This window comes from Nicotiana sylvestris, chromosome 12, assembly GCF_000393655.2.
Source record: "Nicotiana sylvestris chromosome 12, ASM39365v2, whole genome shotgun sequence".
NCBI lineage: Eukaryota > Viridiplantae > Streptophyta > Magnoliopsida > Solanales > Solanaceae > Nicotiana > Nicotiana sylvestris.
The window spans coordinates 77338938-77483116 of record NC_091068.1 but is presented as its reverse complement, the minus strand read 5'-3'; the positions used below and the strand labels follow the sequence as shown (position 1 = coordinate 77483116).

Here is a 144179-nt window from a genome sequence, read left to right as displayed (position 1 = left end):
AGCAAGCCATGTAAGAAAATTTAAGCTTAAAGGACTGTATGTGCCAGTTATACTAAGTATCACCCTCGCAAGTAAGGAATTTTGTTACCCTTAGTACAAAAGAATTACCTCGAGGCGAGTAAAGGTCATCGACGATGTGAAAAAAATGCCAAAGATAAAGAACTAAAACATCTATACGTAGATCATCATAGCACTAAATCTTAGTGCTCCCATGGGGGGAGAAAATGGAGTAATGTGGCATTAAATCAGAATTAAGTAGTTCTAGTAATTATGGAATGGTAAAGGACTGCGACAAAAAATGAAAAAGGGATAAGATTGCACTTATTCAAATCCTATAGATATGCTACGATTCCAGGACATTATGCAAACACGACACCAAAGAAAGGAAGTAAAGGTTCCTACCCGAGATGTTATTGATAAATAAAGAACCAGCACAAGATGTAAGTTAAAACAAAGGAAATAACCCAAGAAACATTATGCGGAGTATTGATATGAGAGTGGGACAACGAGTAGTTAGCAGTTTTTTCAAGAAGAGCCTAGTTATGGCTAGCTAGGAGGATATAGACAAATCACCAGGCCGTGAAAGATAAATATAGTAAAACCCAGTATAGTGAATTCAGCCCCGCAGTTATGACATTGTAATACTTGAGAAATATTCAGATAGGAATCGAGGTAATTAAAGGTACCATATGAGTATTGCGGAAATAAAAGAGAGTGCCAATGGGAAGATGATCAAAATATCAAGTTCAGAAGTAGCCCTAAAAGAACAAGGGCGTGGAGGTAAGTAACCACAGATAAGTATAGGCGAGAAAGGACATCAAAAATTTCGTTGAGGATACGATGTAATAAGTTCGTCTCTTTACAAGAGTCAGAGGGTCCTCCCTAAATACTATAATGAAAGACTAGCTGAGGAAGCAAGGAAGAAGGCCTCAACCTAAGCTCGGTAACCTAAGGAGCATATAAACTTATAACAACAGTCTCACAACAACATTGTATGTACTCCCTAAGAAAGTGGCACCTACCGTGGCTAATAAATGAAAAGTAAGAATCAGAAGTAATATTCAAGATCATATGAGTGGTATGGAATTCCAACATGCGCGGTAACTAAGATAAGATAAGTATGCACGCAACAAGGGGACAGAAAGACCCGTAAAAGTAATGGCTTGCATTTAAAAAAAAGATCTAAGAAGGAACGAAAAGAATTATTCGATTAATGAGCTGGAGTACGTTATGAACACACTTAAGATTCCGGAATATTATCAATACAGCACATATGTTGACAATCATATAGCCATAGAAGACTCCGGTATAAGTTAAAAGAAGGAACTGAGTCCAGGTCATAGACAAATGATTGAATCATTAGAAGATTGTATCATGGATATTCCATAGCGTCCACGAAAGGCTAAGGCAATAACTAATTCCATGAGCCGCAGATGGGAAGATAACTTAAGCCTACATAAAGGTTGTTCAAAGGGAATAGAAACTAAAGAGTTACATTAAGTAAATTAGAAGTGTGATTATTGGACCAGAAAATTATAGAAATCGTGGTTGAGAACCTAGGAAAATCACTCTTAATATCAGAGGTATAAGAGAGACGGTACAGTAGCTATATTCTATAATGGCTCTACGAGAAAGCTAGTTAGGAGGAGCACCAGCCTTATAAGAAGTTAGTATGAAGCTCTCACTGTATTGTGTATACACCAGAGGTGCAAGTATTATTATAATAGAGCTTCAAGTTGTGAATGTGAATTATACCTATGTGGAAAGGAGGTATTGAAAGAGATAGAAGATGTGATGTGATATCTTAAGGTAAGTAAGGTAAAAGTGAACAACGTACGAAATACTCAGATTCAGAAGGTTAGAAATGGTCCATACTTCGGTTAGAAGGCTAGAAGCGCTGGGATTCAGTATCGGTAGCGACATCGACAATGGCATATATTCCAGAGTATGGTTTCTAGGTACGGAGAGATCTAATCAAGAGAGCAAGGAAGAGTTGGAGATGATGTGATGTTTCGCTTGAAAATCTATGATGCAAGCAAGTTGAAGGAAGGTGGTGAATAATGTAAATAGATATGTGTAGGTCGCAAGTTAAAATATGGGAAAGCGATAAAGTTTTAGGAAGACAGGAGTAAGGATAAGAAATGGCGAGTGAGAATATGATAATAATGGATAAGTCCTTGGATTAAGCCTACAAAAACGAAAGAGCTGATGGTTTCTCTAAGCTATATAAAGCTTAGTATAGCCTGAATGAACTCAAATGAGTCTAAGATTAGTAGCATTTAGAAAAAGATGGAATGCTGCCCTGGTAGCAAAATGAGGGTGTAATTGTGATAAATAAAGGATGATGTTTGGGTCTTCGCTTAAGTAATGATTTGAAAAAAAGGGGGAAGAGAATTTCATGAATTATAAGGGACTAAATACCCCCAAAGGATGAATCACAGTGGGATACTATGAAATACAGTTATGGAAGTATAGTATCGCCCCCAGGTGGATCAGTCTAATCACTTCAGATATCCCCCGACGAGACATAAGCCTTAGTGACAATGTATTACGTAAGAGATTTCAAGTTATCTGTAGTGAATTGCAGATCAATATTGAGGTGAATCAATAATGGATGGATAAAAGTTATAGAGTATGAGATAAGATTAGGCAAACATTCTTAAGATGAATGGTAAAGAAAAAGCAATATTCGTAAATTCGACAAAGTACCAAGCAAAGAACTTCAGTACACCTTTATATGCCAGAGGGACATCTTGTCAAGTTCTGTATATATTCCCAAAAGAAAAGCCTAGAGATTGCCTAAAAGTTAAAGAGAAGAGTCGCATAGGCGCATATACAAGGAAAACGTCGCACAGGCTGCATGACGGAAGATATCAATAGATTCTGACCATAAGTCATAGTGTGAGAAAGAGGCCTAAAGGGGGGAATGCCTTGGCCTTTGGATTTATTCAAAGCACAGTTTCCTAAATGGCAAGAAGAGTGTTAAGGAATTCGCAAGATCTATGGGTTATGAGAATGATAAGAGCATCAGTCAACATTCGAGGACGAATGTTCCAAAGAAGGGAATGATGTTACGCGCCCCGCAATATTACATTGATATTACGTCCCGCAGTATTAAATTACAATGATGTTGCACCTTGTAGTATTGTACGTTGAATTTAGCGTAAGGTAATTAATATTAGTCTAAGGAAAAATATTATTTGAATATTATAAGGATTATGATATTTTAAACAAATGATGAGTAAATTCATGAAGCTGAGAGGGGAAGCAAGTCAAAGAAAATGGATTTTTCATCCAAGTTTAGCAAATTGGGATAAAAATGGGCCAAGCGTTAATACCCGGTATTTATGGACTAGTGACATATAAGGTACTACATAACTATGATAGTAAGGTGTAAAGGTATGTTAAAAGCGAGTAGTATTTTAAGTAAGTTGAGATAATTCTTAATTATGCAGGTAATTGGTTAATTATTGGATAACGGGATATTACCTAATTAATTGGGGATATATTGGATAAGTATTAAATAGCATGATGTGGCAACCCCATATTCAAAGTAAATGACTCAAGTTAGAAATTGAAAGGTGGCATTTAAGTGTCATTTGCATGTTTGATTTAAATGACTTTGCACCATATTCAAAGTAAGGTGACTTACGTGCAAGCTACCAAGACCTTAAATGTTTGCTTTGTGGTCTTCATGGTCATAAGCTTCTTCCTAAATTCCAAACAATCTCAAGAAAAGACGATTACACCCCAACAAGAATGGAAGATTACACTCCAACAAGAACGGATATTAATCTTGAAACAAAACAATTCCAACAAGATTTCTTAGCATCGTAGCAACGTGAGATTTTGTGATTCTAAAGGAATATGGTACAACCTTTTCCAAGAATATCATATGGAGTTTTCCCTACTCCAGGTATGTTAAGGCTATCCCTTCTTTCTTTTGGCATGATCCTTATGACACAAACGAAACGAGAAAATGCACAACTTCCATAAATGACTCTATTCATAGAAGTATTAGAGGTGTCTATGTTCTTTAATTTCCATGTGTCATATTATTCTATCATCTATTCATGAGTCTCAGAAAAATGCGTAAGTTGAAAAAATGTTAACTTCATGATATTACTCAAAGGCATAATGGTCTTATGATATTCCAAGTGATTTTATGGGCGTACTTCTTATGCATTGCATTTATGTACATTGACCCATGACCAGATGATGTTATATATGCATATATATGTATATATATATGTATATGGGATATGGGAAAAGGTTATGGCATTATATACGCACCACCACCTGATCAGCTGGTATACGTTTATGATTTGCCCACAGTAGCTGAGATGATATGACGGGATTCCCTCAAAGGCTTGATGATGTTATGAATGCATATAACCATGCATGGTATGAAATTTATACGCATATGCACAACATTATAATATTAAATGATTTACAGAGTTATTCGGATATACATGTTGAGTCTTTTACTCCATGTTTCTCTCATGTCTACTAGTTACTGATTTTTATTCCTTACATACTCGGTACATTATTTGTACTAATATCCTTTTTGCCTGGGGACACTGTGTTTCATGCCCACAGGTCTTGATAGACAAGTCGAGAGTCATCCAAATAGGCTATCAGCTCAACGGAAGGTGTTGGTGCTCTCCATTTGCTTCGGAGTTGCTTCTTTGGTCAGTATGATTAGTACATGTATTGATTGGTATGGCAGGATCCTATCTCGACCTTTATGATATTATGTATTCTTAGAGGCTTGTAGACAGATGTCATGTATACGGATACTTGTATGACCTTGTCAGCCTATGCTTCGAGTATATACAAAATTATGCTGGCCCTTTAGGCCCGTATTTCATATGCATAAGTTTGTATTTCCTCATTCTTTACTCCAGTTCTTTTACCTATGATGGAATGATATGAAGGATACGTTATGTTGGTACTCGGTTGAGTAAGGTACTGGGTGCCTGTCGCGGCCCATCGGTTTGGGTCGTGTCAAACGTATTATTTCAAGCATAGACTTAGATTTTTTGAATGATCCACTATATTATACAGCCTATAAATGTTAATTACCCAAATAAATCCCAAATCAAAGCCAAATCAATATTAATACTAACAAAAAAAAATTAATTAAATACTAGGAATTATAATAGTATAAGTCTAATGATCCGACCGGTCATTTTGTGTATTTGCACACCATTTTCTCTTTTAATGCTTCACACATGTGTATTTATAGTTTTATGACTTGGGGATTTGTTAATTTCATTCCGAGAAAGTTTAGGGTTGACTTGGACCCTTTAAGTCTTGGCTTAGAAGCATAAGTTAGAAATGTTGACCAAAGTTTAGATTTATTAAAAATGACCCCGTAACGGTATTTTGATGGCTCCTATAGGTTCGTATCATGATTTTAAACTTGGGTATATGTTCGGAATCTAATTTGTAGGTCCCTAGGTTGATCTGACTTATTTTGCCGAAAGTTGGCAATTTGAGGTTTAGAAGATTTTGCAAGTTTGACCGTAGGGTGATCTTTGGCTATCAGGTTTGGAATTTGCTTTTGGGACTTGGAATAGGTCCGTTATGCTATTTTAAACTTGCCTATAAAATTTGGTGTTATTTGGAGTTGATTTGATAGGATTCAGACGCTTTGTTACAATTCTAGAGTTTCTTGAACTTTTCTTTGAAATTCATGCGTTTTGATGTCTGATTTGTAGGATAGATATTATTTTTGTATTTTGATCGTGCAAGCGAGTTCGTATGATATTTTTAGACTTGTGTAGATATTTAGTTTGGAGCCCCGAGGGCTCGGGTGAGTTTCATACATGTTTCAGAAGGTTTGGACTGAAATCAGGTTGTTGGTGTGTGATGTTTGGCTATAATTATATTTTTTAGAGTATTACTTACCTTACATTTTGGTTTTTAATATTAAATTGTATTATATTTGTTCTTAATTGAGTTTATTTTATGTGTAGGTATTTTGGAGATGAAATTGTGAGCAAAATAAATATTTTGAAGTGTATTTTCTACGCTACAATAATTAGCTCGTGAGTATCTAATGATTGGAAAATTATGGCATAATGATGAGATGAAACAAAACAAAAATAAGGAAAGAAAGATGAAGATAAAATAAATAAAGTACGGATTGATTACCTGGACGAGAAAAAACGCGAAGCTTGAATCAAATGTTGGAAAGCAAAAGTTAGGTGGCAAACTTACCGGTTTCAGCACCAGGGCCAGTGCGACGCGCACTTATAGTTTTGGGAGGAGACGCCACTTTGAGAGGAAAACACAAGCACGGAATACTCGGGAGCAAGGATTCTCAGTTTTTCTTCATATCTCTTCCTTTAATCTTATAATTTATTAGTTCTAGAGTTTTGGTTGTTACATGAACGTTGTAGTTTGAAACTTGGATTATTCTTATTATTTTATCATATTGTTTTATTTATTCAATCTGGCACTTAATTATTTGAATGGTTGATCACCAATTGAATACTATCTACAGATATAGGATTGAACTCAGGATATGGAGTTCTAGTTTTCATATAAGATTGAGTAGAGCAAGATCTTGAACTCGAGCATCGGGAACGGATTTGCGGTTAGGATAGGGATATTCCTAATCGCGTTGCTATGTTACTATACATGAATTATTAATGTGTTCCTATTATTCCTAATTCCATAGGAATAGGCGTTAGGTTAGATATTTTGAATAGGTGAGTCGGGAGAATACTACAAGCAATATTCACCATGTCAATTAATAAACCAGATAAATTAATTAGATGATTTAAGTGAAAAATTCAACGGGATTGTTAGCTAAACCATAGCTCTGGAATATTTTCTCCCATTGAATTCATCTCTAAGATTGCAAACTTGTTTCCTTTAATTTCATAGTTTAATATTCTAGATTAGTTTTACTTAAATATTCTTACTTTAGAAAATCGCTTGAATAGATTAATTCTCTTAGTTATTTTAGTAAATAGTTAATCACAAGTCCCCTGTGGATACGATAACTAGACTTACAATCTCATATTACTTGTACGATCATGTATACTTGCAGGTGCGTTTGAGAGAAATAGTGTGCTGGTGTCTCTGATATCGCAATTATGAACACCAGCATCGCATTTACAATCATAGCAGGGGGTCTCCGGTGTCGCAATTGTGATGCCTGGATCGCAATTGCGAAGTGTATGTTGCTCTAGGTAGGTTTGCATTTGTGACATTTTAGTCGTATTTGCAATGGGAGTTGCGAAGCCTATGTTGCATCCACTTAGGCTGTCAGCAGCCGCAATTGTGAGACTTTCTTCGCAATTGCGAACTAAGTGTCACAATTGCGATATCTGTAGTTGAACAAAAGGGCTACAAGTCGAGAGTTTAGTATCATTTTTCATATTTTAGAACTCGAGACTCGGTAGGTAGTGATTTCCATCTACAAACATCATGTAAGTGATTCTAATCAATTTCCAACTATATTTCATGATTATAACTTCAACTTAACATCAAATTTACGAGAATCAAAGAGGAAATCTGCGGCTTTTCGTCAAAGTTTTGAAAAATAAACAAGTTCAAACTCACTTTTGCGGCTCCGCACCTGCGGTCCAAACTCCGCAAGTGCAAAACCAATAGGTTCAACAAGTTCAAAAATTGCTCAAGTCCAATTCAACTTCCGTTAAGCATCCGAAACTCGTCGGAGGCCCCCCCGGACCTCAACCAAACATACCAACCAATCCTGAAACATCATACGAACTTAGTCGAGTCCTCAAATCACATCAAACAACTCTAAAACCACGAATCACCCTCAAATCCACGCCTAATAAACTTGAAATCTCAAAAATTCTACAACTGATGCCGAAACCAACCGAACCATGTTCGATTGACCCCAAATTTTGCACACAAGTCACATTCAACACTACGAAACTATTCCAAATTTCAGAATCGGATTTCGAACTCGATACCAAAATCTCACTATCAATCCGGAATTATTAAAAATTTCACTTTCGGCATTTCAAGCCTAAATAAGTTACGGACCTCCAAAACACAATCCCGACACGCACCTAAGCCCGAAATCACCCAAAAGAGCTAATGGAATTGAAGGAATTCCATTCTGAAGCTGTCTTCATACTATTTCAACTACAGTCCAAATTCTAAAGCTTAAGCTCTCATCTAAGTGTCCCAAAATACTCCGAAACTCAAAACGAATCTTCCCGGCAAATCAAAATAGCACCAATAAACACAGGGAAAGAAATTAATAGGGGATCGGAGCATTAATTCTCAAAAAGACCGGTCGGGTCGTTACATCCTCACACTCTTAAAACATTTGTTCATCCTCGAATGAGCATAGAGACATACCCGAAGTGGTAAAAAGATGAGGCACTACTAGAAAATGGGCCTATGGGAACAGTTATTTCGGTAACGGTTCACAAACCGTTGCCATAGATCAGATATAGTAGCGGTTGAAACTGTTTCAATAGAATTTGGGTGCTATCAGCACAAAATTGACATCAAACCATTGCAAATGTAAAAAAAACTATTGCCATAGAGTTTTGTTTCGCAACGGATTTGTAAACCGTCCCAATAGACATGTATATGGCAACGGGTTTGGGAAAAAAATTGATATGGGAATGGTTATTTATTCCGCTCATTTTTCCCGCTAAAAATTTACTGGCCCGCCAAGTTAATTAATTAAGTGACCTGTATTTTATATTTTTTAACTAATTTAATACAAAAACCCCTCCGCGCATCGATACACCCAAAACTACTCCCCAGTACTGTATCCAAACTCCCATTGGCGAACACCCAAAATCCCCTCGTCGATACACCAAAAATCCCCTCTCTGATCTCTTTTCTTTTTGCATCTTTGCCGAGTTTAAGATAAATGGCCGAGTTTGATCAAATACATCTGCATTAGACCTCCATAATCATCAAACCCTAGAGTTCTGATAATAGGCGAAATCTAGGTGATTTAGCTATTGTTTATGCTTCCGCTTTATTATATTCCGATGGCATATTATGGTTAATTGATGAAAAATGGGCTCTAATTGTGATCTGTATATATTGCAGGATGAGGAGCCTAAATGATGCTTTCAAGAGGAGATTGGAATGATTTATGAGCAAGAACAACCTCTAGGAGTCGAGTGTGCGCAAGGACGAGACGGAAAAACGGACAAAATCGAGCTACTGAAGCGCGCGAACTACTGCGCGAAGTTCCAAACTTCGCGCAATAGTTCGCGAATGTTTCTGCCTAGAAGCCAAGAGAAGCGCGCGAAGTATCGCGCGAACTTTCAAACTTCGCGCGATAGTTCGCGCGTGTCCTATCCGGAGAGACTTTATTTAGGGGTAAAATTGGAATTCCTTCTTAATCCCACTCAACTTACATAAAGCAAGAGCTCCATTATTAGGTAGATCAGATTTGGAGGGGAGTAAGTGGAAAAATACTATTAATCCTTGAGAGAAAAGTCATTGAAGATCAAGCTTGGAGCTAAGAAAGAGAAAAAAAATATCATTTTGGATCAAGAGTTTAAAGAGTTCTTTCAAACTTTCTTCTTGTTGCTTGTTTATATTATGTTTAAAACTTTTATTGTTGATTTTTGTATAATTATGAGTAGCTAAAAACTCTAGTATTCTTGGGTCATGGATGTTAGATAATTATGTTATTTGAAGCTTAGACTGAAGATCTTGAATTTATTGTTATGGGTTGTTTATTTGATTCTGCTTCTAATTATTTTACTGCGTAGCTAACAGTGAAATATTATTTACGAATCTTGAATTAAACTTGAAAAAGGAAATTCTTGGTTGCATATAGAATCAAATAGAGCAAGATCCGGATCCTGGGCATCGGGTGAAAGATTCGCAATTAAGATAGAATTATACTTAATTGTCTTGCTTGGTTGAGAAATAGGATTTGTAAATGCATTTGAGTTAATATTAATACCATAGACATATAGGTATTAATTTAACTTGAATAGATGCATAAGAACTCGAAAGATTCTTATGAATATTATTAACCCTATAATCAATAACCTGGATAATTCAATAAATCAATCTTAAGCTAAAATAGTAGCATGATCTCTAGCAAGTCCATGACCCTGTAATATCTTTACTCAAATTGTTATCAAAATATTGTAAAATTGGTGTAGTAATTTTGTATTGAATTATTGTTTAATTACTAAGTAAATTGTAAATTGGTTCTTTATATATTTTGTGATAATTTAGCTTGAATTGATAATTGTTTGAGTCTATATCAGTCGAGAAGTTGATCACAATTCCTCGTGGGAACGATACTCTACTCACTACTATATTACTTATCGATCGCGTACACTTGCGTGAGTGTTTTGGTCGCAACAAGTTCCCAAAGCCCAAATCGTAAGGATAGTCGGGAACTTCCCGAAAAATCTAAAAGACACTTCCGTCGGTCTTTCCGGCACTTCTTCAAGGACAGTTGCTTCTCCGGCACTTCTTCGGCACTCCTTCCCCAAATCCCCAAATTCTTAATCAGATTTGTGCTCGAATCAGAGAAGCCCAAAATCACCATAGCATGGTAATTTTCTTAATTCTTTTGGTCATTTTTACTGTTTTTGTTACCAATTCTATACCTTTTTACTGTGTTTTTTAGTTCTTGGCAAAAAGCTTCTTAATTCATGTTGTAGTCTTTTGGGTTCGGTGTTTAATTAATATTGTAGTCCTATGTTTAAAAGTGATTTAATTAGGTGAGAATATATTTTAATTAATCATGGTTAAATGCTACTCCCTCTGTTCCAGTATATGTGAACCTATTTCCTTTTTGATCCGTTCCAAAAAAAATGATCCCTTTCTAAATTTAGAAACAATTTAGCTTAAGCTTACAATTCTATCTTTGATGAGAAGTTTTTATAACCACACAAATGCTCTGAGCCCCTTTTTGACTTGTTTAGAATCACAAATTCTAAAAGTGTTCATTTTTTCTTAAACTTCGTGCCCAGTCAAACAGGTTCACATAAATTAGAACTGAAGGAGTAGAAGTTTATGAACAATCATATATCAGGTATCTATTGAATTAGTGCATGTAGTCCTTAAGTATTCAAAAACGTTATACACGAAAAAGGGCATCGCTGACGACTAAACTTTAAGTGGTGCCATATAGGCGCCACGCACAACTCGTAAGGTTGACACAATTCTCAGCGTTTCAGCAACTCTTCATGAAAATCGGTTGATTTCTTAAACTTTCTCTCGTTACGCAACTATGTATCACGAATCTGCCCATATCCCTATTGAGCTTGATTTTGCTTGTGAATAGCCATTCAGTAAAAGCTATAGAATTTTGGTTTCTGTATTTCTTGTGATTCTGATCAGGATCCGTGTGTTTGGAATCCATCGATAAGAAAGTTTGAAAATATTCCCTCTTTAGGAATTGATGTACGCGATGGAATCGCCTCTGTTGAAACCTTACTGGCTGCTTGCCTCAAGCACAAAGATAATACATACTCTTCTCCTTTGTAATCTGTAGGCAAATACACCAAACAATTGTTACTAGTACTTAATACATTACACCATCCTTCCATAAATGGTTTCTTCTTTGATCCCAAAAATCATCAGAAATAAGTTCTACACTTTCTTAGGAATATCAGAACATCCACCAAGTATGAAAAGATTGTACAATAGCAATCTGGGTTGGTTTTTTAAATTTGTTTTTGTTTAAATTTCTGGGTTGAAGGCTTAAATTTCCGGTTTTTGTTTAAAATTCTGGGTTAGTAATCGTGAAGAAATTAATAAAAGCCATCATTTTTTACTCGTTGATTGGTTTGATGGTGAATGGTGATTCGTAATTTGGTGCTTTTAGTCATTACTTTTGTAATATATGTGTATTATCCATATGCAGTAGTCAGTGTGGAAATTAGAGAACCTTGTTTTAAAGAACCACTAATCTAAAGGATAAACTGTTCCAGGTAATAAGGGTTTGTGCTTTCTGTTTCATTTGATAGTGAAGTTCATAATATGGTGGTTTTGGTGATATCTTTCGTGATATCTATGTGTTATGTATATGCAGTGATCAGTGTGAAATTTAGAGAACCTTGCTTTCCGGAACCATTAATTAGAAAAATAACTGTTTATGAGCAAAGTAACATCTACATAATTTGGGTATGAATAGGAATGTTTATGAATGGCATAACAAAGTAGTATCAGAATAATTTGGACCCTATAGAGTGGAATGATTATAGATTCATATAGCCGACTCCAGCCTTTTTTTGGGGAGCTGTTTCCTCCTTTTGTTGACTTCTTTCCAAACTTCCATTTATGGCCTGTCCCTTCCTTGATGTTAATAGGATGTGCAATGGGAGGTAGTCTGAGGTTTCTTGCTCAATTTTCTCTTCTGTTTGGTCGAACAAACTTGAAGGCCTTATTACTCTCCAATTTCCGTAACATCCTGGAACTTAGCTGGGTTACTTATCTCTATATGGTTCTCATTGCAGATGTCTTGTTGAGAGTCCTTCTGATAATTCAGCAACTTCTGCAAGAAAGCAGGCATGGATCAAAGAGAGACATATATTACATGCATCCTGCTGTTTTTAAAGGTAATCTGGATTGACTGCTCAGTGACTGATGTTTTCAAAAGACAAATCTGGACTGGTTCTTGGTGTTCAAGTGTAGTTACTGCCAATTAATTTCACAGACAATGGTGAGACATTATTTATTTGTAGAATTTATTTTGAAATATTCTTGTGATTGGTTACAAAGTTTTTCTTCCAAGGCAAGTGCTCTTATGTACTATGGTAGTTCTGCTTTCTCAGTTGCTAACGTGCCATGGTTTAGATCTCAAGTTCAAACTATATATAGTCAAAAGGCATCCTTATATGCTCATCATTCTCTTTTGCACTCTATAATGCAGAACCATCTGTTGTCGATCGGGCAATTAATGACATTTGCATCCTCTTGCAGTGCAGTCGGCATAACCTTAATGTGGTATACCGATTTACTTTTCTTTCTGTATCAAAACAGACTCAATATCAATATATATCCACATATATATACTTATGTAGGCATATAGTATATATAGGTTTTTAGGACGTCCACTGTTTTAAGTTGGGAAACTATCCATAGGGTGTGTTCACTGTCACTTCTGTTTGTTTTTATTTATATGCTCATTTTTCACTGTGGAGGATTCAATGAGGGTTCAGAATTTTGATTAATAGTGGAAATGGTCGTTCTGATTTACTTTTTAGAAACTTCTAACATGCGAAACGGTAGATCCTCAAGTACCTCAGCGATAAGCATATAACATTTCTTTCTTTGGGAGGAAAATTTTATTTGATTTTTCTATCACATGACCCTGCCCTCTCCATAACATGGGGACTGGTGGAGGGGTTCAATAATGTAGTTGATTAGAAGGATGTGGCTACTGTTTGTTGTGTAGAGCTCGAATATTGACTTCAGAGAATGATGGATATAGCTTGACTAGGGTAAACCCAATATTCAAATGATTAGTCTTTTTCTCCTTGTATCGCTAATTTGTGTACGAAACTCGACCATATACTCTTTTGATCCTTGCCTTCTGCAGGTATCTGTTGGAAACGGATGCGTACCTCTATACAGTTAATCTTGCTATGAAGCAGCATGATTCCAGACACGTACAGCTGGGGTTCATTATATGCAATGGTCTTTTTTCATACTCGACATATCACGTTTGCAATCCTAACACTGTAAGAATGATAATTAGAAGTTAAGATGGGTTTCTGTAGTTTATGTAACAATGTAATTATGATGCTTCCTGCAGGCATACCCGATTCCAGTCCATGTGGAAGAGGTTGATGGTATCCTTACAAGTATAAGTGTTTGAATTATGAATGCAACATGGTTAAATATGATCTACGAGTTTGTGGACTCCATACATGCGCATCCAGTTATAGGTAAATGTATAGTTGAATGGATGTTTGTTATTGAGTATCTCCTGTTATTTTACTTTGTGGATTGCTTACTCAGACTATGGTTGTGGATTGTTACTCCCTTAATGCTTGAACAAGATATTATTAGTGTTGCTCAATACGTTTTAGTTGTGGAAAAGGAATCAGGTATAACTTTTCATAAGCGGGTCAAGGATATAACAAAGTCATGAAAGGTATTCCTAGCTCATAAATGAGGCAACTATTTGTTGTTCATCATGCAGTGTTCCAGCAACTTGCAAATGATCAGTTTGGCAAGAGGAACCATTGCATTGTGATAACAATATGCGTCTTTTGTTTTGTGAATTTCCACGCATATTTGGATCCATAATCTCTTTTTTTAACCAGGGAAGGGGTTATCCTGATGTTCCTACAAGGAGGTTAGACCCACGTTGCTCACTTTGTCAGACTTGTTGCAGTTGTTATCCTACTTCAATTAACCATATTTCTGCCTTCTCATGTCGCTTGCCTGTGGTAGGTTTCTGCGTCTCCTCGTTGACAAGCTGCATTTGCCTGTGTATTGCCTGGTAGATTGTGATCCATATGGCTTTGACATCTTAACTACATACAAATTCGGTTCTTTGGTGAGGATTATTCATTGTGGTGTTATTATGATGTGAACAAGTTGCTATATTTTCCTCCTTTTCACTTTTATACTACTGCACTTTCATTTTGTTAATTAGTCCAAATTTTCACTTATCTAAAAGAAAAATCTGGTACATTCTTTACATGGTACTACACTCACCGCAGACTAAAAAACAGGTGAGTGAAAAGTTATCTCAGTTTCTTGAAGGCATTTAAGTTGCTTTTCGAACCAACACATGGAGATAATGGTTTTGACATGTCATAGAATCCTTTCCTGTAACCCATGGATTTTTGTTAAGCTCATAAAAATTGCTTTTGCGCAGAGTTCCTTTGATTGAAGAGTGTTTTCGGTTCTTACCCTTATTTTATGCTGCCATATTCACTCAATAGTCATGATTTGTAACTTCACTAAATGAATTGCTGCATTCTAATCTGGTTAAGTGATTTGGCATACCAATCATATGGAGTCTAATGTGGAATAATATTTTAGTGAGTTATTTAGTAATCTTTTCAGGTTTGATTGTTGTATTCTATACAAAATGACATATATGTATCTGGTGTTGTGGACTATAGTCTAAGAATGGGGATAGAGTGACTCATGACCAAAACTAGTTATTAATTTTAAAGTCATACCAGAGAAAAATTTATCTTAATATCATAGCAGACTTAGAGTGTCGTATTGGTAAAACATGGCTTGTTTAGCAATTTAAGTGGTTCTGATTTGTTTATTCAAATGTTTGTTTTGTAGAAAAAAATGAGTACAACCTGACTACACAAGATCCCTTTTTCTTAGTCAATTTTTTATGCCCTGAAGTTTTTAATTTCACTACCTAGATTTTTTGTTGTTTTATTAAAGTTCTTTCACATTCTTTACCTTAGTTGATTATTGTATTTTCTGAAATAACACTAGGTTATTGCTTATTAAGTTATGACCGAAGAGAGATGGTGATGAGCAGTTTAAGATATGATGCATTAAGAAAATCTAAAAATAGAAAAACTATGTGTAAACATTGAACTTTTGGGTTTCTTTAACTGGATATTGTATAGTCTGCAAGAGTTATTTCCAACTTTTTATTCTTTTTGGTTAGTCATCTGCCCTAAGGAGTAGGATTTGTGTAAGGATCTTAACTCTACTAGATATTTACGTTTTTTTAACTAAAGAAATGAAGTGACATTGTGTTCAAGAGGAAAAAAACAAGTGTGCATACCTGGTGTTGTAACCAAGTAGTAGCTTTGCAGTTTGTATATATGAGATGCTCAATCTAGTCTTCTTGATCCAAACATGTATGCTTCATTTATGCAAGAAGTGAATATAAAAGTTACACTGCAACTTTTCTTGTCACTTATCTGATATGTAGATATTGAAATTTTTAAAAGTTAGATTAATTTTTAGGATTCACCTTGTTTTCAAACTTTCTGAATTTCAACTTTTGGCAATTGAAAGGTTGGTTTTGCCATGGTGGTTCTTTCTCAGTAGTCTTACTTATGGACTTAAGTCCCTCTATTCTTCTCTCTTGTGTATATGCACCTGTTTGTATGAAAGTGTGTTGAATTCTTTCATGTTGTTATCTTTTGAATGTTGCATTCGGCTGCCCAGCCCAGAGAAAATATATGATGATCATTTTTATATATAACTAGTTTCTATGTACGTGTGTTGCACGTATATCTTTAGTCAACGTAATACCTATATTTGAAATGATTAAATAATGTTTGAACTTGCAAAAATAATCAAATTAATTAAGTTAGTTAGATGCTTATGTTGTTGTAGTTACTGTGTCATGTTTAATACTCTATTCTCAATATTGATATACCTCTTGAAAATGCAACATAAAGTAATCCGGATAGAAAACATGTTGCCGTAATTATAGTACAACATTGAGAATCGTATGAGCATTTGTTGTTGAAAAAATAAATGTACTTATTTTTAAATAAATATAAAAGGATATCCACTTTGTAGAGGAGAAAGTTGAATTCTTGGAATCACATGTTTGGAGCCATATTGGTTCAATATGCACATATGTTGTTAAAATCTTTGCATACTATCTTTGTACGATTATTTAAACTGACTTTTTCCTCATCTAACATGATATAAAGAATACAACTATCATGACCTTTGTATAAATTGAATAGATACTTTACTATATGTATACTCCCGGAGCAAGTTTCTACATTAAAGTTGCAATTATATCTAGTTAGTAAAGAAAGATTATATGGCTCTAACTCATTTGGTTATTCATTATCATGCTAAGGAAAATTGTAATTTTCCTATCATTTCTTCTCCTATAAATAGTGTCCATCATTTCGTTACATTGATTTGTTACTACATACTGGAGGATGGTAACTCTTACATTGTTCATCCTTCATGTATGGACTTATTTTACAAACTAATCTCACTTCGATTTTGAGATAACATAGTAGTTACAAAGTAGCCCCCTAATGCTAAACTCCGTGAGTTAATTAATTAGTTTATGAAATTTGAATGACCTAGCACTTTTTAATTTACACTTACTTCAAACCTTATTACAAATAATCTTCCATATTATGCATCACCAATTATATAGTTGCGAACTATAGACTGAGAAGAACATTTTTTTAAAAAAAAAAAAAAAGAGAGAGAGTAAAATCTTATTAAAAACATATATGTCCTGTAGATTTGGCTTTCATGAAATCCAAAAATCTCTAACAACAATCTAAAATAAAGAGGAAAGCATATAGAATTGATAGTAACTTACAGATCCATATAGCAATTTGCTTTTGTTGATTCTTGCACCTAATGACTTTGATGAGTTCGTCCAAACAGCTCGCCGTAGCATAAATATCATAAAATAGGACTCTTGTGAATTCGATGGTTTTATGGCATCGATTGTTCCCTTAAGGGATTAGCCTTTAGATATTATCCATTCGTTTACTTTATTGCGAAAATAGTCTTCTTGAGTTATATGTGACGCAATTGTTTTTCTTCACCAAAAACACACCTAGAACATCATAGTTTTTTTTAAAAGTTAGTGATTGATTATTGTTAAAACTATTTGAGTGTTGATAATTTGTGTTTTAAGTTTTTAGTTTAAACATTGATTTAGTGATTTGCTTTTAAAATTTCAAAACTTAATTATTGATCCCATAAGAAATTCTTGTATAAGTAAAGTAAGTTACTAATTTTGTTTTAAAGTCCTAATATTAGTATATGAGATAGTAATCAGTACACCTTTGAGCTTGATTTATAGTCGAAGTTTCAACAAATTAAATTGTGAATCACTATTTTTATCCGATATGAATTACTTGTTTGAAAGAATCATTTAATTTTTTTAAAGAGTCCAAAATTTAATGAATTTCAGGATTATGCCTTTCCAAATCTTTCGACTAAAGAAAGCTATGATTTTCGAGGTATCATCTCCTAGCTATCTCCTGAAATATTTTTTTTGTATAATATTATTTAATATACAAGAGAATCCTTCCGAATAATATCCTAACATCTAAAGCAAACTTTTTGTTGGAAAGATATCGAGCTAATACGACTTGCAAACTTTTAACGTTAGAATATTTTTTTAAAGATTTATTAGAACTCGATATTTCGTATCTAACAAATGAATACAAGAATTATGTGATTTATACATATATTTATTATTTAATACAATTAAGTAATATGTGCTCTCACTTCAATATACAGCATCCATATATGATATACCTCACTTTTATATAACTACTTCCATACTCTATCGATTTGCACCTCTTCATGAATTCTTCCGGTATATATGAACATATAGCTTCGATTATGGAACCTTTTTTAGGACTTTTAACAACAATTACCTTACCATATATGTATGGATTACAAACATACTCGAAAATAATATTTTAGGTCAAAACTATTCACATTATCTCGCCATCACTCTATTCAGAGAGTTTTTAGATTGTAGATTAATCAAAACTTTTGCTTTAAGAAATTCAGTTAACTGAAGAAACAAATGAAACTAATGCAAAAGGTTGTAATTAGTGTCAAAAAATACGTAGACAATTTAATTGGGGTTGTAACAATGTTTAATGCAACCAACTCCAAAACAAATAATAATATGTAGCCGCTCTTTATTTTGAAACCAAAATACAAAGGTAGAATCTATTTAGAACTCTAATTTTCTTCTGTTTACCGAAATAGTCTATATATTTCATAATTATTGTGATTATAAATACTAACATAAAATATTTTTGTCTCCTTTTGTGAACTAATAGAAAATCTAACATGTTCCATAAGGTATTATGTTTACATTCTAACATGTAGTATTATATATCTAATGCCCGAAAATAATTATACTAATAGGATTCTTAAAGGTAATCGTGTAGGATTCCTAACGTTTAGTATTATGTCCTAAAACTAATAGGATTGCAAGTTTAATATCTAGAATTTAGATTATGTCCTTTTACTGTGAGTTAATATGCTTAATATTAAAAGGTTATTTTTGTAATCCAACATTTTATTCATGCCTTTATAATAACTAGTCTCTATTTCACGTGCCTCGCACGTGTAGCCCTAACTATTTATTTAAGTCAATAAGCACTTATATTTCGAGTTAAATATTGTAAATATTTTAATTTGGATACTTGTGTTAGAGTGTTCTTATTTCTAGATTTTGAGCATGTAATATTGAGTACGTAAATATGAAAATTGGATTGTATCTAAATGTCTTTTTCACATTCATATTTTTAGAATAATATACTTGCTCTGATCCGTTTTATATTGCACATTTTTTAGTTCGTTACAAAAAAAAAAAAAGGACCGACATATTTTATATTTAAAAATATTTAATTATAAACTTATTATTTTACTCTTAATGAGATGATTTATAATACAAAAATATCTATAATTTTAACTTTCTTAAAATATATGCCCAGTTAGCTCCACCAGTAGGTGGCGTTTGATTTTTAAAAAAGGAGCGTGTACTCCAATTACTTCACCTATATAATTATTATCTTACGATGAACAAAGCATAGTTATAACTAAAAATTCTCTCTTTTTTGGCTTAGTTCAAATTTCCTTGAATTCAACTTAGCCTCTATGTTTTGCAATTGTTCACATACCACAAATTAAACCTTTAAAAAAATTAAACCTTAATAAAGATAAGATGACTATAATAAGGAGTATTGAGTAAGACTATTAATTATCATGATTTTAGTTATAATGAAATTCAATTTTTGTTTCCTACAGTAATTATTATACCAGGTAAGATGGTGGAAGCAAATGCCGACCAACATATGTTAATTCTATTTGGACTCTAATTAACGAAATATACCTTTAAATGTTAAGGGATATTGAGGGATATTAAGGATATTTTTGTCACATAACATTTAGCATAAATTATTCGTGTTTTTATAATAATATAGGATAAATATAGATATAGATAGATATAGACTCTTCTGTTTCTAAATGGATTTGGACAATATAATATGTTTTCCAATTAAATTTGTAATAACTTTTTTTACAGAAGTATATCCTAAAAGTAATAGGATTACAAGACTAATATCTATGCCCGAAAATAATTATATTAATAGAATTCGTGAAGGTGTTGGATTTAATCCATTGGATACTATTTTGTCTAATGAATTGATTGGCTAGTGCTTGCCGCATTAGAGTTCAGCAAAAGAACAATAACTACCATTACCATCATGTCAGTTGAGATCAATTCTCACTTTTCTAATGTTCGAAGCTTGAGTAACTTTTTTTTTAAAGGCAACTTGAGTAACTTAACAATCGCAATAATTTGCCCACGTGGAAGCTCTCATGTAGGATTCCTAACGTAGTATTATGTTCTAAAACCAATAGGATTAAGGTTAATGTTTAGAATTTCGATTATGTCCTTTTATTGTGAGTTATTATGTTTAATAATAAAAGGTTATTTTTGTAATTCAACATTTTATTCATGCTTTTATAATAATATAGATATAGATTTCTGAGTCAATCTACTAATTACTATGAAGTTTTATTTATTTGACAATGAACCGGAGATATTTGGTCTCAAATGAATAAGCAATTTGAATTAAACATTTGAGTTAGCTTTAAACTGTTGGGTCTTGAAAGTAGAAAAATATTGTGTGCTTGATGAAATAATTGGAAGGCGTGGGCAGTTAATTTCGTCTTTCTACATTCAGTAGTTTCTATTTGTATTACTTGAAGTTGTTGAATATGCTTTTTAAGTAATGTTCGCTTGTGCATGTTAGTTGAAAGCTGCCTTAATGCCTGTTGGTGCTTTGTGTGTTTGATCGGAGTAAAATATGAAGTTGTTGCCTTATGAAGTTGGTGTTATTTATGACTGGTGTTTCTAAATGATGAAGTGACAGACTTTTTCTTATGATACTTTTCCTCCATAGTAACTAGTGTCACAAGCAACTTATACTACTTAAATCAAACTTATTTGGATTATTGTATAGTAGTCCCTAGCTATATCCCTATCTTCTGGCTTTATACTAGATTGTTAGATTGATCAAATCAAATTCTAGATTAAGCTTGTTTATATTGCATTCCTTTCCATGTGAGTCTTTTATAATTAGTTGCTATATAACCAAATCTGATATAGTTTGGGTTTTTGATGGTTTTGTAGGTAAAATTAATGAACAGGAGGTAAACAAAAGCAGTGGAGACCTCACTTAACAGTATTGATTGATTGATGCAAGGACTTTAGATGTTCTAGGAACCTTTTCTTTTAGGAGTTTGTACAAATTATGTATGCTTACTTTTGAATTTGTCAAACATTACTGTATACTTTGCTTTATGTATGGATAATATTAGTTGGATAAATTGAATGATTTTGTAGTTCAATAGTCTCTTTCATGATTTATACAGATTACACTGTATTATGTTTTATTATATAGGTAACTAATTATTGTAATAGACCACCAAGCCGCTGCAGCAACTAGGAAAACCGTCGCAATAGGTTATAATAACCGTTGCAATAGCTTTTATGAATTGTTGCAATAGCCTCTAATAATCGTTGCAATAGATCCCCTTAATCGTTGCAATAACCTCTAATAATCGTTGCTATAGAATAAAAAAGCGTTGCAATATCCTCAAATACCGTTACAGAAGATGATTTTGTAACGCGTTTGAACCGTTCCATTTGGTACAATGACCATTGCGATAGAGGTGGCTAGGGGAACAGTTCTGAACCGTTACAATAGATAGTTCTATTGGTACGGTTCTTTAACTGTTGCAAAAACCGTTGTTGTAGATCTATTGGCATGCGACCTGATGGGACGGACCATTAACCGTTGCAGTATGTCTATTGCAACGATTTTGCTGCCTACAGCAACGATCATAGACCCGTTGTCATAGGAAGATTTTCTGGTAGTGAGGGTAACAGCTGCGCATATCCTACTCGGTGTCCCAAGTCACCTCATCGGTCGGCTGACCCCGCCACTGAACCTTTACTAATGCAATACTCTTTGACCTCAGCTTTCGAACCTGCCTGTCCAATATAGCCACTAGCTCCTCAACATAAGATAGATCCTTGTCCAGCTGGACTGAACTGAAATCCAACACGTGCGATGGATCACCTTGATACTTTCGGATCATCGAAACATGAAAGACCGAATGAACTCCTGCCAAGATGGTTGGTAAGTCAAGCTCATAAGCAACCTCCCCAACATGTCGCAACACCTCAAAGGGTCCAATAAACCTTGGGCTCAATTTTCCCTTCTTCCTAAATCTCATTACACCATTTATAGGCGAAACTTGAAGCAAGACACGCTCTCCAATCATATAGGAAACATCACGAACCTTCCGGTCCGCATAAATATTCTGTCTGGGCTGGGCTATACGAAGTCTATCCTGAATCACCTTAACCTTCTTCAAGGCGTCCTGAACCAAGTCTGTGCCCAATAATCTGGCTTGCCCGCCTCGAAGCAACCCACCGGGGACCTACACCACCCACCATACAGAGCCTCATACGGTGCCATCTGAATGCTGGACTGATAACTGTTGTTGTAGGAAAACTCCGCAAGTGGCAAGAACTTATCCCAAGAACCTCCAAACTCCATCACACACGCACGAAGCATATCCTCAAGAATATGAATAGTGTGCTCGGATAGTCCATCCGTCTGGGGATGAAATGCTATGCTCAACTCCACCCGAGTACCCAGCTTATACTGTATGGCCTTTTAGAACCGTGATATGAACTGAGTACCTCTATCTGAAATGATGGAAACGGGAATACCATGCAGTCAAACAATCTCCCCGATATAAATCTCAGTCAACCGCTCTGAAGAATAGGTAGTACACAAGGAATGAAGTGTGCGGACTTGGTCAGCCGATCCACAATCACCCAAATGGCATCGAACTTTCTCAAAGTCCATGAGAGTCCAACTACGAAGTCCATAGTGATCTGCTCCCACTTCCACTACGGAATCTCTATCTGCTGAAGCAAGCCTCCTAGTCTCTGGTGTTCATACTTTACCTACTGACAATTGAGGCACTGAGCTATGAACCCAACAATATCTTTCTTCATCCGCTTCCACCAATAGTGTTGTCTCATATCCTGGTACATCTTCGTGGTACCTGGATGGATGGAATACCGTGAACTGTGGGCCTCCTCTAGAATCAACTCTCGAAGCCCATCAACATTGGGTACACATATCCGAACCTGCATCCTCAATACCCCGTCATCACCAATGGTCACATCTCTGGCATCACCATGCAGAACCTTGTCTTTGAGGACAAGCAAATGAGGATCATCATATTGACGCTCTCTGATACGATCAAACAAGGAAGACCGAGAACTCACACAAGCTAGAACCCGATTGGGCTCCGAAATATCCAACCTCACAAACTGGCTGGCTAGGTCCTGAACATCTATCGCCATGGGCCTCTCTGCTGCTGGTAGATAAGCCAAACTCTCTGCCCGGTGACTCAAAGCATCGGCCACCACATTGGCCTTCCCCAGGTAGTACAATATAGTGATGTCATATGGAGTGTGTTGCCACACTCAAAACAAGCTATGGGAGGACGTGGCGGTTGTGACTGGCTTGGGCCAAGTCTGCTGGACTGACCACTGAAAGTACCCCGTACAGGAGGCGCACTAGATACTGGAGGTGCATAATAAGGCTCCTGAGGTCTAGGAGGAGCTGGAATACTACGGGATGCTGGAAGAGCTGAATGAACGAGGCGATTCATATAACCCCTACCATGATGAACTGTAGCTAGGGCACGGGCACCAGAATAATGGCCCGACTCTCGAGACCTCTTGACCTCCCTCTCCTCTTATCCCGAGCAAGCATGTCCTCTATTCTCCTAGTAATGCTCACCACCTGCTAATAAGAAATATCCATCTCCAACTCCCGAGCCATGCTAGACCTGATGGGGAATGAGACTCTCAATAAACTGGAGAACTCTCTCACGAATTATAGAAACCAAGGCCGGTGCATGCCTAGCCAAGTCAATGAAATGGACAGCATACTCTGAAACTGTCATAGTACCCTGGCGCAAATGCTCAAACTTTGTGCGCCATGCGTCCCTGAGGCTATAAGGAACATACTCCTTCAAAAACATATCTGAAAATTGGATCTATGTAAGGGAATCTGCCTCAGATGGACTATCCAACTCAAAAGTACGCCAGCACTGATAGGTTGCTCCTCGAAGCTGGAAGGCAGTGAAACAAACCCCACTCGATCCTAATATACCCAGAGTGCGGAGGATACGGTAGCACTCGTCTAGAAATCCTAGAGCATCCTCTGAGGCTAGACCACTCAATGTAGGAGGCTTGTACTTCTTGAACCTCTCAAGCCTCCGCTGCTCATCCTCTAAAGTTGCTTCCCCATCCTCGAGCTGGACTGAGGCTATAGGCAGTACCGGTATAACCTCTAGGACATGATCAACCTGAACCCGCTACTCTGGAGTGCGGGCGGTGAGAGTCTGTACTCCTCCCCCCGCCTAAGATATGGCTACAGTAAGGTGAATCAACCCTGCCTGAGCTAAAGTGGTGTACATGCTCATGAACTATGTAAGGGTCTCCTGGAGAGCTGGAGTAGTAGTAGCAGTAGGCGTATCAGGTGCCTAGGCTCCAGTTGAAGCTGCTGGTGGCTCCTTTGTGGTAGCTCGCGCGGGTGCTCTGGCTACACCACGTGCGCGTCCTAGGCCTCTACCCAACCCCGACCTCTAGCGACTCTATCAAGGGGAGCGGATGTTTGATCATCCCCAGTAGCACGTGTTCTCACCATCTGTGAGAGAATAGAAGACAGAGGTTTCAAATTTCGAAATCACTAATCTCGCACGAAAGGAATCAAATGAAGTGAAATTTTCCTAACAGTTACATAGCCTCTCGAAGATAAGTACAGACGTCTCCGTACCGATCTGCGAGACTCTAATAAACTGGCTTGTGATTCATGACTCCTATGAACCTAGAGCTATGATGCCAACTTGTCATGACCCAAGTTCTCCCTTCGTGAACTATCGTGACGGTACCTAGTCTCTACCACTAGGTAAGCCTACAGGTACAAACTAACCATCTAACAGGTATTATATATAGATAAAGTGTTTAAGATGTCGCTCGACATATTGAATAATAACACTCTCGACCAATAATAACGCTCCCAAAACCCTAAATCTCATGAATCACAAGCTAAAGAAAAATACATATGGTTTCTAACTCCAGAAGTCTAATAGCAAAGGAAATACAGGGAAAAAGCCTATAACTGAAGGGAGAATAGAGAGGGACTTCTAGGTCTGCGGACGTGGCAGATATACCTTGAAGTCTCTGAATCGCTCCGCCCAACGAATAATATAGTTGAGCAGAAGAACCTAGATCTGCACATGAAAAACATGTGCAGGAAAGGGCATGAGTACACCACAACAGTATCCAATAAGTGCCAAGGGTAACATCGGTTGAGTAATGACGAGATCAGATCAGGGCCCTACTGGTTATATCTACAACTAGGTAAAATTATGTGAAATGAGACAGTATAATTGAATGCTAACAATCAATAAAGATGAAATCAAAGAAAGAAATAACTCAATACACAGAGATAGCAACCGGGGATCTCCCAGGATATCGTCATGTAGTCCCAAACGTAAATGTGTAGAGGATCTCCCGGGATGCTGTCCCATCGTCCAAAACTAAATATCCAGTTCAGGGGGATCTCCCGGGATATCATCCCGTAGTCCCAATTATAAATGTGCAGGGGGATCTCCCGGAATACCGATCCGTAATCCCAAAGTCAGGGGGATCTCCCGGAATATTGATACGTAGTCCCAAAGTAAATACACAACAGTCTCAAGAAAGTATCCTACAATTCAATTCAAGTTCATATCAGGAAAATAGGAAATTTCTACCCTAAACATGCTACACAAAATCCAAGTAAGCAATTAAAGCAGGTAAGACAGTTAAGTCATATAAGCATGTTTTCCTAACCTAAACAGGAGGCTTCATATACTAGTGTTTCTCAGTTAAAAGAAAACATAAATATTTACTTAATGAAAATGGAGTTTTTCAACAATTAGCACATGTACGCATTCGTCACCTCACATACAGAGCATTCATATAACAACAGTACAAAAATCCTAAGGGGAGTTCCCCCACTCAAGGTTAGGCAAGCCACTTACCTCGAACCAAGCTCAAAAATCAATCTGATATCACGCTCTTGCCACGAGTATCCAACTCCGGGTGGCCCAAATCTAATAAAATAATTATATAACGTAAATAAAACTACAAGCAACTAATTTAACTAATGAATTCAAAGCTACGGCGAGAAATTAGAAAAATGCCCAAAAACCTCCCCAGGCCCACGTCTCGGAATCGGGTAAAAGTTACCAATTTAGAACATCCATTCACTCACAAGACCACTCGTCCAAAATCACTCAATTCCGAAAACTAAAACCCAATCAAAACCCAAAAAACTTGGTTGTGGAACTTTTCCCCCAAATCCCCATCCTTCCACTCAAATTCTTAGATTAAATGAGGAAAATAACAATAGATTAGTGTATTAGAACCAAATTAGAGTTAGAATTCATTACCCAATCTTTCTCATTCAAAATCTCTCCAGAAATCGCCCTCCACTGAGCTCCAATTCGATTTTAGAAGTTATGAATTTCAAACCCTCGATTTCTCTTTTTCTGCCCAGCGAATTCTGCTTCTGCGAGGCGTCCACCGCACCTGCGGTGCTGCTCCTGCGGCTCCTACTCCGCACCTGCGAAATTTCATTAAACGACCAGATTTCCGCACCTGCACCCCTTTAATCGCAGATGTTGTTCTGCTTCTGCGGTCCTTGAGCCGCATCTGCGACCTCTGATCTTCAAGCCGCAGACCGTATCTACGGTTACCAACCCACTTCTGTGGTGCCGCACCTGCGGTCCAAGCTCCGCAAGTGTGAAACCAACAGGTTCAGCAAGTTCAGAAATTGCCCAAGTCCAATTCAACTTCTGTAATGCATCCGAAACTCACCCGAGGCCCCCGGGACCTCAATCAAACATACCAACCAATTCTAAAACATCATACAGACTTAGTCGAGCCCTCAAATCACATCAAACAACGCTAAAACCACGAATCACCCTCCAATCCGAGCCTAATGAATTTGAAATCTCAAGAATCATACAACCGATGCCGAAACCAACCAAACAATGTCCGATTGACCCCAAATTTTTCACACAAGTCAAATTCAATACTATGGAACTATTCCAAATTTCAAAATCGGATTTCGACCCCGATATCAAAATGTCACTATCGATCCGGAAACTTCAAAAATTTCACTTTCAACATTTCGAGCCTAAATAAGTTACGGACCTCCAAAACACAATCCGGACACGCACTTAAGCCCGAAATCACTCGATGGAGCTAACCTAAACGAGAAAATTCTATTCTGAAGTCGTCTTCATATTGTTCCAACTACTGTCTAAATTCTAAAGCTTAAGCTCTCATTTAGGAGCTAAGTGTCCCAAAACACTCCGAAACTCAAAATAAATCTTCCCGGCAAATCACAATAGCAGAAATAAATACGGGGAAAGCAGTTAATAGGGGATCGGAGCGTTAATTCTCAAAACGATCGGCCGGGTCGTTACAATACCATATTTTTAGTCGTTATTTCTGTCATATTTCTCTTGTTTGTTAGGCTTATCTAGTCTTATAGACTAGATTCCATTACGACATCCAAAGGTGGGAGTTTGGGTTTGTGATAATAAGATATCTATTTTATTAGTTTTGCATTAGATTAGACTGAAAAATGCATAACTTATTTTTTTTATTATTTAGACATTTAATTAATACTTAACACTTACTAGTCGTACTTATTTTAGCATGACTTAAAACTTTTAAATTATGTTCATTTTATTGTGGCTTATTAATTAGCAATATTTATTTTAAGTAGTTTCATTATCTTTATGTTGAATATTTTAGTATAATGACAAGACCCGTCTCACATTAGTTCGTGTTATTTTCTACGGTAACACTTTATATAGTTGTATCATACTAGGACTAAAGAAATATTTGGAGTACAAGTTATATGTTTTGTGCTATGAAGATTTTATCGGAACAAAATCAAAAATAAAAATAATAATTGAGAAAGCCAAGAAAACCCAAGATTGAAAAATCTAACTTTTGTTGGTTTGATGGTTTATAAATTTATAAACCCGACAAAATTGATTTGGTTAAATAATTGTAAAATCCAAACCAACCTAATTTAAGTATACCCTAGCTAAAAGTATAAGACTTTGACTTTTTCATATTGTTCGCATTTATACTAGATGGGATGTGTCTGTGCTTTGCACAGGCGTATGGAGGCATAACTGTTTGTTTGTTGTTTAGAATATAAAGAATAGATAAGTGAAACCTTACCATCAAAAACTCTCTCAAGAAGCCGACTTAGGAGATCACATCGATTCTCCAATCAGAACTCTAAGCTAAAGAGCTACTTACTCTTCTCCATAAAGGAAAACCATGACATTTATCTCAGGGTTAGTCTTACACAATCATCCTATTAGAATTTATTTTTTGCAATTAAAACATAGATTCACATACATAAATTTACCACGCAACTAAAGAATCATCAGGAGCAGCAAATTTCACAAATTTGAGCACACCTTACCTCAACCATTTATACAGTTTGAATTCTATATAGATTGGCTAATGATACTGCATGATTTTACATCTAGGAATTTTCTTACTTGGTGCCGGGCTCAACTCAAGTTTGTTCAAGCACCCTACATCCTTCCTTGTCTTGAGAAATCAACATATTTGTCCACAGTAATGACTATAAAGCCTGGAAAACTTAATTGCAGCAGGCAATGCTAGTAGATTCTAAAGTTTTGTCATGACCCAAAATTCGGCTAGTCATGATGGCACCTAACCCAACCCGCTATATAAGACAAATAACGCTCAACACAACTCAAATAAAAAATATAGGATTTAATAAATAAAATAACTAAAATTCTATATAAAATCCCAAGGATTGATAATACAAATCATGAACTTCTAAGACTTAGAGTTTACAAAGCTGGTACGAAATAATTACATCATCTGTTCGAAATATACATAAATAGATTTGCAAACTCTAAAGCTACCAAGGGCAAGTGGCAGCTAGAACCGGAACGCAAGTACATCTTCATTTCCAGCTCTCGTCATACACAACAACATCAGCTTTGAGATATGCACGTAAGGTGCATATGTGTAGTATTAGTACAACCGAACGCATGTACTCAATAAGTAACAAACTTAACCTCAGGTTGAAAGTAGTGATGAGCTCGGAGAACGGTTAGAGTCCAACACCAATAGCTGATGGTAGGCTATAATTACATGTTTATTCTCGTATTGCACTCTAATTTATTGCACTTTATTTGAATTTGAGATTTAATCGCTAATGTTCTTTACTAATCGTATGTTTTATGCCTTGTAGGGGTGATTTCGAGTGATTTAGATGTTACAGAGCGAATTGAGCAAGTTGGAGCTTTGAAGTCTGAGTAAAAGCCCAAGGTATTAAGTTGGGATCACGTTAGGGGGTCGAGTACCACATCTGGATATTAAAAAGTCAAGAAAAAGTCGGACTTTGAGAATCTTCCACAACCGCGTCGCATGGAGAGGCGCGTGGAGCGTCGTGATTGCACATTTTTCTGCTACTATCAATTGTGATGCTCCGTGATAAAATCCAAAAGCACCCCATGTGGGGTGTCCCCCCATGCAGCATGCATGTGTATTTTTTACAGAGTCACAATCCTATTTCGGCTAGGAGAAGGTGGTTTCGTTTGGGCCCGACCCTACTTAGTATAAATACATGTAAAAATATTATTTTTGGGACTTTTGACACATCTAAGACCTAAGGAAGCTAAGGAGGAGGTGGAGAAGCAAAAGCACAATGATTTCATCATTCAATCCTTAATCAAGACAAGAGCTTGTACATTTTATGTTTTCCTTTAATTTAAACATATTTATGATGAATTACTCCATATCTATGGAGTAGTTCTCTATAGGATTTGATGGATTTGGTGTATTGATGATTGTTTGTTGATATTAACTCTAGTTTTATGTATTGAAACATTTTGGACGTATTAATCATTGCATCTATATTCACTTGTTTATGTGATCGAGAGAGGCATAACTACTGATATTTTGGCATTCTATTTTGTTGGTTGAATTCATTAATTCTTCTTAGTAATCGGAAGAGTCTAGTTGAATTTTTGATTAAACCTAGTTAGGAGGATAATCGAGAGAGGTTCTTCAAAAGACCAATCCATTACGAATTCTTGCAGATCTTCACCGAGCTTAAATTGGTTCATCTTGTGAGGTTAAGACTTAATCGAGAGAGGGGTTTCGACTAAAAGTTTGAACTAATAATCAAGTGAATTCGAGAGACTCACTTGAACATTAGAAGTGAATTAACTGGAGTTAGATATCAAACAATTATCTTGCACCTATCCTATCAAAACCCTATCTTTTCCCAATTGATAGCTTTCTTTGCTCATTATTTGCGCCTACTGTCATTAGCCAATAGTTTAGACTCTTAGTTAAATTTAGTATTAATCACACAAATCTCAATTGTTGATCATCTTGGATAGCAATCTAACTACGAACTAAGATAATACTGTTTAACTTCAATCCTTGTGGATACGATATAATATTTACTACATTCGACTAGAGATCATATTTAAGTGTGTTTTTGCGCTCGTCAATAGCAAATAACAACTCGTAATAATATAATAAGGGCAGTAAAGGTAAATAACTCAAGAGATGTATGCTCAGCTTCTACGTAGTTATGGGCAAATAGGTATGCTTTTCAAGTAAAACTGAAAATTCCAAATCTCACCACTGAAAAACAACTAGACATCACTTTATGAAAAGAGCTATATTCCCAATTCACAACACCATATAAGAAGTTTCATTTACCACTTAGCATGAGGAAAGTACATATATATGCCCACATGTCAATATACATGTCAAGTCATCAATTATCATATACCGTCTGGCATGAGAAATATACATCTTTATGCCTACATGTAAATTATACATGTCAAATCATAAATGTCACATTACCGTCTAGTGTGAGAAAAATGCATCTCTATGCCTACATGCCATGTATGCATGTCAAATGATTTCACAGTGATATCCACAGGTACTCTTACCCTCAACAAACTCAAGCTATTTGAATCAAATGCCCTCTGACTCATACACACATAATCATTTAGCATTGTACCTATGCCTGGCTCATAAGCCCCTCAACAAAGCCCGTGTATATATTAGTGTGCCTGTGTTCACCGCTAGTATGTAAGATTCCGGAGGGGCGGATCCTGCCCAAGCACTAATCAAAATCCAATTAGTCTTGTTGTAGCGTGCAACCCAATCACAATAATAATAAAGCCAATAAGGCCTGTTGCGGCTTGCAGTCTGATCCACAACAACACTCTCAACACGGCTCTAAGGCCCACCTCAGTCATTAACCTCTCTTGTCTCAAAGGCTCACAATCTCATACCACTCAGCCCAACAACTCCACATATGGAAACACAATGATAACATGTGATGTAACAATGAATGATGAACAAAGACTGAGATATAATATGCAAATGAAAAACCATGACTCGGTGTATAATTACAGTTAATTTAGATAACTCAAGACAATAGAAATAGCCTCCTTAGGTCTCAACCGAATAAGCACATAGACTAAAAATGATTTCTAACATGAACCACAACTCAAGTAATCAACAAGTAGGGGAAACACAGATATAATTGGATATGATAAGAACAAGTCTGGTACTAGTCTAAAAGTCAACTTGAATCATGAGTATCCCAGTGCACGCTCACACGCCCGTCACCTGGCATGTGTGTCACCTTAACACATAACAATAACATGGTTCCTAGGGATAATTACCCTCAATTCCAAGGATAATTACCCTCAATTCTAAGATTAGAAATGTTACTTACCTTGTACAAGCCAAATACAATACCGGGCAAGCCAAACAACACTCTAGAAATGCCATCTCGCGCAAAGCAACCCCCAAAAACCTCGAAACTAGTTAAAAGAAACTCAAAACATCAAATAATACAATAGGAAACAAACCCAAACGATAAAGTTTGAATTTTTACTCAATTACTCAAAGCCAACCAAAAAATCAAACCCGGACCCACACCTCGGAACCCAACAAGACTCACAAAATCCGACAACTCATGCAATTACGAGTCCAACTATACTAATTTCACTCAAATCTGACTTTGAATCGATGTTCAAATCTCAAATATTCACTTCGGAGAAATTTAGACAAAACCCCCAATTTCCCTTTTGAAATCATCAATAAAATGCCAAAATCGAAGATGGAATCATGAAATATAATCAAAACCGAGTAGAAAATACTTACCCCAATCCATGTGGTGAAAATTGCCCCCAATATCGTCCAAATCCGAGCTCCATATCACAGAATATGAAAAATGACCAAAACCTTCGAAATAGAGTACTTTTTACACTGCTCCAGGGGTACCCTTCGCGAACGCGGAGGAAGCCTCGCGTTCGCGAAGTAGAAACTTAGCCGACCAAAAAATTGTCCTTCACGTTCATGGAACAGTCATCGCGAAGGTGATGCACAACTGAAATAGCAATAAACTCAACCTAGCGAACACGTTCCACATATTGCGTCCGCGATGAACAAATCAACTAGCAGACCAAAACACTCTTCGTGATCGTAGCTGGACCTTTGCGGTCATGAAGAACACCAGAGGCATCAGTTAACAATAGAAAACCAGCAATGCATGCATACTCGAAAATGTCAGAATTCAATATGAAACACACCCGAGCCCTTCTGGATCATGTACGAACATACCAACAAGTACCATAACATAACACGGTCTTACTCGAGGCCTCAAATCATGCATAACAAGATCCAAAGCACGAATCACACCTCAAATCGTACTTAATGAACTTTTGAATTTTCAACTTCCAAATCTTATGTCGAACCATATCAAATCAACTCAGAATGACCTCAAATTTTTCACACCAGTTCCAAATGACATAACAAAGCTATTCCAAATCTTAGAATCACCATCCGAACCTAGTATCGTCAAAGTCAACTCCTGGTTAAACTTATGAACATTTCAAACCTTTAAATTTCCAACTTTTGTCAAATAATGCCGAAACCTTCTAGAGACATTCAAATGAAAATTTGGACATACGCCAAGTCCAAATATCACTAATCAGACCTAACGAAACCATCAAAACTCCGATCCGAGGTCAAATCCATAAAAGTCAAAGTTTTTCAACTCTTCCAACTTAAAGCTTCCTAGTTGAGAACCACTCTTCCAAATCAAATCCTCAATCACCTGAAAACTAACACCAACGATTCATACAAGTCGTAATACATCATATGAGGCTACTCAAGATTTCAAACAGCATAACAGAATGCAAATGCTCAAAACGGCCGATTGGGTCGTTGCATTCTCCCCCACTTGAACATACGTTCGTCCTCGAATGCACCAAGAGTCATTCCAAAGCCATCAAATCACTGGGTGAACTCACCATGCACATATAGGGGGGTGATCCCACGTCATCCTAATCCATATAAGTCTATCAAACAAACATAATCGAATGTTCTTCAACCTTAGTCCATTAACCTTGGAACCCAATTTCTAACATCTGAAATCCATTACAAGACCCGATTCTCACATACATATCCTATTTAAGTTTAAAAAAGTTTGTATCAAAGACAAAACCATAACCCAAGATGTAATCGCATGATATACCACATAACTCAAATACTCATTGCAGTAACTTTCGGCCATATTAGCCGCTCAATAGCGAATCTGGTACTGGTAACAAAACTCATATCTAATAAAACTTCGTTCTATCTCTTCTTACACTACCAATGATGAAAGAAAGATGCAGAGACTCATAACCACCCATACACTCAACAAGTCGTAGATCTCTCTCTCCAGATAAAAACTATTGCCAAATTGTAACCTGGCTTCCGATATTATTCTTCCAATGTACCATAATCAAATATGATGGAACTCGTTCCGGGTCCAACGACCTCATCTCATTCAATACAAACTACTCTACTGACATGACACACCAAATACCATCTATATCCACTCGTCGTCAATACACGCACCCAAATAAGCAACAACTCAAATGTACCCAAAATGGAATGTGAATCAAATGAGAGAATTGTCTCGCAAGCTCTACATGTACCACTACAAACGCAATGGGATGAACCCGTCACACATAGTAGAACCAAGACACATGAATCTAACACAAAGGATGATATCCCAACATAACTCCACTGCAACGCGTGACCCATCTAAACACCAATCCATATGAAATACCTTAGCAATGCTCAAAATCAGCAACCATACACAAATCAACAACAAATAGATGAAGTGCATGACCATAGCCATGGAGAAATGGTAACACAAAATACCACAAAGAGGACATAACCAAGGCGTAATAAACCATTCAACACCCAAAAAATCAACTCGCTCGAATTCTACCATAAGGCCCAAATAGAAGTGCATCATGTATGCAAATAACCAACAGATCACAACCCATCGTAGCATAGAGGATTAACGCATAGAACATATCAAAAGACGAATAGGCCTAACTCTAACCGAATGACACATCTCTTAACAATAACAATGTTGAGTTAATAGATCCAACTCGGTGTAGATTACACGTCCTCATCAGGTCTATCATTAGCCCGCCCATATCAACTCCGGTCATCCTTAAATGGATAAATAACCCTCTAAAAGTCCACAATGACCTAACCATAACACATACCACTATCTGGCTAACTTTAGCCACATCTTCACATTCCACAACCATGAAACAATCTGCTTCTGAGAACTCCCAGTCTCACTATATTTGATCCAAACTCGACTGCTCAAGAGACTAACATATCCTTCATACACAATCATCTCACTGGAAATATTTCTATAATTCTTTTGTGCAACATAAAAAAAATATGAACATCAATAGTCGATCAACCAGGCAATTACCGTAATACCCATCAAACATCCGCAAGTCAAAATACAGTGCACCCTTTTGAAATAAACACTATTCTCAAGTGATACCAAAATAGTTCAAGCATTCTTTTAAATGCCATAAACCGTCGATGATGTCTAGAACTCATGATCTTTCCTTTGAAACTGTAATGTAAACTTGTACATGAAAATTTCCATCCCATTCATCGCACCTCCTCTATCACCACATCATATAAATACACGAAGATCTTGTTCTCAACTCAGAATTCACAATTAGGATAGACATCACACCAACCAAAACCTTCCACTTTATTCTATCTGGAGATAATAACAACATGCAACATACTCCTCATGTCTATAGACGACACCTATATCAAGCCGTGGTATAAATTGTTGATAACTCTTCGAAACCCGTTAGCACAAGACCCAGCCATCAGAATAGAAGCCTCTAACTTAACCTAGTCACGCAGGTTGCAAAAGCCAAGAGTATTGCCACAAAATATCGATAAAGACTCACCACATCACAAGAACGAAACGAACTGATTATACCATCATAATACTGATCCAACCTACTGCCAAGCCATCATAACTCTTCAAGTTCCTTTCGACTTTCCTTGAGTTAACACTTCTCCTTGCTATTACACTACGACCCATAACCAAAGTTCACCATAAAAAATCTTAGCATGAAACTAACATCGTCTTAAAGTCCGTAAGCCATTGTGTTCCCTCTTAAGCACCCAAAATACCGCATTCAAAATATCCCTCCAAGAGACCTTCTGTCAACCTGAAGTTGTTTTCTTAACCTCTATGATACTAAAATGTAGAATCCAATAATGATACAGAAATATCGCGAGTCCAACACCATTTAATGCAAATCTAAAATCTTAGCCATTGACAAATTCGAAAATTCCTCAAATACCACATATGAACCTTGAACTCACAAGAATCTTCTCCAAAGTTATCCACCCTATCCAAATCTCAATGAACTGCTTAACGAGCCAAATGACATGTACTCCGTTAACATACAAACATCCAAAAAGTAATCCACTTCTCTAAGTAACCGAGCGAGTCCCTTTACTTAGCACATTACATCCACCACAATTAGCAACCCAAATCATTCCAAGATTTCCAGTATGTCCAAAAAGTATAATACATCATGCATCTAGAAATTTCCTTACCCGAGTCAACCTCAACATCAACATCTGCAAGTCATAACTGATCCTTAAACATGCCTCATAGCGAGACTAATACAACACATAACCATGCAAATTTGATCGTTGATAACATTCTCCCCCACTTGGCTCGAAGCCTTATGGCATAATATCTGATAACCCACAATACCCTTATTCCATAACTACCATAATCTCTTACTGTAATTCAACAAAATCCTTCATTAACCCACGTAGCACTAGTCATAGAAATACTTCAAATGATCTGTTATGCTCACATTCCTTCTTGTGATAGTCAAACAAACTTCCTCAAGCGATCTAAACTCAAATTGCAACACTTGTACCCCACTGGTAAGAGAAAACTCCCCAACAAAAAATAATAGGGATCACACAACGTCAGAACATCCGGCGGGAGATAACACACCTACTTAGCCTCAAAGTGGCATCTCTTTATGCCCTACCATAGTCACAATCACTATGCATTCACTAAATGTTCATGAATCTAAGCTCATGAACAAAACATAAGAATGTACTTCATCCCATAAATGAATAACTTGAAAGATCCCTCAACACGCTTATAAGTCGAGACTGTACAACACACCAAGATAGAAATAAAGCACCCAATAATCCTTTTCACATCTTAAGAAGACTATTCTCGTCACATCCAAACCATCTGAACACATCCCGCAGTCGTATTATACTATCATATAGCCATCCAACCACTCACCAAGACATAATTACCACTCCTAGGGACACTACCGGACATATAAGTCCAAAAGCACATGCTTACACAACTGAAACTATCGAGCCCAAGCTACGGTCCAAACCTGGCCTCAAGTCTTCCAAACTGGTCCATCACCAAAACATAGAAACCACATCTCATGTCTCATCCATGGAATCACAAGCCGTCGATGCACAACTGATATCGAGCGCTCACATAACATACGAGTGAGTGGAAGGAATCCAAAGAGATACGCTTCAAGTTGAATCAATGACGCATGATAAGAAGAGAAAGATGGGAAGTTTATTCTAAATGCCCTGTAGCCTCTCGAAGATAGGTATGGACATTATCATACAAATACACAAGACTCTAATAGACACTTGCTTATGACCCATAGAGCCTAAAAACCTAGAGCTCTGATACCAACTTGTCATTACCAAAAATCCAGCTAGTCATGACGACACCTAACCCAAATTGCTAGGTAAGACAAATAACGCTCAAACTCAAATAAGAAATATAGGAGTCAATGAATAAAATAACTGAACTTCTATACAAAATCCCAAGTATTGGTAATGCAAATCATGAGCTTTTAAGACTTAGAGTATACAAAGCTGGTACAAAATAATAGCATCATCTGTTCGAAATATACGTAAACGCATCAGCAAACACTAAATCTACCAAGGACAAGTGGTAGCTAGAACTGAAACATAGGTACATCTTCATTGCCAGCTCCCACCATACACATCAACATTAGCTCTGGGATCTGAATGTAAGGTGCAAAAGTGTAGTATGAGTAGAACCAACCCCATGTACTCAATAAGTAACAAATCTAACCTTAAGTTGAAAGCAATAATGAGCTTAGAGAAAGGTCAGAGTCCAACACCAATAACCAATAACAACTCTTAATAATATAATGAGAGCAGTAATGGTAAATAACTCAAGAGATATATGCTCAGCTTCTACATTGTTACAGAAAAATAGGCATGTTTTTCAAGTAAAACAAAAAATTCCAAATCTCACCACTTAAAAATAACTAGACATGAGTTTATAAAAAGAGTTATATTCCCAGTTCTCAACACCAGATAGGACTTTCTGTTTACCAATAGCATGAGGAAAGTACATCTTATGCCCACGTGTCAATATACATGTCAAGTCATCAATTATCATATATCGACTGGCATGAGGAATATACATCTCTATGCCTACATGTCAATTGCACATGTAAAGTCATAAATGTCATATCACTGTTTAGTGTGAAAAAAATTCATCTCTATGCCTACATACCAAGTATGCATGTCAAATGAATGATTTCACGGTGATATCCCTAAGAACCCTCACCCTCAACATACTCAAGTTGTCTGAATCAAATACCCACTTCATCACACACACACACACAATCATTCAACAGTGTATGAGTGCCTGGTTGATAAGCCCCTCACCAAAGCACGTGTATATATCACTATGCATATGCACACTGCTTGTATGTGAGACTACGGAGGGGCAGATCCTGCCTAAGCACTATTTAAAAACCAATAGGGTCTATTGTAGTGTGCAGCCCGATCCACAATAATAATAAAGTCAATAAGGCCTACTGTGTCGTGCGGCCTATCTATAATAATAGTAATAATAATAATAATAATAATAATAATAATAATAATAATAATAATAATAATAATAATAATAATAATAAAATCAATATGGTATGCTACATTGTGCAGCCCGATCCATAACAATACTCTCACCACGGCTCTAAGGCCCACGTCAGTCATCAACCTCTCAATTCTCAAGGGCTCACAATCTCATGTCACTCATTCCAACAACTCCACAAATAAAACACAATGATAACTTGTGATGTAATAATGAATGATGAACAAATGCTGAGATATGATATGCAAAAGAAAGTCACACCCCAACCTCGGGGAGCACGACCGACGCTCAACCGAGTGGACCCGGTCGAGCAAGCATGTTAGACACTTTCTACACAACTCGCTTATGATCAAGAGAAGGTGTGTTTCCATTAGTTAAACAGCAGAAGGAGCATATATATAAGCATTACTAGTTCGTTTCATTTTTGCTACATCATTGTTAAGTTCCCAAAAAAGAAACACTTTACGATTTAGTGGAACAAGAGTCCAAAACACAACATAATTCGTTTGACCTTTCTAGCACCCATACACAACCCATATAATGTCTACGGAGCCTCTAAAGATACAAAAGAGAGTTATGATAATGCAAGAAATAAGGCCTCGTCTATACCTCAAAATATGGTAAAAATATGAACAAAAGATACAGTACATGACCCCCAGGATGAAATGCGGCTCACAGAGTCTGCTGGGAAGAGGATGCATCACTAGCTGTGATCAACACTGTTCGTTATGGAACCACCTACATCCACTTAAAAATGTAGCGCCACCGGCAAAAAGGACGTTATTGTCGAATAGTACTAGTATGTATAACTAAACACCAACTCATTAGAATGAACAAAATACAGGAAGAAAGTAATCATAAAATCAATAAAAGCCTTAAAAACACCACAATATCAAATTAAGAATCACACAAGCTTTCAAGTAGATTTCTATAGCTTTAGGTTGGGACATCTTTAATACTGATACACCATCATCCACAATATCACCACAATCTTACGCGGAGTCTGATCACAACCCGATCGGCTAGGTCGTCTCATTTTAGACATCAACCATAATCATAATTCCATTCTCAAATTCCAGTTTCAATTTCCAGCACAATTACCACCATGTTTGCGGCATGGTGGCCGATCACGCCCCGATCGGTAAGGCCGTCTCGCCCGAGACATTACCATTTTCTATCAATCATCTCATTTCATACTTTTTTCACTTCTTTTAGTTAATCGGCACTAGGGGCCACAATTGTTATATCACATCAACAGCAACAAGGCCTTTCATTCAAGATTTAGATTTCACATGTGAACAATTCATAATCTAAGGAACATAGAGGCTTTTCACAAATTTGGAATAACAATCTTTATTTGCATTTGACTCGAAGTCTAGGAATTTGTAGCACATATTCCATATTTTAACACATCGTCAAATGATAAGATAACATGATGAAAGAACGGGAAAACATATTGCACATATATCTTTCAGAGCAAGTACATTCAGAATAGCAATTTCTATACCGATCGATTTGGGACTTACACCGATTGCATGAACACCAAAGGGTTCAATTCTAAGAAGAGAGGGTTTTAGCCTTACATACCTTAATTGAGCCTCTTAAAACTCAAAGATGTTCCGAAATTAGCAAGTTCAATCTATTTTAGCAATACATCAAAATTGAACCCAAATTTTTGAAAACGATCATAATTTTAGCTCACTTGAGCATTCTATCAAACACATTGTGTGTATTAAGGTTTCATGGCCATTTTCATGAGAGACTTCACCAACCATACCCCATTCTTTTCTATCTTTAACTCATAGCCTCTCCACATATATTAGGATCACATGCATGCAAGGTGATCACTCTTATCCCCATGAATTACCTTACTAATGGCCCATTCTAGTTACATTTTGAAATTAAGAGGTTGGGTGATAGATTCTTACCTCTTAGGAAGAAGACTTATGAGCCTCTCTTGATAATCTTCAAGGTGTTAAGCAAGAATTAAAGAGCAAATTTGATGAAGATCACTTTATTTCTCTAATACTCGCTTTCTCTCTCTAAAGATATCAGAAAATTAGCTTAAAATGACCCCTTACATCTATTTTAATGAAGTTGGGTCGGGTTTTAGAACCCCAAAAATGATGCTAATAGGTTATCATGTCGCATATACGACCGCATAATGGTTATGCGTTTTGCAAAATAACCACGAAAAGTGGCACTAAGAATTGGGCTGGTCTGCTTCACTTTGCAGCCGTTATGCGGCCTGCAGACCTGTTCTACGATCCCACAATGCACCGCAGAATCTCCATCCGCAAAAGTCTAAGGACGATAATGCAATCAAAGTGCGGCTCGCGAAATGGTTATGCGGTCACATAATTGGCCGCGAAAGTGACCTTAAAATGGGCTGTAGAAATGCCTACTTCTGCAAAAATGCCTACTATTATTAACCTCTACGCCCACTTCGGTATCACAAAATCTGAGTTTTTAGGAAAAATTTACGGGGCCTTACATCCTCTCTCACTTAAGATCATTCATCCTCGAATGAGGATCAATGTCCACTATTAGCAACTTATGCAGCTCGGTTTTCATACCACACACCATCAGTCCCAAATTTAACTAACTCCTTAGATTTCCAAAAATTTCGCCAGAGTTCCCTTTGTAACTAGGCATATCCACCTGTTAGAGAGCCTAAGAAACACATTTTCCAAATATATGCACGACCTAACGATGTAACAAAACTTATAACAACACCAACTGTGGCCTCATAAGCAACATATAATCAAAAGGAACACCTTTACATTAACTGAACAAGTGACACAAAATTCATAGTTGAAAAGTTCATAAAAAGAAAGGATTACACAGCTAGTCAAACAAGTAAGGATATTTCTTCTTCATTTCTTCCCCGGCTTCCCAAGTGGACTTTTCAACCTGCCGGTTTCACCATAACACTTTCACGGAAGCAATTTCTTTATTCCACAACTTTCGTACATGCCTATAAAGATTGGCAACCAGAATTTCTTCATATGACAATTCTTCATTAAACTCAATGTCTCAATTGGCACGATAAGCGACGGATCCCCGATTACTTTCTTCAACATATACACATGAAATACTGGGTGCACTAATGACATATCAGGTGGTAGCTCAAGCTTGTACGCCACCTGACCAATTCTCTGAATGATTTTGTACGGACCGACATACCTCGGACTCAATTTCCTTTTTCTCCCAAACCGCATAATACCCTTCATGGGGGAACCTTCAAGAATATCCAATCATCTTCTTTGAACTCCAAGTCTCTGCGATGAATATCTAAATAGGATTTTTGATGACTCTAAGCAGTTTTCAACTGCTCCTTTATGATCTTAATGTTCTCCATGGCCTGATGCATGAGGTCTGGCCCTATCAGTTTAGCTTCCCCAATATCGAACCACCCAATAGGAGATCTACATCTCCTACCATACAATTCCTCAAATGGTTCCATCTGAATACTAGCATGGAGGTGGTTGTTATAAGCAAACTCTATGAGTGGCAAATGATCATCCCAACTACCCTTGAAATCAAGAACACAAGCATGCCACATATCCTCAAGCGTCTGAATAGTCCGCTCTGCCCGTCAGTCTGTGGATGGAAGGTTGTGCCAAGATTTACCTGAGTACCCAACCTTGCTGAAATTTCTTCCAAAAATTGGTTGTAAAGTGAGCCCCTCGATCGGAAATGATGGAAACTAGAGTTCCATGAAGCCTGACTTTTTCGTTGATATACAACTAAGCACACTATTCCGCGGTGTCACTAGTTTTAACTGGAAAGAAGGGTGTTGATTTCGTGAGTCGGTCCACGGTCACCCAAATTGAGTCAAACTTGCACGGGGTGCACAATAACCCTACCACCAAATCCATATTAATCATTTCCCATTTCCACATTGGAATTTTTATGTTTTGTGCCAACCCATGGGGCATTTGATGATTGGCCTTCACTTGATGACAGTTTGGACAATTTTCCATAAAGTCCGCCACATTCCTCTTCATCTCATTCCACCAATAGACTTCCTTTCGATCATGATACATTTTTGTAGAACCTGGGTGCACGGAAAACCTAAAAGTGTGAGCCCCTGTCATGATCTTTTCGTAGAGACACTCCACATTCGGAACACATAGCCACCCTTGGTACCTTAGTGTACCATCATTCATGCCTAGAGAAAAAGTTGTGGTCTTGTGTTCATGAATACCCTCCTTCAGCTGTACCAACAATGGATCATTTTATTGCTTCTCCTTGACTTCCGCCACAAGAGATGATTCAGCTCTATTCTGCACAATTACCCCTCCTTCATTAGAGTCCGCAAGACGAACTCCCAAACTAGCCAACTGGTGAACCTCCCTAGCCAACGGCGTTAGCCATGCCTTCAGGTGAGCCAAACAACCCATAGACTCCAGCTAAGAGCATCTTCCACAACATTGGCTTTTCCCGAGTGATATAGAATATCGATGTTGTAGTCCTTTAGTAACTCCAGCCATCTTCTCTACCTCAAAGTTAATTCTTTCTCTTTGAAAATATATTGAAGGCTCTTGTGGCCCATAAGTACATACACATGGACCCCATACAAATAATGACGCCAAATCTTCAATGCAAAAACTACCATCGCAAGCACTATGTCATATGTTGGATAGTTCTTTTCATGATTCTTGAGTTGCCTAGAAGCATAAGCTATAAAATTGTCATGTTGCTTTAATACACACCCAAGACCAATTCTTGAAGTATCGCAATATATCACAAACCCATCAGTGCCCTCTGCTGGGTCAACACGGCATCGTAGTCAATCTTGAGTTCAATTCTAGGAAGCTCCTTTCACAGGCATCAAACCATTGGAACTTAACCGTTTTCTGCGTCAATTTAGTAAACGGAGAGGCAAGAGTATAGAACCCCTCCACAAACTTCCTATAATACCCTACTAAGCCCAAGAAACTACGAATCTCTATTGGAGTTATAGGTCTAGGTCAATTCTTCACCGCTGCATTCTTTTGAGGATCAACCTTAATTCCTTCTCTAAAGATGACGTGACCCAAGAATGTAATAGATTCAAGCCAAAATTCACATTTTGAGAACTTCACATACAATTGGTGCTAATAAAGAGTCTACAGAACTGCCCTGAGATTCTGCAGAACTGCCATGAGATGATCGGCATGGTCCTCTAGAGTTCGTGAATATACAAGAATGTCGTCAATGAGCACTATCACAAAGGAGTCAAGAAAAGGCTTGAAGACTCGATTCATAAGATCCATGAAAGTTGTTAGGGAATTTGTGAGCCCAAAAGACATTACTAGAAACTCAAAGTGCCCATATCAGGTCCTGAAAGTTGTTTTCCGAATATCCTGCTCCATGATCTTCAATTGGTGATACCCTAAGCGTAGATCTATTTTGGAGAAGTACCTAGCACCTTGTAGTTGATCAAACAAATCATCTATTCTTGCAAGAGGGTACTTATTTTTTATGGTGACTTTGTTGAGTTGCTGGTAGTCAATATCCGTAGTGAACTATCTTTCTTTCTTACAAAAAGGACCGATGCACCCTAAGGCGACACACTCGGTTGGATGAAGCCTTTCTCTAACAAATCCTTCAGTTGTCCCTTGAGCTCCATCAATTATGCCGGTGCCATTTTGTAAGGTGGAATAGATATAGGTTGCGTGCTTGGCATCAGATCGATCCCAAAATCAATCTCTCTGTCTAGTGGAATCCCAGGGAGCTCATCTGGAAAGACATCTGGAAATTCTTTCACAACTGGCACATACTCAAGTGTAGATGCCTCAGCATCGTTGTCTGTAACCCGGACCAAATGATAAATACACCCCTTTTTTATCATCTTTGTGGCCTTAAGATAAGAAATAAACCTACCATTTGGCACCATATTATCCCCCTTCTATTAAACAATTGGCTCATTTGGAAATTCGAGCCCCATAGTTCTAGTTCGGCAATCGAGCTTGGCAAAACATGAATAAAGCCAATCCATTCCCATTATTATATAAAAATCAACCATCCCCAATTCAATGAGGTCGGCTATGGTATCCCGACCACACACAGTGACAACACAACCTCTATAAACCCTAGCAGCCATAATAGACTCACCAACTGGATTAGATACAGAGAACGACTCATGAAACTATTCTAGTTCTATCCCAAATTCCATAGTAACATATGGAGTGACATAGGACAATGTGAAACCGGGATCAATAAGGGCATACACATCACAAGATTGGATAGTTAGTAAACCTGTGACAACATCTGGAGAAGCCATTGCACTCTGGCGACCACTCATAGCATAAAAATGGCTAGGTCCTCCCGAACTCTACACACCACCTCTAGTTGTACCATGCCCTACTAGTGTTGGAGTGCCTCGAGCTAGAGAGGGTCCTGAGGATGTAGCAGTTACAGGACTGGATGGTTGTGTTGTGCCCATGCCGTACCTTGGCGGGATGAACGACACTCTCTCTAGATATGGCCCCTCAATCTGCACTCCTAGCATATGGGTAAGTCCATGTAGCAAATCCCCAAGTGCATTATCCCACAACTGGGGCATGGGGGCCCTGCTGCAGCTGGGATCTCCCTCTTGATCGACCCTACATGTGGGTCCCATATTGCCATAAATGGGCCTGAAATAACTCCATAGTTGTTGGTGAATGGGCCCTAACGGCGGTGCACTAGCTGAAGACTGAGCAAAGGACTGGGATGGCCCTAATGACCCTCCCCTAAAAGCTGATCTTCCCCCGCCAAATGACTCCCCGAAGTTGCCCGCGGACCAGGCCGTGCTGCTACCCTCTCGCTCCAACATGTTCTTCAACTTACGGTTCTCTGTGGCCTGAGCAAATGCCACCATCTTCCCATAGTTCATGTTAGAATTTAAAGCAGTTGTAGAGGCCTCATTAATAACCAAAGAACTAAGGCCTTGAATGAACTGGCGCACTCTTGCCTCTATATAGGCAACATGTGTATAGCATACTTGGACAGGCATGCGAACTTTATGTGGTACTCCCCTACAAGCTTGCTACCTTATTTTAGATTCTCAAACTCAGTTGCACAGGCTGCCTTTGTCTCAGTAGGCAGGAAATGATCCATAAAGGTGCCAGCAAACTCACTCCACCTCGTTGGAGGGCTCCGCTCCTCACGGGAGTCATCCCATAACTCAAACCAAGAATAAGCCACCCCTTTCAGGTGGTAAGCAGCCAACTCCACTCCCTCTATATCTTTGCATGCATAACTCTGAGAGTCTTGTGCATCTTATCAATAAAATCCTGGAGGTCCTCATCGGGATTAGCACCCATGGACACTGGAGAATCTAACTGGAGGAACATGTTTACCCTAGAACTGTAGAATCCCCTTGTTGGCTAGAAGAAGTAGGGGGCAGCATTAGATCTCTTAGCCTGGGAAGCCACTATTTGAGCCAACATCTGAATAGCTCCCCTAAGATCCCCATCAGAAATACCAGAACCGGAAGCTGGGGTTGAAGGTGGAACCGGAATATTAGTGGGAGGAATTGTGGCACCCTCAATAAATGTAGGAACTGGTACAGTCTATATAGGTGTAGTGGAATCAGGCAGTGCAGTAGTCGGGGGATTATCCTCTCCCCTCGGGTGCTCACCCGCATCATCATGTAAAGAATCATCAGCCACCTCTGGGGTGGCATTGGCTCATTGGCCTATTCTTGCTCTCTTCTTAGGTGCCATATACTGAATGTTAAAGGAATGCACGAGTTAGAGGAGGAGCAGTTTCACAATCAATTTCATTGCACGAACCAGAATATCAAAGAAGGGTATTGTTCCTAAATGTCCAAGTAGCCCCCAAATTATAGATGTGGTCGACAACACACCGATAAGAAGGGCTCTGCTAGACACGACTCCGAGACATCCCAAGACACTTTGAAACCTTAGGCTCTAATACCAAGTGTTACACCCCATGTTTTCGTACATGAAAGTACGCCAAAAGTAAATTGATGGAAGCTCGGAAAATGAGATGTTACTTCCCGCATTTTCGTACGTTAAAGTTTGGTCATAAGTTAATCGACGTAAATTTAGGAATGAGATTATTTTGAGATTATAAGCATTATGTTACTTCAAACACGTGATGAGTAAATTCGTGATTGTGAGAGGGTAAGCAAATCGAAGAAAATAAGTTTCGTCGAAGTTTGACAATTTGGGATAAAGTACGGTCCAAGCTATAATACCCCGTATTTATGAACTAATGTCATACAAGGTACCACATGACCATGATAGCAATATGTATAAAGCATGTTAAAAGTGAGTAGTATTTTAAGTAATTTGAGATAATTTTTAGTTATGTGGATATTTTGTTAATTGTGGATTTTTGGGGAAAGATTAGCAATTAATTAAGATATTTTGGATAAGTTTGAACCCCAAACGTGGAAGCATGGGCTATTCAACCAAATGACTCATTAGTCTTTATAAATTGGTGGCATGTTAGGAGAATTTTTGGATAAAATAATCCCCAAAAGTGGGGCCCACACCCACTAATATACAAAGCTTCTCTAAACTACAACATTGAGATGCCTACTACAAAGTAAAGTATGGGATTTGTCAAAGAAGGAATTCATATGAATCCTTTATAAGGCTTAGATGGCAACATGATTTTTTTCAGCAAACGTATGCAAACGTATGTCCAAGACAAGCAACAAGAAGCCACGAAATTCATACAAGATTAGACGAGAGCAACGCGATTTACTAGAACAAAATTTCATACGAAGTTATACTACATAATAGCAACAGTATTTGCAATTGTAAGGAAGCCCGGTATAATCTTTCTCAAGAACAATCACATAAAACGGGAAATGAACAATAAAAACACAGCAGCTCAAAGCCACAAAACTATCACGTTCTAGATCGAATTTTGAGCCGAGTTTATTTCGGTGCCGATTCGAGGTTCCAGTTTGCGATTCCGGCGTTTCAGTCCAAGGATTGTTGCTTTGTTTAGCCCGATTGACTTGCAATTTTCAGCTTTGTTCATCAATAAAAGGTCCATTTCATAATTTTCATTCTCATTTTATTGTGTTATGATAGCTTGGTGTGTGTGTTGGTTGATTTGTGATTCTACGTTGTTTGAATAGTATGTCTTAGTTTTCATATTAAATTATTTTAATTAGTTTTTAATTCGATTGTTATGTATGTAGTCTTGGTTCTTGAATAAATGCTTTTAATCGGGTAGATGAAAAAATCGGGGTTGTTTCTTTCTTGGCAAGGAATAAGAATGGGCCATAAGGTAGGCCTTGGACCATAAGAAATATGGCCAAGTAATAAATCATGTTAGCTAGCCTACTTGCTCCCCAATAAATGTCTTGTTCGTAAATTTGGTATCACAACAATCTCAAAGATTAGGAAAAAATTCAAATGTGCTAGTATACTATAGGCACATATTAATAAATAAATTATCGTGATTACGCACACATAAGCGTGACATAGTTACGATACCAAAAAAATAAAAAAATTGAGGTATGCGTTCGCGCAACTTCAGTCAAACTTTCTTAATAATTAATAAAGTGTGGTTAATTGTGGACACGTACGCGTGACATGATTTTTTACACGCCCAAGGAAATGAGTATACGTACGCGTAACCCAATTCTTTCATTACGAATAAATCAAGTGATTAAAAGAGATAAAAAGATAAACGCACATAGGCTCTAAAATGAGTAGTTGAACAATTTAAGCCAAGTATAAATCGCTAAGCGACCGTGCTAGAACCACGGAATCGGGAAGTGCCTAACACCTTTTCCTGGGTTAATAGAATTCCTTATCTAGAATTTCTGGTTCGCAGACTTTTAAATAAAGTCGATTTTCCTTGATTTGGGATATAAAAATAAACGGTGACTTGGGACACCATAATAAACTATTCCAAGTGGCGACTCTGAAAATTTAAATAAAATAATCCCATTTCGATTTATGTCACTTTAATTGGAAAAACTCCCTTATATCCTCTCGGATGGTAAAAAAGGAGGTGTGACAGTACATGTCCCACAACCATAGCTACTGGCGGCTCCTCAACTGCTGCACTAGTAGGTGCTCTAGCTGCGACACATGCCCCTCCTCGGCCTTTACCTCTGCCCCGGCCTCTCGCGGCTCTAGAAAGGGGCACGTATGTCTGCTCGGCTGATCCGATAGTGTGTGTCTTCACCATCTGTGAAAGAATAGAGATACACATGCTCAAACATCGAAATCAACTAATCCACATGACAAGAATGAATGAAATGAAGTTTTCCTAATAGTTTTGTAGCCTCTCGAAGATAAGTACAGACGTCTCCACTGCAAGACTCTACTAAACTTAATCGTGACTCGTAGAACATATGAATCTAGAGCTCTGATAACAACTTGTCCCAACCCAAAATCCCACCATAGGCGTCGTGATGGCACCAAATCTCTAAGACTAGGTAAGCCGATTACTTACAACAATTAAGTTATTTTAACAATGATAATTTTAATAAAGTTTAATATGAACACCGAAACAAAACCAAAATAAACTTGCACAGCCATAATCATCACAACCTCCTAAGACTAGGTAATACAGAGTCACGAACCCTAGCTCAAAATATGGAAAGATCTCAAATATCAAAATACAATATTGTTCAAATAACACCCTGATGGTATAATGAAAGGAAAAGACTCCAAGGGACTGCGATGACCAATCAGCTCTACCTTGAATCTTCGTGATCAATAAGCTAACTCTGCTTGAGTCTGATATCTCCAGTACCTGGATCTGCATAAAAATATGCAAAAGTTAGTATGAGTACGCCACGGTCGGTACCTAGTAAGTATCAAGACAAACTTTGGTGGAATAGTAATGAGGTACAAGTCAAGACACCTACTAGTCAAATAAACATGTGCAATATAGAAGTATAAAGCTAATAATGAAAGCAGAAATCAGTAAATGGCAACAAGGATCAACATCTGATATAAACAGTAAAATAATAAGAACATCGTGAAAGTACAATTGAAACCAAATAGGAAAACCAATAACAACCAATTAATCAAGTCGTTCTAACACAAGTTTTGCAACAAAAATTTCTCCGAGATACCTCATCTCATAATAACAATTCACAAGTCTCAACCCATAAATCATATGCTCACGGCACCTGGTGACCACATTTCTAATCACAATCGTACGAACAACTCACATGCCAACATCTCAATCCACCTAACATGATCACAGGCTCACAATCAGAATCCGCCTGACGTGGTCATAAGTTCACTATCATAATCCACCTGTCATCGTCACATGCTCAATATCACATGAACGCATATAATACAAGAATGGGAATGATCAATAAATGTTACATTTTGTACCCGTAAACTAGTATAAGTGGCACGCTACGGTGTATGCTTGTGCGATTGTACTATTACATCTCAAGTCAACACGTAATATCAAAGACGTCGAGTAGCTCATTTAAAGCAACACAACAAGTCACTTAAGGTGTGTAACATACACGAGTAGAATCATACTAAAATATGAATATCGTCAACATACTACCCCCAGGCCATCGCACATCACCCCTAACATTGCCACCCTTATCTTGTCGATAGCCACATGTCCAAAACCCAATTATTCTCTTTAGAAAAGTTTTTGATAAAAGCCCACAATTCTCCAATTAAAATATAAATTAATTCATAAATGAACTATTTTAATCTTTTTAAAATACAACAATTGAGATTATATATTGACACCCATGAAAATACAAGAAGAACGTCGCAAAAATTACCTCAATCGAAGCTCTAGAACTCAAGATATACTCAAAATACCAAAAGAACGCAATTTGATTTATTTATACAAATGCATTTCCGCTTTTGCGCCCAAAAGCCACACCTTCGCATTTCCAGCTGTCGTTTCCACTTTTGCAAAAAATCATTTCGCACCTGCGGTGTCATAGATGCGGACCCAACTTCGCATCTGCGAAGCACCATCACCAGCTTTCTTCTCCGACACTAAAATGAGCATAACTCCCTCATACAATATCCAAATTTGACGATTATTTTTGTTATGGCTCCGTAATTATGATACGGATCTAATGCTCATTTGCTTAATATGGTACCATTTATGCTTGAAGAAATAACGTCCAAACATCAAAAACGAGCGTAACACAACCCAAAACCTATCTGAAACTCACCCGAGCCCCTCGGACCCCATCCAAACATACCAATAAGTCCCAAAATATAGTACAGACCTATTCAAGGCCTTAAATCCCACATAATGATATCAAAACCACGAATCATCGATCAAGATCAATCTCTTAAGTTCATAAACTTCAAATTTTGAACCAAGGGTCCAATTCAAGCCTAACCAATCCGGAATGAACCCAAATTTTACATACAAGTTCCAAATGATATATTAACCTTGTCCAACTCTCAGAACAATAATCTAAACTTGATAACATCGAAGTCAACTCCTGATCAAACCTATGAGCTTTCCAAACCTTCAAATTGCCAACTTTCGCCAAATAGTGCGGTAACCTTCTAGAAGCATCCAAATGAAAATCTGGGCATATGCCCAAGTGTAAAATCATCATACAAAGCTATTGGAATCATCAAAATACCATTCTGGATTCGTCTACATAAAAAACAAACTTCGGTCAACTCTTCCCACTTAAGCTTCTAAAACAAGAATCATTCTTCCAAATCGATCCAGAATCATCCGAAAATTGAACCCCACCACACATGCAAGTCATGATACAGAATATGGAGCTGTTCGAGACCTTAAGCCATTGAAAAATGCTAATTCTCAAAATGACCAGTCGGATCGTTACAATTTTCCACCACTAGTTCACAGTTGTGAGCTGCACAATTGCGAACAATTGTTTATAATTGTGACATCTACAATTGGATAACAAGGGAAAGGTTCCGAGATTAGCTCATTTTACTCTATTTTTGAGACCTATACTTTGTTAGGAGTTCGGGGAGTTTCTTCCTAACTTCAAGGGTTAGTAACTTTAACTTATTTTTGATTAATTTTCATTATTTTCCATGGATTTTCATCCCTAAATCTAGGATTTCGTAGAGTAGAAATAGAATTTTTGGGTAGAACTTATGATTTTGTATTTTTAGAGATTTAGATATAGATGTGAGTTGGATCTCAAAACTTAGTGCATATTTGAACTTAGGAATAAATGATAATCGAGATTTGGTCTTGTCGGAAATCGACCAAGTGGGCTCGAGTTGATTTTTTGTTGACTTTTCAAAATAGGTTAAAGATTAAACCTTTTTTTATACTAGGGTAGTTTCAAAAACTTATTTTGACTTATTTGAGTATTATTTTAGAGATTTGTTGTTTATAGGCCTGTTCTAAAGGTAAAGCGGTATTAGAGGGTTGATTTGTTCCAAAAAGAGGTAAGTATCTTGATTAGCCTTAATTGAGGGAATTAGATTGTAATTGGCTCTATTTTCTTAGTGTTATATATATATATATAGGTGGCGAATGCATATGCGTTTGCCATAGGTTAAACATACGAGTAGAATTAGCCTTATTCATGACTTGTTGCTTCACGTATTATTTTTCTATGCTCAAAATAGTTTATGAAACTTCTTGGTTATTCTTAACAATACTAATAGCTATCTTTTGGTTTGTTGAGACATTTGGACATTATGGTTCTTAAATTGTGGTTCGGCTATTGGTGTAAACATAATGGTTATCTTTTATGTGGCGTATTATACTTAATCACTCTTCTTCATGTTATTCATACTTTTTACCTTGCTTGGTATTATTTTGTATATATGTTTGGTAGAGAAGAGTGAATTGCACTAAGAGAATTTCCATGCTTGTGAAGAAGAGAAATTATGCACGAAGAGTATTTTCGTGCTTCTTTATGTTATTACTATTGCACGAGGGATATTTTATTACTTGTGAGGATGAGTGATTATGCATGAAGGTTGTTTCAGTGCTTGTGAGGATGAGAGAAAATGCACAGAGGATGTTGTCGTACTATTTGATATGATATCTTTTATTCCTTGCTTTTACTATGCGGATTGAGGACTTTGCTATGTTGTTTTGTGGTTGTCTTGTCATTCTCCTATATTTGAGTTGTTGTGAAAGGCTTGGTTGTTTTATTTTAGAAAATATGGTCACCATTTCCCTTAGTTTTTTCTTTCACTATTCCTCACAATTCTTATTCTTGCTATTACTCTTGTTATCTCTCTTGTTATCTCTCTCATTATCTCTTTTGTTATCTTACTTTCTATTTCACTTGTTATATTACTTGTTATAACTCTTGTTATTTAACTACACAGGATTATATAGTGAGTGCCTTGTCATAGCTTCATCACTACCTCGTCCGGGTTAGGCTCAATTCTTACTAAGTACATCGGGTTAGTTGTACTCATATTACACTTCTGCACTTCTTGTGAAGATTCTGGCATTGGTCCTCCTAGTAGTGTCCCGAGGGGTGACTATCTTGGACTTCTGAAAAGACTCGAGGTACCGCTACACTCTCGTTCGCAAACTATGGAGTCACCTTCCCTATCTTTCTTATTATTTATTATATCAGACAATGTTATTTTTTATTTGAGATATTGTATTTAGTAAATCTTTAGAAGCTCATGTATTTAGTGACACCAGTCTTCGGTGGTTATTTGACAATTATTTTGGTTTAGATTCGTTATGTATTGCAAAGCTTTTACTCTCATTTATTACATCGTGTTGATATATGTTAGTTTTGCAACTCTTATTATGGTTAAGTGTTGGCTTGCCTAGCAAGTAGTGTTAGTCATCATCACGATCCTTTGATTGCAATTTTGGGTCGTGACAGTCCTTGCGTGGAACATTATTGCACCTGCGAAAGACCATTGCAGTAATTGATTTGGAGATTCGCAGTTTTCAGCTTGCAAGAGGAAGAGATAAAGGGCAAAACTTATCCCATCGAACGTGCCAAAATTTGTCTGCAATAAATTTAATAGTATGAAAAATATTCTACAACAAAAGTAAAATATTCTACAACAAAAGTAAACATGAAAAAGAGATTTTATTGATTAAAATCTATTAGTACTATTCTACATATTTCTTTGATTCTTCTCTCTAAATTTCTCCAAAATTTGAGGATTTGAGAGATGTGTTTCTTGAATCATCAAGAATGTTGGGTAGCACTTCGCCATTTTGGGTTGATTTTCGGGAAGAACTCTGTTGACCACTTTGTTCATGTTGAACAACTTTGCGATTGTTAATTGATCTCTTTGTATGAGGATACCTTCACCAATTACGAAATGCTCTTCTGCAATTCTAAATGTCCTCTAGAGGGTTATGTAACCCCTCTATGTATAGTTTTAGAGGTTAGATATTCCAGTTATATATGAAACTTTTTACGTGATTCTAATTAGCTCATGTGTGTCATCAAACTTATCACACAAGCTAGGTGATAAGGTTGCGTGTGATTGGGAAAGATGTGTCGACACTTTGTCATTGCTTTTTGACTGGGAATGCCATATTATTTTAATACGTAGCATTATCTTATTAGCCTTGAATTTGACTGGACATGCCATGTCACTTAACACATGACATTAGCCTAGGCCGGCTTGAAAATAATAAAATACACTTATTTCATGTAAAGTCCAAATTAACTATTTGGCCCAATTGACTTTAATCCAAATTTTGTATGGACTAAACACAATAAATTTTATATGCCTGCACACAATTAGCCATAAAAAGTTAATTCAGTATCCCTTATTCTTCGATTTAATTTATGACTTTGATGCAATAAACTAAAAGCTAAATGATTTTGAAGCAATAATCTGAAAGTTAAGGTCTTAACCCACAAAGCCTAACAAACCACCCATTACCTTTAAAGAAACTACCAACTGGGAAAAGGACCAGATATATCTCTCTACTATTAAAAATTGTCCACATATGTCCTCCGTTATACTTTAGGTCTAAATCTACCCCTCTCATTAGCAAAGTAATCAAAAATACCCTTATTTTTATCGATGCTCCACCGTGGCAATCAAAATCCTACATGGTCTGACATTTGGGTGAGGTGGATGTCACGTGTCATGCCACCTCACCATCTTCTTCCCCTTCCATTTCTTCTTCCGCTGGAGGTTCCAAATTTTTTTCCTTTTAAATCTGGACAAAATTATTGTTAATCTCTGAATCTAACAAGAGTTGGCTTTGCAGAGATTTGGAGATTGACAAGGAGCCTTGGATGAAGGAGGCCGAAGGATGTGAAAGAGTCGGTTCTCTTGGGACTTGCTAGGCTATAATAAATAACACTGTTGGAATTGGTGTTGAGGAAGAAGATAGGAAGAGGACCTGGGTTGTTGATGTTGAGGAGTGCAAGAAAAGGGGTTCCAACATTTATGCACATGCTTTTACTGTATTTAGAACTAAGAAAAGCATCTGGCTTAAAGCAACACAACTCGAGAAAAGCCATGGCACAAGGGAATCACTTGATGCATTGCTTCGAAAAGCAGTTACTTACAATTCTAAAAGCCAACTCTTGTTAGATCCGGAGATTAATAGTAATTTTGCCTAGATTTGAAAGAAAAAAAATATGGAACCTCCATTTCAAGGTACGAGGGGAAGAAGAAATGGAAGGGGAAGAAGATAGTGAGGTGACATGACACGTGGCATCCACCTCACCCAAATGTCAGACCACGTAGGATTTGGATTGTCACGGTGGAGCACCGTTAAAAATAAGGGTTTTTTATTACCTTGCTAACGGGAGGGGTAGATTTAGACCTATAGTATAACGGATGACGTATGTGGACAATTTTTAATAGTAGAGGAGTATATCTGGCCCTTTTCCCAACTACTAATAACTTGTTTGGCCAAGCTGAAAAAATTAGCTTATTTTAAAAAATATTTTTTTTCCAAAAGCGCTTTTTTCAAAAGTACTTTTGGTGAAAAGCAGTTTGTGTTTGACTAATTAATTTGAAAAACACTTCTAAGCAGCAATTTGTGTTTGGCCAAGCTTTTAAAAAGTGCATCTAAGTGTATCTTTTTCAAAAGTATTTCTCGAAAAAGTATTTTTTGGGAAAAAAACTACATTTTTCTACTTCTCTAAAATTGATTCTGTTTCTACTCAAAAGCATTTTTTCCTACTAAAAGCTTGGACAAAATCTTCAATTTTGAAAAAAATAAATGTTTCTCAACTTGGAGAAGCTTGCCCAATCAGGCTATAAGCTATGAACTAACGGAAAGCAAGATGATTCAAGTAGGCATAAAGACAACCAATTGATATCAAAATTTAAATAAACCTTAGGTATTAGTTGCATTGAACACTAATCAAACAAATATGGACAAGTGAAGCAAAGGGATCCAATAAGCCACAAAGACAACCAACTTATTTCAATATTGGAATAAGCCTGAAGATGCAGAGATTTGCTGCATTGAACAAGTGATCTGCCATGGCTTTAGCAAACAGTCAGCAACATTAGTAACATCAGTAACCAAACCACTATGATTAATCAAATCGTTCAGAGACTTCAACCAATCTGTTAACTCTATTTCCTGTGCCCTCAACACATTATTCTGAGCAGTGCAAAATGTCAACCTCTCTGTAGTCTCTTCAATTTTAGCCACAATGGTTCTGTTGGCAGCTTGTAATTTGCTGACTTCCTTTGTCAATTCTTGCACAAGATTTTGTTTTCTCATCCTAGATCGCCTTGCAGATTCCCTATTTGAAATCATTCTTTTCCTTTTCTTTTCATCCATGCATGCATATCTTTGATCTCCTTCTGATGCAGAACTACTACCACTCTGTCTTAAAGCTGACATTTTTTTCTCTGTTTCCTTCAGTATTCTTATGTTGTTTTGGTTTCAATGAAAAATTGGGACTCAAGAATAAAAGAAAGAGCAGTTAAAGGGAAAAGGGCGTTCATGAAATGACATAGAAATGGTAGAGAAACAATACAGAGAAAGATTGAAGAAGAGAAATGCCCAAAAGGGTGATGAAAACCACAGAGATCATAGATTGATTCTTGCTAGAGAAACCCCAAATTCATTATTAAAAATATAATCAAACACATACCCAAGGAGTATATAGTCTTTCTGAACAATACAAAAACAAGTCTTGAAAATGTGATTTCAAGAAATGGGATTGTTACAGAAAGGCAGTCCTACTTGGGCCAAAAAAGAAAGCAGAGTTAAGTGTAAAGGAACCAGAAAAATAACCAAAGAAATCAATAAGCAAAATAATGATGAAGAAGAAAATTCTGAAATCAGAGGCTCTTGTGGAAGAGACAAGGAAGGAGAAACCAGAAAAGTTTTATTAATGAGGAGAAAAAGGCACGTACTCAAAACTTTAAAAAGGAAGTGCAAGAGTCCGAGAAGAGTGTTTGGGATGACAATTGTATGTACTAAATGATGCTACTACCAATACTAATTTTTATACCTTCAAAATCTCATTATCAGAACTCTTAACTAATTAGTGCATCATGCCATTACTAATAGTATTAATTTATTTTCTATTTAATGACACCTAGCTATCCAACTTCCAAAGCAAACCTTAGAATTTGAAATACGATAATGAAACCTCTAGAAGGAAAATAGTAAAGGAGAAAATATTTGAAAAGATAAACTTTCTTTTCTTCTTTCCAAGGAGGGAACCAGTCCTCCGAATTGTGGTGTTTTGACCAAAAAGAACTTGCGTAATTCATGTGTATATACAGTATTGTTATTACTAGTATTGTTTACCCTTGAAATCGGATAACAATTGAATTTATACGAGGTTTTAAGGATATGTGATGTAACTTGATACAAATTAAGAAAACAGATTAATATTGAAATTAATAATAAAAAATAAATACAAACCACACAAATTGAACAGCCTTAACTTTTGAGTTTGATCACCCTCGAGCCAAAAAATGTCGCAACTGATGTTAGAACAGAATAACAAGATAATAAGAACTATAAATAACAGTGTATCGCTTTTTGGTGTGTATTACAATGTCTTTTACAGATGATCAAACCTCCATTTATATAGCAGGAGAGTCGTGATACAATTCTATAAAAGGTAACTAATCTCATGATTTGCTAATTAATCGGCCTCTCCTTGATACGTGCCGAGATTTCCACCGTGACCTCCAACCGATCCCGGATATTTCGGCTTTTCGTTATTTGGCTCGACAAAGTTCCCTCGATCTTGTTCAGTCCTGGAGTCACGAGCTCAACGATTTAACTTCATGCATTGGTTCGATATAACCCGGGCTCGAGCTCTGACATGTCACATTTCAGCCTTGTTATTAGTTTTATGATCCTACCTCTTTTTTTACACATGAAAAAATTACTTTTACAAAATTTTTTAAATTTAAAATTATAAAAGTCCATGATATACAAATAACACGTTAAAAAGAATTTGAACGGAAGCACAAAGCATACATTGGCAATAGGCAGAAGAATTCCAACAAACTTGAGCGTAAATTTGTGTAAATGTTCAAAATGAACTTCATCCATTCCACTTGGTTTTGCACTATATTCTTATTAGTAATATATATATATATATATATATATATATATATATATATATATACAAAAATTTAAAAAAAAATTGCTATAAATTTTTAAAAAAATTATTTCTTTCTTAAACTTCATGTCTAGTCAAATTATGTCAAACATATTTAAACAGAGGTAGTATGATAAGATCTTAAAATCGTCGTTTCATAATCACAAGTATGAAGTATCTCAAAACAGATTATTCTGGTAAAAAATTGGTTGCACAATCCAAGTGGTTGAAAATAATCTCAATCGTTTTATTTTGGACAAGAGGAGTGGGGCGAAAAGAACGATGAGAGTGATATTTTGTTTTTCTATATGGTATTACTGTGTTAAATGAAAGGTATGAGATTAATAAATGTTAATTATCCTTTCTGAGTGCTAAAAATGGACTATCTATGCATTTGTCCAGGATAATTAACCGAAAGGAGAGTAGAAAAGAGGAGAGGACAATGCCCTCGCATTCGGAAATTGGGAACAGTAATATGGGCCGACGAGTGAGAAAGAGATTTTGAGTTTACAATCTGACAATGATCTCCTTTTTTTTTAAACGATAAGGAAGCATATATATTAATATTAGAAAAAAACTTATATAGAAATTACATAGTCCCGTAGGACATTACTATTGTTTAAAGTTACTAGACTATTACAAACACTGATACTTAGTTGCTTAACTCCAAAACAAAGACCTTGCATGTCTTTTTCCAAAACAGAATCAACAAAAAGAGGTGGGCGTGCAAGGTGATAGCATTTATCAGGCTTGAAGTTCTTGACTGCTTCCTTAGCTAAACGATCTGCTACTGCATTTCCCTCCCTAAAATTGTGTCTAATCACTGGGGATTTCAGTTTGTGCATCAATAATCTGCAATTGACTAAACAGTTGTTAGTAGTGGCATCTCATCCATAATTATTTTTACGGAAAAGGGTTTGATCTATCCCTCTACTATGGTAAATTGTTCAAAATTATCCCTTGTTATACTATTGGGCCATAAAAGTCCTTGCCGTCTTACTATCCTAACAAATAGTTATACGGAAGTGCCACGTGGTATCCATCCGTGCCCTTTTTACATCTGGGCGCATATGAGACGAGTCGCTCCACCAAACCTACCAAACCCACCTAACAAATCTGCCTTTGATTTCTAATGGCTCCTTCTACACTTCTTATCATTTTTCTTAAATTTTAATTAAATATTTTTTATTGGCATCTAATTTCTAATCTTCCTTTATTTTATAATGGATGGAAAAACAGATACAGACGAACCATTTTCTTCCGCACAAGATAATAATTTCTTGGGAATATGGTGATGAAAAGTAAAGAGAAGAAGAGGATGGGAATGATGATGTATCAATTAGACACTGGATTTAAAATTTTGGAAGAGCTGATCTGTCTATGTTTCTTGTTGAAAGTATTTTTTAGAACATTGTTAGAAAGTTGGTACGTGAAGCAAGAGTTAAAAACTCCATTGATGAAAGCTCTGAAGCTTAGCTCGAAAATTGGGTTTTCGAAAATGTGAACTATTTCTAGTTGGTGTTATTATGTTTTGTTAGGGATCTCTTGGGAAGCTTAAATCTCAAATTATAACAAATTTGGTGAAGATTCAAAGAAGTTGGATTGGAAATTTTGAGCAAATATCAATAAAGATGAAGAACAATGTTGGTTTTCCAGATATTTAAGTTATGTCTCTCTTTTTGCCTTTAGGTTACGGGTCTTAACTTGGGTGGGTAAGTATTGGATGGTTTTTTTTAAATTGGGGGTGGGTCGTTTAATGAGGAGATGTCACGTGGCACCTCCATCTAACTAAGGGCAGATTTGTTAGGATAGTAAGACGGCAGGGACTTTTATGGCCTAATAGCATAACGGGAAAATTTTTAAACAATTTACCATAATAGAGGGACAGATCAGACCCTTATCCGTTATTTTTATTATATTTGTTGAATCTGATTCAATTTCTAAAGCAGCTAGTGACATCTCCATATCTAACTTGAGGCCTTTCTCCAGTGCTAGAAGTTCTGCCTGCTAAGAGCATGTTGCATAGCAAGATTTGAAATATCTCATGATCCAATTACCAGTGCTATTTCGGAAGACCCCTCCTATATCTGCATGAAGCTTTTCTTTTAAGAAAGCCCCATCAATGTTAAGTTTGATAGTGTTTGGAGGGGGTTTTGGCCCATGGATTCTTATTTTGATTTTTGATTGTTGTAGGGAATTTTTTTCAGTGAAGAAAAGATATTCCCATAATTGATGGAGAACCTGGTTAGGATTAATATCCAGGTCCAGATTGTTCACATTGTTGTTATTTCTATTTTTCCATAGATTCCAAATCGCAAATGGGAGAATATTTTCCCATTTATAGCGGTGATCACTGCCTTGCAGATTAGAGTTCTTTAGGATTGTTAAATGTTAACCAGTGGGTTGGAACATCACTTTGACTCACAATTAGACCAATGCTTGACCAAAAACGGGCAGCTATGGAGCACTTAATGAAGATGTGAGAGGCATCTTCAAGCCCTTCTTTGCACATAGGGCCGCTGGGATAAATATTAATACCAATATTATGGAGGTAGGCTCTACATGGAATTTTATTGTGCATGCATTGCCAAATAAAGAATTTAATTTTGTTGGGACATTGAAGATTCCAAATCCAATTATAATTAGGCTTTTTATCTGGATTGGACATATATTAATCCTCTAGAAGCTTGTAGCAAGAATTAGAGGTAAACACACTGTTACTATTCATGTCTCAGGTCATGTGATCCTTACCAACTGAGCATAAAGGCATAGGAGTAGCGTTGATATTTTGGATTAGGTTGCCAGGAAGATCAAATGATATTTTATAAACATCCCAGTGATCATCATTTATAAGATGTTGAAAAGAGATGGAGTGGTCTGATTTTTGGAGAGGTCCTTCTATACTACTTCTAAGGCTAGGTGCATTATGGATCCATCTAGAGGTCCAAATATTAATGTTAGAATTTTTACTTGGATGTCACAAGGTTCCTTTCATTAAGATTTTATAGCCTTTCACTAGAGCTGCCAAGATAAAGGAATAATTTGTGGATGATTTTTTTGGGCATATTTATTGACAATTAGTTGTGCCCAAGGACTTTTAGGATGATTGATAAGTCTCCAACTGAAGCTAGTAAGGAGCACAGTATTTTTTTGGGACGCTGAGCGAATTCCTAGACCACCTTCTGATTTTTCCTTGGTGATAGTCTTCCAATTCACTAAGTGTAGTTTTTTCTTAGTGTTAGTGGTGCCCCATATGAAATCTCTTTGTATTTTATTTATTCGGCTTAAGACTTTTGTAGGGAGCATAGTATATTGCATTACATGAGAGGGTATAGTATTAAGAGTGGAAGATGCTAAGGTGGTTCTTCCCGCGATATTCAGAAGATTAGTTTTCCAAAGAGAGAGTTTTGCTAGCATTTTATCAATGATAAATTGAAAGTCCTTGGGCTTGGGTTTGAGGTTTAGAATTGGAAAATCAAGGTAGTTCCCAAACTCAACACTAGACTTCATATTGAATAAGTTTGCAAAATGGGTAGTAATGTCTCGAGGACATTTTTTGGAGAACACAATCCTGGATTTTGAATAATTGATAGACAAGCATGTTTCTTCCATAAACAAATTAAGGCAATGATTAATACAATTACCTGTCTTTTGGTTGGATTTATTAATTAGGGTCAAATCGTCCGCAAAAAATAAGTGAGAAAAATAAGGACTCCTAGGTTAATTCTAATCGGATCCCACATCATTGTGTCTACTTGATTATCTATTAGCCTAGACATAAGTTCCATACATAGTATAAATATGTATGGAGACATAGGATTACCTTGGTGAATTCCTCTACTAGGGTTGAAGTATTTGGACTTTGTTCCATTAACAAGAATTTCAATTTGACTAGTGCAAATGCAATGCATAATGAGTTTAGAGATTTTTGGAGGAAAGTTAAAAAATGAAAGAGTTTTATGAATAAAATCTCATTCTAACTTGTCAAATGCCTTCTCAAGGTCAATTTTTAATAACATATCATATTTAGAGCTATTAGAGGTGCACATATTGTTGATAATCTCTTGAATAACAATTGCATTATCGCTAGCTCTCCTATTTTTTAAGAAAGTAGATTGAGTTGGGCTAATGATGGCTAGAAGGAATTGTTTCAGTCGATTAGCAATTATTTTGGTAATTATTTTATAAACCGTATTACAAAGCCCGATTGGTCTAAAGTTTTTTAGATCTGTAGCATTGACAATTTTGGGGATAAGGCACAAGCGCGTCATTAGTGGCCACAGGAAGGGATTGTGATTCAAAAGCCTCTTGACAAAATTTTATAATAGAATCACCAACTATATTTCAGTATCTTTGGTAAAAGAATGGGTGAATACCATCCGGGCCAGGGGCCTTAAAGTGTTTAAAAAAAATAGCTTTTCTAAATTCTTCCTTAGTAAGAGGTTTATCAAGGGTGAGTAAAACTTTTTTTTTGAACATAAAAGCACGGTAATTATATTACTTAACAAAAGAGTTACACGAGTTAGACATAGATTTGAGGGCATTACTATTGCCCAAAGTTGCTAGGAAATTACAAACATTAGTAGAGATAGTTCTTAAGCTATTACAAGAGTCTTGCTTATTCTTTGGTATTTCTTCTTGCACAAAAGGAGGTGGACGACCAAGGTGAAAACATTTGTCACTAACAGGTTTCTTAAAAGCTTCCTTAGCCAGTCTATGAGTTACTTCATTTTCTTCCCTAAAGTTGTGCCTCAGTACTGGGAGCTTCAGCCGGTGCATTAACCACCTGCATTCAAGAATGACATTTTGAAAGTTAGTGTCTTCTTCATGTAGTAGTTTGATAACATCGGTGCTATCCGTTTCAATTTCTATGTTTGTGTCTCTAAAGTCTAGTGCAATTTTTAGTCCTTCCAGGAGGGCTATGAGTTCTGCATGGATTGGGGAGGCTGCATGAGTTCTTTTTTGGTAACCCAAGATCCAGTCACCATTGCTATTACGAAAATATCCACCAAGACCTGCAGCATTGTTAGTAGAAAAGAAAGTACCGTCACAGTTAAGTTTGATAGTATTTATTGGAGGTTTATGCCATCTAGTTTCAACGACTATTATCTTGTTTTTAAAGGGGTGTCTTTCCGTGAAGAAATGATACTCCTATGCAAAGTGTATGAGAGTTTTTATAGAGAGGTGACCATGAAGGTTGCTTATATTATTATTATTTCTGTTCTTCCAAATTTCCCAGATGCAAAAAGGAAAAAGAGTTTTCCAATTTATCAAGTGGGAGTTTTGACTAATAAAGGCGTCTCTAAGCTTTGAGAGCCAGTTTATGTCACCCATATTGATTTGAAAACTAATGCCCATGGCCTTCCAGAATCTAAGGGAAGATGTGCAGTGTAGAAAAATATGATGAGTATCTTCAATGCCCATTCTACACGTAGTGCAAGTTGCATCTATGTTTATGCCAATTTTACTAAGATAAGCTCTACAAGGGATACGGTTGTGGCTACATTTCCAAAGAAATATTTTAATCTTGTTGGGGCAAAGGAGATCCCAAATCCATTTATAACTATTGGAAGAAGTGGAGGCTTCATTAAGAAGTTGATAGCAAGATTTTGTGGAGAAAACACCCATGGAGTTTAGTTTCCAACTGAGGTCATCAACCATGGAATATTTTGAGGGAGTGGGTGTAAGGTAAACACTATTGATAATATCGGGAGGTAGCTCAAAGCTAATTTTACTAATGTCCCAAACTTTTCCCTTATAAAGGTTGCCTAAGGAGAGGTTAAGATCAGAAATATTGAGGGGACCCTCAATAGTGCTCCTAAGGGTGAGTAAATCATTAGTTAGGAAATAATTGGCATGATTTTTAAAAGTAGCCATCTTACTAACAGTTTGTCTTGTAGGAATTTTCAAAATAGTTGAGAGTATGTTCTAGAATGGATTTAGCATCAGTAATCCAATTACCTTTTACATCCTATAAAATACATAATAGAGTTAATACATTTCTTATTAGTAGCCATTATATGAAAGAAGCGAGTATTAACATCTCCTTTGTTGCATCAAGTTAATCTTTAATGGAGCTTCCAGAAGTTTTCTTTCATTTTTAGGAGGGCATTATACTCTTGTTGGAGAGTAATTTCCAGATTCATTAGGAAAGAACTAGTTTGATACTTTGGCAAATTTTGAATCCCATCTAGACGTGCCAGAAGTCTTTTCTTTTTATTAAAAATATCACCAAATGTATAATTTTTCCAAGGAATAACTTTTTCTTTAAAAATCTTTTGAGCTTTAGGGAGATCATTTGTTTGCCAACTAGCCCGAACTATGTTAACAAAGTCGGGATGTCTACACCAAATAGATTCAAGTCTAAAGGGTTTTCCATTGTGGTAAGTATTGTTTGGGAACAGTTAGAGTAATAAGGGGTTATGGTCGGAGTGGGTTTTTAGACGGTGGAGAACAACAGCCTTAGGGAACATACTCATCCATTTAGCATTTACAAAAATTCTATCTAAACGTTCCATAATTAATTGGTTAGATTTTCTACGGTGGTTAAACCACATATATTTGCATCATTTAAAACCAAGATAAAAAAGATTGCAATGAATAACACTAGTCCACAATCGAGAACTGTGGGCTAGCTTATCAGAATACTGCATATGAGAGCCACGACCACCTGAAGCACCATGAGAAGCCTGAAATGCTGAATGAAATGACCTGGGAGGATGGCCTCTGCCAAAAGTACCTCGGCCTCCAGATAAGGCCCCACTAAATTCGCCGGAGTGACGAACCCCTTGTTAGACCCATGACCACTCCCTTGAGCTAAAACCATCTCAACTCGTCTAGCCACATTAGCTGCATCTTGGAAAGAAATCTCGTTCCTCATCTCCTTAGTCATCTGCAATCTGATAGGCTGAGCAAGTCCCTCAATAAACCTCTTCACCCTCTCTCTCTCTCTCTTAGTAGGAAGTATAAGAAGATCATGACAGGCCAAATCAATAAAACGGGTCTCGTACTAAGTAACGGACATGTTGTCCTGCTAGAGACACTCAAACTGCCTGTGATAGTCCTCTCTTAGTGTAACAGGAAGGAACTTCTCGAGAAATAGTTGAGAGAACTGGTCCCAAGTCAAAGCAGGCAACCCAGCTGGTCTGGCCAAACAAAAATCCCTCCACCATTTTTGGCGGAATCTGACAGACGAAAGGCAGCAAAGTCCACCCTATTGGTCTCCACTATCCCCATGTTCCGTAATACCTCGACACAACTGTCCAGATAGTCTTAGGGATCCTCTGAAGATGTACCTCTATAGTGAGCGGTGAAAAGCTTGGTAAACCTATCCAATCTCCACAAAGCCTCAGAAGACATAGATGATCCATCGTCGGTCTGTGCTGCAACACCCGGCAGAACTACCCCAACTGACTGAGCTATTGGAGTCTGAAACTGGGGAGCCATCTGCTTCGGACTATGAGTAGCGGGAATCTGAGCTCCTCCCCCAGCCTAGGAGACAGCTGGTGCTACAGGAAATGTACCAGTCTGGGTAATACTCTCCATAAGGCCCACTAAGGACCAAAGCATTCTGAAGTACCGGGGTAGCGATAAACCCCTCTGGAACCTGAGCTGGCCCTACTGGAACGGTCTGGGCTGGAGCCTCCTCATCAAACTCTACTTGAGGCTCTGTCGCTGGTGCTGCTGCTCGAGCTCTTGGCTGAGCCCTACCCTTGCCTCGGCCTCGACCTCTGCCCTTCGTAGGAGCTGCCACTGGGGGCTCTGGCTGCTGCTCAATTGAAGAAGCGGTACACGTTCTCGCCATTTGCGAAAATAAGAGTAGAGAGTTCAATTAGCATTGAGAGATCAAATCGCACGACAGAGAAAAATAGAAGTGAAACTGTTCCTAAACTCTGTAGCCTCTGGGGATAAGCACAAACGTCTTCATACCGGTCCCTCAGACTCTACCTAGCTTGTTCGTGAATTATGAGACCTAGGCAACCTAGTGCTCTGATACCAACTTGTCACGACCCGGATTTTTCACCGTCGGGACCGTGATGGCACCTAACTTTTCAGATGCTAGGCAAGCCAACGGTTAAAAACTTAATACACTAACCCTTGAGCAAATTAGTAAATAACAACAATTAAGCCAAAACAGATTAAAAGAGTACAAAACTTCATAATAACCCAAGTACTTATACACAACTACCCGAAAACTGGTATCACAATTCACTAACTTCTAAGAGTTACTATAAATATTGGCTGAAAGAAAATACAACTGTCTTTGAATTAAAAGAAACAGTAAACTGGAATAACTGGAAGGGGACTCCAGGGTCTGCGAATGCCGGTAGATCTACCTTGGGTCTCCTGTAGAATTGAAGGCAGCAACTCAACTTGGATCAACACGGTCCCATACCGAAATCTGCACAGAAAGTGCAGAGTGCAGTATCAGTACAACCGACCCCATGTACTGGTAAGTACCGAGCCTAATCTCGGCAAAGTAGTGACGAGGCTAGGATAAGATACGTATATAAACCTGTGCAGTTAAACAATATGCTAGCAGAATAACAACTAATAGAAGCTAAGCAAAAATTAACGAGAGGGGGAAACATGCTAATGGGGTACCAAAATAAAGAATCACAGTAGTTGAGGTATTTAAACAGCTAGTACACTTTGAACCGGTAATAACAAATAAACACATCAAACGGAAAATGCACGGCATCACCCTTCGTACTTTTACTCTCAACCTCACCAGATAATCAATAATAGAAACATACACGACATCACCCTTCGTGCTTTATCACTCAACTTCACCATACGAATGATAGAAATGTGCACGACATCACCCTTCGTGCTTTATCACTCTACCTTACCATATAAGTAATAGAAACGTGCACGATATCACTCTTCGTGCTTTATCATTTTACCTCACCAAAATAAGAGACAACAATAATAGGGAGATAGAAATGACAACAACAAGTCTTACACCAACATTTATTTCCACAATCCCAATCTCAACTTTGAGTAAAAGCCCCATCAATACCAAATTCATTAAAACATGATAAGAAATTGCTCAACACGTCGAATAGCTAGTCTAAACATGATCAATATAATCAAAATACAACATTTACAAGAATAAGACTCACTCACATGCTATGATTCAACAACAACGTATAGATACTCGTCACCTTACCTGTACGTTGTACTCAACATCCAAACACGTAACAAGTAAGCAAATAACACCTAATCCCTCAAGCTAAGGTTAGCCATGAAACTTACCTCGCTCCTACGGCCAAACTCAAAGCTCAATCACCGCTTTTCCCTTCACACAAGCCTCTGAACCAATAGAATCTAACAAATTACCTAACAAACAATTCAATTTAAGCCTTAGGAACTACCTATGATAGCAACGAATTCAATTTAGACCATTTTTGAAAAAGTCAACACCCGGGCCCGCTTGGTCCAAACCCAAAATTCAGACCAAAACCCGATTACCCATTCAACCCGAGCCCGAATATACAATTAGTTCTGAAATACGACCTCAATTTGAGGTCTAAATCTCCAAATTTCGAAATCACTAGCTTTTGCCCAAAAATCCCCAATTTCACCATGAAAATCCTAGATTCTAGGATGAAATCTTATAAAAAGATGTAAAAGATTGAAAGAAACTAGTTAAGAATCACTTGCTTATGATTTGGGGAAGAAAAAGTCTTTGAAAAATTGCCTCTTGTGTTCTAGGTTTTGAAAAATGAGAGAATGTATGAAAAATCCTGTCTAAGTAAAGACTTATCAGCTGCATATGTCGTATTTGCGACCTGAGATTCGCATTTGCGAAGCTCGCAAATGTGAGAAGAGTATCACAAATGTGACCTCCTCGCATTTCTGCAGCCATCACAAATGCGAACAGCTTGTCGCAAATGCGATCCCTGACTTCCGCAAATGCGGACCTATTCTTGCTACCCAGTCCCCTCCTATGCTCGTATATGCAAACATTCTTCGCAAATGTGAGGCTCGCATTTGCGAGCCAGACCTCACAAATGCAATATCTGCAGACATGAAGCATACCAACAAATTTTCTTAAGTTCAAATCACTCCATAGCCTATCTGAAACACACCCGAGCCCTCGGTGCTCTAAACCAAACATGCACACAAGTCTTAAAACATCATACGAACTTGCTCGTGCGATCAAATCGCCAAAATAGCATCTAGAACTACGAATTTAGCACTAAAACACATGAAATTCTTAATAACACTTTGAAATTCCTATTTTCTCAACCGGATGCCCGAATCACGTCAAATCAACTACGATTTTCACCATATTTCACATACATGACTTAAATATTATATTAAACATGTACGGGCTCCGAAACTAAAATACGGGCCCGATACCAATAAGATCAAACATTAATCAATTTCTTTAAATCATTAGATTTTCAGTCTTATAATTTTCATCAAAAATTCATTTCTCGGGCTAGGAACCTCGGAATTCGATTCCGGGTATACACCTAGGTCCCATATTTCAATACGGACCCACCGGGACTGTCAAAGTACAAGTCCGGGTCTGTTTACTCAAAACGTTGACCGAAGTTAACTAAATCCACTTTTAAAGGCAAAAATTATTATTTTTGTTAACTTTCAACATAAAAGCTTTTCGGAAACACGTCCGGACTGCGCACACAAATCGAGCACGAATAAAATGAGGCTTTGAAGGCCTCGGAATACGGGATCGAGTCCTAAACATAAGATGGCCTTTTGGGTCATCTTATAGTATAAGCAGAAGAAATTTTGAAAATCAGAAAAAAATAACTTCTCCCTAAAGTATTTTCTCGAAAAATACCTTTGAGAAAAATACACTTACAAGCATTTCTTAAAAGTTGAGCCAAACATCAATTACCACTCAAAAGTATTTTTTTTTAATTATTTAGTCAAACATAAGTTGCTTCTCACAAAAAGTACTTTATGAAAAGCACTTTTTGCGAAAAGCATTTTTCAAAATAAGCTGATTTTAAAAGTTTTGGCCATACAAACTAATAATGTCATTGGTCAAATTAGTAGTCCAAATTTGTATTATTTGTATTCTAAAGAGATATTAGGCGAGATACAACAACAAAACATATTTATATCTCATAAGTATAATAAAATATTTATAATTACAAATATTATATAATTAATTCAACTAAATTCATCATCTTTGCATGTTTGGAAGATATTAAATTGAGCTATTGTTTCATTGTATGCAACAATTTACTTTTTAATATATTTCATACTGATTGGCGCGAACTACACACGTACACTAAAGCTAGTTTATTAAATAGAAGCAATATCAAGCTGATAATGTGCTTCCACTATATATTTCTTCTGGACCGAAAAAAGAAAAGAAAAGATCATTTTAGGTTTGGTTCCAAATTGATTTTTTTCTTTTGATTTTTCAAAAACTTTATTACTCCACTAGAAAGAAAGAAAAATATAGACTTAAAACTGAAGGGCTATGTCGGTAATTTGATTAACTTAGAGGGTTTAGGGAGGGTTTTAACTATGAAAGTCACAGAAAACGGCTTCCTCCAATAAGCTCATCAATGGCGGTTCTGAGCCTCCCCTACTTTAACTAGGCGAAACTAGTACACCATTTAGTCAGCCAACCCTCGTTTTCCCATCAATTTTTGCAATAATGTTGAAGGCTCTCACATCCTCATGTCTGCAGAATCGTTTCCACGCCGTCACAACGGCATTTACCCCTCAAGTTCGCCGTGGCACTGACTCGAATACGCCCTTGCTTCGGGTTTTAGGTTCGCTAAGAAGTTCGAATCGCAGGGGCCCTTATTTGTCTCGACGATTCTTTTGTTCGGATTCTACTGATGGGTCCGAATCGAATTCCGAAGCTGCTGCATCCGAAGCCAAGCCGGCCGAGAAAGGCGGAGATGCTGATTCTAAGGCTTCCGCTGCTATTGTTCCTACTGTTTTTAAGCCTGAAGATTGCCTTACGGTTAGTTCATAATAATTTCTTGCACCCGCACCAATAGAATTACGCGTCTCTTTAAAATAAATTTTATGACTTTTGTTAACTAATGTACATTCTCAGTTCAATTTATCACTTCATTGTTATTAACTAATATAATTTGGCGCATAATTAAGTATTTTCCTGCTCCATCATTATATAAGTACATTTTATTCCAATATTTGATGGCTGGTAAAATGACTCCTTAAGAAAAGATGTCAACTTTTTGTTATAACGGCGTGGCCATGTCAGATTGTGCACCAAAAGAGAAGATATTAAGTGAGTTCCTTCTGTTGTTAGTGCTGGTTTTATGTCTTCTTTGGGTAGTTGTGATATGATTTTATTCATTATTATACAAATTTGTACATATGGATGCAAACATGGACGCTGATGATGAAATTTCTAATCTTTGTGGTTGGCATTGACGCAGAATTGGGATCAATTTGATATAGAAAATATTTTTAACTTTGGTTGCAACACTCTGCCGGCAATCAAAAGGGATGGTTGGCTAAGAAGTTAACTTTCTAGGATATAAAAGGTGGATCGCCAAGATTATATTTCTCGTAGACTTGTACACTCAATTATTCTTTAGTAAAAGGCCTTCCCAACCTTGACGTGATATAATGCTGTGAAGGTCTTCAACATTTTATTTTCCAAAGAACAGCTTTTGATACCCTCTTTGTCTCAAAAAGAACGGTTTTATTATCAGATGCTTTGATTCTCATATTTTGAACCCAGCCATTCCGTTTGAGACGAAAGAATAGTAGTGTAGACTTTTTTAAATCAGGCTGTAGTGGTAAAGAATCTTGATATCAATCTTCTTAAGATCCTCAGACAACCTCACATCGATGACCGACACTTTTAATGTTATTGTAGCTTCAATTAGCATTAGTATTTTAATGAAATGACAATTGACAAATTTTTAAAATCTAGTCGCCTTTTTAAAGATTTCTTGTCCTGAATCTTCTTAGGATCGTCAGAGAGCCTCTCATCAGTGAGCAACTTTTTTAATGCTATTGTAGCTTGAATTAGCATTACCCTTTCAATGAAAGAATGTGGTATTCCACTTTCTTCCAAAAAAAAAAAAAAAGAAGAGGAGGAAGAAAGAATGTGGTATTTCTGTACCCCTCCTTCAACCACAATGTTATTGATTTTTGCTTCCTTGATACCTCCTCCACTAAGGCACAGTCTGCCAACTCCTTAATCAAGTCTTCCATTAGGGGTAATTCATTTGCAATCATCTCTTTTGATTCACCTAATGATTTCTAAAGGTTTCAATTTTTCCAACAATTCTTTCATCTCCATCTCCGCTCAAGCATATACCTCTCTATTTTCATCTTCTAAGATCATCTGTAAGTAATTTCAAGTTTTTTTCCAATCACACAGCTTGGATTTTCGGCAATGTGATATTATTCTTGTCATCCCTTGACCATCTTGTAGCACCCACTTGTTCTTGTTCAAATGTTAATGTGTGTTATCTTAGTAGTGTTAAATTAGTCTCACATTGGAAAGATATCATAAAGTTAATGTATTTCTCACCTACACATAGATGTGTCTTTTCTATTTGATTGTTAGGTACAAATAGATGTGTCTTGTATTCCAATTTTCATCAAGTTACCAATTCATCCTCTTTCTTATTTTCTCAGATCGTATCACATACCATTGGTGATCTTAATAAGGGGCAGCCTATGCTACCCGATTGGTCAACTTTTTTACTATTCTTTCCACTTTTGGTGATCGTTAACCTCATACCTATTTCTGTAGACCATTTGACTGTATCATGCCTCTTTCTCAGTCATCTTTTTAGCTGTAAAATTCCTCCTTTTTGACCATTCTTCCATTGAGTTTCTGCCACCATCCCAACCATGTCCCATTTACAGTGTAAAAGAACTATTTTGGCCATTCTTCCAATGAGTTTTCTACCATCTTTCAGGCCAGTATTATGATTATTGTTCCAGATATCTATTTTGGACGCTATTTCATTGCTATTCTAGTCACTGTTTAGCCGCCAATTCGAGCCACATTAGCTGCCACCTTACGCCACACCAAGGTTGGTTTTGAGATTCCTGGTATCGCGTTCTCTCTGGTCATTGAGAGTCGGTTCCCTTAGTCTATGCTGAATATTAATGATTTCTTTAGCTGGGCTATTTTCGTGACTTTCAGTGAAAAAATCCATTATGGTGTTCTGGTGACTGATCACGATTTGAACTGTTCACTTTCTAGGTGATGCTTTACTATTAGTCTATTACGACTATTGTTCACTATTCCGTGTTTTCCAGAAAAGCAAATTCAAGGTGTTCTTCACTTCTTCTTACCTTGAGTTCGAGGACACATAATACAATGGCAATGTTAGTTAGTAGAATGTTAATGTTAAGTTAGTCCAACATCAAAGATTATTGTTCTTTTCACACCTGAAAATTAAGTGTCATGTATTATGTAATAAGTATTCATCAACTTATCTTTTCATCTGCTTCTTCTATTGTCTCACATTTTTCAGATTTAAATGGCTTATTTTTTTTACAGAGAATCCCATAATCAAGAAGATTGATTTGTTTTGAGCACATTGTCAGTTGAACCATCCGTATTGGTTGAGATTGTTTCTTTGAAATCTCCTGATATTAGAAACCCGTCGATCCTTGAGTACTTCCTGCCTTGTCTCTCTCTGGACCATGTGTAACTCCCACCTTGTAGAGGCAAATTGATCAGCTCTATGTCAAGACTGAAGCTTCAGAAAGTTCCTAATGATTTTGAATGATTTCTCACCTGCAAGAAGCTGGTGATTCACATTGTTCAGCAAAAGAATTTTTTTTTGTTTGCTTGTCCATTGTAATTAGAATACTCTCCTTCCCATATGCTCTTTTCAGAGTCAACATTCGACCAGTTATGCCTCATGCCTCTGACTTCTGGCCGTACAGAAGGCACCTTGATGGATGTTAATTTTTAACATTTCATCCTATATTTGGAGGCCTAGAGAGGGTTACTTCATGCTTTAGTTTCAATTTAATCAACAGCTTCTAGGTTATTTAAGAAGTAAAGCATTGGAAAGTACATGTGAGGATAAAGTAATAGGTTGCCCTACTATCTCGTTTTTCTTTGAAAGGAAGATTCATATGTGTATTTCAGTTTTTGCTAGTTGTTGCAAGATCAGTGTAAAAATGGTATTTATCAACCTTCCCTAAAAAAGAGAGATACTGAACGAATGCAAAGAAAACACTGTTTCTTGGAGGCTTCTTGTTTGCTCATAATTCATCTGTTTGTAAATTTAATGGATGCGACCCATTTCTTGCCTTCTTGGTTGGTTATGGTTTTATCTTTGGATAAGATTTACCTGTAAGACTTGCAATTAAGGGCTTTATGTCATTTATTATACTAAAAATAAATAAAGTCTGTGTGGGCTGTACTTTTTTAATTCTTTATAATTTATAATGATGCATGTTGTTTTCTTGGTGCAGGTTCTAGCACTGCCACTTCCACACAGACCGTTATTTCCAGGGTTTTATATGCATATTTATGTGAAGGTATGGTACCTTGTCTAGGATGGGTTAAACCATGTCTTAGTCTTCGTAATTTTCAAAATAAAATAGATATAAGCTTTAAACATTAAGTGTATAATTACTGTCAACTTTCTGAGAGTTGTACTGTTTCAGCTAGTGTTTTGGACCCTATTTCCTCTTAAGTCTGTAACCAGCATTCAGCTTTAAGAATGCTCTACTTTAATTGATGGAAAGTTCTTGGCTGAAGTTGTAAGCTTGAAAAGCTAAAACCTTCAATTCGGAGAGCGTCTTTGCTCAATTGTAATATTCTTTAGCCTCATTTGTTAGTTTCCAGAAAAAGATAAATTATACTGTAATGGCATGCAACAAATTGATCTGAGGCTCCACATAATCCGTAAATTTAACTGCAGGATCCCAAGGTATTAGCAGCCTTGCTGGAAAGTCGAAAAAGGCAAGCACCTTATGCTGGCGCTTTCCTTATGAAAGACGAGCAAGGGACTGATCCTAATGTTGTGTCTGCCTCAGATACAGAAAAAAACATCTATGAGCTTAAAGGAAAAGACATGTTGAACCGTCTTCATGAAGTTGGTACACTTGCTCAGGTACATCTTGTTGTTCCTTGTGTTATTCTGTTGCTTTAAGTTATTGAAGAAGTTTCTGATCAAGGTTGATGCAACTTATGATGAGCCAGATAACAAGTATTAAAGACGACCAGGTTATTCTTATTGGTCACAGGCGGATACGTATGACAGAGGTGGTAAGTAAATGTCTGCGTTATTTTTTGGTTATAAGTAGCTCCATATGTTTTCTTTGTGTCCTATTTAGTTGTATTTTTCATCTACATATCCATCATCTCCTGATTTTGAGACTGCCGATTTGACATCTTGGGTTCATTGCACTTGTATACTTTTCTCTCTTTCCTACCTTTTGTGTCCCAACACCCAGTCTTTCTCCTTTTGGCTTCATATAACTGAGCAGCTGCGTTGTCAAGCGATAGAGGTCTGTTGCAATTTGAGGCTAAATGAGCTGTTTTTCCCAGTTGTGTATGATGTGTTACCAATAGAATGAAACACTCTTTTAGTTATTCTTGATTGCTTGTTTGCAACAGAAAGTAGCACTTTGTAATAATTTTGGACAACTGGTTTCCTGCAAAGTCATAGGAATGTCTTTCTTATTGCACTTCGGGGTTGTAGAAGAGAAAAGCTATTGAGTTTCTTCTATGATGTGCTAGTTTAGCATCTGTTTGATTGCCGATGCATTTGGTTTGAATGAAATCCTAGACTTTTGATAACCGAGAAATCTGAGGGTAAGTGGCTCATGGTTTCAAACTCGGTGGATAATGGGCTCGCCATTCTACCATTGTCTACCTAAATACTAGGCTTTTGTTTGCGCCAGAGCACGAACTGTGATGTGCACCCAACCTACATATCACGGGCTGTACTCTTACCACTAGACCAAAGCCCTGGGGCTTAAACATATATAAAACACATAAAAGATTGAATAGAATCCTATTTGTTTGAGCTCTAATTTGGTATAGAGTCGTATTCTTGGCTTTAGCTGTAAAGCTGGAGTACTCAAGCATGGTCAGCCATTTATGGGCTTACTTAGCCATTGGAGGGTCTTATGTCTTCTTATTTTTTCGTTTTATTTTGTGATTGAGGACCTCTTATCCTCTTCTATTGGACTTAAATCTCTCAACCCCTGAGCTCCTTATTAATAATTCTCCTATTAGATTATACATACTGTTGGATGTTTACCTCTCTACCTTCACAAGGTAGGGTAAGGTTTGCGCACACACTACCCTCCTTGGACCCCCACATGTGGGATTACACTGGGTTTATTTATTGTTGGATGTTTGCAGTCAGATTCCCTTATGTAGTTATTTCTTTTGTTTCAATAAAAATTTTCTTCAATATACTAGTGTAACAATTTGATGACTATGCAGTAGATTTGTCACACTTGAATGTTCACTGTCAGATTTCCTTACTTTATTCACCATGTTGTTTTTTCCCGTCTCGATAGCCCATTTTGTGATATGTACAAGAGTAACACTTTGAGGACTGAAACAGTGGCATTCATTTGCAGGTCAGTGAAGAACCCCTTACAGTGAAAGTTGATCATCTCAAGGCATGCCTCAGTTTTTTGTGCATTCTTTCTACCCAGCAATGATAAACTCATAAAGCTTGATGTTCAGTTTTGAAATTGTTTCTAAAATTTGCTTTCTTAATTATGTTGCAGGAACAGCCGTACAACAAGGATGACGATGTTATAAAGGCGACATCTTTTGAAGTTCTATCAACCCTAAGGGATGTTTTGAAGACAAGTTCTCTCTGGAAGGATCATGTTCAAACTTATATCCAGGTGTTAGTCATTTCTTGCTAAATGTTAAGTCCTAATTGCTTGATTTGGTGATAACTCCAATAAAAAAAATTTTACTCTCTCAAAATGCATTGCCTTTTGATATTCTAGCCCACAGTATTGTGTGAAACTCCACAATGATGGTAGATTGTGTTAAACTTAGATCATGCCCTAAGTTGGGCATTTCATGCCATTCTTTGTAATGGGAAATCCTATGTTCGTGTTGGTGGTAATCAAATCCATGACTAGATTCTCTGCCTTATAGTTGATGCCATACTGAAAGAGGAGACTAATTAAAAGATGCAAGACGGCGAGGAAATGGAAGGTCATAAATGTTCTCTGAACCAACTGTATACATATTGTTATACATATTTCTAAAGAGACACGGAAATTTATACAACTGAACAACTGTATAAGATGTATTGGGAGCTAGGAAGTTTATACATATTTATCTGGAAATCCTCTCTCTGCTGAATTTCTAAAGAGATGCTACTGATTGTTATGAAGTGTGTCAAAATCAAAAGATAATATTGTGGCATGTTTTGCTGAAGAAGTGGGAGTGGAGGGATAAAGGGATAGGGACTTATTGATTACTTCTAAGGGAAGCATTTGCGTCCCTCCAATTTTTTATTTATTTTTGATAAAGTAAGTGATTTCAATAGATGGCATCAGGAAGATGGAAGAAGTACATGATTTGGCATTTGAGCTTACAAACAATATTCCGGCTCCTATACATAATTGGCTAAGTCAGAGCTAAGGAACTAATGAAATCCAAAAGCTGATCAATATTGTTGATAGGGTACAGTCTAGACCAGCAAAACAAATTGGCAATACAGAGAGCCTTTAAAGAACCTATAGGAGTTGAGTTTCCATCAAAACATCTCTTGTTTCTCTCAGTGTTGTAAATAGCGCTCGCCTCAGCGCTAATAGCGTGAGGCGAGGCGAGCTGCCATCGCTATTTTACAGTGTGGCGTAGCGTTTTCAAAAAGGCGAGCGCCTCTGCCTTTGTAGCGTGTGGCGACCTGTAGCGTGAGGCGACCTGTAGCGTGAGGCGACCTGTAGTGTCGCTTTTTGCAAAAAAAAAAGAAGGCAGTAGCAGCGATCTGTTAAAACAAAAAATTAGGGCTTGCGATTTCTTTACTCTTTCTCCTTCAAGTCGACAATAAACCTACAGACTTTCTCTGTCCGAATGCACCGGAAAATACATTTGTATTTGGAGTAAGAGACATTACTCCTTTCGACCAATTTCAGAGGGGTTACCAAGTCTTCAAAGCTTTAGGTGATATTTGTGGGGGTTGGCTGGAAATTGAAAAAGAGGCAACTCTAAGAAATCATCCTAGATGGGCTTCAATCAAGGTGAGGAGGCAGATGGAGAAGATTTTGAAAACCCTAAAAGTGGTGAAGAAGGGTTTTCTTTATAAATTACATGTTCGGAGTGTAGCGTTGGTAACAATTATCTCCAATCGATGAAATGGAGAAGAAGATGGACTTGCTAGGTCCTATGATGAAGTTTGAGATAGGCCTGCTACCGTAGAAAAGATCGTCCATGTGGGGGTTGGTGACTGTATTTCAGATTCTAAAAAAAGTGGGGACAGATGTGGGAGTGGCACATGAAAGGTCTTAAGGGAGAATGGGTCAGTAGTAAAGAAACGGGCTCCAGAATTGGGCGACTTATGTCATGATGTTTGGAAGCTTAACATGACTTTTGGGTCGTCAAAAAGAATAGATATAGGCTCAGATGATTCAACCTTTACTTTCAATTAGGGGGCTTGGTCTTCTAGCCATGAACCTTTTGGGTCTCAGTTTTGATCATCTTTTAGTGGATTAATGTCATTAGTTTGTCTGAAACACGATACATTCTAGACTCCTTTCACAGCACCATGATCGACAAATAGATGAAAGAGCAGGAAAGCCCTAGTCTGCCACAAATTTTGCAGAACTCAGATGCAGCTGATGACGCAAAAGTTGTTATTCAAGATTGAGAAAACTCTTTCTTCCTACAATCGAAAGAGGGTGACCAAAATCAGATAGTTTTTTGAATTTGAGAAAACTAAACCATGGCTTATCGAAGAGGCTACTCAAGCTTTCTTATGGCTTCATAATAGTGTTACAAAGATGAGCAAACAATATGGATTGAATTTTTGTGAATGTGAAATGGAGGGTCTAGTGTTGTTCACGAAGCTTGACAAGAGAAGGCATAAGAGAAATGAAGCTACCGTGTCTAGATTCGCAATTCCAAAAGTGATAGGTATAAAGGAACTCCAAAAACTGGGTTTTAATGTGAATTATGGGGAGGGAGGATCAAGGAGGGGAAGGGGGATCACAAACACTAGGTACCCATGAAGCTGAATATTCTCACTTGGATGTTAGGGGGTTGAATGACAGGGAAAAGATAAAGTTGATAAAAAGTTAATCCATAAATGGAAGGCAAACATTTATTGCTTTCAAAGACGAACTTAGAAGGGGATGTGGAAATACTAGTTAAACAAATGTGGTCAGACCCATCTCAAGTGTTGTTTGGATCCAACCACAGGAAAGGGAAAATATTGGTGATGTGGGAAAAAATGTTTGGACAAAGAGAAACTATCAACAAGGGATGTATACTATCACTCGCAAAATTTCCTCATTATCACTTAATTTCTCCTGGCACCTCACAGGGGTGTATGAATCACACTGCAAGTTGGAGAAACAAGAACGCTAGTGGGAAATAATAGCATCTAAGGCATTTGTGCAGGGCCTTGGGTGGTGTATAGAGATTTTAACACTAATAGATTCATAGCAAAAAGAAAGAACAACAATAGACTCACTAGGACTATGATGGACTTCTCTCATTTTATAGATCATTAGAAGCTTGTAGATTCTCATCTCAATGAGGATCCTCTTACATGGACAAAGGGTAATAATCAGGAAAACTCTTCAAGATTGGATAGATTTCTTTTTTCGGCTAAATAGGCTGAGGAATTCAAGAACAAAAGGCAAGCGGTACTCCCAAGGGTATTTTCTGACTGTACTCCCATTTCTTTACAATGCGGAGATGGGGAAGTTTAAAATCTTACTTCAAGTTTGAAAGCTGGTGTTTGGGTGTTGAGGGATTCAATGAAATGGTGAAAAGCTGTGGAACTCTTTTGAAGTACAGGGTAGTCTAGATTCCATTCTTTCAAGCCAACTGAAGTTGTTGATACAAAGCTGTGGGGTTGGGATTTGGGAATCTTCAGACCATGGTAGTCTGGAAAATAAAAGACAGTCTAACTAACTCAACTTTTAGAGTTGGACAACATTCAGGGAATATAGATCTCTTAATGAAGAAGAGCTACTTTTGAAGGCCACCTTATTTATGAAGATACAGAGATTGCCAAAAATGAAGAGATAGCTTGGAGACAAAGGTCTAGAGTTTTGTGGTTAAAACACGGGAAAAAACAGCATGTTTTTTGAAAGGTTGGCAAATGCCCACAGAAGATTCAACACAATTGATAAGCTGGATATTAATGGAGAATTAGAGGATGATCTTGTGATCATTAGCGTGGAGATCATTTCATTCGACTTGCAATTATATACTGAATTTGAGCAATGGATGCTTGAGTTCACTTATCAGAAATGCCCTAAGATTACAGATGAAGAAGCAATATGATTGCAGAGAACTTTTGAAGAACATGAGGTGCTTGATTGTATTAGGTTATGTGCAATTGATAAAGCTCCAAGGCCAGATGGATATTCTACGGGTTTCTTCCATTCTTACTAGGATATTCTCATGGTGGATATTATGAAGACTCCGGGGAATTTTCATTCTCATGAGTATTTTGGGAAAATTCACAATGCACTTTTGCGGCCTTAATTCCAAAGAAGAATGGAGTAAGGGAAGTAATATTTTAGACCTATCAGCTTAGGAATGGATCGAATGGATGTCTTTTTGCATCATTACAGTGAGATTTTCTCATGATAAATGGTTCACCTGAAGTTTTTTCCTCTTCTCATTGGAGTCGAACACGAGGGGAGATCCCTTGTATTTTCCTTCATCGTTGCTATGGAAGGCTTAATAATATGGTAAAGCTGGCTAAGCATAAAGGATGACTAAAGGGCTTCAGAATCTCTAATAACAGAAGCAACATGGAAATCTCTCATCTTTAATGTGCAAATTACTTTTGATTCTTTTGATGCTAAAGTAAAACAAATCAAACATCTAAAACTAATTCTAACGTATTTTGAAGCTGTCTCAGCTCTACTCGTTAATTGGAGGAAGAGTTTTATTTTTGGTGAATGAAGTGCTAGAAGTTCAGCTACTTGCAGGGATACTTGGATGTGTGGTGGGTTCTCTCCCAACAAGTTATATAGGGATGCCTCTGGGAGCAAAAAACAAAATACTTGATATTTGGAATGGGGTTTTGAGGAAATTTGAAAAAAGATTGGCAGTACTCAGTACTTATCTTTGAGAGGTCGAATGATTCTGGTAAACATTGTTCTCGGTTCATTGCTTCCATATATGATGTCTTTATTTCCACTACCTCTTAAATGGAAAAGAGAATAGATTCACTAAGAAGAAATTTCATCTGGCAAGGCAATAGATAAAGGAGACGTCATCATATTATCAAGTGGAGTATTGTGATTAACAGCAAAAGGCAGGAGGGATTAGGCATAAGATATTTGAGGTCGCATAATAGTGTTTGCTTATGAAAAGATTATGAAGGTTTAGTTGTGGGTATCAAGCTTTGTGTGTGTGTGTGGGGGGGGGGGGTATTAGTGCGAAGTATGAGCAAGAGTGTCAGTGGTGCTGTAAAAAGTAACTACACCTTTTGGTGTTAGTGTCTTGAGATCAATCAGGAGATTTTGGCCTTCTTTTGCAAACAATATTAGCTATAAAGTTGGAAATGGGATGAAAGTATCTTTCTGGTATGACATCTGGGTTGGTTCTCAGCCTTTAAATGAGTTTTTTCCTTTCCTATTCAGTCTTACTGAGGCACATGCACCTGATGCATTCATGAGGTTTGGGGACAACAGGGGTGGAATCTCAACTTCAGAAGATTTCTAAAGTAGGATAGCTGAACGCTTCAAGGTTCTGGAACAATTTCAAGGAACTATAGCAAATGAAGACAGAATAGTTTGGAAGCATCGCAGTAAAGGCATCAACAGAGTAAGTCTGTTTATATAGCCTTCAATGATACTGGGTATTAGTGCGAAGTATGAGCAAGAGTGTCAGTGGTGCTGTAAAAAGTAACTACACCTTTTGGTGTTAGTGTCTTGAGATCAATCAGGAGATTTTGGCCTTCTTTTGCAAACAATATTAGCTATAAAGTTGGAATTGGATGAAAGTATCTTTCTGGTATGACATCTGGGTTGGTTCTCAGCCTTTAAATGAGTTTTTTCCTTTCCTATTCAGTCTTACTGAGGCACAGGCACCTGATGCATTCATGAGGTTTGGGGACAACAGGGGTGGAATCTCAATTTCAGAAGATTTCTAAAGTAGGATAGCTGAACACTTCAAGGTTCTGGAACAATTTCAAGGAACTATAGCAAATGAAGACAGAATAGTTTGGAAGCATCGCAGTAAAGGCATCAACAGAGTAAGTCTATTTATATAGCTTTCAATGATACTGGGCAACAGATCATTTGGCCTAAGAAGCATATTTGGAAAGTTAAATGCCCATATAAGGTAGCTTCTTTCTCTTGGTTGGGTGTTAAAGATGCATGTTTAACTCAAGATAATTTGAGGAACGCAACTGTGCTCAAAATGCCATTTATGTGAAAAGGAATCAGAGAGCATTAGCATCTTTATACACTGTGAAGTCACTGATTAGCTATGTCAACTATTTCTAAGCATGAAAGGAATCACGTTATGCTAAAGTCTACCGGAGAATTGCTGGTATGCTGGAACCACATGGGAGGGACTGTGAGGCAGAAGAGATGGTGGTGAACAATTCCTGTGTGTGTCTGGTGGACAATATGGAAGGAAAGAAATTCAAGATGTCTTGATGAAAGAGCTAAGAAGCAGCTGTACTCAAGATGAATTGTCTTCTTTAATTTCAGTTGTGGTGTAAAGAACTCCTAGAAGACTGACTTTTTACTAGATATTATAGAATCCTTGTAAGAAGACAACACAACCACTAAACTCCCCCTGAGCAACAAAACCAGGTGGTTGCTCCATATAAACTTCCTCGTCAAGTTCACCGTGGAGAAAAGCATTCTTAATGTCTAACTGATAAAGAGGCCAATGTGGGACAAGACTACATTATGTACATATCTAACACTCCCCCTCAAGCCGGCGCATACACATCATATGTACCGAGCTTGTTACACATGTAACTAATACGAGAACCAATAAGAGACTTAGTGAAAATATCTGCTAGTTGATCATTCGACTTTACAAACTTTGTAATAATATCTCCTGAAAGTATTTTTTCTCTGATAAAGTGGCAGTCGATCTCAATGTGTTTAGTCCTCTCATGGAACACCGGATTTGACGCAATATGAAGAGCAACTTGGTTATCACACATTAGTTCCATCCTGCTGATTTCTCCGAACTTTAACTCCTTGAGCAAATGCTTGACCCAAACTAACTCACACGTTGCCATAGCCATGGCCCGATATTCGGCTTCGGCGCTAGATCGAGCAACTACATTCTGTTTCTTGCTCTTCCACGAGACCAAATTACCTCCTACTAGAACGTAATATCCAGATGTAGATCGTCTATCAAAAGGCAATCCTGCCCAATCAGCATCAGTGTACCTAACAATCTGCTCGTGGCCTCGATCTTCGAATAGTAATCCTTTGCCTAGAGCTAACTTTATATACCGAAGAATACGAACAACTGTATCCCAATGACTATCACAGGGAAAATCCATAAACTGACTTACAACACTCACCGGAAAAGAAATGTCAGGTCTAGTCACTGTGAGGTAATTCAATTTTCCAACCAACCTCCTATATCTCGTAGGGTCTCTAAGAGGCTCCCCCTGTCCAGACATAAGCTTAGCATTCGAATCCATATGAGAGTCAATAGGTCTGCAACCCATCATTCCAGTCTCCTCAAGAATGTCTAAGGCATACTTCCGCTGTGAAATAACAATACCTGAGCTAGACTGAGCAACCTCAAGAATGTCTAAGGCATACTTCCGTTGTGAAATAACAATACCTGAGCTAGACTGAGCAACCTCAATACCTAGAAAATACTTCAGACTGCCCAGATCCTTAGTTTGGAAGTGCTCAAAGAGATGTTTCTTCAGATTAGTAATACCATCCTGATCGTTGCCAGTAATAACAATATTATCAACATAAACCACCAGATAAATACATAGATTCGGAGCAGAATGCCGATAAAACACAGAGTGATCAGCCTCATTACGAGTCATGCCGAACTCCTGAATAATTGTGCTGAACTTACCAAACCAGGCTCGAGAAGACTGTTTCAAACCATATAGTGACCTGCGCAATCTGCATACACAACCACTAAACTCCCCCTGAGCAACAAAACCAGGTGGTTGCTCCTTATAAACTTCCTCGACAAGATCACCGTGGAGAAAAACATTCTTAATGTCTAACTGATAAAGAGGCCAATGACGTACAACAGCCATGGACAAAAAAAGACGAAGAGATGCTACTTTAGCCACAGGAGAGAAAGTATCACTATAATCAAGCCCAAAAATCTGAGTATATCCTTTTGCAACAAGACGAGCCTTAAGCCGATCAACCTGGCCATCCAGACCGACTTTGACTGCATAAACCCAACGACAACCAACAGTAGACTTACCTGCAGGAAGAAGAACAAGCTCCCAAGTGCCACTCGCATGTAAAACAGACATCTCGTCAATCATAGCCTGTCGCCATCCAGGATGAGATAGTGCCTCACTTGTAGACTTAGGAATAGAAACAGTGGACAAAGAAGATATAAAAGCATAATGAGGTGACGATAGACGATGATAACTTAGACCAACATAGTGGGGATTAGGATTAAGTGTGGACCGTACACCTTTGCGGAGTGCAATTGGTTGACTAAGAGGAGACAAGTCCGCAGTAGGTGCAGAACCTGATGCAGGACGTGAATCACCTGGGTGATGCTGGATGTGGGACAAGACTACATTATGTACATATCTAACAACTAGATATTATAGAATCCTTGTAAGAAGAACAAGGATTATTTTTGGTTTTGCTCTTTTGAATTGTGATATGTTGGTTCCCAGCACAGCCTTAGTGCTGGAGATATATAATAGCACTGTTTTCCTTCCTCAAGAAAAAAAAATGTTTAAAAGTTCTTCATTGATCTTGCCTATATAATGACTCAACTAATAGATCTTTGTCTTCTTGATATAGATCGATATATCTGTGCGTCTTTATTTATTGCATGCGCATAACTGTCTGTCATCATTCAACATTCTAACTTTTTGAAGCTGCAGCATATTGGTGATTTCAATTATGCAAGGTTAGCAGATTTTGGAGCAGCAATATCTGGAGCCAACAAGCTACAATGCCAGCAAGTGCTTGAAGAGCTAGATGTAAGTTTGTGGTTCAAGAAGTTAGATACATAATATTTCTGTATGTGTGCTTTTTTCAATACCAACCCCAAAGAGAGAGGTCTACAAGTATTGTGAGTTCTAACCACTCTGGAAGAGAGCGAGGTTTTATTACTAGGAGGTAGATCTAAGAATTTTTCCTTGCCATTTGCTTCCTATTGTAACTACATAAAAATATATGTTTGGTCAGTGCGCCCCTGCTCTGAAAAGGATAATGGTTGAAAGTTAAAGAAAAAAGGAGGATCAAAGCGTATAGCTTAGCAGTAAAGCTTCATTTTTTGCTGATGGGTAAAATCGCTTCTCATTGGTACTCTTTGCTCGAAAAGTTAAGAACCTAAAAAAGTTATCAGTTTGTTCTTCATTTACTTCATAAAAAGAAATTGTCTCTTTGTTCAAGTGGAGCTACTTATTTTGGGAAATTAGAAAGGAAAAATATTCAGTTTAGAACAGCTAGCAATTTTTTGTATTTACTCATAAGAATCATAAACTCGCATTGCAATGGTTATTTCATGATTTTCTTCGAACTGAGCCTTTTGTCTGCTGAGAGATCAGAATACAGTGTGTGCATGAGATAAAATGAATGTTTCCCGCTTGTTGTTTCATAGCTAACGTCATAATACCTGCATCAGGTGCATAAGCGGCTACAGCTTACCCTGGAGCTAGTGAAGAAAGAAATGGAGATTAGTAAGATTCAGGTAAATGCACGTCAAGACGCATACCAGAACTTTGAATAGTTGTTATGCATGCATTTAGCATTTTACGTCGTCTTTGTTTTCTGCAGGAATCAATAGCAAGAGCAATTGAAGAAAAAATAAGCGGAGAGCAACGCCGTTATTTGTTGAATGAACAATTAAAGGCCATAAAGAAGGCATGTGAATTATGTGCAGCTTTTTTTGTGTTATCATCCTTAAACTTAGTACTTACATATGTTTATTCCTAGATAATATATATGTTAAGCTTCTGGTTCTTATGTTTGATTCACAGTTTAAACAAAGAGTTGATTTGAAAAAAAAGTACTTATGACGTGGTTTTGATTGGCTTAATGCAGGAACTAGGTTTGGAGACTGATGACAAGACAGCTCTTTCTGGTTAGTTGTCTCTTAATTATTATTGAAATGGATAATGTTCTTTTTGGATTTATTATGGCCAGACGTGTTTTCCCATCTGGCCAGTGAAACATCTTATGTTGTCCCTGGTAAAGTTCCATTTAGCAGTAGCATAGAAAAGGCCATTTGCAATATGTTTTGCCCTTTCTGTTGTAAAAGTTTTATGGTGGCTGATTGATCTCCTGTTTACCATTGAAAATCTTCACTAGAAGCATGAATAGCATTCAAGCGATAATTGGCTTTACATATAGGAAATTGAAGGTTGAATTTTCTTTGTACACAGTCCAACCAACTTTATTGACATGCTTTCTAAAACTATTTGAGACATTCCAAACTTTTGACAGATTAGAATACATTGTACCTATAGGGGGCTGTTTTGTGTTTTCACGAAAGCACTTAATAAGACAATACTGGAATCCTTCAACTTCAATTCCGAAAGGTTACTGTCTACCATATTTGGTAATGTGGCACAAATTCAACATGGATTTACTGGAAGGCCACATTTTCCGTTTTAGCACTGCATTGTTGTTTATTCATGTTATGGACTGCTCATGATTCAGATTATCTTCCTCCTCCAATGTCTTCTTTTTCTCATGAATTCTGTCCTGTTTCCCTTCAGTGCACTTCCTAATTAGAAGCCTACTTGCTTTTTCTGTTATGTGCTCTTTCTTCTCTCCTTTGCTCCTGTTGAGGAGTGTGATGCTTAAGAAGGTGCTTCTTCCAGGTTTTGGTGATAATAGACGTTACTGCAAACCCTAAAATGCGGTTCTCATTATTTTTTCTCTATAATTTTCACAAAGATAAAGTTGAGCTCCGCATTGTAGCATTGTTTTGGTAGACCTGGTTTTGGTGTTGAAATTGAGAGAAGAAACTGCCTAATGATTAGGTTCGCTTTAAGTGCTTGGATTTTTCTGGTCAATACTAAGGGAAACCTGCAGTTTTTTGTTCCCTTTTTAATTACATCTAATGGTGTGACACTATATTTGTTTATTACTGCAGCAAAGTTCAGGGAAAGATTGGAGCCTAATAAAGAAAAAATACCAGTACATGTTATGCAAGTTATTGAAGAAGAACTGACAAAACTGCAACTGTTGGAAGCTAGTTCCAGTGAATTTAACGTGACACGTAATTATCTTGATTGGTTGACTGCCTTGCCATGGGGTAGTTACAGGTTTGTTGTCTATCTATTCTACCTTACATTGTCTTGGGTTCAATCCAACTGATGTTAACCTTATCCTTGGTTAGCTGTACTAGAGGAATCTGTTTGTTAGAAGCTGGCTAAACAGTTATGAGAAATAAAATTGTTATTGTCTGAAATTTGCTAGGCTTCCAAGTTAACCTTACTGCCTAGTGATGTGACTTGCCTAAATTTCTATCGAGTAATATCCATTTGTCTTTAACTTTTCTTTCTCCTCCTGTTCCTTATTTTGGGTTCTTACATGTCATGCTTCTGGCTTTGAGGATGCTTCCTTGACATCCCAATGTATCAGTTTAGACCAGGATCTCATGAGAGCAGCAAAACTAGGATTGTACTTATGATGAGCTCCTTATGTAGGTTAAGATGGGGGCTTGATTTGTCATAGTTCGTGTTGTTTGCTGCTGATGGTGGTGGTGTTGGCTTTATAGTTTTGATCTCTGCCTGGGTGTATTGCATTGGTTCCTGAACTTTTCTTCTTTTATGATCCAAAATGCAGTGATGAAAACTTTGATGTACTACGGGCAGAACAAATTCTTGATGAAGACCACTATGGGTTAACCGATGTTAAGGAAAGGATCTTGGAATTTATAGCTGTGGGAAAACTCAGAGGAACCTCACAAGGTTGGTAAATGCCTTATTTTTTAAAAATAATGACCCTCATTTTTAATAAAATCCTCAGTTTTATAAGGTTCAGCTATAATCATATTAAAAGAACGGAAAATGATCCAGCCATCTCCTTACCGTCCATTTTCATAACATTATAATATACCAATGGAAAATATATCCATAGAACATGGGATTTATGGTTCCCACATACTATATTGACATCAAATTGGAACGAGTAAATTGGAAGAAGTGAACATTTTAGGGCATTTGAGAAATATTTATTGGTCAAACTTAGGTAATACTTTTTGTGACAGTCGAGAGTTCCTCCAATGTTTTCTTGTGATTATCTGTGGAGTAAAGAAATATATCTTGAGCTTAATTTCTTCCCTTGAAAAGCAATTAATGTGAGTTAAATAGCTGCACCTTGGGCCATACTTTGTTGGTGTTCTTCTTAAATTCTGATATTGTGTTGTCCATGATTGGGCACTCGCTCTATGGTATTTTATTGATAACTTACTTTCACTGCCAGTTGTACTTGTATATCTTTGGGACATTTGAACTTGAGATGTAGTTGTTTGTTGAGGAAAATCTTTGAAAACTATGAAGTGTTGAGGAAAAAACAGACAAAGGGCAACTCTAGAAAAATGTGAATTGCACCATAGCTAGGACAATGTTAGATTCAAGTGATGATATTAATCGCAATTATACACTGGCACTGTCTTTCATATGTGCGGCTTTATCTGATTTATCTCAGTTTAATTTGTGAATCTGAGTCAGGAACTAAACAAACTCATTGCTTATTTTTGTTTGAACAGGGAAAATCATATGCCTCTCTGGCCCTCCTGGGGTGGGCAAAACCAGTATAGGTCGTTCAATTGCACGTGCATTGAACCGCAAATTTTACCGATTTTCTGTTGGAGGGCTGTCTGATGTTGCTGAAATAAAGGTAACAGAAATATCTAACCAGCTAAAACAGAGTTGTTTTGTTGTGCACATAATCTTGAACTTTCATGACTAACTTTGGGATACACTTCAAGGGACATCGACGAACTTATATTGGTGCCATGCCGGGGAAGATGGTGCAATGTTTAAAAAGTGTGGGAACCGCTAATCCTCTTGTTTTGATCGATGAAATTGACAAGGTATTTTATGGTTTGTGAGTTCATACTTCAATTATATGCTTTGACTATGAGTGAAGTGTAACTTCTTTTCCACTATTTAAATCTTGCTTTTCTGTGTATGACCACCGGAAGAATCTTGGACATTAACATATTATGTTTTTGCTTGGATTTCTTCTGCAATCTAAATGTTTAAAGAATGTGTATAATTATCGATCAAATATAATAATAGCTTTGTATTTTTTCTTCTATGGCAGTTGGGAAGAGGACATGCTGGTGATCCAGCAAGTGCTATGTTGGAGCTTCTTGATCCAGAACAGAATGCAAATTTCTTAGATCATTATCTTGATGTTCCTATTGATTTATCAAAGGTTAGTTGTTTCCTGGAGCACTTATCGAATTGTTGTGGCTGTTGATTGGCCCTTATGAAATGCCCTCTACCATCATTTGATGAGTGGGGACTAATGTGATATTAAAAATCTTGCAAATATCTAATATCATTTTGCTTTTTCACCTTTTAATTTCCCCTTCTTTTTCTTTACTGATTGATGTTTTCTTTCGTCTCTTACCTTAATTAAGTTTGGAAAAAGTTTCGTGACTGAACATGTTTCTTTTATTGTCCATAATGAAAGGTTATCTGGAAGTATTTTATTTCACGTCTGTGTTACCTTTGTCTCTGTCTTTATGACTGTAATAAGATTAGCGTAAGTAGAATGTTGTTCTCTTGATACTTGATGTGAGAAGGCACGGGAGAAAATATGATATATTGATATTGTGTGTCTAATGCAATACAAGATGGGCTTATTTATAGCTACTCTATACAAAGGGCATACTACACCTATTCCAATGTGGGGCAACTACATATCTATATCTAACACTCCCCCTCAAGCCGGAGCATACAAATCATATGTACCGAGCTTGTTACATATATAACCAATGCAAGGATCGGTGAAGGACTTGATGAAAATATCTGCAAGTTGATCATTCGACCTCACAAACTTCGTAGTAATATCTCCTGAAAGTATCTTCTCTCTTACGAAGTGACAATCAATCTCAATGTGTTTAGTTCTCTCATGAAACACCAGATTTGATGCAATATGAAGGGCATCTTGATTATCGCACACAAGTTCCACAAGTTCCATCTAACCGATTTCACCAAATTTCAACTCCTTGAGCAATTGTTTGGTCCAGACTAGTTCACATGTTACCATAGCCATTGCTCGATATTCTGCTTCTGCACTAGACCGAGCAACTACATTCTGTTTCTTGCTTTTCCAGGACACCAAATTTCCTCCTACTAAAACACAACATCCAGACGTAGAACGTCTATCAGAAGGTGATCCTGCCCAATCAGCATTTGAGTACCCAACGATCTGCTCATGACCTCGATCCTCAAACAGTAATCCTTTGCCTGGAGCCGATTCTATATACCGGATAATGCGGACGACTGCATCCCAATGACTATCATAGGGAGAATTTATAAACTGACTTACAACATTCACAGGATAAGAAATGTCGGGTCTAGTCACTGTGAAATAATTTTATTTACCAACCAGCCGCCTATAGCTTGCAGGATCGCTAAGCGGCTCCCCCTGTCCTGGCAGAAGTTTAGAATTCGGATCCATTGGAGTATCAACAGGTCTGCAACCTATCATCCCTATCTTCTCAAGAATGTCTAAAGCATATTTCCTTTGAGAAATAACAATACCCGAGCTAGATTGAGCAACCTCAATACCTAGAAAGTACTTCAATCTGCCTAGATCCTTAGTTTGAAAATGCTGGAAGAGATGCTTCTTCAGATTAGTAATACCATCCTGATCATTGCGAGTAATAACAATATCATCAACATAGACTACCTGATAAATACATAGACTTGAAGCAGGGTGCCGATAAAACACAGAGTGATCAGCTTCACTACGAGTCATGCCAAACTCCTGGATAACCGTGCTGAACTTACCAAACCAGGCTCGAGGAGATTGCTTAAGACCATAAAGTGACCGACGCAAGCGACATACAAGGCCACGAGACTCCCCCTGAGCAACAAAACCAGGTGGTTGCTCCATATAAACCTTATCCTCAAGATCACCGTGAAAAAAGACATTCTTAATGTCCAGCTGATAGAGGGGCCAATGACGAACCGCAGCCATGGATAGAAAAAGGCGGACTGATGCCACTTTAGCCACAAGAGAGAAGGTATCACTGTAATCGAGCCCAAATATCTAAGTATATCCTTTGGCAACAAGATGGGCCTTAAGTCGATCAATCTGGCCATCGGGACCAACTTTGACCGCATAAACCCAACGACAGCCAACAGTAGATTTACCCGAAGGAAGAGGAACAAGCTCCCAAGTACCACTTGTATGTAAAACAGACATCTCATCACTCCTAGCCTGTCGCCATCCTGGATGAGACAACGCTTCACCTGTAGACTTAGAGATGGAAACCGAGGACAAAGAAGATATAAAAACATAATGGGGAGATGACAGACGATGATAACTCAAACCAACATAATGAGGATTAGGGTTAAGTGTGGTCCGTATACCTTTTCGAAGTGCAATCAGTGTCCAAGGAGCAGGGAGCAGGGTTAGGTGCAGGACGAGAACCAGTTGGGCCTGATGTAGGGCGCAGACGACGATGATAAGTCAAGAGTGATGTTCCTGTGACTGGGGAACTAGGAGGAACAACACTAGACTCCTCAATGGTTAGTATGAGTGAAACCTCTGTGTTCGAAGGTGGAGGAGGAGCTATAGGAAACTCCTCAAAGGTCGGTATAGGTAAGACCTCAGATATATCATGGTGGTCAGCAGAAGCAAAGAAAGGTTTAGACTCAAAAAATGTGACGTCAGCTGACATAAGATACCTACGGAGATCAAGTGAATAACAACGATATCCCTTCTGAACACGAGAATAGCCAAGGAAGATACACTTGAGAGTACGAGGAGCTAACTTATCTTTCCTAGGGGCTAAGTTATGAACAAAACATGTGCTCCCAAAAACACGAGGTGGAAGAGGGTATAAGGCTGACTGGGGAAACAATACTGAAAGCGGAATCTGATCCTTGATGGGAGATGAAGGCATCCTATTAATCAAATAACAAGCTGTGAGAACTACATCGCCGCAAAAACACAACGGAACACGAGATTCAATTAGAAGTGTACGAGCAGTCTCAATAAGGTGCCTATTCTTTCTCTCTGCAACCCCATTTTGCTGAGGGGTATAAGGCAAGATGTCTGATGAATAATTCCATGAGAAGTCATAAATTGCTGAAACTGAGAAGATACATATTCTAAGGCATTATCACTACGAAAAATGCAAATAGAGACACTAAATTTATTTTTTATTTCAGCACAAAAATTCTAGAATATAGAGAATAACTCAGAACGATCTTTCATTAAGAAAAGCCAAGTACATCTTGAGTAATAATCAATGAAACTAACAAAATAACGAAATCCCAAGGTTGAACTGACTCTACTAGGACCCCATATATCAGAATGAACCAAGGAGAAAACAGACTCTACATGACTCTCAACACTACGCGGAAAGGAAGCTCAGGTATGTTTCCCAAGCTGACACGACTCACAATCTAATGTAGACTGTGAAGTTTGGATAAACTTGGGTGTCCTAAACGAGGCACCATCTTCTGAAGTTTGGATAAACTTGGGTGTCCTAAACGACAGTGGATTAGGTCCGGAGGATCAGTAACTAGACATGTTGTGGAAGGACTGAGTGAATTAAGGTAGTAAAGGCCTTCTGATTCACGTCCTGTACCAATTGTCTGTCCCGTACTGCGGTCCTGCATAATAAAAGAATCATTAATAAATATATACCACAATGGAGGGCACAAGTCAAACGACTAACAGATGCACGACTAAAAGGACAACCAAGGACATAAAGAACGGAATCTAGGGTGATAGAAGACAATGGGTTAGCTTGTCCAACTCCTTGTGCCTTAGTTTGACATCCATTGGCTAAAGTAACAGTGGGAAGAGACTGTGAATATACAATATTCGACAAAAGTGATTTATTACCAGAGATGTGATCAGAAGCGCCTGAGTCCATGACCCATGGTCCAAGAGTACTAGACTGGGAAACACAAGCAAAAGAATTACCAGCAACTGGAGTATCAGTCTGGGCAATTGAGGCTACTTGTGGAGATGTCTGCTTACTTGCTCGATACTGAAGGAGCTCATTATATTCTTCTTTAGATACAGAAAAACCTTGGTTACATGTAGTCTCAGTCTGAGCAACGTAAGATTTTTGGGTGGACGACCATGTAAGGAATAGCACATTTCACGAGTGTATCCAAGTTTGTGACAATAAGAACACTTGGGTCTAGATCTCCCAAAACGACCTCGTCCTCCTCTGTTCTTCATAGTTTGAGACGCCCGAACATCCACCGTCTGCGATGCGAGAGAGGAATCAAGTATTTGTGATGAGATCACTGGGTGACTTGGTGGTGCGGCAAGGCGGAGTAATCGAGAGAATAATTCATCAACTGTGGGAACAGTCGGACTAGCCAAAATCTGGTCTCGCACTGAATCAAGATCATTAGGAAGTCTAGCGAGTGTAAGAACTAGAACATCTTTTGTCGCTGCTCTTGTTGTTTTGCCACACTAGCAGAAACTGACATTAATGTCTCAAATTCCTCCATGATTGCTTGTACTTGACCCAATTAAGTAGACATATCTAATTCTTGCTTCTTTAAGTTTGTCATCCGTGATATCACATTATAGAAGCGAGATATGTCATTAGTGTATAAGGTACGAGCCTTTGCCCAAACCAAATAACATGTCTGGAATGGACGAAACAAAGGCATCAACTTGGAATCAATAGAACGGCACAAGATGCTACATAATTGAGCATCAATCTTTGCCCAAAGCGCTATCGCCTTTTCATCTCCTTCGCTAGACTGTTTAATTAGATGATCTTGAACACCTTCACCTTTACACCACAACTCGACAGATGAAGCCCAAGCTAAGTAGTTTGAACCTCACATTAAAGGTTTTGAAGTAATCATAACACTAGAGCTTCCAGAACTCATGTTTTTAGACCCAAAAGCATCAATTCCCATAGACATCGTTGCAAATTATTACCAAATTAGAGAAATAATCAAATTTAATCCACTAAAACAGAGTAAGGAACAGTGAAACAGAATAAGGAAATACTGTAGCTATCGGAATATTACTGTAGCAGTCGGAATAGTACTGTAGCTGCCGGGAAAATTCAAAGTGGTCGGAATGAAATAAAAACAGTAGGGGTAGGATCGGAATTACCAGATGACCCAACTGTTCTGAAGAAACGTTTTCAAAAAATTGCCGGAAGTCCACTTTTGAAATCACTATGCATGCTGGAAAAAATATATAAGTTGTCTGGAATTTGGTGTAACCTGGATGGGTAGGCTCGGAATTGCAAGGGGAATAATTTGTCCTGAAGAGTCGTCGCCAAAAAATGGCTGGAAGGTGGCCCACGCGACGTCGGAACTTCGCCGGAAAATTTTCTTCCGGTAGCAAGTGACGGCGCGTGGAGGGTATTCTGACGGAGATTTTTTTATGGGTTGGTTGCCAGAGCCCGATCTACTTCGTGGTGGTGTTGGTTTTTTTGCACAACACTGACGAAGTGGCTTTTTTTTTACTTGCGGCAGACCTGCCGGAAAAGGCTTCCGGTCAACTGATTTTCCTTCCCAGAGTCGCTGGAATTTATGCACAACGATAAATCTCTCACGATTGCTTTGATACCATGTGAGAAGACACGGGAGAAAATATGATATATTGATATTGTGTGTCTAATGCAATACAAGATGGGCTTATTTATAGCTACTCTATACAAAGGCATACTACACCTATTCCAATGTGGGACAACTACATTTCTATATCTAACACTTGAGAAAAACTAGGTTTCATTGGCATTGGTTTTGGTGATCATTCAATAGGAAAAAGGTTGATGCATTGAGATTTCCTACTGTCTGTTCATATTATCTTTGATGGCTTTACTGATGAGGGATATGGTTTTATTCCTCTTGAAGTTGCCGATAATTGGAGCGATAGACTTTGAGTGTTGAGCGTTAGTTTGCCTATTGATTAAAGAATTTGGCCCATAAATCAAATATGACGACTTTACAATTATGCGATAGACTTTGAGTGTTGAGCGTTAGTTTACCTATTGATTAAAGAATTTGGCCCATAATTCAAATATGACGACTTTGCAGTTACCGGTACTATTTCATTTTATTATATCAAACATCAGCAAATCAACAACATGGCTAGAGAGAGAAGGATGATGGGTATATTCGCATACAATTTCATTTGTTTTGTCCTTTAATGTGATAATTTACTGTGTGTTACTATGTCTTTTTCATAATGGTAAATATTTGTGTTATATTTCCAAAGGGCTCTGTCGAAAGAAGATGGCATCTTTCGATTATTTTAGTAGCATTTTGGGTCTGGCTTGGTTATGGGGAGGGAGGCTATATCAAAACCTTGTTATGGATGTTGAGTTATATATGAACCTGAAGAAATTATAAAATCCAACCTCTAGGTTTTAATGTACTTCCAAAATTTGAAAAAAAGGAGCTTTGACACCTTCAGTGTTTTCTATCCTCTTTGCTTAATACAATTACCTATTCCACTGTACTTTATATGAGAATGACATCTGCACATTATCCATTTTTTGAGTGCATAATTTGAGGTAGATCATTTTCCTTTTTGCGGCTGTAGGTTTTGTTTGTCTGCACAGCCAATGTTGTAGAAATGATACCTAATCCTCTTTTGGATAGAATGGAAGTAATTTCAATTGCTGGTTACATTACGGATGAGAAAGTGCACATAGCCAGGGATTATTTGGAGAAAGCTACTCGTGAAACATGTGGGATCAAGCCCGAGCAGGTATGTCTTATAGAAACGTCTCTAGTTGCATCTCTTTCATCATCTCCTGTGCATATTCATTATCGGGTGAATAGTTTTGTATTTTTTCCGCTCCCAATTTTTGACATTTCAGAAGCAGACATTGGTCTGTTGGGAAAATGTTTGAAACATGATTGGGCAAGAATGTAACTTCTTAAAGTAAAATGTGAAAAGCTTTATTCAGTTAGAAGTTTATGGAATAAAACATATGATTGGAAAGTTCAGGGGATCAAGCTCTTTACACCCTTCCATATGGAACATGGCTAAAGGAAACAAATCGCACGGATATAGTAAATCCCATTATAGGTTTTTGGCCATATGCTTTAATATTTCCTAGGAAATATACTGTTTGATGTATTGATATCATTTTCATCTTAAGCCTCTACATTTGGAATATACTTACCTCCAAAGCTAATGGATTATAAAGTTTAATACAAACTCTTCCATCACTATACTTTTCAAGAAGTATTTAAGTGGTTCACATAAACAACTGAATGAGTCCACATTGCTGTATACATCCTCTCAAGTGCTGCTTTCTCTTGAGGAATGTTTGCTTGACCGAGCCAAACTGTGACTGCCTTTGCTAGCCAATGTGCTCGTGCATCATTAACACAACCACTGTGCCACACTTTACTGGGAATATAAACGCAATTGAAGGTGGATCTGTCGTGGTAGTCGCCAATCTCTATTGGTAGATGGAGGTATAATGAGTTTCTTACTGGTAGGGATACATGTGCCTGGTGGGCTGGGGTTGCTGGATGGTATTGTCTAACAGATTTGAGTGTGGCATGGACTAAAGCAGGATGGATGTTTTAAATATGCCAAGTGTTTTGTTTTTTCTGTTGTTGACTTCAATTTGACCATCGTGTAAAAGAAAAACTAGACTAGTACACAGTAGTGAATGTTTTATTACTGTACAAGGAATCATCATACAATGCCAAGATTGGTGGTGATGACTCCAAAAAACACTTGATAATGTCTATTGAGGGAGCTTAAGTTATAAGATGACTGCAGTAAATATGTTCTCCCACAGCCTTAAAGATGAGATCAATGGAATTCGGTGGATCTTATATTTTGCTCTCTAATGTGATCTTCAGTTGAGTTACATGCCATATGGATGTCTGGTGAAGAAAAGGGAGCTGCATACTTACTGATTAAGGGCATCAAAATGACACATTTGACCTCATCTATATCTGCGGTGTCATTTACTGTGCCTACCCCCCCCCCCCCCCCAAAAAAAAAAAAATCCACCCTAAATATGGGCGTCAGAAGTTAATAAGTTGATATGTGGGAGGGCTGATGGCTACTTTGGTTTGTTTTGGCCCTCCAGAGCGGATAGGAGCAGTTCTAATTTTTTCAGTATCTTGAGGCTGTTGGTACTTTTGATGACATAGTAGTGGCTTTATGCTTATCTAATGGCAAACATATGACAGGACTAGGGTAGAGCTTTGGGTACCATTTCTCGGGAAATGCTAGCTCCCTAATGCTCCTGTAAAATTACTCGAGTTGATATGTAATCAAGTTGAAAAGATGCAACATTTGAGTCCATGTATATGTCATCTCTTTGTCTCTCAGGCTTTTAACATGCTGAGGCTGTTTCTCAGATGCAGAGATGTGATATCAAGCTGGACATGCTAGACCGCTTAGGATTTTAATGTTTTTAAGCCAGCAGTGTCCTTGTATTTTTACAGTATCAGCTTGATACTGTTTTTAATAAAATCTTCACCTTATCAAAAAAAAGATGTGATATCAAGCTGGAAAATTAAGTGTGCATGATTTATATTAGCAATTGATTGCAATTCAAAGCCTTGAATGGTTGATGTTTGGTTTAAATATTTTAACACGTGTAACTATCCTAGCAGTTAGTATATGTGGTTGTAGAAAGATTTTCAATTGATGCCTTGATGTTGTTTTTCAAAATATTTCACAAGTTACACTTGAAGTGTTTCTTGCAATAAGCTAATTTTATTTGGCTTCATGAATTCTTTATTTCAGGTTGAAGTGACCGATTCAGCTCTTCTTGCTTTAATAGAAAATTACTGCAGAGAAGCCGGTGTACGCAATCTGCAGAAGCAGATTGAAAAAATTTATCGCAAGGTTCTGTGACCTGTCCTCTTTTGTATAACACATCTAATGATGAAATTGTCCGAGTCTCGTGCCTAGTCAACTTTTGATGAAAACTGATGGTTATTTCATGAAATCCAACACGAACACTTTGAATCGTTTTCATGCTCTGATACTTTGCACATCCTGTTCTTGCTTTTCAGATAGCTCTAAAGCTTGTCAGAGAAGATGGAGAGATTGAGCCTCAGAATGCGGAGGTAGATGAGGTAAAAGCAGAATCTATCCATCTATCAGACGAAATCAAGTCTAAGGAAGAAATTCAAGCTGGAGCTGAGTCAGCAAACGGTAGCAATGATGATGAGGCCTCTGAAAATAATGCTGAAGCTGAAGCACAGGGAGCAGAGAATCAAACGCAGAAGTCTGCTAATGAAGATACTTGTTTACAGGTAAATGAAAAACATTAAAAAGCAAAAATATAGTGTTTAGTACTTCAGGTAATTCTTGCTATTTGTAATTATGTATGCTACAATGTATTTTAGTGCTTCTAAGTTTTATCTACGCGTAAAATAAAAATACAAGATGCAGTGTAATAGGTAGTTTTGTAGGCACAGAAGTGTCTTTTTACAACTTGTCTTACTGTCTCATGTTGGATTAAATATGGTTAACAAAACGTAAGAAATCACTTATCTGGCAATATCACACCAAACAAGCAGGGGAAGCACTTTCTTTTGAAATGTTAACTAAGAACAAGCAAGGGAAGCGCCTGGTATTCATTTTCTATGCTATGTCCCCCTTGTATCTTAAAAAGTATCTATGCATGATTTGCATTTATATCATACACTGTAATCAGTTAATCAAATTCTTTGGGATGGAGGGGTTTCTTTAGTCTGGCTAATTAGACTTGATAGTCAAATTCGTTTTAAGAAGTTGTGCCAAATGTTAACTCACTTGTTATAATCTAGCGCGCGCACATACATTTTGATATGTTTGATGTTATTTCTACCCTCATATTGGTCTGTACTGAAAGAAAAATATATAGAATTCTACCAATTTAAATTGCTAATGAATAATGTCCTTGTATTTCCTTGGCGTTGCATGATTTTATGTTTACATATTTATCTGCATTTAATATAATGACTATTGTGTCTTTGCAACTGAATTTTGGTTCTGAGTGGTTGTGGTCTTAACAGGATACTCAGGAAACTGAGAAAGCAACAGAAAGTGAAGCGAGTAAAACAGTAAATAAAGTGGTTGTTGACTCGCCAAACCTAGCTGATTATGTTGGCAAACCTGTTTTCCATGCGGAGCGCATATACGATCAGACACCAGTTGGAGTTGTGATGGGTCTTGCTTGGACTTCAATGGGTGGCTCAACACTCTATATAGAAACATCTCTGGTGGAGCAAGGAGAAGGGAAAGGGGCTCTCAATGTAACAGGACAACTAGGCGACGTTATGAAAGAAAGTGCCCAAATTGCCCATACGGTTGCCAGGACCATTTTGCTGGAAAAGGAGCCTGATAACCAATTCTTTGCAAATAGTAAGCTTCATCTTCATGTTCCTGCAGGTGCTACCCCCAAGGATGGCCCTAGTGCTGGTTGTACTATGATAACGTCCTTGTTGTCTCTTGCCATGAAAAAGCCTGTTAAAAAGGACCTGGCAATGACAGGGGAAGTCACACTAACTGGAAAAATTCTTCCTATTGGTGGGGTATGTTAACAATTCTTACACCTCCTTATAATCTCATGCAGCTTTTATGTCTGATCGTCTATCATGTTTTCTTTTTATTTTTTGTTGATTTTGCCTTTAATGTTCTTTATGCTTTAATTATTTCCTCTGTGTGTATGTGTTTACATGCATGTGCATGTAAGCATAATAAGAGTGGTCTTTTCTTTTTGACCCCACCAGTGTTGGGTTCCTTTTCTGAAGTGCCTTGATTTTACAAAAGCTTTACCTTTTGGTTCAATAATAGGTCAAGGAGAAAGCCATAGCAGCGAGAAGAAGTGATGTGAAAACTATAATATTCCCTTCAGCCAATCGCAGAGATTTTGACGAGCTTGCTCCTAATGTCAAGGAAGGCCTTGATGTACACTTTGTGGATGACTACAAGCAAATATTTGATTTGGCATTTTGATAGCCAGAGTACAGAATATTTAAGTTGTTTTGGTGACAAATTGTCCACCTGTAGGCCGAGTTCGCCATCTCATTCATTCTGGACCTTATGCCCGGAGATGTAGTTTTGTTTTGCTCCTTATTTCATATTTGCATGTGCACATCAATGTCGAACAAGCAGCCTTGATTTTTTCACCATTGTATCATATAATTCATAAATCTCAAGGACATATGGATTTTCCCTTTTGCCAAGAATGGAAGGTAAGATTTGACGGAAGGGAAGTCTCTTAAATTTGCTTTAGCTTCTATATAGTAGACTCCTCGGCCGTCACTGTTTCTTGGATATGGATTGATGACTTCTTGGCATCTTTATTTTCTTACAGGCAAAGAAAGACGAAAGAAGGGAAAAGGAAGGAAGAAACAGAGAAGACAAAGAGACCTTATTTCAGTTTCCATCAATGTATGACCAGGAAATGTTTACTGTCTAATCAGCAAGCAGGGTGCAAGCATAGCTAGTATTGGTGTGTGTGGACTCTTTCTTGGTCACGGGCAGTTTTCGTCTTAGCCTATATTTTCAAAATACTAGCTTGCTGAGTGCAGTGTCGAGAATCAAATTCCCCTACAAAAGAAAGGTGGACATGTTGGTGCCTCCATTAACAAAATAAACAACTGTTGTACTCCTCTTAATAAAAAAAGTCTTTAAAGCAGGTATCAATGGAACTGTTAAGAGTAGCCAAACCCCCAAAAATGTCTGAATTCTTGATTTGACTAGGTACTAATTCAAAAATGTCTTTCCTTTCAATATAGGTGAAGAGAGAACCAGCTTTTGGTTAAGATGCTCTAACTTGCCCTTTTTTGTTAGTCTTTGTCAAGAGAGATAACAACTTTGTAACTCTTGATTAATGGGGGTCCCTTTTCTTTAAAATGTACTACTCCCTCCGTTTCAATTTGATGAGGTATTTTCCTTTTTAGTCTGTTCCAAAATAAATGACACATTTCTAAATTTGGAAATAATTCAACTTTAAACCCTTTATTTTATTCATTTTACCTTTAATGAAAAGCTTTTATAATCACACAAATATCATGGCCCCACAAAGCTTTTAAGATCACAAGTTTTAAAAGTCTTTTTTTCTTCTTCTTAAATTACGTACCGAATCAAACTATCTCATCTAAATTGAAACGGAGGGAGTATTTGTTTGCATTAGATCTTCGAAGCCTGTCGTCTTACGGAATGCAACTTACGAAATCCGTCATCATGTAGTCCAAACTATGTTCCGTGATCCTGCAAAATTTCCCACAGCAATGGCGGGGTGATAATTTAGAAGCTGAGGATCGTTATGTAATGGTCATTGAAGAACATCGAAGATATTTTGTTCCATCCAAGCATTTTAAACATGAAATAAAGGAAAAAGAATCAACTCTTGTCGATGCCGATGTTCGGTACAGACGGGACTCAAAATCTTTCATTCTCTTTAGCTAACTTCAACTGAAGCAAATACTAAAAAAATGTTGAACAAAATAAAAAGGCAAAATACCTTAAACCACTCCTAAACTTGGCTCAGATTATTAGTATCCTCTTCGAACTATGCCTGGTCTTAATTACCCCCCTCAACTTGGCATTTTGAGAGCTACTACCCCCCTAGATGCTGATGTGGCAAAAAGTGTGGTGTACTCACCTGCCACATGTATTTTTCTGTCTATCTGGCATTTTTTTGAAAAATAAAATATTTCTTTATCTTTTTAAGAATATTACTTTTTAGATAGTTTTTTTCGAATACAATTTATAATAAAACTTGGATAGAACTACATTATTTAGGCTAAATATTTTTATTTGGCCAAAACTAATAAAGTTTTAGTTAATCTTTTTTTGAATTTGACCTGAAAATAAAGATTTATACAATTAAAATAGATAATCAAGGCATCTAAAAAGTTATAAAAAATATGTAGTTTGAAATTAATTATTTTGGCTATAATTTTTTGTATAGCTCTAAATTATGGTGCTCTATTTTTTATTTTTTATTTTTTATTTTTACAGATTTTACCTAAAAAGATAAAAATACACAGTTGAAATAAATAGTCATTGCATCAAAAGAAGAAATAAAAAGAGTGTATAATTGCAAGAAATTACAAGTGCAATTGTACACTCTTTTTATTTCTTCTTTTGATGCAATGACTATTTATTTCAATTATATATTTTTTATAACTTTTTAGATGCCTTGACTATTTATTTCAATTGTATAAATCTTTATTTTCAAATCAAATTCAAGAAAAGATTAACTAAAACTTTATTATTTTTGGCCAAATAAAAATATTTAGTCTAAATAATGTAGTTATATCCAAGTTTTATTATAAATTTTATTCGAAATTTTTTATCTAAAAAGGTAATATTCTTAAACAGGTAAAAATATATTTTATTTTTCAAAAAAATGCCATATAGATAGAAAAATCCACGTGGCAGGCGAGTGCACCCACACTTTTTGTCACATCAGCGTCTGGGGGGTAATGACCCTCAAAAAACCAAGTTGAGGGGGGTAATTAAGATCGGGCATAGTTCGGGGGATACTAATAATCTGAACCAAGTTTAGGGGTGATTTAACGTATTTTACCAAATAAAAATAAACAAAAGTAATGGTTTTTAGTACCATTTGCAGCAGAAGGGGCTCAATTTTTAGAAAGATAGCATCTTTACCAGCTAAATGCATACCAAAGTGAAGTAAATAGCAGCATTAACTCAAAGGCGGGTATCATGCTATATCGCGTTTTTGGTCAGCAGTAGGCTGTAGTCTCGCTTGCAAATAACGTATCAGTTACAATTTCATGATAATTGTGATGCGCATAGCAGAGGGCAGGTCAAGCAAGATTGTCAGACTTCTAAATTAGCAAGCTTATAAAGAAGGGATGCAAATATCATTTTATGCGAATTTAACATCGAGAGAAAATGAAAAACTTTATAAGGTACCACCAAAGTTCACATGGTACGCGCGCTTTTGGGCTTGATGATAGCGTAGCCCAAACGACAAATTCGTGAGGTTTGTTGGGCCAAAATGGACAATACATGGCATGGGCTTGATCAAAAACAACAACAACAACTACCCAGTAAAATTCCACAAAAGTGGAGTTTGGGAGAGTAAGTCGAGGGTTATTTCTGATAGACTCTCGGCAAAGTGCTTGATCGTGACAATAATTCCCCTTTGAGATTTTTAGATGGCTAATTTTTTAATCTACATAAATCTTTTCAAATCCTACATAATACTTTGTCCCTTTACTTTTGCTATTCCCATTTTTTTTTTGTCTTCAGTCTACTTCTTCTTTGTATATAATGCAACTATATTTATAAATTTATATATTATATACACCTCTTTGTTCCTTCGACATCTTCTACCCCGAAGCATTGAAATATCACAGTAAGCGAACCACCTATAGGAAAATCCTTATACCACTATCAAGTCATATCGGGCAATGAGGCTGATGCTACTACCGATACAGAGAAAGACAAGGACTTTCGAACTTTTGATCCCTTTTGCTCCGTTCGTTACGAGCTCGCATGCGAAGTTTTGGCATGTCAAGTCTCTTTTCTTCAACTCCGCTTGGTGATCGCTCTGGCTAATATAGATAGGTCCAGAGCTAGCTAGTGTTCAGAAGTCACTTAAGAGATTGAATATATGACCTATAAATAAATGTACATATTTGATGTGTGTATTATACATATTTAATGTATCATTTGTGTTTTAGATGTATCCAAATATATTTTATGTGTATTTGACATGAAATATTTTTTGAACTTCTCCATGTCATTGCAAACATAATAAAATATAACGAATGGCAATTAACTATTGCTGCTACGATTATGCATATTTTCTTTAAATGTTGTCCAGTTATGTTCTCATTCTTTAGTGAGGAAGCACAACGGAGAAATTTTCACTACATGTGAAGAACCTCTCTTAGAGCCAACGACACTTGACTTTCTATAATTAGTACATGCATGTTTTAATGTGTCAACAGTGTGGCTAAAAGCAAATTCAATTTGTATCAGCAGAGCGGTGAAGAGCTAAAAGAAAAACTTGGTTATATGATATAAGTGACACACAAGAAATATATGGGTACGAGTTGACGATAGCCGAAGCATGCCATATGTAAAAGATGGCCATGGAAACTTTAAATTCCTCCCAGATGATGAATGTGGTACAAATAAAAGTCAATTTCTAATGATGCATACCAAGGTATGCAAGGATAAAGTATGTGAACTTAAATGGGTAAGTGGGAAAATACTAAGTAGGCATTTGGACATAAGAATTGTAAAATTCAAACAAATGGTGAAAAAAAATTTCAAAGTGAAAATGGTATTTGAAATTAGAGTTGTGTTTGGACATAAATTTCAGTTTGGGTTGTTTTTTAAGTTTTGTGAGTGATTTGAGGGAAAATTTTGAAAAACAGCTTTTGCAGTTTTTCAAATTTTCAAAAATTTCTAAAATGCATCTTCAAGTGAAAATTGAAAATTTTATGAACAAACGCTGATTTCGAAAAAAGTAAAATATTTTTTTGGAAAAATCTTCCATCAAATTTTATGTCCAAACGGGCACTTAAGTCAGGAGATGTACAAAAGGCATAATTTTGGAGGTTACAAGAAGCAACATATGTTAGAAAAAAAAAAGACGTTGAATGATAATCTAGAGTTTGTCTAGTCAAGGTATATCAGATTTTGTTTTTTTGAAATGGTGAAAATTGAGAAATTCAAGCAACTCTATATGTGCCAAAAAGAGCAGTTAACCTGAGATTGGACGAATCTTTATGATCTAAGAAGAATAAATATTGAAATAAGACATGGAGCTAAGTTAAAGCTTTTGACAACTTGTACATATAATGTGCAAAAATCTCCAACACAAAAGAAGAGTGTCGAGCTAGTGGGGAACATAACTCAAACATCCTTCTACTCCAACCCAAAAGAAGAGCGTTTTGGATATTCTACACAACTGAAACGTAAAGCAATGCTCATTCTGGAAGCCCAGGAATTAATTTTTGAACTGATAAGCTACATAGATTTCAAAGAACCTAACGCCTAGTGAACAGTTCTAATTTTAGTATTAACAGACCATGTTACAAGTTAAATATGTAGAAGTACTGATGTCAAAGATTCTCCTGGTATCTGAACCAAAAACAGATGAAGGAAAAAAGAGGGCATGAAGAAAAGAAATCCCTCACTAAAAGATGAAAAAAGATGGATAAGACAATGGAGTTGATTCAGGAAGTGTGTTGCCTTTTTGCATTTGGTGGCAGCATTTTACTAGAATCATCTGATGAGGTTGATTTGTCACTAGGTTTGCTAACGGTTTCATCAATCCCCTCTTCTGTATTCATCTTTCTCTTCTTTGCTGCAGATTCAGAATTATCTTTTCCAGTTTCTCGGCTTTCCTCTTTCTGCCTGTCTTGCACACTATTTTTCTCTTTCCCTTTCTCTGGTTGAGGTCCAAAATCCGATACAAATAATGGTGGTTCTCTTCCACTCAACCGACAGAATACTTGTTCAACCGTTTCACTTATTTCCTTTCCTATCCCATTGTTATCCAAAATAAGCTCCCAAACTGATTTAGAAGCTTTCTCAAGCACTGAAGTCCTACAGGAAAATAGGGCAAGCAGAGATAAAAAAACCAAATAAGGGCAACCAAAAAGAAAGACAATTTCATAAGACAAGCACTTATTCTTTGCATCCTAATCTTAACATTGACTCAAACGAGAACAGTGACCATCTTTTGTTCAGCAAGGTCTAAAGCATTTAACATAGGAAAAAGGCATTGACGCTCTGATTTTCTGCAGCTGAAAATTGGTCAATTCTCAAATGAGATGACATAGGAAGATGTTGTGGGCATAATTCTAGAATAAATTAAGCAGAACAGCGCAAGCAAGTAGGAATTTTAAGCATCATCACATCCTAAGAAGGATGCATGAGCATCTCCAGGTCCTGGTAAAAACTATAGAAGCAGAATAAATCTGACAAACTTGCATATTGGACAAGATTCAGTTTCCTACCAGTACCAAATATTCTGGCAAAAATGGACAACGTTGAGTAAGATCATAGAATTTTCAAGCACTAACTATAAAGCGGCAGAATCTCCAACAGCCCACAGCAGACATCTAATATCAAGATCCCAAATCCATTTATTTAAGAACTTCAATACTACAACAACAACAACAACAACAACAACAACACCAACAACAACATACCCAGTATTATCCCACACCGTGGGGTTTGGGGAGGATAGTGTGTACACAGACCTTACCCCTACCTTGTGAGGATAGAGAGGTTGTTTCCAATAGACCCTTTATTTAAGAACTTCAATACTACAGCGCAAATACAACCGACCAAACACTTAACTGAGATGTAACACAAGGTCAAGGGACTTCCTTGAAATGCCTTTTTACTCTTCCTATAGATTTAGTTTTGATCATTTTTTACTCTTCCTATAAGTTAATGCACAATAAACCCACAATTACATGTACCAATGTAGGTATTTCTGCCCCTCAGCCAAAATAGTGTACAACAAAAAAGTATGCCTCAATTCCAAGCTAGTTGGGCTCGGATTTATGAATCCTCAATATCATAAACGCTCTATTTGGGTCCATAATATTTCAACACTCCATACTTAAGGATTGTCTCAACCAAAATAGTATAAGTAAAACAAATACTCATTGATTTCTAGGTTTCATTCTAAACCTAATCGGACACATCCGGAACTAAGCGGCCAGACACAAGGGGAGAAACTTGATCAGACACATAACTTACTATATGGACCACATATTATAAGTATAATAAGAAACATTTTTCCCCGAATATCTTTCAATTCAATCTTCTAAGAAGATTATGCAAGTCAGTCAAAACCCCAAGTTTTTATGTGAACAAACGTAGTGAAAGTCAAAAAAAAAAACATCAGTTTAACTGTTAAATCATCTAATGGTAAAGTTCTTTCAGCATGCCTGACTTGACTTTCCAATTTAGGTTTACAAACTCAATTTCAGGGCCGTGTTGAAAGTCGAGAATCAATGCAATTCAATGTCAGAATGTTTTGAGATCTTTCTATTTATTAAGACTAATCGTATAGAACATTCTTACTTTCTTGCACAATCAGGAATCTCCTATTTAGATAATTTGTTTCATATAATAATAACTCTCCTTGTTTCATGTAGTCTAACCTTTCCTATTATCAATCTGAACTCCTACATAATGAGTCTCTCATAATTTAGGACCAGTTTGGTCAAACTTTCAAAATCTACTTATTTTTAAATGACTTCTTTTCAAATAGTTTTCGAAGAAATACTACAGGAGAATAGCAGTTGGTATTTAGCCAAATCATCTGAGAAGTGCTTTTGTCAATATTATAGAAACAATTTGTGTTTGGCCAATCTTTCAGAAAAGTTTTTTGAATGTCAATTTTTTTACAAACAAAAGAACATGTAAAGATTCACTTTACCATTATTGTTATTATAATAAATACTCTCTCCGTTCCAGTTTATGTGAACCTATTTCCTTTTTGGTCCATTCCAAAAAGAATGACTCCTTTCTAAATTTGGAAACAATTTAGTTTAAACTTACAATTCTACCCTTAATGAGAAACTTTTATAACCACACAAATACTTTGGGCCCCTTTTTGACTTGTTTAGGACCACAAATTCCAAAAGTCTTCATTTTTTCTTAAATTTTGTGCCCAGTTAAACAGGTTCACATAAATTGAAATGGAGGGAGTAACAACTTTATATATTCATTAGGAGAGACTTTAGTTGAGGTTGTTTTAATTTTATCACAGATGAATCAACTCAAGGAGTGATAGTTTGAACAATATAAATTTCTAATAAGGGTTTCTTATTCTAAATAAAATACTTTTCTACTTTGAAGGAGAAGCTACATACTTTTCCTTCCTTCTTGCAGTAGAAAATATTCGACTATTACTCATTATCACTTATCTTTTCCAAGGCCAAACAACTGTCAAGGCTTTGGTTCAACAGTAAGGAAGTTACAGAGCGAGATGTCTTGTGTATGCTTCCCGAGTTTGAACCTTCTTGATGACTAAAGCCTGATGTTTAAGTGAGAGTAGGGCAAAACGGGTGGGCTGCCCCTGCTCCCTGGACAGAACCTGTGCGCCAACTAGGGAGCGGCCAAATAACCCACAGGGGATTTCTTAGTTATAAACAAAGGTATTTTAAATAAAAGCATTTCAAATTTTCCAAAAACTTGGTTAACCAGGCTATCAATATGAGAATTTTCTCTCACTTCTCTTTTTGCGTGGCCTCAAAACCTCTGTGATCTAGGTATAGACTTAAGTAGTTTCTGCATGCAAACAGGTGGCTTTATGACTTGTCCGACCAAAGTTTCTCATTCTTAATTTTACTACTCTTGTGTCTTTGGATGACCATTCAAATGACACAACTCTTTTTCCAAATGTTCATTCTGGCATCACCGTTCACAATTATGGTCATTGTTTCGATAGGATGCGTCATGTTGTCCCCGACTGACACATCAATGTGCAACAGATAACATCTCATGTCAGTATTTTACTGCTAGCCTATCAAGTTATTGGTATGCCAGTATAAGTTTATTGACATATCAAGTCAACAATCCATACTTGTCCAAATCAATGATGTTCGCGGTCCAACAACATATATCTGATAATCAGTGTCACATCGCCGTCAAGCGGCACCTCAATATCCACCAAGCACCATCTCGCTATGCAATCAACAACCACACCATTTCCAGTCAGCTATTCCATCATTATCCAATCACCGATAGTAGGTCATCAAACAGTAACTTTTTTCCGCATGCTCGACTGACTTCTAATTTTAATTTACAAGCTCACATTGTTTCACTTGCCTGAATTTTAGGAGGCATACTAAAAGTCAAGAGAATTAATGCAGTTATATAATAGAATGTTCTAGATTCTTTGTAAGTGTTAAGTTAATAGATAGATTTCTTTTTCTAATTGTATCACAATTAACAAACTCACTATTCAGGTAATTTTTCTTATTTGGTAACTCCTCATTTCACATAGTCTAAACTCTTTTTTTTTTCTTTCTAAGTAGTCTAAAGTCTAAACTCCTATATGTTGTTCATGTAATGCAATATAAGAATTTTCTCCCCCCATTTCTCTTTTGAAAATTAAGCATGCATATGTCAGAAGTTCTAAAGTCATCGGATAAGTTTTTTATTAACCAGAATCAAATGTTAAGTTACTAAGGATCATCTGACAATTTTCCATTGACTCCTCGGCTGATAAAGGCTGCAGAGAGCCAGTGAGTAACTATATGCTAGCCACCTTCAGTAGCTATAAGCAATGCATCTTCAGTAGCTTATAAGCAATGCACAAGTCCCAAACAGAAGGGGCTGGGGGCAGAAGCTCTTTTTAGTGAAACCAATTGAGTCCTACAGGCTATCAACAAACATTATATCTAAACTTTTATTTCCCTTTTGTTGGTACCCAAAAGATAACTGATGGTTTTGTGCATTAGAGTAAGAAAGATGCTGAGAAAATAAAAGAAATAAAAAAGAGGGGTGGGTCCACTGACTAAGTGAGTAGTTACCCAATCAAAAGCCGGACTGGGGTCATGCTATTTCAAAAATACAAGCACATAATTGCGTACTATAGCTATTACATATACATTTATAATACTCTTATTGTTGCTCACGTCCCCAGGTCTTTAGTCTAGTGATAAGAGTGCAACAAGTGATGTGGTGGGTTATGCACATGTCACGGGGTCGAACCACAACTCAATAAAAACCTAGTATTTAACAGTAGAGGGAATGACCCATTATCTATCGAGTTTTGAACAATGCACCACGAGCCCTCGTGCATTTCTAGGTTATGCAAAAAGAAAAGGAAAAAAAAAAGCTCTCAACGCTCACTGGTAGCATAGAACGATAGCTCGTTATGTGTCTTTTAACCAAGTAACTGCTTCCCTAATCCCCAAGAAGTTGCAGACCCTGGTAAGCTTCCATATTAGGCTGTTGGATACAAATAAGCTCCACCACACGGGTGAGCAATACAATTCAAATACATACTCATCGTATCACAAGTACAGGCTCAAGTCTTAGCTAGATACAGAATCCAATACTTTCCCATATGTATTGAAAAGTATCAGATTCTGTACTTGGCGAAGGCTTGAGCTCGTACTTGTGGTACAAAATAAGAGTACGTATCTAAACTAAAACATAAACAGATTGACTTGCTCATCCGTATGGTGGAGCTTATTTGTATTCAGCCAGTCTGAACGTTGGGGTTGGCAGCATACTAGGAACCCTATCTGCTCAGGGGTTAAGGGAGTTATTACTTGATTAAAAGACCCATAATAAATCATATTTTTGTTTTACGAGTGAACACTAATGAGAGTATCATTAATGTACTTGTAATAGCTATTGTACATAATTATGTGCACTTGTATTTTTGAAATAGCATATCCCTGATCCAATGATTGGGTAACTACAAATTAAGCAGGTGGACTCACCCCTCTCGTTTACTTTTTCTTTTCATTTGTTTAGACACAGACATAGACGAGGCAATTGAGAATTAGCAGGCACACTTAGAAGATGTCCTTATGTGAGCTCATGTTGCTTCGTGGAGGCTCTTTGATTATTTTGTTTATTTGCGTTATGTAAAGATTGATTCTAGAGTTATGCCCCATGTACTCTAAAGTCCTAGTTTGGGGTTGTAGTCAGTTTAATGGTTTTGACCCTTTGAGGCATTATAACATTAGTAATGTTGTTTGATATTTTGGTTTTGACACTATAATTATGTTGTGCTTTTTTAGAAGGATATTTCTGATTGTTGTGTCGGAAAATCATATCCTTAGCTGATATACCGGATAGCCCTATAAATAGGGGAGACTATTCATTTTACGTGTTGAATGGATAGCCCTAGAAGACTTGCTTGGGGCTTACTCCCTAGGTGCCGGGTCGTAACAAATATATTGAGATTTAACAAGTCCAAATTCCCAAAAGTCCTAATAAAATGATTCTTTCAGTTTCAGTTCGTGTTGTCAAATTGAACTTCTTGAGATAATGCAGAAGCCAAAACAGAAAAAACAACAAACAAACTTCTCAAAAAAAAAAACTTACTCAAGTTCTTGCCGGAGTGCATCAAATAGCTCTCTTTTGGTCTGCTTTTCAGCACCAGGAGTGTTGAGAACCCTGCTTTGCTCAACCATCTTTATGGTGGTATTTTTGAGCTCTTCCTATAATATCACACACACAAAAAAACGTAGGAATATGAATGTAATGACAACAAATAAGGGGATGATACATGTTTACGCGCAATGGATATATCCTCACTCACATACATACATTAGCTTTGAGGTGAGTAATGATTTTCAACCTCATGGAATCGATTGTGCCGTCGTTCATCAAAGTCCCCATTACATCTTCTGGCGTTATCACTGACGATGACGAAGGTGATGATTCCATCCTCAATCACCTGTTCAATTTATCCAGAATCAGCTAACTATATACATAATCCAATACCACTAACAGAAAATATATACTCCAATAGATTAAACCAAATTAGAAAAAATTGATATATTACGAACAATAAGATCGATGAACAGAGAGATAAGAAGTGTTTTTTTGATGCCAGCTTCAGAATTATTATCCTCCGTCAAATGTCTCAAAAGGTTGCTGGTTTTTACTTTGTTTTTTGTCACCTAGCAGTTGAGCCCTAGAACTCCGATTCCGGTAAAGTTCTCTTCCTCTTACTTTCTGGCTTTATCAAGCCGTTTAGACATAGATGATATTTTTAAATATTGAAAAAAAATTGTAAATAAATGTTTAGTTGAAACTATTTTGAAGGAATATTCTACTTCAATTTCAAATAGTGTATGTGAAAATTTTAACCACAATTCTTTGAAACACCAAATTTAAGCAACAAATTATAAAGATGTTTAGTTTTTCGATACGAATCATATAAAGTTTGAAAAGTTTTGATATTGTTATAAAATAAAGACTATAAAGTAAAGACAAGTATAGAGAGAAAATGATATATTATTCGAATTCAAACTGATGTACATAATGAACTGAAATCTCGATTTATAGAAGAAAGGAAGCTGCTGTGTAAGCTACTACTATACCAGATATGGATAATCTTTTACTGAGAGCAATGTTTATTCATAACGGAGTACTGAAATGATAAGCTTATTATACCTGATATGGATAATCTTCTACCGGGGGTAATGTTTATCCATAACTGGGTACTGAAAGGATAAGCTTATTATACCCGGTATGGATAATCTTCTACCGGAGATAATATTTAGCCATAACTGGGTACTGAAAGGATAAGCTTATTATACCCGGTATGGATAATCTTCTACCAGGGGTAATGTTTATCCATAACTGGGTACTGAAAGAATAAGCTTATTATACCCGGTATGAATAATCTTCTACCGGGGGTAATATTTATCCATAACCGGGTATCGAAGTGATAAGCTTCTTCAGGAAGCTTATTTCCAATAGAGTACTTAAATAGATAAACATATTTACGGTGGAGTCCCATATGGATAAGCTTCTTCAGGAAGCTTATTTACAACGGAGTACTAAATGAACATCCATAATATAATATATTTATAACACTCCCCCTTGGATGTTCATTAAAAGATAATGTGTCTCATTAAAACCTTACTAGGAAAAACCACGTGGGAAAAAATCCTAGTGAAAGAAAAAGAGTACACATATTTAGTAATACGCATAGCTGACTGCCTCATTAAAAACCTTATAAGGAAAACCCTGTGGGAAAACCTTAGTAAGAGAAAAAGAGTACAGCGCGCATTTTACTCCCCCTGAAGAAAACCTTATTTCAAATATTTGAGTCTCCACATTCCAATCTTGTATACCATATTCTCAAAAATTAATGTTGGTAAAGACAATCTGTTGGATTGTCACTTGAACTAATTTGATGCACATCAATATCACAATTTTCCCGAAGATCATGTATGTAGAATAATTCTGGTGAAATGTTCTTCGTTCTATCTCCTTTTATAAATCCTCCCTTTAATAGTGCTATGCATGAAAAATTATCTCCGTATAATATTGTGGGTCTTTTATCACATTCCAACCCACATGTTTCTCGAATGAATCACTGATCTCAATCATATGCACTCCCTGCTTGCCGGTTTGAAATCGAGCTTTATGAGTATCGGATAAATAACCTGCATCTGCATTACCAATACGATCTGCACCTCTTTTGTTAGCATTAGCAAGATAAATAAGTGCACCATCTACACCGAGATAGAGTATTTCAGGACCAAGGAGCTCCTCATCTTCTTCTAGAGGTTGGAACGGATCCTTATTCACTTCAAGTGATTGAATATTCATTGGTGTACTTAATGGGTACACTTTGTCCATGTAAAAGTATTTTTAAGACCCTCTTGGAGCTCTTCCGGAGTTCCAATAAGATTTATGTCACCAACATAAACAGCAAGTGTAACAAATTTTGATGACATTTTCTTTATAAAAATACATGGACAAATAACATAATTTATGTAACTTTCTTTCAGCAAATATTTACTGAGGCGATTATACCACACGCACACAGATTGCTTTAAACCGTACAAAGATCTTTATAATTTGATCGAGTACATTTCTCAAGACTTTGAATTATATGCTTCGGGCATTTTCAATCCTTCAAGGATCTTCATATAGATTTAGCCAAATAAGTCATATAGGTTAAGACTTGTATCTAAATGGTATGACATCTTCAAGTGTCTGGACTGCTAGTCCGATCCTCACAATCTTTTACAATATTGTGCACTATATTGTATTAAATATATCGTCGACGATCATTTTGTGTCAGTTCCGAAGCGACATAACTTGTGGAGATCTCATCACTTTCTTTATTTTCAGGTACCTGAACTTTTTCGGGAGTTTCATGAAATGTTATGTCGTGGGCTCTTCTAGAGCTTATTTCCTCCTCATTATGATCATTTTGATCATTAGCTCCTACTATTTTTCAAGGATTGTTACCTTTGGAACCGATTGGTCTACCACGCTTCATGCGTACAGTAAACTCTATCCTTCAGGGACTTTAATTTTAATAGGAGCATTTGCAGCTGAAATATGATATTTAATTTTGGATCAGCAAATGCTTCTGGCATTCGACTTGAATTATCTTCTAAGTGAGGATCATGATAATTCGATTCATATAGCATATTTTTCAACTGTTTATTCCATCCCCCAAATGTTAGAAAAACTAACATATATCCCCAATCATCTTTGGAAAACATATCTTTGTGTATTATGGTAGAGAAATTAATCATATACCACGCAACAAAAGATAGTAAAAATATTTGGTTTCTGATCCTAAACCAATTGTGAAGGGAGTACTTATCATATATTGTTGATCTGATGCATACAAGTGCTGCTATATACAGTTTAGAAAATCTTAGACCAACACATGAAGTTTTGTTCTCATAAGCAATGGTTTAGCCATTAATAGGAGGTATTCAATGCTAAACCAGCTTGGATATAAACCAACATTATCAAGATGAACTGTCTTGATTTCATAATCTGAAAATTATGCTCTTAATCGAGAAAAGCAATTCCAAATGCCAAACTGCAGGTTGACAATAATTACACATGTAACCATCTCATATATGCACCTATAAGTGGTTCACATGATAGGTGAACGGGCCCATATTCACCTTTTATATATTTCAGAATCAGGGGTCTTAGTCCCAACTTTAGCTGGTATAATCAATTCATTATGAGAACAAGCAACACATGAGAATTCCTGAAGAATCTTCTAGTTCTTTAGTATATGCTTATCTGAATTCTCAAATAGCTCATTTAAAAATGGCAAATGAAAACTTCAAGTTTATCATGTCATGTGCTATCTCTTAGTAAACTTCTGGTTTACTATGGCATAAACTTTTGCTTTAGTAAACTTCTGGTTTACTGTGATACATGATATAGTACAAATTAAAGAATAAGGCGGGTAACTTCTCACATACATATTATTTTACCCCCTATGATTGTGGAAACATGAAGATTATCAATCTTCCAATCATTTGTAGTCTCAATATGATAGCCATTTGTATTAGTAAACTTCAGGTTTACTACAACATATGTTTTGACCATAATCATATAATATGAATGACATATTTGTATATAAGCTCTTCGAGAGCCTTCATTTATTATCCACAATCTAATATTTATCTGGCACTACTGGTGTCATGTATTCTTTAGGCAAACATTTAGCTCTTCAGGAGTTGTTGATACATTTTGTACTATCAAATATTGCTCAGACACTGCTGGTGTCATGAGAGAAAATCACAATCAAATAAACAATGTAAAACAATTGTTTAAGCACACGAAAACTCCTCTTCATAATATTTTTCCACTTCAGGAGGCAATTTCAATTGTGTTACTTCTTCAGGAGCAAATTTAAAATATGAAATATTGAGTATATATTCTCTCAATTATATTAACTCTTCTGGAGGTGAATTGTAATGTATTCACATCAAAAGCGCGTTCATATTTACTCGACTTATTAGTATTGTCACATTCACTTCAGGGAATGGATTAATATTATCAAAAGTTCTCATCCTTCATGAAATCGAACATAATTATCTGAATGCGCATTAATCACATCAAATTGTGATGCCTCAACTTCTTTTAAAATATTTACTACTTTAGGAGCAAATCGAGGCGTGCATTTAATATATAGAATATTTATGTAGCTTATCTTCAATTGTAACCATAGAAAGCCTAAATTATCACTTCTGGTGATCATAGGCATATACCACTTCTGGTAGTTAACAAAATATAATTACAATGATATATATGAAATATAACCACTTCTTGTGGTTGTATATTTCTTGCAAACTCTTCTAGAGTTTAAGTTGATCTAATAATGTTATCCATATTCTTCAAAATGACATAAACAAGATATATTATAGTAAACATCATTATCAAATCATAATATTTCTTTATGTACAACAATTACATAACCATATTATCTATTACAAATAACAAAAATTAAAATATTTACATTTCTACAGATTCACCACCGATTACATGACTTGTTTCTCCTTCTGGGAGTGCAAGGTAATCAGTTACATCCAAATGCATGAAGTCTAAATTATCTTCAGAAATAAAATTTGCTTCAGCATTTTTCTCTGTTTTCTTTAGGGAGGCTTGATAAAGCTCAACCAGGTGCTTTGGCGTACGACAGGTACGTGACCAGTGCCCTTTTTCTTCACATCTATAACATGCATTTTCTGCATTTGATGCTTGCACCGCTTCATGCTTTTGTTCCTTCCTTTTCCACTGCTGGTGGTGAGGAGTGTTCTTTGGTGCATTATTATTACCATGATTAGAGTTTCTTTCCCGACCACAACCATGACCATGACTGGGGCCACGACCTTTTCCACGTTTAGCCTGGTGGAAGTTCGTCTCATTCGCTTCAGGGAATGGACAAGAACCATTAGGTCGGCTTTCATGATTTTTCATTAATAGCCCATTATGTTGCTCGGCTATAAGAAGATGTGAGATAAGTTCAGAATACTTTTTAAATCCCATCTCTCGATATTGCTGCTGCAGGAGCATATTCGAGGCATGAAAAGTGGTGAAAGTTTTCTCCAACATATCATGATCAGTAATATTATCACCACATAATTTCAATTGGGAAATAATTCTGAACATAGCAGAATTATACTCACTGATAGATTTAAAATCTTGTAGCCTTAGATGAGTCCAATCATATCGTGCCTGTGGAAGAACGACCATCTTCAGGTGGTCATATCTATCTTTCAAATTATTCCACAGTATGACTGGATCTTTAACAGTAAGATATTCCATTTTCAGGCCCTCATCAAGGTGATGGCGTAGGAATATCATTGCTTTGGCACGGTCTTGGTTTGATGCCTGATTTTTGTCTTTGATGGTGTCTGCCAGACCCATCGCATCAAGATGAATTTCAGCATCAAGCACCCAAGACATGTAGCTTTTGCCCGATATATCCAGGGCTACAAATTCAAGTTTAGAAAGATTTGACATTATTTAGGAAAAGAAAGTTCTTACCTCAGATACTCTCAAAATATTTGCTCGAGATGGCAGAGTCTCGTGCTGATAACGTGTTATAAAATAAAGACTGTAAAGTAAAGACAAGTATAGAGAGAAACTGATATATTATTTGAATTCAAACTGATGTACATAATGAACTGAAATCTCTTCTATTTATAGAAGAAAAGAAGCTGCTGTGTAAGCTGCTACTATACTAGATATGGATAATCTTCTACTGAGAGCAATGTTTATCCATAACGGAGTACTGAAAGGATAAGCTTATTATACCCGATATGGATAATCTTCTATCGGGGATAATGTTTATCCATAACTGGGTACTGAAAGGATAAGTTTATTATACCCGGTATGGATAATCTTCTACCGGGGATAATATTTATCCATAACTGGGTACTGAAAGGATAAGCTTATTATACCCAGTATGGATAATCTTCTACCGGGGGTAATATTTATCCATAACTGGGTACTGAAAGGATAAGCTTATTATACCCGGTATGGATAATCTTCTACCGGGGGTAATGTTTATCCATAACCGGGTATCGAAGTGATAATCTTCTTCATGAAGCTTATTTCCAATAGAGTACTTAAATAGATAAACATATTTACGGTGGAGTCCCATATAGATAAGCTTCTTCAGGAAGCTTATTTACAACAGAGTACTAAATGAACATCCATAATATAATATATTTATAAGAGATATTTATTACTTATCAAATTTTGGTGTATAAATTCATTTTTCTTGTTTTTAAAGAATTACGTCGAATCATCAATTATTTAAATATTATTTTGCAAATATGTTGTACAAATTTATTCTTCAACTTAAATAAACTTATCAAAAATATTTGTAAATTATATCCAAGCAAATATTTTCCCGTAAAAGATACGAGATTTCCCTTAAAAGGAGATATTTTATATAAATAGTTGATTATATTCATTATTTATTTTTGGCAGAACAGTCTCTTAGACACTTGTACTTGTTTCGGTTTGTCATCTCAATCCCTATAATCTACAAATTTTCATCCAAACACTTTAACTTGATCAATACCTATATTTTAAACCCCTCTAATCATTGACTAAGCACATGTGACAACAAAATGGTTGAGCTGAATAATACGAGTGTAGTTCACGCGGACAACGAGCGTGAATATGACATTTTTATTTACCGTGAAAATGGTAATAACAATTAAATTTGTTGATGGGACTCTAAAAATATGTGATCTATTTTTGTGCTAGTTTGTTAAGCAGTTGATGCTATGAATATGAGATTTAGAGACAAAATAAAGTTAGGGAGGGAGCTATAACCAAACCGATAGGCCAGTTACTTGGGACCTCAGGCTTGTCGATTCTGGGCCTCGAGGTCGATTCTGGGGCTCGGCCACGAGCTATTGAGGATAATCGGTGTAGGGCTAACAATTACACTAAGATCAATAAAAGCTCTTTATGGCCAATGATAGGCAACAAATGATGAACAAATATGGAGATAATAAATGAAAGCAATAATATCAAGAGAGAGTATATGAGAGAGCAAAGAGAGTGTTATTCTATATTTCTTGTGGAGCAGTTGGAGCAACAGAGTATTACAAAGTGTCAAGGATCCCCTTTATATAGGAGGCGAAATCCCAACATAGTACAAAATAAATTAATGATAAAGAAATCGGGATGAGACAGCTGGCTAACTTCATGATGCAGGCTCAGACTAGCTTCAGACTAGCCTGACAAATTTTGTTGGCCCTGGCTGCACCCTTCAGGAACTCCCCATATCTGTTAGGGTCACAGCCAGCGTTATCCTTGGGTAGGGTGTCGATGGACCTCAAGGGAGGGTACATGGTCCGTGGTCTCGAGCCTTCGAGGTGATCTTCCGATATGCCTTATCAACGAGAAATTGGTTTCTTTGATTTCACCGTATAAAGATAGTCCCCGCGTTTGTTAGAGAGGAGCGACAAGAAGCGATTTTGACATCTGACTCTTCGGACTTCCCATGATGATGTCATACTGATGACGCAAGCCTCCATGATTACCGAAATGGTCCATCGTTTCGCTTTTCCAAGATCATTCAACGTATTGCGGTTTCTCATTCTCCAAGCCATAATATCGCCGTCGGTTCAACTCCCAGGGACACATTAAATGTGCCTGTGGTTACGTTTTTTGAGGGCGATAATGGCGCCGTCGATTACGTTGCCCCCTTTCTATAAATGGGGGCCTACTGGGATCAGCCTTTTATCCAAGTACCTATCCATTTCTCCTTTCTTGCTATCTTTATTCTTTGTCGTTTACCATGTTTAAGGCCCATGACCTCAAGATTGTATGAAGGTACTTCTATCAGGCATGCCATGGCCTATCTCCTGGACCTTTTCTGGTCGAGCGAGATTATGCTATTTTTTTTGTTGTTGTTGTTGTTGCTGTCGTCGTTGGCTCGGGACGACGAAGCAGAGGGTCGATTTCCTCCGACCCGAGGAAATATTTGGATTATACACCGCTGCTCACGCTCCTACCCTGGCCTGGTGCTGCATTTCATCCCTCGGGTCTTTTCCCAAGGGATAAAATGGTGCACCAACCATTAAGCTCGCACGGCATGATGTCGTGGAAGGTGGACTCGGAGCGGCCGTGCGAGTAGGGTTGAGGCCCACCGATTCTTCAACCTTTGGCTTCGGCGGACTATGTCTCTTTTTTCTGCCTCTTCTATATCACCTTCTCTTCTTTGCCTTCCCGCTTTCCTCTTCTTCATATTCACCCTTGGAGATATTACTCTGTAGGATTGAGCTGGGAACCTAGAGGAGGTGGCGGATGAAGGTATCACCGTCGAGGATGATACTCAAGGGGGTAGTGCTCGGAGATGCTGATACCGAAGATGAACCTTCGAGAGTAGATTAGGTTCTAGGCTTCCACTACATATGTACTCTCTCGGTTCTTTGTTTTTGTATAAGGACCCCTCGTGGGCTTTTATAATCATATGTAAGGTCCCCTCGTGGGCTTTTGTAATTGAATGTTCATGAAAACAAAGATATTTCCCCAATTTGTCTTCGATGCTTACTATATTCTTTTACGTTTGTGCGGACTCTGAATACATGACTCTGTTTGTTATTGCCAATATCAAACCCAGGGGATGAGTATTCTTTCTGGCCTTTGGTCGATTAATATAGCCTTGCGCGGAACCTTTTGTGATCCCTTGGATCGAACCAGGATCTGCCGATGAACTCGGGTCACCAGGACCTTGACTTCGAGTAGAAAGTAATGTTTTGGGGACTTGAAACCATGATTTATTACTTAAACTCCGTGGTAACCTTTGAGAAGAAAATTGCTCGGAGGCCTGTGAATAGTAACTACCTTTGATCTCTCGAGGACAGTCCCCGAGCGGAGGTTTGTTCAAATTCGGACCATTTGGGAACTTGCTTTGGGCTTAGAGTAAATATCCTTAAGGCACTGTAGATAGATCTTGAAAGAGGGTTTGTTCGATATTGGATGTTACCCCGGGGACAAGACCATACGGGTGGAGTTTAAATGCTTATTTCCTTGGAGCCTGATTCCCTTTTGACAAAAAGCCCCCAAGGTCGAGTACCACCTCGAGTCTTGCAATGATGTCATTGGCTTCCTGGAGCCTAACCTTCCCTTTGATGGAGATCCTCGAGGTCGAGTACCACCTCTGTGCTGGCGAAGGCGTCATCGGCTTCCTGGAGCCTAGCCTTATCCTGATGGAGGTCCTCGAGGTTGGGTACCACCTCAGGACTGGCGATATTGTCGCTCCGTGGAACTTAACTTTCCTTTGATGGAGATCCTCGAGGTCGGGGACCACCTCGGGACTGGCGAATGCATCTTCGGCTTCCTGGAGCCTAGCCTTGTCCTGATGGAGGTCCTCGAGGTCAGGTACCACCTTGGGACTAGCGATGTTGTCGGCTCCCTAGAGCTTCACTTTCTTTTGATGGAGATCCTCGAGGTCGGGTACCACCTCGGGACTAGCGATGATATCATTGTCTCCTTAAAGCCTAACTTCTATTTGATGGGGGTCCTCGAGGTTGGGTACTACCTCGGGACTGGCGATGATGTTGTTGGCTCCTTAAAGCCTAACTTCTATTTGATGGGGGTCCTCGAGGTCGGGTACCACCTCGGGACTGGCGATGATGCCGTTGGCTCCTTAAAGCCTAACTTCTATTTGATGGGGATCCTCGAGGTCAGGTACCACCTCGGGACTAGTGATGATGTTGTTGGACTTTCAGAGCCTAACTTTTTTTAATGGAGATCCTCGAGGTCGGGTACCACCCTGGTGCTGGAAAAGGCTTCATCGGCTTCCTGGAGCCTAGCCTTGTCCTGATGGAGGTCCTTGAGGTCGGGTACCACCTGGGGACTAGCGATGGTGCTTTTAGCTGGTTTTGAGGCAAGCGAATCGTCGCCGTTTTTTCCATATATATACATGGACCTTTTTTGCTTTTTAGGGGATCCCACCACTTTAAGCAGTTGCCCTTCTTTTTCTGCGCTAGCCTTTCATTGCTCCAGCACTAAGCACTTGCACATATCCCCGCTTTAGTTTTCTAATTTTGTCATAGCCATGGCTGTTATGTCGGAGTCTGCCCGACAAGGAGGGGAGAGCTGCGCTTCCGGCATTCAGGACTAACGAGAGTATGCCTTGAAGGTTGTTTCTTCGATAGGAGAAGAACATCTTGGGTTAGTGAGAAAAGACTGCGGATAGGGGGAAAAGGTAGTACCACAGATACTTCCCCTGGGTGAGGGCATCATGGATCGTGCCGGTAGATTTTTGAATGTGTACACGTACCCTTTCACATTGGGCCCCCTTGATAGGGTTGTACTCAACTTCTGCCTAGAGTATCGGGTTACCTTGGCGCAGATCCATCCATCATTTTGGCGAATAGTACTGATGATGAGATTTTTCGCGGAGAAGGCGGGGCTTGACTTTACTCTTAGTCATCTTATCAGGCTGTACTGGCCCTTCCATCATCGAGGTCTGCTGACCTTGCGATGCTGATCGACCATGCCCTTTGTTGTTGACGACAAGGAAGACAGAGATCTGGGGTGGATGAGTCACTTCGTCCGAGTGCGAACCGCTGACATTATCCCCATAGAGCTCATGTCATTCCCTAAGGAATGGAATTATACTCGTAAGTGGTACATCTCGTGCTTTCTTGGTTCTATCTATGAAGAAAGCCCGGTTTCGTAATCGTGCCTTCTTTTCTTTTCCTGCAGCGATTTCATGGGCACCGGGCGATGTCCCTGATTGGGTCCGAAAGTTGGCGACGTACTCGACTTTTGACATGCGCAAGTGGTGAGCTGCATCCAAGGGTAGATTGAGCGAAACATCATGGTGAGTGATGTGCTATACTTCCCCCTCCCTTCCTTTATTTGGAGAGGTGCTTTCCCTCCATGTGTATTAAGCTTGCTGTTGTAGGCATTGAAGAGCCGTCCGAGGCGAGGCTGCACTCCTCCGAAGAGGGGGAAGGGTTTCCAACTTCCGGGCTGAAGAACGACGACAATAAGGGAGAGATGCCTTTACGAGGTGATGGTGCTCAAAATAAGGTAGAATGGGACCGGGGCTTCAGAGTGGAAGCATCGTTTGAGCCTGTTGTGTACGTGGTTCCTGGTTCTGGAAGGAGGGTTTCTCTGTCGCTGTCGCCTTTATTTTCCGTCGATAATACTTCGGGAGATACTAGAAACTCGGGGTCGCGTACACCGAGCGATCGTGCTTCGACCGGAGTCGACTTTTTTAGGGATGAAGGAACTAGATTGGCAGGTGTGCGCTCGGCCTTCGAGGAAGTGCAACAACTTCACTTTATGGTGAGTTTCTGTATAGGTCTTTTGAGCTTCGCGCCTTTCCTTTCTTATTGGGCTTTATTTTGCAGGCGTTCGACAAGCTTAAGTCTGGGCTGCTTCGTTGTGAAGCCAGGCTACGGAAAGCTCTAGATGAGGAGATATCCCTTAGGCTCCTTTGTGAGGAAAAGGAAGTCGAGCTGGGACACTTGCAGTATGAGGTGGGTCAAAGTTTGAACTACGAGAACCATCTGAAGGAGCAGGTAATTTTCTGTCCTGGGTGAGCGTGCACCCTGCCTCTTGGTTCCTAAGGCTAATACTTAGTTTATTTCAGTTGTAGAAAAAGACGGAGGCCCTGGAGCGGCTTCGAGATGAAGTTGGTCGGCCAGACGTGAATATGATAAGCTGAGAGCTCGGGCGGAGGCTTAGGCTTTGGAGGGGAAGGACACTCTAGCTAAAGTTCCTACTTTTGAAGCTCAACTCCGCTTAGCCCGTGATAATGCTTTGGTTCAGACAGACATGATTGTGAAGCTTGAGTCCGAGCTTTCGAAGGTCAAGTCTAAGATCGTCAATGCTCGGGCAGAAGCTGCAATGAGCCGGACTAGGGTTGACCGGGAGATGGCGATCTATTCAAAGGACGTTGCCGATGCTCAAGCTGAGCAGAGAAGGATTCGCAACCGTGAAGGGAGGGTTGAAGAATATGCTCGCTGCAAATCTCAAAGAAAGACCCTCGAAGAGATCTGCGCTAGGGGCTTTGCCCTCTCGGGGGAATTGGCGCTAGCAAGGGCGGACGAGCATGATGCTCGGTTGCTTTTGCCCGATGCCGAAGAAAGCGAAGATGAGGCCGGCAGGCCGTAGCCCCCGGGGGGCATAGCTTTTTCCATATGTATGTAGCATTTTCGAAGCATGTTTGTAGACGGAGATTGCGCTTTTTCGCACATGTGTATGAAAGAAAACCTTGTAGCTTTATTTCCTTTGTATCTCTTACTGTCTTGAATTTGGACATCGGACTGGTCTTCGAGTTGGTAGGACTCCTTAAAGTCATAATATGGCCCTAGGGCTCGTTGGACTGGCCCGTAGGCTCTTACGCACTTTCACTCTTAGGCATAATTAGGCCATCTACTTTGGGCGCAGTCCTTGAGTCGGGCATCGACTTGAGCTTATTTGGCCTTCGAATGGCCGAACTTTAGACTGGTGACAGTGGCTCTTATGCTTTTGGTCGATGCGACCTTTTAATGAGGGCTGGCGACAATGGCTCTTACGCCGTGGGCCGATGCGACCTTCTAGTGTACGTAGGCTGGCGATAATTGCTCTTACGCCTTGCTCTGAAGCATATTTAGTTAACTGTTTTGGGTCCGGTCTTCGAATAGGGTTACGACTCGAGCTCATTTTGACCCTCAAGTTTTCAGATTTCAAGCTGGCAACAATAGCTCTTATGCTTTAGGTCAATGCAACCTTTTGTGTGTATTGCCCTGAGGCTCATTAGGCTGGCGACAATGGATCTTACGCGCTTGGTCCATGCGACCATTTATGTAGGCTTTATTTTCCTCTCATTAAGGACTTTTGAAGTAATTTTTGCCTGAGTCATCATCGGTTCAGGAAGAACCTCGATTTCGAGTAACTTGCGGCGATGTTCGAGAACCTCGGGAGGTTTGGCTCAGAGGTTGAGTAGCTTGAAGCCTATGATTTGGAGCTGACATGGTCGAAGCTCTTTTGCCTATGACGAGGGTAGCTTGTTTAACTAGTTTTTTCCGAAGTAGATTCAGAGTAATTTGAAGGCATGTGTGGGTTGGTGACAATGGCTCTTACGCCTTGTAGCGACAGTCGGGTGTCCTCGAGTCGCGTTAGTTCGGCTGGTACAGTCGTGTAACTAGAGTCACTTGTGTTTGGCCAGAGCCTTTGAGTCCCAAGTGAAGTAATTTCGGCATCTATATCAAGGGTATGCCTATTTAGGGGTCTTACAAGTTCGATATATAGCCGAAACTTTGGGATCGGGTCTATGCCTTTAGTGAGGTCTTACAAGTTTTACATGCCGTTGAGGTCTTACATTTTTACATGCCATTGAGGTCTTACTGGTTTTACATGCCGTTGAGGTCTTACAGTTTTACATGTCATTGAGGTCTTACAGGTTTTACATGCCGCTGAGGTCTTATAGTTTTTACATGTCGTTGAGGTCTTACAGGTTTTACATGCCGTTGAGGTCTTATAGCTTTTACATGCCGTTGAGGTCTTATAAGTTTTACATACCGTTGAGGTCTTATAGTTTTTACACGCCGTTGAGGTCTTACAGATATAGTTGTTGCCTTATGTAGGTCTTACGGGACCAAGTCTGCTCGCTCGGGGTCTTACAGCCTCGGGTTTTGATAAGTCAATGGAGATGACACTTGACGGCAGTCGCCGAGTCATCGAGGGTTTCTCGACTATGGAGCCATTATTTGCAAACTCTGTATTGCCTCATCAAAGGCTTATGGTTTGGAGATCCCGACCCTGGGGTTGTGCAATTTTGGAGATATCAACGCCAGTCCCCGAGTGTTCGGGGCGCTTTTGGACTTGGAGATATTTCGTGATTTTCATGTTGCCTCATCGAGGGCTTACGAGCTTGGAATCTCGATCTGGAGGTCATTAAGGTGTTGAATTGTTGACGCCAGTCCCCGAGTGTTCGGGACGTTTTTGGCGGAGGAGTCGTTTTTATGAAGGTGTTGAGGTTCCTTTGGAGTGTGAGATGCCTTGATAGAAGACATTCTTCAATTATTTGGTACAAAGTGCACATGTATTAGCCATCGGGGGCTCCGGCTATACGGACACAGTTCGTTTGACCGTTTGGCCTGGTACGTCATTTTCCAACTAGGACCCCATTTTGGTGCTTCTTAGATTTTCCGAGTGCATGACCCTCCGGAGGAATGCCCCCTAGTGCTCGGGGTCGATCGCAAAAGAAGCCTCGAACACTTGTTTAGTCTCCCTTAGGTAGCATGCAGATGTTGCCTCGTTAAGAACCTTGCTGGTAAAATGCTTTTCGGGATAAAAACTCGGTCGAAGGAAAAGAGTGGAACGGATGTTTTAAAACCTTAAGGTCTTCGAGCTGGGTTAATGCTCTGACTTCTTTGATCGGGCGCCTGCATAAGGGTTAGTACAAAATACAAAATGAAAAGGGAGATGGTTATACCTTAGTGTAGGATGTGCCAGCGACGTTTCGACGACCGATACGTCCTAGTTACTAGAGACGAGGATGCGGTACGGTCCTTTACTTTGTTTGATCGGATTTATTTGAAGGTGTGGCTTGATTACCCTTTAGCTCTTTTGCAAGGGGAGGTACTGATGTCGGTGCCACGTCGTGCACTGGGAACATCTCCCTTGTCGCATGTTGTTCCCTATAGACGGTTTTAATCCCATCCTTTGTTGGGAATTTCATCATTTGGTGTAAGGTGGATGGTACTGCTCTCATGCAATGTATCCATGGCCGTCCGAATAAGGCATTGTACCTCATGTCTCCTTAGATGACATAGAATTTGGTGTTTTGGGTCGTGCCGGCCACGATGACTGGGAGGGTGATTTCTCCTTTTGTTGTTTCACTTGCCATATTGAATCCGTTGAGGACTCAAGTGACGGGCACGATTTGGTCAAGAAGTCCGAGCTGCTTTATCACCCTCGACCTGATAATGTTGGCCGAGCTACCTGGGTCCATGAGCACACGTTTTATTTGAAAAGAATTTACAAGGAAAGATATTACCAGTGCGTCATTGTGAGGTTGAGAAAAGGTATCGGTGCCCTCTTCATTGAATGTGAGGGCATCCTCGGGAATATATCCCCGGGTTCACTTTTCTCTAGTGATGGATATTTTTGTCCTTCTCATTACGGGTTTCTGCGGGGCATCGACGCCTCCCAAGATCATGTGGATGACATGTTGTGGCTCATTTGCTTCATTCTTCTTGGCCGCCTCTCTTTCCCGGAACTGATTTTTGGCTCGGCCGCTAAGGAATTCCCGGAGGTGGCCTTTGTTAAGTAGTCGAGCTACCTCCTCTCGAAGTTGGTGGCAATCCTCAGTCTTGTGGCTGTGCATGTTGTGAAACTCACACACTAAGTTATGATTCCTCTATGAAGGATCCAATTGTATAGGCCTGGGCCACTTGGCGTCTCTGATTTTACTGATAGCGAACACGATGTCCAATACATCGACGTTGAAGTTGTATTCTGACAAGTAAGGTGCCCCCATTGGTCCTGCGTTCCTATCGAATCTAGCTCTGTTGATGAGTCCCCGAGGATCCTGTCCTCGGTCTATCCATCGATTGTTGCGAGGTGGGTTACGCCTTGGAGCATTCCTCCTGTCTTCGACGTACGGCTGATATCTTTCTTTATTTGGTTTTGGCTCCTTTGCTAGGAGCCTACTTGGGTATATTGAGCCCGAGGGGGCTCCCAACTGGTTATCTTCGGCCCTGATTTTCGACTAGTACCGGTTGTGGACATCCGACCAGGTCACAGCTGGATACTCGATCAAATTCTGTTTCAACTGTTTTGAAGCCACTGAGCTTCGTTCATTTAGACCTTGAGTGACAGCCTGCACTGCCCAGTCATCGGAGACTGACGGTAGCTCCATCTGTTTCATTTGAAAGCGAGATACGAATTCAACATCTCGTTCTCTCTTTACTTAATTTTGAAAACGTCGAGTTTCCTCATTGCTACTTTGATGGCACCTGCATGTGCCTTTATAAAGGAGTCTGCTAGCATGGCGAATGAATCTATGGAATTAAGAGCTAAGTTGTGATACCACTTCATGGCCCCCTTCGAGAGTGTTTCCCTGAACTTTTTCAGTAATACAGACTTGATCTCGTCGTTCTTTATATCGTTGCCCTTTATCGCGCAAGTGTAGGCAATAACGTGTTCATTGGGGTCTGAGGTCCCGTTGTACTTTAGGAGTTCCGGCATTCTGAATTTCTTTGGAATGGGTTTCGGGGCCTCGGGGAATGGCCTTTGTATGAACTTCTTTGAGTCCACGCCTTTCAGGACCGGAGGTGCGCTCGGAATCTGGTCGACCTTGGAATTGTAGGTCTCGACTTTCTTATCGTTGGCTTCTATCGTTTTCTCGCCTAATTCGATCCTTTTGGTGAGGTCCTCGAGCATTTTTACGATAATAGGGTCGGTCATCGACCCGTTATTGCTCGATCTCTCCGGTACCTGTTCGGTTGGGGGAGCTGTCCCCGGAGCTACCGTGCTAGGAGTTTTCTGGTGACTTTGCAGCTGAGCAATAGCCAGCTCTTGTGCCTGCAACATTTCAAAAATAACATGAAGGCTAACCTCACGTTCTTCCCTAGTTGGGGTTTTCTGTGCTTCTTGTTGATCCCCTTGGCGCACACTCCTATCAGTGTGGGAGCTTATGTCTATTTGTTGGGCGTCGCATGAGACCGCGTCCACGGGGACTGGCTCTGGTGCATTCCCAAAGTTTTGTGGTGGCACAACAATGCCTGGAACAGCCACACCATTTTTCCCATGGTCCTCGAGATTGTTGTTTTCGTCTTCATTCACTGAGTTAGACATATTGACCTGAAATCGAAGATCTTGGACAAGAAAAAATATGAAAGATAACTTGCGTTGAGTGACGAAACTAGCAAAAAAATAATCACTATTATTTTTAGCCCCACGGTGGGCGCCAAACTATTTATCGTAAAAATGGTAATAACAATAAAATTTATTGATGGGACTCTAAAAATACGTGATCTATTTTTATGCTAGTTTGTTAAACAGTTGATGCCATATATATGAGATTTAGAGGCAAAATAAAGTTAGGGAGAGAGTTATAACCAAACCGATAGGCCAGTTACTTGGGACCTCGGGCTTGTCAATTCCGGGGCTCGGCCACGAGCTATTGAGGATAATCGGTGTAGGGCTAACAGTTACACTAAGATCAATAAAAGCTCTTTATGGCCAATGATAGGCAACAAATGATGAACAAATATGGAGATAATAAATGAAAGCAATAATATCAAGAGAGAGTATATGAGAGAGCAAAGAGAGTGTTATTCTATATTTCTTGTGGAGCAGCTGGAGCAACAGAGTATTACAAAGTGTCAAGGATCCCCTTTATATAGGAGGGGAAATCCCAACATAGTACAAAATAAATTCATGATAAAGAAATCGGGATGAGACAGCTGGCTAACTTCATGATGCAGGCTCAGACTAGCTTCAGACTAGCCTGACAGATTTTGTCGGCCCTGGCTGCACCCTTCGGGAACTCCCCATATCTGTTGGGGTCACAACCAGCGTTATCCCTAGGTCGGGTGTCGATGGACCTCGAGGGAGGGTTGGTTCGTGGTCTCGAGCGTTCGAGGTGATCTTCCGAGATGCCTTATCAACGAGAAATTGGTTCCTCTGATTTCGCCGTATACAATTTTGAATAAGAAATAATTTTAAAATAAGAATGAAAAATAAAATAAATATGTAAAAAAGCAAAATTCCCCGCACCCCACCCCATTTTTCTTTTTCCTGTTAGCCTCTTCCCCCACCCCTCCCCTTTTTGTTTTCTTGTTTTTCTTATACACTTAAACTTCTTCCCCAAGAAAAAAAATAAAAGATTCTTATTATTTTTTAACTTAATTACCGCCTAAAAATGTAAATGCAAATCATTGTTTGCATCGAGTAAGACCTGTCTATGAGCCAGAAAAGACCTATATCATTCCCACTTCTTTCAACTCGACTTATCCACTAACGCCGCCGTAATCTCTATCATCAATGGTGGACAAGAAGAAACACCGGCGAGCAGCTCACGACTCCGACTTCGATTCCTTTTCAAAACCAAGCCAAAACCCGATTCTGTCATCCTCCAAACCCTAAAAAACCTCTAGGCTTCCTTCGCCGCCTCCAGTTCCAAAACCCTAACTCTCGCCGATGTCGGCCTCTCCACCACCTGTCGTGAAGTGACCGACCTCCCAATCGACGAGGTACAATACAATATAAGATTCACTGTCTACGAAAATTCCGGCCAAAGTTCCGGATCTGAGTAGAAACATAAAATAGGAAGACAATGAGGTAATGATAAGAGGAAACGGGAAAAGCATCGGTCAGAATAGATGATTTTATGTTTGAATTTTATTTTAATTATTTTTAATCTACCATGTGACATGGCATCTACACATTATTAATTTTTGACGTGGCAGCCAACGTGGAGGAGATTGTATTACACGCATTGACAACCTCCTGTCATAAGCATTTATTATACACGGTTTGAAGGAGTGCAAGTGTTCCATTGGAAAGTTATTAAGTTTGGAGACCGGCATGACAAAGTGGCATAAGTATAGGTGTCATTTAGGCTATTTTTCCTTTATTTTTAGTTGATATACATAGATTATACTATAGTTATATACAATTATACATATATATTATATATTTATCGGCTAGTTTTAGTTTAAGCGGTTGAGTGAACAACTATTTAGGTTAATTCATATAAAAAAAGTGGTTGGTGACTTTTCCAGCTAAAAATTAATGTTATAGTTGAGAAAAAGAAGATTAAATTTAGGAAAATTATTTAACTATATATATAAAACGTTTTAAAAATCAAATTTTGGGAAAATGCATAAGTTGTCTCATGTAGTTGTCTAAAAAGGTCAATTATATACTTAACCTTTAAGACGACCTAATACTCTCTTATCCTTATTTTTGTGGAACTAATAACACCTTAAAAGCTGATGCTGGCAAAAATAAAAAGAGGCGAATGAGAGTCAAAATTTAAGGCAAACATATAAAGAAAAAGAAAAAGAAAGTGTTTTCCCCCTCCTCCTATTATTCTATCTCTTCATTCTCCCTCTTCAACTGCCTCTCTTCTTCTCCTAGAAACTCCTAATTTTTATCCTCTAATTCCATTAATATTTCTTTATATATAAACCCAAATATCAAAACTAAAAAATTTCAAAAACAAAAAAGAGCCTCAACTAATATTTTTATCTTAATTATCTGACTCAATTCACCTTTAACTAATTCGAATTCTCGAAAAACTAATAATGAAGGTCTCAACAAATTTCACCTCCAATCTTTTCCAATAAATAGTTAAATTGATTTTGAACTCCACTTAGTAAATATATTACTACTATATATAAATGGGAAGAGAAGGACGAACACGACTGTTTCAAATTGTACATTCTGCCTTGTCTATGTTTTCACTTTTGAATTGACAAAAAATGTGCTTTGTTTTGAACAACTCTATTGGGACCCGACAATCTTAAATATAAACATGTGTGCTCTACGTGTCCTTCTCTATTGTATGTGCCATTTTTTCTATGTGCTTAGTTTTTCTATGCTTCTCTCTTGATGTGTATGTGAACGTTTGATTCTATTTTTTTTTTGAAATTATTGATTTAGAATCTAGATTATGTGATTTACAATCTTCATTTTACCTCTGAAATTGTATTTGTGTTTATGCTTATTTTTCTTTAGCAAAGTGTGTTTGCTTTTAATAATTTATTTCTCTCTTTCTTCATTCTTTGTAATCCTGTCATATATGTGGCTACCTGGTAAAATGCCTTTTCGAAAATTTTCTGCTTGGTACTGGCCACAACCATTAAAATAAAATAATGATAACAAGGGAAGAGTTTTGATGCAATCAATGTGTTTGATGAAATTCTCTAGTTAAATGAAGATAGCTCAGATAGTTCTAGCAAGTCTGTTAACCTCTTCTCTTAATTAATCAGCTCTTGACATAACAATGTACATTGAATGATGAAAGCTTAATTTCTACTATTGATTACAACTCTAAATTCTTATTGATTTTGTTAATGGTAAGTCTCTATGATCAATTGGTGTGGTTTATGTTGTCCTTGTTTGAATGTACAGTAATTTATCTTAAAAAACTTTCAGCATTAATATTGCTTGTGCTGATAAAAGTACTCAATGAATTGAAGATGTCCAAGCGCTCAAGTGCAAGTATAAGTAGACCTCTTAAATCACTTATTGAGAGTGCAAACACTTGCTCATTAGGTATTTTCGTCTAGGTTGAAGCTTGTACTAGTATAGATTGAGCTTGTGATCATGAAACATGTGGGATTACTTACCTCTGAGAATGTGTTATGTGCATGAATACATTATTTTGGATCTTAAGGTCGGGTAACTATTTGAGAGCTTTTAGTGATATGAAGAGAAAAATAACGATTGTTTCCTATCACATTGATTTGCTCTCACTTTTCTTACATTTGGTCGAATATTATAGTCATTCGTTTGACTTTCTTCTTTACTCTTCGATAGGCAAATGTAACTTTAATCATGCAACAAATGAAATAGGCATATTTTTCTTGGGTTAAATATTTTAATTAACAATACCCAGGATCTCTTACGTGTAACTAATCTATCTCGGCACCAAGAAGGCATTTCTAAATTATAATGTTTTATTCTTTATGCTATTGAATCTCAAGTATGACCTTGCAGTTTGGTATCATATTTACAATTCTTTAACCTGATAATATTATCATTATCCCTTAGAAAGAAGAGCTCTCTCGACGACTTATGCTCGGCTTTAGTATGTGAATTTGTGTTAGTTAATCTCTTTTTCAATTTGTTTTAGGAAATATTAGTCATCCATGGATCCTTTTGGAGTCACCTAGATACTGGCATACCTAAACTGTAACGATCCGGCCAATTGTTTTAAGTATTTTAACCTCGACTTCCCCCTATTATTGCCTCCTTTATGATATTTTATGGTTACATGACTTGTCGGGGGTGTTTGGTTTCTGTTTCGGGCAAGTTTTGCAGTGAAATGGAACATATAGTCCCTAAGTCGGAACTTTAAGTTGAAAGAGTTTACCGTGATTTAACTTTTATGTAGATGATTTCGGAATAGAGTTTTGATGGTTTCAATAGCTCTGTATGGTAATTTTGGACCTAGGAGCGTGACCGGATGTTGATTTGGAGGTCCGTAAGTCGGTTTAGCTTAAATTGGCAAAAGTTAGGAAGTTGAAGGTTTGGAAGGTTGGAAAGTTTGACTGGGAGTTAACTTTATTGATATCAGGGTTAGATTCAGATTTCAGAAGTTAAAATAGGTCCGTCATGTCATTTATGACTTGTGTACAAAGTTTGAAGTCAATCTGAGTCGTTTTAGCATGAATCAACATTAATTTTGGAATTCGGAAGTTCATAATTTCATAGGCTTAAATTGGGTTGCGATTCATATAATCGATGTTGTTTGATGTGATTTTTGGTCTCGAGTAGGTCCGTTATGTGTTTTAAGACTTGTTGGTATATTCAGACGGGGTCCAGGAGACCCCAGGTGTGATTCATATTGCATCCGGATCAAATTTGGACTTGGTGCATTGCTGAAGCACTACTACTTCTGGTGCAATCGCACCTGCACATTTTGGGTCATTGGTGCGGTGCCGCATGAGCTGCTCTCAATCCGCAGAAGTGAAGTAGGCAACCCAGGCTTTGGGCCGTAGGTACGAGGAGATATCCGCATCTGCGAGTCCGTATGTGTGGAGGACGGGTCGCATATGCGAACTGAGCTAGCTTGGCTTATTGTCGCAGAAGCGAGCCTTTCCCGCATGAGCGAGTGTGCAGAAGTGTGTTTTGAACTGAAGAAGCGGAAAGCCCGGGCTTAAGTGGGAACCGCACTTGCAATGGTTTTTCTGCAGGTGCGGCATCGCAGAAACTACTGAGTGACTGCAGATAAAAGGCCTAATTTCGACTGTTTGATCTCATTTTTATTTTTGGACATAGAAAGCTCGGTTTGTGGTGATTTTTCGAGATATTTTCAAGGAATTCAGTGGGGTAAGAAATTCTAACTCGGTTTTGGCTATATTACACGAATCTATTATTGTTTTTATCATGTAATTAGTGTTTTGAGTTGGAAATTTGTGAAACTCCTTACGCTAAATTTTGGAGATTTGAAAGGTGATTTGAGTTCGGATTTAAGAAATTCTTATATGGTTGAACTCGTTATCGAACGGGTATTCACATTTTATAATTTTGGTCGGATTTTGAGACGCGGACCAGGGTTGACTTTTTATTTCTTCGCAAAGCTCATAATTTTACTGTTCGAAATAGTTTCCTATAATTTATATTTATGGTATGAAGTTATTTTGGCTAGATTTGAACTGTTCAGAGTTGGATAATCGAGGGAAAGACCTACTAGTGGATTGAGTTAGCGTGTTTTGAGGTAAGTGTCTTACCTAACTTTGTGTGGGGAAATTATCCCTTAGGATTGGTGTTGGGTTGTGCTAATTATGCTACGTGAAAGCTGTGTACGCAAGGTGACGAGTGTGTACACGAGCTAAATGTGGAAATTGATCGATTTTAACTATGTAGATTCCTTTCATAACTTAATTGAGTTACCTTAACATGTTATATTCATCATCATTAGTCTATCTTCACATGTGCTAATTGTCTTATTTCTTACTTGTTAATTGCTCTACATGTTTAGTTGAGGTTGTTGTTTCCTCCAATCCTTATTCAATATTTAACCGTGAATTCTTTATTTGGAGTTGTCATTTTTGGAATATCTTATTGTTGAGATTGGTATTGGGTTATAAAGGTCGTGATTCATACTGAGACAAGGTTATAAAGTGTGAAATACTATTCTTGTTGAGTTACTCATTTCCGATTGTTATTGTTGATACTCTTGTGCATATTGTGGTTGAGCCATGGGCGACTTGTTGTGAAAGGATTACTGTTGTTGGTTTCTTGGCAAGTTGTGATATAGTACAGTTGAGGTGCGAATTGTGATACGTTGTGATATTGATATGCATGCGGTGGTATAAGGTTTTGGGATTGAAACGCATGCGGTGAGATAAGGTGGGCTTGATACGCGTTTTGCTAGTAGGGAAACTATTTTAAGCCATATGGTGTGATAAGGTGGGCTAAAACGCGATAAGCTATTTTGGAAAAATAATTTTCAAAACTAAATTCAAGGCTTCCACGGTGATATAAGGAAAGTTTGTGAAATAATTTGTGATTTGACACTATGAGGCGGTACCTCATTAGTGACTCTTGTTGATGCTTTTCTAGTACTTCACTTGTGTTTTGTTGCCTTGTTCTGTGCCATAAGATTCCTTGTTTTCTTCCGTGATACATTATTTGTATTGTTTAGTGTATCCAATCTTAGTATACTTCTTCCTTTTTTCAATTTCATTATTATTATTATTATTACACTATTAATTACTCGTTCAGTTTCTTATTTATTCCAGTAGCGCCTTGACCTGACCTCGTCACTACTCTACCAAGGTTAGGCTTGACACTTACTAGGTACTATTGTGGTATACTCATGCTATGATTTTGCACATCTTTTATGCAGACTCAGGTACCTCCTATTAGCCCAGGCACCAGTGAGTTGAGTTCATACTTAGAGACTTCAAGGTACACCTGCTGACGTACACAAGCCTTGGAGTCACCCTCTATATACTTCTATATCTTCCTTATTTTATTCGATACAGTTGTATAGGGATGATTATGACACTCTTGTAGAGCTGGTGACTCGATATCACCAGGTTTTAGGAAAATTGTAAATGCTGCGTTGTGGAGTTTTCTTTATTGAAATTGTTGAGTATTTGAGAGTTCATTTATTATTTCAGTTATATTTCGCATGTTTGTTAGGGTTACTTAGTCTTAGAGACTAGGCGCATCACGACATCTTACAGAGAGAAATTTGGATCGTGACAAGTTGGTATCAGAGCTCTAGGTTCATAGGTGTTATGAGTCACAAACAGGTTTAGTAGAGTCTCGCGGATTGGTACGAAGATGTCTGTACTTAACTTTGGGAGGATATGAAATTGTTAGGAAAATCTTCACTTCTTTGATTCCATATCGTGCGAATTGTTGACTTCAAAATTCTAAATCTCTGCCTTTCTATTCTCTCATGATGGTGAGGACATGCACAGCTGGATCATATGATCAAACACCTGCGCCCCCTACTAGAGCCGCGAGAGGCCGGGGTCGTGGAAGAGGCCGAGGACAGGCACGTGGTGCAGCTAGAGCACCTACCCGAGCTGCTACAGAGGAGCCACCAGTAGCTCCAGTTAGAGGGAAGGCACCCGAAATGCCTGTTACTGCCCCTGCACTTCAGGAAACCCTCGCCTTAGTTTTTGAGAATGTTTGGTACTCTAGCTCGGGAAAGGTTGATTCTACTTGCTCCTACCACATTTGAGGTTGGGGGAAGAGCATAGACTCCTACCTTCCATACCCTAGAGCAGCGGGTCCAGGTTGACCAGGTCCCAGAGGTCATACCAGTGCAACCGATTATCCCAGTTCAGCTCGAGGTTAGGGCAGCAGCTTCTGACGGGGAGAAACTCAAGCTTGAGAGACACAAGAAGTACCACCCTCATACTTTCAGTGGATTAGTTTCAGAGGATGCACATAGTTTCTTTGAGGAGTGCTACCGTATCCTTCATATTGTGGGTATTATGGAGTCGTGTGGTGTTGTTTTCACTACGTTCCAGCTTAAGGGAGAGGCTTATCTGTGGTGGCGAGTATATGAGTTGGGTAGCCCGACCGAGGTAGCTTCAATCACCTGGGCTTAGTTTTCAGAGATGTTCATGAGGGAGTTTGTTCCCTAAAGTCTTAGGGATGCATGGCGCATAGAGTTTAAGTAGTTGCGCTTGGGTGCTATGACTATATCGGAGTATGCAATCCGATTCAACAAGTTGTACAGTCATGCACCTGCATTAGTTTCCACTGTCAAAGAGCAAGTTTGTCAATTTATCGAGGGGCTCAACCCTGGTATTAGATTCAATATGGCTCGAGAGTTAGAGACTGATATCCCATACCAGCAGGTAGTGGAGATCTCTAGGAGATTGGAGGGCATGTTGAATCAGGAGAGAGAGGAGGGGGGAAGCAAGATGCCTCGAGATTCTGGCACATATAGTGGTGCTTGTGCCCCAGTTGTTGCCCATCATGGTAGAGGTCCTAGAGGCTATGTGAGCTATCCTATTCATTCAACACTCACAACTTCCAGTGGTGTTTCGGCCACTCCCAGGTCTCAATTTGCCCATTATGCACTGCCACTGTCTAGTGCACCTTCTGCACGGGGCGCTTTTAGCTGTCAGTCCAGCCGACCAAGCCCGAGTCAGTTCCAACAGCCACATCCTCCGAGAGCTTATTTTGAGTGTGGTGACACTTGTCATATGGTGAGGGACTGACCCAGACTCAGGAGGGGTGCACCTTCATAGACTACTCAGGCTACACGTATTCCACAGGGTCCTCAGGCTTCTCAGGTCGTGGTTACCGCACCAGTTGCCACTCCACCTACACAACTAGCTAGAGGTGAAGGTCAAGTAGGTAGAGGTCGCCCTAGATAGGGAGGCCAGGTCAGATGTTAAGATCTTCCTACTAGGACGGAGGCAGTTGAATCTGACTTAGTCATCACATGTATTATTTCGATTTATCATAGAGATGCATCAATCTTATTTGATCCGGGTGATTTCAAGTCTTCCAAAGTGATTCTAGTTCCAAGGAACCCGAATTGATTGGTAGTTTCGCTTCCTTGTTCTTGTGGCGGCGTTAGAAAGATATTTCATGGTGAAGTAAGCACAAACTGGAGTTTTTCTATCTGTTTAAAGCTAAGGAACCTCTTACTCCACATCTATTTAATCTTATCCAAGTTACGACTAAGTCGTTGAAGCTAAAACTTATTAGATATTGATCGAAAGGCTTATTACTAATGTTGTTGATTGTTGGACTGTTTGGGAGGTGTTTTTGCAGCATTTTATAGATGGAAAATTTATGAAATAACCTGCTTATATTGTGTTGTTATTATCAATATTTTTTTGAATATAAATAAGAGGGAAAAGGTTCAAATATAGTATTATTAGACATGAACCGAGCTTTCCGCTTGACGTGTTATTGTGGTGGTTGTGTTCCATATAGCTACTGGGTGTTGTTTGGTCTGTTTGGTGACTTTCAGTCACTTATGGGATATAGTACAAACAAGGGAGGTGTTGTTAATTTTCTTGTAGAATATTGGTTCATATGAGAGTTACAACGCGTATGTGATGACGACGAAGTCGGTTTACTTATTGGAGATGTAAGAAGATTATATTGGGCTTGGTTGACGATTGGAGAAAATATTGCAATGGTATGTTAAGACATTTTCTTCTTTCTTTTGGCACGATCTAATGTGAAATGAATGTAAACGATACAATATTTCATAATAGATATATTCCTAGCAACTAAGGTTATCCATGTTGTTCTTTCCTTTTAAAGTTGTTCTATATATGATACTTGAATCCTATTGAGGTTCATATTGATGGTGTGAATGTCTGTAATATTATTTGAAGGTGAAACGACCTTACGTCACTCCTAAAGGTTTAGAACGTGATTCCATGAGTCCACCACACACTATATATATATATATATATATATATATATATATATATATATATATATATATATATATCTATTTTATTCTACCGAGCCGCTCTATAGTCGCTGGGTACGACACCTATTGTGCATCTCTTGATTAGTTGGGTTTTACCGAGCTCCACATGGATGAGTACGATTCTACCAAGCCTTATAATGGTCGGGTATGTTTTTACCGAGCCTATTACGGTCGGGTACAATATGATGATGATGTCCACAAAAGCATATATTTTTAAAAGTATATATATAAAGTATTCCCTTGTATCTTCTCTATCTCTCTTTACATTACTGTTCTTATTTATACTTTTCTCCCTTATACATTCAGTACTTTATTCATACTAACGTTTTTTTTGACCGGGGATGCTGCATTTTATGCCCATGTGTCTTGATAGATAGGTTGACAGTCCTCCTAGTAGGCTATCAGCTCATTGGAAAGTGTTGGTGCACTCCACTTGCTCCGGAGTTGCCTATTTGGTCGGTATTCTTTGAACATATATTGATTGGTATGGCGGGGCCCTGTCCCGACCTTTATGATGTTTATGTGCTCTTAGAGGCTTATAGAAAGATGTCATGTATATGGATACTTGTATGGCCTTGTCGGTCTATGTTTTGAGTGTACAAATGATTATGTCGGCCTTATAGGAATGTATGCCATCTGTATACGTTTTTATATCATATTGGGTCATCCTATGTCGAGTATTCCCTTATATTTTACTCTGGTTATCTCATAATGTCCTTTCCGGCTTATTTATCAATGACAATATGATAATAAAGATACGTTATGTTAGTACTCGATTGAGTAAGGCACCGAGTGCCCATCGTAGCCATTCGGTTCTGGTCGCGACAAACTTGGTATTAGAGATGCTCTATCCTGGGAAGTCTACAAGCTGTGTCTAGTAGAGTTTTGTTTATGAGTATATTGTGCACCACACTTATAAGCATGAGGATACTGAGCATTTAGGGCTGTCACTCTTTCTTCTTACTCTAGATCATGTGCTAGAGCTTAGTTGTAAGAATTCAAACTCCTAAATTCTATTTTATTCGTAATACAACGATTCCTACATCTAAGAAGACACTTGCTAAGATATTGAACGTGGATGTGGAAGAGTTGAGTCAGAGGAACTCGATTTTGCATCATGTTTATGATGAGTAAATATGAGGTCTTCAGCAGTTTATGTGTCTGCTAAGATATGTAAGCTTTTTGATAGAGAGCCCTAATGCATGAATATCTATCCACCCATATGATAAAAATCAACGAGAGAATCAGAAGGTAGATACAAGTTTTAACAAGTAAAAAGAGTAAGTTGAAGAAGGGTAGGTACCCAGTTAGTGAAGATTATTAGTATTTACAATTCAGGCAGAGAAATATAAGCATTCTGAGTTACCTTCAACAGTAACAGAGGTATGTACAATTGACCACACCCACCTTAGTTATGCCCTATGAGAGCTAACAAATATAGTTTAAGGGAAGGATGTGATGTTGGGATCCAGCTGAGGTTAGAGTAACCCAAAATGGTTGATGGATTGTTAGCATTAGCTGACATTTCCGGAGAATATTACAAACATGGTGATAACTCTCCTTGTGAGACACCTAGATGGTGCACTCTAGAATAGTACAGTTATATATGAATACTAGAAGGGATAAATATTACCTTTGTATGGCTTCCATCCCTAGTAAAGAGAGAATGTTAGGCGACCCGAAGAGCTCTTGAGATGGTGCAAGGGGAGCTAAAAGCGAAAGAATATTTTGTTGAAGTTTTCAGAATACGATGATAGACGAAAATACTAGAAGGAGAATAAGAAGAGAGTAAAGGAAGCATTATGAGTAAGATGTGATAAATAAGTGATAGCGATAAATCAAAATATGACAGAATCTATAGTCATGTGAAGGAAAAGACAAGAGGTGATTGGCCTTGAGACAATAAAAGAGTATAAGCCAGAAGTCATACTCTCATTTTGTGAAATTGGCTAGTGAACAAGATAAACTAAACATGAATTAGGGACCAAAGGATTTGATAATAGTCGGCATCATGTGAATTTCAGAGATCACATTACGACAATAATAGAATGGACATTAGAAGAAGAACATTTAAAAGTAACTTAGGATAATTATAGACCAGTAAGAACATCAAAAATTCATTTGGGTATTCAATGTAATAAGCATGCAGCTTTATAGGAGTCAGATGGTCCCCCCTAAGTACTACAACGAAAGACTAGCTGAGGAAATAAGGAAGAAGGCTTCGGCCTAAGCATGGTGACCTAAAGAAGAAATGGTCTCGTAACAATAGTCTCACTACAACATTGTATGGACTCCATAAGAAAGTGGCACCTATCGTGACTAATGCACGGGAAGTAAAATCAAAAGTAATATCCATGATCATATGGGTTGCATAGAATTCCAATATTGTGTGGGCACTAAGATAAACCAAGTATTCATGCAAAAAGTGGCAGAACGACCAGGAAAAATAATTGCTTATATTTAAAGACAACTGAGAAGGCACGAAAGAAAATTAATGGTGCTAGCAATTTAAAGGAAGATTGCGAGTAGTATAAATAGATATGCATAGGTCGCAAGCTAAAATATAGTAGAGCGACAAGTTCTTAGGTAGATAGGAGTAAGGATAAGAAAACGTGAGTGAGAAGGTCACAAGAATAGGTAAGGCCTCGGAATTAAGCCCATCAAAACATGAAAGCTGATGGTTTTCGTAAATTATAGAAAGCTCAGTATAACCTGAATGAACTCAAAGGAGTTTAAAACTAGGAGCATTTAGAAGAGATGGAATGTTGCCCTAGTAGTAATGTAAGGGTGTAATTGTTATAAATGATAAGAGGATGATGTTTAGGCCTTTGATTGAGTAATGATTCAAACAGAAAAGATTTCACGAATCACATGGGATTAGAATACCCTCCTCCCCCATAAGATGAATTATGTTGGGATGCTATGAAATACGGTAATTGAAGTACAGTATCATCCCTAGGTGGATCAGGCAAATAACTTCAGATGTTCCCAATAAGATGTGAGCCTTAGTGACAATGTATTACGTAAGAAGTTTCAAGTTATCAATGGTAAATTATAGATCAACATTAAGGTGAATAAAAAATGTAGGGATAAAAGTTACAAAGTATGATGTGAGATTAAGATGTCGTCCTTAAAATGAACATTAATGAGGATAGCAGCGAGAGAACCCTGGAGTTGGGTAGTAGACTTCATTAATAATAAACCGAAGTAAGGGTTATAGTATAGTATGAACTACCTAAATGCAGTAAAGCCATAAGGATAGATAACCGAGGCTATGAGACAAGATATAAAAATTGGCGTAAGTTCGACATAGTACCAAGCGAAGAATTTCAGTACACCTATAGATGCCCAAAAGTATAGTTTGTTATAGTTCTATATATGTTCACAAAGTGAGGCCTAGAGAATGGCTAAAAGCTGGAGGAAAAAGGAGAGAAGAGTCGCATAGGCACACATACAAGGTCAGAAACGTATATTCTACATGACAGAAGGTAGCAACAATTACGATATTGGAAGAATTCCGACCTTAGTCGTGGTGTGAGAAAGAGGCCCAAAGGAGGGAATGCCCTGGACTTTGGATTTATTCATAGAATAATTTCCTAGATGGAAAGGACAATATTAAAGTATTCATAAGAGATATACCTTAAGAGATGGATAAGTGCATCAGTCAGCATTCGAGGACGAATGTACCAAAGGGGGGATGATGCTACACCCTATATTTTCGTACGTAAGAGTATGTCGTACTTCAATTGTAGACTCAAAAATGAGATTATATTTAAAAGTACATAAAGTAAGTTAATCATGTTACCTTGGGGCTTAAAAATATTTAAGATCATGAATAACAAGTACCGAGAGGGTTGGAAGGCTTAGAAGCTAAACGAATCGAAGAAAATAAATCTCGTCGAAAGTCAACAAGTTGGGAATGTTATAATATGTACTTTAGAGGTGAGACTAGGGTGCTCAATATGATAAGGACGTTGTGCTATGAGATATTTTAGTCGTATGATAGTCGTGTGTTACGTTTTGAAGTCAAGCGAGTTGTGGAACAAAAGTCAGAAAAAGTCATCACAAGTTACATTCATAAATGTGCTAAATATTAAGTCAAATATCTATGAGATTTTCTCCCAATATACTTGGAGTTACGGATGATACACTTATCAAATCAAAGGTCTACGATTCTAGTTTCTAATGCATTAAACTATTCGTCGATAAGACATCGGAGTACATAGATATTCTTATTTTTGCGAGATTGCACAAGCAGCTCCCTATAGGACCCACTTAGGCGGTTGAGATATCTTAATATATATATATATATATATATATATATACCAATATAAGAGGGGTAGATGGTATAAAGTCGAAATTAAAATCGTCTTAGTATAAATTCGAAATTAAAATCGTCTTAAGTCGATATTAAAATTATCTTCTTAGATGATATAGATGATATGACTGATGATATGATAATATTAACAATATCAGATGTAATTGTTTTCTATATATATCTGAACAGATACTACTATTGTCTTGTAGATATACAAAATGTACGGCCAAATCTACTATTGAATAAAATCCGGTTTCTACGTCTATTATAAATTCTTCCTAACTTTGAGTAAGGCTCCTAGCAAAGCTTTCTGGATTTGTATAGTTATTACGATTCTTAGACATTAACAATAAAATTATTTTTTGCGATTGAACTCTTATGTTGTGAAAATCCTACTCGGTACTCTCTCTCTCTCTTTTATTCTATAGACTTGTATAGGTACCATATTATGTAAATTATGAACTGAAATTACCCCTTTACTACTCTTTTTTTTTTAATCCACTCTATTCATCTCTTCTTCCCAATCTTTTAAAGATTTTAACACTTCTCTTAACTCTTATTTCTTTAACCTCACCCCGGCCATGGTTAAACACTTATACCCTTCTTAATTGTTTTCGGGTTTTACTTAACCAGTTTCTCCTAGGAATTTACAGGTTAATCCATCATAATTGTTAAGAAATTGGGAAGCTGTCACCACCCCAACCCTGGTCATGATGGCGCCCAACACACTGCTAGGCAAGTCCGACCATTCAACAATATTATCCCAAATTCTTATTCAGATTATAGATAAATATCACAGAGAATTTACTAAGTCATCACTCTCAAGTGTATAATTAATAATAAAACCCGGGGAAATTCAACTAAAATACCATACCATAGCCCAATAGAATCCGGTGTCACGAATATGAGCCTCTAATACAGAATATCCACCTATTACAGTCTGTCTAGGAAAAATACGGAATAAAAGATAGAGATAGAAGGGAGAGATCAAGGCTGCGAATGCCATGTAGCTACCTCAATACTCCCGGATACTGCTGCTCAGCTAAACAAATCCTCACTCAGCCTGTGGTGTACCTGGATCTGCACGCAAGGTGCAGGGAGTAATGTGAGTACTCCGACCCAGTGAGTAATAAACATAAATAAAGGCTGAGAATAAGAAATCGTGGAAAAATACAAAGTAAACTATAACTGTCAGTTTAGAACAACAAATAGTGAAGCAACAAGTCAATTAAATCAGAGTACCAAATACTGAGACATGTATAACAGATAAAAACAAATGCATGAGTGCAATGCAATGCATATGATGGTACACTCTATGCATGAGTGCAATACAATGCATATGATGGTACTCTCTAGTGCCCACTGCGACGTGCAGCCCGAGCCATCCATTTTATTTATCGTCGACGTCGCTCACTGGGGGTGTGTACAAACTCCGGAGGGGCTCCTACAGCCCGAGCGCAATAACAAGCCATCTCATGGCATCAATCAAGTCCTGGTCAGTCATTGTTACCTGACCAATTTATATCACACAGTGCCATTGTTACCACTGTTTCAAGTCACATCATACAGTGTCATTGTTACCACTGTTTCAAATCACTGCTGCGGTGCGCAGCCCGATCTATGCTCAGTCCAGATATCATAATAAGCCCCTTGGGCATTTGTAAAATAGTAGTTCTCAGCCCGAAATATCATTTTGAAATATCATTTAAGTTTTCAAATCTTAGAAAGATGGCTGAGTTTGCAAAACAGTATTTAAAACCTTGGACTGAGATCAAATGATATGCATGTATGCGAAAACAGTGATGTCAATCCCTGAAGGATTCAAATAATTGGCAAGAAGCCCAAATGTAACAATTAAATCCAAGTAAGGATGATTTTCAATTTAGTTCAAGTAGAAAACACGGTAAAAACATCTCTCGGGACGGACTAAGTCACAATCCCCAATGGTGCTCTACCCCACGCCCGTTATCCGGCGTGCAAGTCACCTCAATATAGCGTTACGATGTGAAATTCCGGGATTTCAAACCCTCAGGACATCATTTACATCAATTACTCACCTCAAACCGGCCAAAGCTCTAGCTCGCTATACCCTTGCCTCTCAAATTAGCCTCCTCGTGCGACGAATCTGCTCAAAATCACAACGAATATGTCGCATTATGCTAAAGGGACAATACCCAATCAAAAACACTCAAAAAATATCAAAATTAACGAATTTGGCGAAACTCGAGCCCCGGGCCCACGTCTCAAAACTCAGAAATTTTTATACCAAAATGTTCTTCGTCCTCTCACGAGTCCGTACATACAAAGAACACAAAAATCGGAGCTCGTTTGACCCTTCAAATCGATCCTAGAAAATCTCAAAAGCACAAGCCCTAAAACCCCACTTTTCTA

The 144179-nt window shown here is 37.7% G+C and overlaps 4 protein-coding genes across 7 annotated transcripts; 2 read left to right on the top strand and 2 right to left on the bottom strand.

Annotated features, from left to right (window-relative positions):
- The first annotated feature begins 11558 nt into the window (after positions 1–11558).
- LOC104228683 (meiotic recombination protein SPO11-1-like) lies at positions 11559–14595 on the top strand. Its single transcript, XM_070163922.1, has 6 exons — positions 11559–12551; positions 12866–12939; positions 13535–13555; positions 13751–13807; positions 14265–14296; positions 14395–14595. Exons 1-6 carry the CDS (start codon positions 12188–12190, stop codon positions 14534–14536), a joined length of 690 nt encoding a protein of 229 aa, XP_070020023.1. The 5' UTR covers positions 11559–12187; the 3' UTR covers positions 14537–14595.
- A 41057-nt stretch (positions 14596–55652) lies between these two features.
- LOC104228684 (bZIP transcription factor 53-like) lies at positions 55653–56675 on the bottom strand. The gene has a single exon (XM_009781202.2). The coding sequence runs from the start codon at positions 56181–56183 to the stop codon at positions 55755–55757; it is 429 nt and encodes a 142-aa protein (XP_009779504.2). The 5' UTR covers positions 56184–56675; the 3' UTR covers positions 55653–55754.
- A 12733-nt stretch (positions 56676–69408) lies between these two features.
- On the top strand, positions 69409–100169 carry LOC104228685 (lon protease homolog 1, mitochondrial-like). Of its 2 annotated transcripts, XR_011404321.1 has the most exons (21): positions 69409–69871; positions 73336–73401; positions 73788–73979; positions 74069–74134; positions 75463–75504; positions 75616–75738; positions 84117–84215; positions 84863–84928; positions 85015–85101; positions 85282–85321; positions 86339–86510; positions 87034–87158; positions 87959–88089; positions 88181–88285; positions 88519–88632; positions 94975–95142; positions 97156–97257; positions 97428–97670; positions 98415–98933; positions 99196–99596; positions 99719–100169. XR_011404321.1 is itself a non-coding variant. In XM_070165105.1 (20 exons), the coding sequence occupies exons 1-20, from the start codon at positions 69557–69559 to the stop codon at positions 99355–99357; spliced, it is 2937 nt and encodes a 978-aa protein (XP_070021206.1). In that variant the 5' UTR covers positions 69409–69556; the 3' UTR covers positions 99358–99600. The 2 variants fall into 2 exon arrangements, 1 of the variants encoding a protein (XP_070021206.1); XM_070165105.1 differs by lacking the exon at positions 99719–100169 and having other exon boundaries at positions 99196–99600.
- Positions 100170–104163: 3994 nt separating this feature from the next.
- Positions 104164–111099, bottom strand: LOC104228686 (uncharacterized). 3 transcript variants are annotated; one of them, XM_009781206.2, is made up of 4 exons: positions 110997–111099; positions 110656–110785; positions 110431–110546; positions 104164–104946 (listed from the first exon to the last, which is right to left on the bottom strand). In XM_009781206.2, exons 2-4 carry the CDS (start codon positions 110773–110775, stop codon positions 104574–104576), a joined length of 609 nt encoding a protein of 202 aa, XP_009779508.1. In that variant the 5' UTR covers positions 110776–110785; positions 110997–111099; the 3' UTR covers positions 104164–104573. The 3 variants fall into 3 exon arrangements, with proteins under 3 accessions (XP_009779508.1, XP_009779507.1, XP_009779506.1); XM_009781205.2 differs by having other exon boundaries at positions 110894–111029; XM_009781204.2 differs by having other exon boundaries at positions 104460–104946; positions 110898–111054.
- Positions 111100–144179: the final 33080 nt, after the last annotated feature.

Bases quoted from the DNA above. Each gene is read 5' to 3' on its own strand.
- LOC104228684 (XM_009781202.2), bottom strand. From the start codon at position 56,183: ATGTCAGCTTTAAGACAGAGTGGTAGTAGTTCTGCATCAGAAGGAGAT.
- LOC104228686 (XM_009781206.2), bottom strand. From the start codon at position 110,775: ATGGAATCATCACCTTCGTCATCGTCAGTGATAACGCCAGAAGATGTA. The intron at 110,547-110,655 runs GTATGTATGTGA...GTGATATTATAG, and splicing joins TTACTCACCTCAAAGCTAAT to GAAGAGCTCAAAAATACCAC. The intron at 104,947-110,430 runs GTAAGTTTTTTT...ATTTTCCTGTAG, and splicing joins GCACTCCGGCAAGAACTTGA to GACTTCAGTGCTTGAGAAAG.
- LOC104228683 (XM_070163922.1), top strand. From the start codon at position 12,188: ATGATTATAGATTCATATAGCCGACTCCAGCCTTTTTTTGGGGAGCTG. The intron at 12,940-13,534 runs GTATACCGATTT...TGCCTTCTGCAG, and splicing joins GTCGGCATAACCTTAATGTG to GTATCTGTTGGAAACGGATG. The intron at 14,297-14,394 runs GTTAGACCCACG...TGCCTGTGGTAG, and splicing joins CCTGATGTTCCTACAAGGAG to GTTTCTGCGTCTCCTCGTTG.
- LOC104228685 (XM_070165105.1), top strand. From the start codon at position 69,557: ATGTTGAAGGCTCTCACATCCTCATGTCTGCAGAATCGTTTCCACGCC. The intron at 75,739-84,116 runs GTGTTAGTCATT...TTGAAGCTGCAG, and splicing joins ATGTTCAAACTTATATCCAG to CATATTGGTGATTTCAATTA. The intron at 86,511-87,033 runs GTTTGTTGTCTA...TCCAAAATGCAG, and splicing joins TTGCCATGGGGTAGTTACAG to TGATGAAAACTTTGATGTAC.